This window comes from Bufo bufo, chromosome 3, assembly GCF_905171765.1.
Source record: "Bufo bufo chromosome 3, aBufBuf1.1, whole genome shotgun sequence".
In the NCBI taxonomy this organism is placed as follows: domain Eukaryota; kingdom Metazoa; phylum Chordata; class Amphibia; order Anura; family Bufonidae; genus Bufo; species Bufo bufo.
The window spans coordinates 686,121,967-686,266,145 of NC_053391.1; the positions used below are offsets into that span (position 1 = coordinate 686,121,967).

General features: G+C 47.8%; 1 protein-coding gene, 2 long non-coding RNA genes and 1 pseudogene across 4 annotated transcripts; 2 read left to right on the forward strand and 2 right to left on the reverse strand.

Moving 5' to 3' along the window:
* Window positions 1-10,126: 10,126 nt before the first annotated feature.
* Window positions 10,127-10,682, forward strand: LOC120994043 (annotated as a pseudogene).
* Window positions 10,683-12,897: 2,215 nt separating this feature from the next.
* LOC120996534 lies at window positions 12,898-15,433 on the reverse strand. Its single transcript, XR_005777799.1, has 2 exons — window positions 14,029-15,433; window positions 12,898-13,963 (listed from the first exon to the last, which is right to left on the reverse strand). It is a non-coding gene; the product is annotated as an uncharacterized LOC120996534 (long non-coding RNA).
* A 1,759-nt stretch (window positions 15,434-17,192) lies between these two features.
* Window positions 17,193-19,493, forward strand: LOC120996535. The gene is made up of 2 exons (XR_005777800.1): window positions 17,193-17,753; window positions 17,791-19,493. It is a non-coding gene; the product is annotated as an uncharacterized LOC120996535 (long non-coding RNA).
* A 1,335-nt stretch (window positions 19,494-20,828) lies between these two features.
* FAM168A (family with sequence similarity 168 member A) lies at window positions 20,829-96,201 on the reverse strand. Of its 2 annotated transcripts, XM_040426498.1 has the most exons (9): window positions 96,116-96,201; window positions 81,609-81,765; window positions 66,676-66,763; window positions 48,796-48,876; window positions 28,913-29,041; window positions 24,150-24,292; window positions 22,450-22,624; window positions 22,142-22,272; window positions 20,829-21,171 (listed from the first exon to the last, which is right to left on the reverse strand). In XM_040426498.1, exons 3-8 carry the CDS (start codon window positions 66,743-66,745, stop codon window positions 22,160-22,162), a joined length of 711 nt encoding a protein of 236 aa, XP_040282432.1. In that variant the 5' UTR covers window positions 66,746-66,763; window positions 81,609-81,765; window positions 96,116-96,201; the 3' UTR covers window positions 20,829-21,171; window positions 22,142-22,159. The 2 variants fall into 2 exon arrangements, with proteins under 2 accessions (XP_040282432.1, XP_040282433.1); XM_040426499.1 differs by lacking the exon at window positions 28,913-29,041.
* Between the last annotated feature and the right edge of the window lie 47,978 nt (window positions 96,202-144,179).

The window sequence follows — 144,179 nt, forward strand, 5'->3', positions numbered from 1 at the left end:
GCTGGGTGAGAGAAATATCTCTCTAAAAAAGTCAACTTTTCCCATTTTTATATACAAAGTTGTCATTTTAGAGAGATAATTCTCTCACCTAGCATGGGTATATGTAAAAAGACACCCCAAAACACATTGCCCAACTTCTCCTGAGTACGGTGATACCACATGTGGGACACTTTTTTGCAGCGTAGGTGCTCAAAGGGGCCCAAATTCTAAAGAGCACCTTTAGGATTTCACAGGGCATTTTTTACGCATTTGGATTCCAAATGACTTCTCACGCTTCAGGTCCTCTAAAATGCCAGGGCAGTATAAATACCCCACAAGTGACCCCATTTTGGAAAGAAGACACCCTAAGGTATTCCGTGAGGGGCATGGCGAGTTCCTAGAATTTTATTTTTTTTGGCACAAGTTAGCGGAAAATGATGATTTTTTTCTTTATTTTTTTTTCTTACAAAGTCTCATATTCCACTAACTTGTGACAAAAAATAAAATTTTACATGAACTCACCATACCCCTCACGGAATACCTTGGGGTGTCTTCTTTCCAAAATGGGGTCACTTGTGGGGTATTTATACTGCCCTGGCATTTTAGGGGCCCTAAAGCGTGAGAAGAAGTCTGGAATATAAATGTCAAAAAATTTTTACGCATTTGGATTCCATGAGGGGTATGGTGAGTTCATGAGAGATTTTATTTTTTGTCACAAGTTAGTGGAATATGAGACTTTGTAAGAAAAAACAAAAAAACTAAACAAAAAAAAACAATTTCCGCTAACTTGTGGCAAAAAAAAAAAAAATCTTCTATGAACTCGCCATGCCCCTCAAAAGTGATCTTTTTATAGCGCCGCAGCGATTTTACGGTGTTTTTGCAGTAATCAGAAAAAAAAAAATTCTGTCACTGCGGTGGGGCGGACTGAACGCAAGTGTGCGCACAAGATCAGTCAGGCCTGATCGGGTGAACACTGCGTTTTTTGTAGAGCCTATAGAACATGTCCTATTCTTGTCCGCAATTGCGGACAAGAAAAGGCATTTTCTATATAGTTCTGGCAATGTGCGGATCCGCAAAATGCGGAAAGCACATTGCCGGTGTCCGTGTTTTGTGGATCCGCAGTGTCCCTGTTTTGCGGATCAGTGGATCCACAAAACACATAGGGATGTCTGAATGGAGCCTTACAGGGGGGGTGATCAATGACAGGGGGGTGATCAGGGAGTCTATATGGAGTGATCACCCCCTGTCATTGATCACCCCCCTATAAGGCTCCATTCACACAGACGTGTGAATGGACCCTGTTAAGGGGGGCCTATTAATTACCAATATTTATGTCAATACCGGTAATTAATATTCCTAAATAGGCGTGAGTCATCTACTGTGACCCCGCCTATTTATTCCCTTAATATAATATAACATATGCACCCTCGCCTTGCCTGCACGCTGCGCTGAAAGCCAACTGCCTGCGCCTTACTGTACTATAATAATGGACCAGACACCGTGCCCTTAAATAATAAAATATTTATTACACAATAGTCTACTAATACGCTATATCTACAGATCAATGGTTACAGATAGATATATACATATATATACATATAGACGCACACATCACAGTACAGTAAGAGTATTACAATAAACACCTACAACACAGATAATACTACACTAGACAATTCCCAATTCCACCCCACACATTATCTATACAATACACTTACATACATTCATTAGCAGCCCACCCAACCTGGCTCTAAACTATCCCTATGAACGAAGGGTTAACGGTGGCGCTGCAAGGGTAAATGCAGGGCACAGACACAGGGTTACAGGGGTACAGCAGGGGTAAAAGGGGTAATGTAGGACAGGGCCTGCAGGGATAGGGATTGATGTGTTGGTGACAGGGAAGGGGTTACTATTGTTGGGGATATAGGGGGTATGTGAGGGGTAGTTAGGGGCTAGACAGGTAGGGGTTAATCAGTGCAGCAGTGAAGGGTTACTCCTGCAGGGGTATACTTAGCCCTTCCAGGGTTACTAGGCCTTCTCCAGGGGCACGTCATGGAGCTGCTCTCTCCCATGTGTCTCTGTTTGTAGTCCAGTTCCAAGAGACCTTCCCTTTGTCTTGGACTGATATATAAGTCACTCTCACTCCCCCCTTCCCCCATCCAAGGTGCAGGGATATGACATCATCATGTGTGTGTGACGGAATGCATGCACTCAGACTGCAGCAGATACCGGCCCCTTGAGGCTCAGGATCTGTACAGACAAAGACACCATGGCACCACACACACACCCATGTCATAAACAGTCCCTAAACAGAAGGTGGGGGAGCCCTGCTGGGCATGTTTCAAAAGGATCTATCGATCTTCTAAAGTGACCAGAAGCTGGACAATCTAGCCATCTGGTGCTATCACACGCAGGTATGCAGGACTGCGCCGTGACTGGGGGACATAACTGGCCACATGTACATATAAGACAATTGGGACATATCTATATATATTATATATACCCAACTCTAATATAAGTATATATGGACATGTGTGTAAATACAGGGGCATACAGACATATCCACATATACACACATAACACTATGGCCTTCCCCCCTCTGGCCATACAGGGCCAATATATATATATATATACACATACTAGACATATATACACTGCTCAAAAAAATAAAGGGAACACTTAAACAACACAATGTAACTCCAAGTCAATCACACTTCTGTGAAATCAAACTGTCCACTTAGGAAGCAACACTGAGTGACAATCAATTTCACATGCTGTTGTGCAAATGGGATAGACAACAGGTGGAAATTATAGGCAATTAGCAAGACACCCCCAATAAAGGAGTGGTTCTGCAGGTGGTGACCACAGACCACTTCTCAGTTCCTATGCTTCCTGGCTGATGTTTTGGTCACTTTTGAATGCTGGCGGTGCTTTCACTCTAGTGGTAGCATGAGACGGAGTCTACAACCCACACAAGTGGCTCAGGTAGTGCAGCTTATCCAGGATGGCACATCAATGCGAGCTGTGGCAAGAAGGTTTGCTGTGTCTGTCAGCGTAGTGTCCAGAGCATGGAGGCGCTACCAGGAGACAGGCCAGTACATCAGGAGACGTGGAGGAGGCCAACAACCCAGCAGCAGGACCGCTACCTCCGCCTTTGTGCAAGGAGGAACAAGAGGAGCACTGCCAGAGCCCTGCAAAATGACCTCCAGCAGGCCACAAATGTGCATGTGTCTGCTCAAACGGTCAGAAACAGACTCCATGAGGGTGATATGAGGGCCTGACGTCCACAGGTGGGGGTTGTGCTTACAGCCCAACCCCGTGCAGGACGTTTGGCATTTGCCAGAGAACACCAAGATTGGCAAATTCGCCACTGGCGCCCTGTGCTCTTCACAGATGAAAGCAGGTTCACACTGAGCACATGTGACAGAGTCTGGAGACGCCGTGGAGAACGTTCTGCTGCCTGCAACATCCTCCAGCATGACCGGTTTGGCATTGGGTCAGTAATGGTGTGGGGTGGCATTTCTTTGGAGGGCTGCACAGCCCTCCATGTGCTCGCCAGAGGTAGCCTGACTGCCATTAGGTACCGAGATGAGATCCTCAGACCCCTTGTGAGACCATATGCTGGTGCGGTTGGCCCGGGGTTCCTCCTAATGCAAGACAATGCTAGACCTCATGTGGCTGGAGTGTGTCAGCAGTTCCTGCAAGACGAAGGCATTGATGCTATGGACTGGCCCGCCCGTTCCCCAGACCTGAATCCAATTGAGCACATCTGGGACATCATGTCTCGCTCTATCCACCAACGTCACACCACAGACTGTCCAGGAGTTGGCAGATGCTTTAGTCCAGGTCTGGGAGGAGATCCCTCAGGAGACCGTCCGCCACCTCATCAGGAGCATGCACAGGCGTTGTAGGGAGGTCATACAGGCACGTGGAGGCCACATGACTTGTTTTAAGGACATTACATCAAAGTTGGATCAGCCTGTAGTGTGTTTTTCCACTTTAATTTTGAGTGTGACTCCAAATCCAGACCTCCATGGGTTGAAAAATTAGATTTCCATTTTTTAAATTTTGTCTGATTTTGTTGTCAGCACATTCAACTATGTAAAGAACAAAGTATTTCAGAAGAATATTTAATTAACTCAGATCTAGGATGTGTTATTTTTGTGTTCCCTTTATTTTCTTGAGCAGTGCATATACAGGTCCTTCTCAAAAAAATTTGCATATTGTGATAAAGTTCATTATTTTCTGTAATGTACTGATAAACATTAGACTTTCATATATTTTAGATTCATTACACACAACTGAAGCCTTTTCTTGTTTTAATATTGATGATTTTGGCATACAGCTCATGAAAACCCAAAATTCCTATCTCAAAAAATTAGCATATTTCATCCGACCAATAAAAGAAAAGTGTTTTTAATACAAAAAAAGTCAACCTTTAAATAATTAAGTTCAGTTATGCACTCAATACTTGGTCGGGAATCCTTTTGCAGAAATGACTGCTTCAATGCGGCGTGGCATGGAGGCAATCAGCCTGTGGCACTGCTGAGGTGTTATGGAGGCCCAGGATGCTTTGATAGCGGCCTTAAGCTCATCCAGAGTGTTGGGTCTTGCGTCTCTCAACTTTCTCTTCCCAATATCCCACAGATTCTCTATGGGGTTCAGGTCAGGAGAGTTGGCAGGCCAATTGAGCACAGTAATACCATGGTAAGTAAACCATTTACCAGTGGTTTTGGCACTGTGAGCAGGTGCCAGGTCGTGCTGAAAAATGAAATCTTCATCTCCATAAAGCTTTTCAGCAGATGGAAGCATGAAGTGCTCCAAAATCTCCTGATAGCTAGCTACATTGACCCTGCCCTTGATAAAATACAGTGGACCAACACCAGACCAGACTGTGGGTACTTGACTGTGGACTTCAGGCATTTTGGCATTTCCCTCTCCCCAGTCTTCCTCCAGACTCTGGCACCTTGATTTCCGAATGACATGCAAAATTTGCTTTCATCCGAAAAAAGTACTTTGGACCACTGAGCAACAGTCCAGTGCTGCTTCTCTGTAGCCCAGGTCAGGCGCTTCTGCCGCTGTTTCTGGTTCAAAAGTGGCTTGACCTGGGGAATGCGGCACCTGTAGCCCATTTCCTGCACACGCCTGTACACGGTGGCTCTGGATGTTTCTACTCCAGACTCAGTCCACTGCTTCCGCAGGTCCCTCAAGGTCTGGAATCGGTCCTTCTCCACAATCTTCCTCAGGGTCCGGTCACCTCTTCTCGTTGTGCAGCGTTTTCTGCCACACTTTTTCCTTCCCACAGACTTCCCACTGAGGTGCCTTGATACAGCACTCTGGGAACAGCCTATTCGTTCAGAAATTTCTTTCTGTGTCTTACCCTCTTGCTTAAGGGTGTCAATGATGGCCTTCTGGACAGCAGTCAAGTCGGCTGTCTTACCCATGATTGCGGTTTTGAGTAATGAACCAGGCTGGGAGTTTTTAAAAGCCTCAGGAATCTTTTGCAGGTGTTTAGAGTTAATTAGTTGATTCAGATGATTAGGTTAATAGCTCGTTTAGAGAACCTTTTCATGATATGCTAATTTTTTTAGATAGGAATTTGGGGTTTTCATGAGCTGTATGCCAAAATCATCAATATTAAAACAAGAAAAGGCTTGAACTACTTCAGTTGTGTGTAATGAATCTAAAATATATGAAAGTCTAATGTTTATCAGTACATTACAGAAAATAATGAACTTTATCACAATATGCTAATTTTTTGAGAAGGACCTGTACACTCATATGCACAATTATACCACTTCCCTCTACACATATACATATATATACATATATATATCCACAGATGCTTTGGGCACATCTATAAACATATACACATACATACCAAACCGGGGGTATGAATGGGCAGCAATAAGCCCACATACATACTGTCATGCTGACATAAGTGTATATATATATAGACATGTGTGCAAATACATACACACATATCTATATATACACACACACTCGCATATACCTGGGGCATCACATACAGGGGACATACATATGTCCCCACTTGCCATACAGGGCCAATATATACACGGCCATACAGGAAATATATATCCCTAGTGGCCATATAAAGGGGCCCATATATATACATATCAAAGAAGGGGCAGATACATATATATATCCATATACATCCGCCCACCTGACTTCCCTCTACAGACCCTAAGAGGTAGGTGGTGCTGTATTATGGGTAAGTATTGTATCTCTGTATGTAATGTTTTCTGCATTTGTGCCTATACACAGCGCTTCAAACTGTGAATCCACTGCAGAGATAGGATGACAGTGGAGCATGCAGGCGACCTGTAGTTCTACATCAGCCACAAGACTCCGAGACCTAACACTGTCCTATCAGATTCTCAGTCCATATACTGAACACTCAGAGATTCTCCATTACACAGCAGCTTCTCTCCCACTTTCCCTCCAACCACTACAGTCCATTCCTCTCAGGTTCTCGCCTCTGCTCAGACTGTACCACTAGGAGGAGCGGGGGGAGCCGCCCTCCCTCATCAGCTGCTGACAAGTGAATTATTAACTGGAGACTTAGCGCAGAAAGGAACATCCCGACAAACGCCTGAGAAGCAGCCGGGATCACTGAGAAAACTCCAGCCAATAGCAACTTCTGGTGACGTCACATCACCGGCAAATCTGATTGGCTAGAAACTCTGTTTTCTCGAATCAGATGGAAGTCTTGATTGACACATCACCAGAGCTCTCCTGTGATTGGCTGACGGCAGAGGAAGCTTCGTGAATGTTCAGGACTGTTGCTATGGACACATAGCAGCATTTGGTACTGTGAGTGTTGATTGGCTGTGTAGCCCTATTTGGGGGGGGGGGTGAGTAATATCCCTCCCACCACAGACTCTGGCGCTGACCTGTGTGTATAATGGGACCTAGAGGCTTCGCAGAATGGAAGAGTGGGAACATAAAGTATATCAGTGCCTCCACTAGGTCTGAAGAATACATATAGATACTGTGACGAAAGCACCTTCGTCACTGGGAGTTGGAGAGGCCTGCTTGCCAGCCTCTTGCCCTGTGACTATGGCCCCTGTGACACTATTTGGGCATATTGGATTTCAAAGGCTCTGTTTCTGCCCCTTGGACTTTTTACTGTAACTATTTGTGGCATGGGACCATGTGCACGGTGGGGCAAAAATAAGACTTCCAGGAAATTCCTGAACCCCTGAACCAATCTAGGTGATTTTTGGATAGGTTGTTCACGCCGATCGAGGCTCTCAGGGGATGTAACTTTTATGGGGATATGTGGTGTTTTCGGTGTTGAAAAATGTGTATTTTATGCCTGTGAGTAATTAAGTCCATTGTGTTTGTTAAATATGTCACAGACAATGCCTATTCTGTTAATGATTGTGTCACAGGCAATGCCATTGTGTTTGTTGATTGCGCCACAGGCAATGCCATTGTGTTTGTTGAATGTATGGTTTTTGAGTTTAATCTGTAAAACTGTAAATGATTGGCTGCTATGTTATGTCCTCAGTTCCCAACCAGGTCCACGGGGGTGGTACCGTTGTTGGAAAATGTGTATAAAAGGCAATGCTTGTGTGGTCAATAAAGAGTTCCTGTTTTACATTCAACATAGAGCCTCGTCTCATGTGTGTGGGGATTGCTATACGCTGTATACTCCCCTGGCTTTAACCCCTAGCTCTTGTAAGAGCTGTTCCTGTGGTGGTTACGGTGTCGAGTGGAGTGCTTGGAGTCCACGAGAAGCACTAGGAGCATCCATCAACGGAGGTACCCAGTCTGGGTGCCAGGAGATCCGTTACAGATACCACATAAGGTTATAACAGTAACTTTATAACGGTAAGAATGATAATAGTACATACATGCAGTATACTGAGAACGCAGCAGTATTGCAATAACCAGAGATCCTGCACCAATCTAAAGTTATATACCCGGGTATATATATAATATATATATATCCATAGAAAAGGTCAGGCAGCACTCTTTCGCATGCAGTAGTAGTTATAAGGTGCCCGCGGTGGTCCCTCGATACAGGACGGATAAACAACAAAGAAAATCCGCAGCACTCCTTGAAGTAAAAAATGTGCAGTTTATTCACACATGTCAGAAAATTGACAACGTTTCGGTTCTCTCACAGAACCTTTCTCAAGTCAGGCCTGACTTGAGAAAGGTTCTGTGAGAGAACCGAAACGTTGTCAATTTTCTGACATGTGTGAATAAACTGCACAATTTTTACTTCAAGGAGTGCTGCGGATTTTCTTTGTTATAATATATATATATATATATATATATACACTGCTCAAAAAAATAAAGGGAACACTTAAACAACACAATGTAACTCCAAGTCAATCACACTTCTGTGAAATCAAACTGTCCACTTAGGAAGCAACACTGAGTGACAATCAATTTCACATGCTGTTGTGCAAATGGGATAGACAACAGGTGGAAATTATAGGCAATTAGCAAGACACCCCCAATAAAGGAGTGGTTCTGCAGGTGGTGACCACAGACCACTTCTCAGTTCCTATGCTTCCTGGCTGATGTTTTGGTCACTTTTGAATGCTGGCGGTGCTTTCACTCTAGTGGTAGCATGAGACGGAGTCTACAACCCACACAAGTGGCTCAGGTAGTGCAGCTTATCCAGGACGGCACATCAATGCGAGCTGTGGCAAGAAGGTTTGCTGTGTCTGTCAGCGTAGTGTCCAGAGCATGGAGGCGCTACCAGTAGACAGGCCAGTACATCAGGAGATGTGGAGGAGGCCGTAGGAGGGCAACAACCCAGCAGCAGGACCGCTACCTCCGCCTTTGTGCAAGGAGGAACAGGAGGAGCACTGCCAGAGCCCTGCAAAATGACCTCCAGCAGGCCACAAATGTGCATGTGTCTGCTCAAACGGTCAGAAACAGACTCCATGAGGGTGATATGAGGGCCCGACGTCCACAGGTGGGGGTTGTGCTTACAGCCCAACACCGTGCAGGATGTTTGGCATTTGCCAGAGAACACCAAGATTGGCGAATTCGCCACTGGCGCCCTGTGCTCTTCACAGATGAAAGCAGGTTCACACTGAGCACATGTGACAGACATGACAGAGTCTTGAGACGCCGTGGAGAACGTTCTGCTGCCTGCAACATCCTCCAGCATGACCGGTTTGGCATTGGGTCAGTAATGGTGTGGGGTGGCATTTCTTTGGAGGGCCGCACAGCCCTCCATGTGCTCGCCAGAGGTAGCCTGACTGCCATTAGGTACCGAGATGAGATCCTCAGACCCCTTGTGAGACCATATGCTGGTGCGGTTGGCCCTGGGTTCCTCCTAATGCAAGACAATGCTAGACCTCATGTGGCTGGAGTGTGTCAGCAGTTCCTGCAAGACGAAGGCATTGATGCTATGGACTGGCCCGCCCGTTCCCCAGACCTGAATCCAATTGAGCACATCTGGGACATCATGTCTCGCTCTATCCACCAACGTCACGTTGCGCCACAGACTGTCCAGGAGTTGGCAGATGCTTTAGTCCAGGTCTGGGAGGAGAGCCCTCAGGAGACCGTCCGCCACCTCATCAGGAGCATGCACAGGCGTTGTAGGGAGGTCACGCAGGCACGTGGAGGCCACACACACTACTGAGCCTCATTTTGACTTGTTTTAAGGACATTACATCAAAGTCGGATCAGCCTATAGTGTGTTTTTCCACTTTAATTTTGAGTGTGACTCCAAATACAGACCTCCATGGGTTGAAAAATATGTTTTCCATTTTTTTTTTTTTGTGTGATTTTGTTGTCAGCACATTCAACTATGTAAAGAACAAAGTATTTCAGAAGAATATTTAATTAATTCAGATCTAGGATGTGTTATTTTTGTGTTCCCTTTATTTTTTCACTTCTTCAATGGGAAGGAGCTGAACAAAAGCATCAACCCTGATGAAGCTGTAGCATATGGAGCTGCTGTGCAAGCTGCCATCTTAACTGGCAAGAAGTCTGAGAAGGTCCAGGATCTGCTACTAGATGTGGCGCCACTCTCAGCTGGAGGAGTGATGACCATTCTTATCAAACGCAATACGACCATCCCAACCAAGCAAACACAAACCTTCATTCTGACAACCAGACAGGAGTCCTCATCCAGGTGTTTGAGGGTGAGAGAGCAATGACCACAGATATCAACCTTCTTGGCAAGTTTGAATTGAGCGGGATACCTCCAACCCCACGTGGAGTGCAACAGATTGAAGTGACCTTTGATATAGATGCCAACGGTATCCTCAACGTTTCCACCATGGACAAAAGCTTGTGTAATCAGAACACAATCACCAATGACAAGGGCAGACTAAGCAAAGAGGAGATTGAGAAGATGATGCAGGAGAAGAATAAGGAGGAGGATGATGATGATGTCTATAGAGAAGATTGCTGCTAAGAACTGCCTGGAAGCTTACATCTTCCATAGGAAGAGCGTGGTGGAAGATGACAATGTGAAGGACAAGATAAGCCCTGCGGATAAGAAGAGCATTGTGGAAAAATGTAATGAGGCCCTATCATGGCTGGACAAGAACCAGTTGGCTGAGAAAGAGGAGTACGTCCATCAGCAGAAGGAGCTGGAGAAGGTGTGCAATCCCATCACCACCGCAAGTGGAATGCCTGGTGCCATCTGCAGTGCCCAAGCAAGACAGGGCAGCAGCACAGGCCCAGTTATTGAAGAGGTAGAATAACCATATTGATCTATGAATGGACTGTGTGTATGGACTGTCCGACTGAACTTTACATTGTATGTAATATATTTCAGGAGGAGGTTTCCTGAATATTTGTACACAGATGTCATTGTAACATATCAAAGTCTATTTTTTCAATGTGACTAAATACTTTATCTGTTTTACTGGTGATCACTCATCACATTATATTGTTATGCTTTATATATTATTTCAATAAAATATATTTTTTAAGAAATGTTTTTGTATTCACTTACAATTAAATTCACCATTTTTAATACACTAGAAGGACCCGGAGAGATGGTGATGTAGGTTACATGGTTTAGATGTCAACATTTTTATCACCCCGATGCCAGGATTGAAAGTGCCCAGGAGGTGGCCCCTCTCATCTAAGTGACAACTCCAGCCGCCTCCTCATTGGATGCTAGACCTGTCACCCAGAGTAGAAGCACTACATAGAGCCCTGGGCATTGAACACAAAGGGGCCACCCCTTGTCACTGAGCCACAGGGATGAAAACAAAGATATCTTGGTCATGCAATCTGCACAGCTTTCCCAATCGCCCTTACAGGAGTATTCCAGTTTTGCAATTTTCAGCATCAACTGACGGGAAACAACACATTGTTGCTTACTTATATTGATTGTTTATCGGAATACCCTGTTTTCATCCATCACAGTAACATGACATTTTTTGCGGTGTTTCGCCAATTCCATCACATCTGCGGCATGGCAAGGCTTCGAAGACTCTGACCTGTTGACACAACAGCATCAATGAGCTTGCCTCTGAGGACTGTCGATGTCACCAATTACGGCGTGTCTTAGGCAGGGGTTTTTCAGCTCGGATCCGAGAGGGGAAGGAGAGGCAGAGACCTGATGCTACGGACACTCCTGATGAGTCTTACACTCAGAACTTTATAATCTGCCTTATATAATGCAGCAAGGTCGAATTAGACGGCTAAGTGTCCTACCCAGTGTACAGCGTCTCTACTTGCCTGGTTGGGTAAACTACCTTCAAATCAGTGTCAGATGCCGTAAGCACAATTTTTTGTTGTTGCTCAATTCATACAGAATTGTAAAAAACCCTTGTGAGGACCACAGGATGTATGAAGCCCCAGTACGCCCATGTGCATTAGGCCTCATATTGGTCGAAGTTCCAAGACAATTGCCTAGTCCTGTGATGGCTAACTGCGGTAAAACTACGACTCTGCACATTTGCTTGGCTGTTCTCAGAACTCCATAGAAATTAATGGCGCATGCTGGGAGTCGTAATTTCACCACAGCCGGAGTGCCGGAGGTTAGCCATCACTGGCCTAGTCGGATCTCCTTAGAATTTGACCTCGCATGGACTGGACACGAGTTGACCGCTGGTGGTAGAGCTCTTAAATAACGGAGATTTGGTTTTATGGAAACATTTTAATAGTTATTGAATGTTCTACATCTTACAGTAAATATCGTACAGATACAAACTCTTGGCTTAAATGTTTCAGGGAGATCTAGAAATGATCTTTAAAATAACAGAAACAGATTTACACCTCATATTCACAAACAAGAACCGTCGGGCCTTCACAGTTCATCTCCGGGAGCAGCCGGATGTCAATACTTGGAAGACTCTTTGCTTAAATTTATTTCATCCCACCCAATAAACCCCCCCAAAAAAAAAAAAATGAATTCCAAGATCTCATTTATTATTTCTAAAAAAGAAAACTAATGGGATCGTCCAGGATTTAAAAAAAAACAAAAAAGAAAAAAAACTGTTGATTTCCTAAAACAGTGCCTCACCGGTCCGCAGGTTGTGTGCAGTATTACAGCACAACTCACTGGCAGATGAAGCGCCGTTTGTGGAAGAAAGTATATTTTTCTGATCCTGGACTTAAAGAGGTTGTATATCACTAAGTACGGTGCTGTCTTCCGAAAACAGTGCCACACCCCTCTATGGGCAGTATCAGGTACTGCAGCCGAGCTCCACCGAAGTGAACGCAGTTGAGCTTCAATTTGACGCACAAACCATGGAGAGTGGTGGTGTTTTTTGGAAGAGAGCAGCCATGTTTCCCAGTTCTGTACAAACAATCTTTTGCTACCAATGAGGACTCCAGATAATAAATCTGCTGCCCTCTGCTGGTCAAGGTGCAAAACAGAGAATAGGCAGGTGACCCGGTGTCATTTCCTTGGTTATACTAGAAAGAATAAGAGTAAACGTGCACACAGAAGAATTTATTTTTTTCTGGGACTGAAAATCGCTTTTTTTTTTTTTTTTAGAAGTGATTGCTGTCATTTCTGCATAGACAGTTTTCGGTAAGCCCCATTTGGATGAAGTCCAACAAATCTTCTGCGTGTGAATTCACCCTAATCCCCATCATCAGTATAATACCCGGACACCCCAGTATTGTACAGAGCTGAATTTGATCACCATTGGGTTTTATTTATTGATCGGTTCCACAGAACCTTCGGGTTTTATGGTTGGTTGCAAAAAGGGGCAATACGGTTGCAACAAAAAAAAAAAAATCTAATAATTCACTGCTCCTGCCCCAAAACTAGAAAGCCCCCCAGTCTTGTGTTCTGAAATGAATTGTAAGCACAAATTTCCTCTAGATAAGTATAATAAACATCAACTGCTCAAACAAAACTTAAATAACACTTACGGTTAAAAAAAAAAAAGAAGTGTCATAAATTACTTAACAGAAAAGAAAAAAAAAAACCGCAAAAACCAAAATTACTAACTGCTCATAAAATACAAGAGAAAATACTCGTCATAATACAAGCCGATCAGTCTCATGAAGTGGTCGCGTGTTCCCCGAGACGCTAACATTCGGGCCAAGAAGAAAACTATGAATATGCGTTTTTCATTCAAGTCCTGCCATTACAGTATGTTTAAAGCAAATATATAGTTTTATTATTATTATTATCATATATATATAGATAAGGGTCAGTGTAGTTATGGGATATAGGTCGTACTGCACCGATACAACTACTTCTGAACCCCCTTCATATAAGATGCGACGTGTTTAATGTTCTGTCGGAGCCGTTGTCACCATTGAACTAATTAGAGCGTCCGGTCGGAGTGCGAGACAGACGCACAATCACACCTCTAACGGACAGGGGGGCGAAGGAGGGAGAGAAGTTTTATCCAATATGCAAATGGGCCAAAAGTTGCCAGTGGGTGGCCCCGATAACTGCGCAGTCTCCCCTCTGCATTCCCTGCGCCTCGCTGTCTGATGTCACTCATCGCAGCAGAAATCTTGTGCATGCGCAGCACTCTCTAGCCAGTGTCCAATCTTGCACAGTAGTCTCCACTCTCCATTTTTGCACATTTACAGTACACTATAGCCTATGTCCAATTTTTGCACACACACTGTAGTCTCCACCCTGTATCCATTTATGCGCATGCACAGCTCTCTCTGGCCAGTGTCCACTCTTGCGCAGTAGTCTCCAATCTCTCAATTTTTGCGCATTTACAGTACTCTCTAGCTTATGTCTAATTTTTACACATGTACTGTAGTCTCCACCCGGTATCCATTTATGCGCATGCACAGCACTCTCTAGCTTGTGTCCAATCTTGCACAGTAGTCTCCATCCTGTATCAATTTTTGCGCATGCACAGCATTCTCTAGCCTGTGTCCAATCTTGTGTATGCACAGTAGTCTCCATCCTGTATCAATTTTTGCGCATGCACAGCATTCTCTAGCCCGTGTTCAATCTTGTGTATGCGCAGTAGTCTCCACCCTGTATCCATTTTTGTGCATACGCAGCATTCTAGTCCGTGTCCAATCTTGCGAAGTAGTCTCCACACACTCTCCATTTTTGCGCCATTTACAGTACTCTATAGCCTGTGTCCAATTTTTGCACATGCACTGTAGTCTCTACCCTGTATCCATTTATGCGCATGCACAGTACTCTCTATCCTGTGCCCAATCTCGCTCAAGCGCAGTAGTCTCCACACTGTATCCATTTTTGCACATGCACAGTACACTCCAGCCTGTGTCCAATCTTGCGCGTAGACAGCGACGTCCAGTCGGTGTTCAATTTTGCGTATGCGTAGCGTTATTCTGCCTGGGTTAGTGATGCACCGCATACACATGATAGACATAGGCTGGAGAGTACTGCGCATGTGCTGTCCCACGATTTCTCAGTGCATTGAAACGGTCAATGAAGGCAGGGCAGAGACACATTTTGACATCACCCAATAGGCACCTAAAACTCATCCATACTGGATTCTCTCCCTACTTAGGCCTCGGTCCACATCAATAGAGGGATGTTTGCATGGCTGTTCCAAGACCCTATCCAGCGCAGTAATCAGCCCAACGGCGATGACAGGTTCACTTTACGGAAAAGGAAACCATCCTCGCCTTTATTATTTACCTTTCCAAAAATTGAAAAACTTAAAAAAAAACAATTCTTCATATTGAAACGCAGCGACTAGCTCTAAGAGCGGTATGAACCCGATGCAGGATGGGTCCCGTAGCAGCTTTGTGGTCATGTTATCATCCATATTAGGCAATTCAATGGGACAAATATGACTAGCAACGGTGGCCGTCAGGGCACGATAGGAGTTGTAGTTTAGTAACCGATGAGAGACCCCCAGGCTGGAGAACACTTTCACGTTTTTCAGTCTTGTGCGAAAATATAAGGTTTTCTTTGTCTTATTTCGCTTGTGCATTTGGTCAGTACTCGACACGTCTCGGCCCTTAGGAGGATCCCTTTCCTGCTCCTGTGTGGCCCTCAAATACCAACATGGACATTGATCAAGAGAAGGGTGAACGGTAAAATTTGTTTTGGTCTTGACTTCAAAAATGGATGAATATGGGTCGAACACGGCCAATAATAAAGGAGGAGTCTCCAAATGCGGAGAACACGCGCAAAAGCAAAGAGGTCTGGGTGAGCGAGCACTCGGACCTGCAGGTAAATGGCCTCCTCTGAAGATCGGGCTTGTCTACTACAGGTCCTTCTCCAAAAATTAGCATATTGTGATAAAGTTCATTATTTTCTGTAATGTACTGATAAACATTAGACTTTTATATATTTTAGATTCATTACACACAACTGAAGTAGTTCAAGCCTTTTCTTGTTTTAATATTGATGATATTGGCATACAGCTCATGAAAATCCAAAATTCCTATCTCAAAAAATTAGTATATCATGAAAAGGTTCTCTAAACGAGCTATTAACCTAATCATCTGAATCAACTAATTAACTCTAAACACCTGCAAAAGATTCCTGAGGCTTTTAAAAACTCCCAGCCTGGTTCATTACTCAAAACCGCAATCATGGGTACGACTGACGACCTGACTGCTGTCCAGAAGGCCATCATTGACACCCTCAAGCAAGAGGGTAAGACACAGAAAGAAATTTCTGAACGAATAGGCTGTTCCCAGAGTGCTGTATCAAGGCACCTCAGTGGGAAGTCTGTGGGAAGGAAAAAGTGTGGCAGAAAACGCTGCACAACGAGAATAGGTGACCGGACCCTGAGGAAGATTGTGGAGAAGGACCGATTCCAGACCTTGGGGGACCTGCGGAAGCCACCGTGTACAGGCGTGTGCAGGAAATGGGCTACAGGTGCCGCATTCCCCAGGTCAAGCCACTTTTGAACCAGAAACAGCGGCAGAAGCACCTGACCTGGGCTACAGAGAAGCACCACTGGACTGTTGCTCAGTGGTCCAAAGTACTTTTTTCGGATGAAAGCAAATTTTGCATGTCATTCGGAAATCAAGGTGCCAGAGTCTGGAGGAAGACTGGGGAGAGGGAAATGCCAAAATGCCTGAAGTCCAGTGTCAAGTACCCACAGTCAGTGATGGTCTGGGGTGCCATGTCAGCTGCTGGTGTTGGTCCACTGTATTTTATCAAGGGCAGGGTCAATGTAGCTAGCTATCAGGAGATTTTGGAGCACTTCATGCTTCCATCTGCTGAAAAGCTTTATGGAGATGAAGATTTCATTTTTCAGCACGACCTGGCACCTGCTCACAGTGCCAAAACCACTGGTAAATGGTTTACTGACCATGGTATTACTGTGCTCAATTGGCCTGCCAACTCTCCTGACCTGAACCCCATAGAGAATCTGTGGGATATTGGGAAGAGAAAGTTGAGAGACGCAAGACCCAACACTCTGGATGAGCTTAAGGCCGCTATCGAAGCATCCTGGGCCTCCATAACACCTCAGCAGTGCCACAGGCTGATTGCCTCCATGCCACGCCGCATTGAAGCAGTCATTTCTGCAAAAGGATTCCCCACCAAGTATTGAGTGCATAACTGAACTTAATTATTTGAAGGTTGACTTTTTTTGTATTGAAAACACTTTTCTTTTATTGGTCGGATGAAATATGCTAATTTTTTGAGATAGGAATTTTGGGTTTTCATGAGCTGTATGCCAAAATCATCAATATTAAAACAAGAAAAGGCTTGAACTACTTCAGTTGTGTGTAATGAATCTAAAATATAAGAAAGTCTAATGTTTATCAGTACATTACAGAAAATAATGAACTTTATCACAATATGCTAATTTTCTGAGAAGGACCTGTATAAGCAGTGGTACAGATTTGCAGAAAATCTATATAAATTTAAAGTAAATGTCCACCCCTGCTCATTAACTCCATAATATATCTTCTTGGGGGGGCTCAAATCCTCTCGTTTTCATGCAGCCAAACTTCTGGCAGTCTGCGGCCACCACTAGGGGGAGCTCTTACCGACTGATTTTATATATCTACCATTAAAATGTCTCCCCTGACCCGGTCTCACAGCGGCTGTGAATGGAGAGGTGGCTAAACGAAAGGAGGAAGGGAATTCTGGACCCTACAAAGATATTTACAGAAGGACATAAGGTGGTCATATACGACCAGACAGGACAATCATTAACGACCTGAATTTACTACTATGGTAACTGATTCGACCACTGCCGTTTTATTCATAACACTCCAGTCTTTTGGAGGACATGTTGCCTCGGGTATGGCCGGCGCCATTAATTGCCCCCAAATACTGACATCCTAGAAGAGAACACTGTCCAGTGCCATAGAACATCTACCGCCCTGTATAATACACTCATGATTACAGTGATGGATTTGTACCAGTTTCTTAAAGGAAACCTACGGTGGGGGGGGGGGGGGGGGGGGGGGGGGGGGGGGGAGGGGGGGTAGGGATGGATTTAGCTCTTCACAAATGACCCTCCTCTTCTGTGAGCCATCTCAGCCAATAAGCAGGGCCAAAGGAAGTCACGTGACCCTTACAGGTCTGACTCCTAATAGACAGGAGGAGTTTGGCTCCTAATGGGCGGGGCTAATTTTTGATTGGCACTTAGAGGGGTCAGAGGGCAATTGATCTCCCCCCAATCATCGGTGTAGAATTAGCTAGTTAGGTGTAATATGGTATAATATATTTATAGTCGATTCTATTGTGTAAAACTCTTAAAGGAGCCTTCCACTACAACTGGCAACATTCCTTTAATCCGATATTTGATTAAACCATTTCCGCCAACGAATCCAGACGCGACCCTCTAATAAACATTCAGGATGGGGTCCCTTCTATGATGCACCCTGAACTGGGACAGACTGCACACCAAAAAGCTACAAACATGCCCCTCCCCCCCATGCTTTGTGTAGGACCCCTTTAAGTTACCAGCAGACACTGACATTTCTCCTTTTATTTCCAATAAATCTACCGCAATTTACGTTTTACTTTTTTCTACCCACCATTACAGAACACCTACACTGTCCCCCTACAACGACATTCACGGTTCATCATCATATGTACCGCCATCATTTCAACAGTTTTCAACACTCTTTTGCTTTGTCACTGATCCCCAGCAATGAATAGAATGCCAGAGACAGTGAAAACTGACACACAGGCAGTGGAGAGAAGTGATAACTCTTTATTCCTTTGGTTAGTGATTGTCCCCCATGTTAGAGGCCCATATATACTGCAGAAGTAATAACAGGACACCGGGAGCTTATAGAGAGAGGTTATATTTAGGATTTATTTTTTTACATTTTTGGGAAAATCAATTAATTTAATTCCTAAATTTAGGAATGAAAGGGGAAACAAAAAAAAAAACAAAAACACCTTCTTGCTGTGCCCACATAATGTATTGCTTTATCCCCGATCCCTTTAAACGCAACACCTTGATTTTTATTAACCCATGTACCTTTGCAAAAGTTTGTGCGTACGTCTACAGTACCTTTCCAGCTGGGAGAATCTGAACAGGTGAAATGCAAGAATTTATTGCTATTATGTCACTGCCTGTTCCCAGGACCAATGGCAAATTCTGCCAGGCCGTCCCATTATAGACACAGTCACCTCCGCGGACATACAACCCCCCCCAAAAAAAAAAATGTCCGCCAGTGTGAAGGGAATCATCAGCTTCCTGATATTACATACATGCAATTTACCAATGACCTATTATAAAAGGTAAGTGTCCCTCTCGAGGTCAATTTCACTGGAAGCTGATAAACTTACCAAGATGTATGTTTCTGATGGTTTTGGGGTGGGGGGGGGGGGGGGGGGGGGGGGAATATACTTGAAGGAAATTCCTAAGAACATGCAAAGAACATACAAACTACTTGTAGGTGCCCATGGGTGGACTTGAATCCACACCCATAGCACTGCAGTAAAGTTCTAGCTACCGGTTTTGACTAATTTCACCATCATACCTTATGCTCCAGTTACATCGAGAGCTGTGATAGGTTCTGTCTGCACCTCCCCACTGCAGAAGCCTGTTGGGAGTTGTCGTTTTGCAGCACAAATCACTGCTCTACACTAAGGGGTCACCCAGAGGGATTATATATATATATATATATATATATATATATATATATATATCAGAATGGGTTACAAACAAAAAAAAACAACATTACTCACCTTGCTGATCCCCCACGATGCTTACCGGGTCTCCACTTCCTGCTCTTCACTCAACATACAGGAAATGCCTGCTCAGCTAATCACTGGCTGAGGCGGGTTACCACGGCAGGCACTGATTGGCTGAGCTGGCATTTTCTGTATGATGAGCCAAAAGCAGGAAGTGGAGACTTGGGTAGTCAATGCAGGAGATCAGAGAGGTGAGTAATGCTTCTTTTTTTTTTTCTTCTACCTTTTATTAAAAAATAGTAATCCTGCTATTCCTTTAAATTATGAAATATATTGCTTTGTTTCCCAGTGCTAAAATATATAAACAAAATAAAAATAAAAATGAAACAAAAAAAATAAAATAAAATAAAAATCACTGCAGAATTGCTCAGTTGGGATGTGAGGTTCTACGATTCTGATGTCTAGGAAATCCAGTGCAAAGCTGAGGTAACAGAGTAACTGTGCGCTAGGGGCGGGACAGAGGGCGGAGTCACGTACAAGACATAGCTAAATAAATACTGGGCTACAGTCAGGAACTGGCTAATAATACGGCGTAGACTAAGGCTTTGTATACTTGCATATCTGTAGATTAGGCAAATATCAAAACGTGTGACCGTCCAGTCCGGTGATGTGAGGAGAAGGGTCGTTTTTCGAAAAAGAGAGTCTTTTCTCGCCCCCTGGTGCGCTGCCGAGGACTAGCGGTTTATGACTAAATAATCTTCAATGCCTAAAAACACATGCAAACTGTATTGTTCTATCTACAGAACACTCAGGCTTTCTACTGCAACACGTCTCACAAATACAACATGTCATAACTAGAATAAAACCTGACCGTGAGCGGCCCCTGGCGCCCGCCGTCATCGCCAGATGTCGGGTACTTAGTAGCGGTGCGGGTGTATTTGTGATTGTCTGGTTGCCCAGTACATTTGTGGTAGTGTAGAGGTCTCCCTATAGCGATTTTTACGCCCTCCAAAAAAACAAAAAAACAATGAAATAACAGACACGAAGGTGTTTTTGTGCTTTTACACAAACTGGTGGCTATTACACAACTTATTATAATACCGATAGTTTTTCCACATGAAAAAAACTAGTATAGCAGCCTTGAAATTCGTTGCAAGTTAAAAACCACAAAAAAAAAATAAAAAATTGCAGTTTTCCTATGACAACCATCACAAAAAACTAAACAAAAAAAATAAAAAAAAATAATAAACTGTTCTCAATGCTGTTATCGTTTAGACATAATTCTAGCTTTTGGAAGACAGTTTTTTTTTTTAATGAAAGGATTCTGGGAGAAATTAGAAAAAATAAAATAAAAAATTGCATTAAAAAAAATTTGAAACGTCTAGTGTAATAAAATGACTTAGATGAAAACAAAGTTACGACGATGGTTAAGGTGGAGGAACCTGTGACGGCACGAGCGTCTAGATAAATGGTGGAGGAGACGCGGTGCCTGCGGTGGTGTGTGGGAAAAACCAAAGAGGTTACAGAAAAAGCAGCTTTTTAAAAAAAACAAAAAAAAACAAACCCAAACACTAAAGATTAGTTAAAGTGACCGTTGCACTTTTGTGTTTAGTCGTTTTGTTCATGTAGACAAACTTGGTGCCGTCGGCCGGTTGTTCCAGCACCGATGTAAGACTTGAGCAGTTTGCATACAAGGTTTTACTCCGGACCTGCAAGACAGCCAAGAGTTAGAGTATTCACTGACAGCAAGCAGTGATCTTGAAAAACGGTGAGGAGCTGAAACAAAACCTATGCGAAAATTGCAGAACTTTATTTACTACGCAGTGATTAAGCTTTATTTCTGTAAGACTGGAAATCCCCTTTTAAGGGTCCATTCACACGTCCGTAATTTGGGTCCGCATTCGTTCCGCAATTTGCGGACCCATTCACTTTCAATGGGGCTGGAACGGATGCAAATCCACATTTCCTGGATCCGCATCTGCATTTTCGGGATCCGCAATTTCGTTCCTGGAAAAAATAGAACATGTCCTATTCTTGTCCGCAATTGCGGACCAGAAAAGGCATTTTCTATTATAGTGTCTGTGATGTGCGGATCCACAAATTGCGGATCGCACATTGCAGGTGTCCGTGTTTTGCGGATCCGCAAAACACTTACGGACGTGTGAATGGACCCTAAGTGACATCACCAATCTCTGATGTCACCATCTCTAGTGTGAGCTATACGAGGTCACGGCCTACGTCCACCTTTGCGGTCAAATGTGTTTTTATGGTGTCCGTTGCTTTGAAATGAAAAAAAAATAAAAAATTTAAATGGAGCAACTTTGCAATTGGTCTTAATAAAGAATTTCTAGTCGTTTTCTGTGTACAGCTCCTATACAGACTTATGCGTCTCCACGGTAACAGACACCAAACCTTGTGTAGTCTGACCCTGTCGCCATAGGTTTGGTAGGTCAGCAAGAAGTGTAAGACAGACAGAAGGGAGTAGGACTACAGGATCAGACTACACAGGGTTTGTTTGTAGTCTGTTACCATGGAGACACTATACAGCTGTAGCAACAAGACTGAGATTGTCACACAATACACAAAATGATATTGAGATTTGGGTTGTTCACTAACTGTCCAGCAGAGGTCATCCTTGCATCATTTCTGATCAGCACAACGGCTGCAGTTGGTACTTACACGGACAGGTCAGCAGGTTTACCAGTGGGGGGGTACGTAGCTGTAAGCTGGGGTCCCTTGGGCTCTGTAGGTTGGCACAGAGACGGGGTGTGCTCCTATGGCGGTGTGCTGAGGTGTGGTCAGCAATGTACCTGATGGAAGAAAATCCATACAGATAATAGCGGTTATCTGCACATGGTCTGCAGCACAATTCTACATTGTTGTGGCTCTAGGGAGTCGATAAAGTTATTTGAAACCATAAATGAAGCCTGCAGCATGCTGAGAGTTGTAGTTTTGGAACATCTGGATGGGTATTATATGTAGCTTACCTGCTGACATGGCCATGGTAGTCCCAGCGACCATTCCCATAGTGACTCCATTGCTTCGCGGTGCAGCTACCTGGGAGGGGTAGATTGCAGAAGGAATGCTGTTTGGTTGGACCACAGTGGTGTGGTGGATGACGTGGGGTTGTGCCGCATACACAGGCTGGGTGTAGTACGCACCCTGGGGAACACGGAAGTGACATACATCAGAGATACGTGAATGCATACAGAACCATGTAAACCAGACTGCCACTAGCAGGGTGTCAGCAGAGGGCACCAAGCTTTCCCAGACTTCTGAATGGTGTGGCAATTGACTGGGAGCTAGACAGTCTAGACTTCAGGCTGATACACTGTAGCAAAACTTCTGGACAGGAGACAAACATTAATCTGTACAGCTCATGGAGCAATGGATAAAACTGTAACAAACCCTCAGCTGTATGTGCAGTAGAAGGCTACAGGACAGAAGTCCCCCCCCCCCCCCCACCCCATAAAGCTTAATGGGAAGAGACAGCACAAGATCCCCTGCAGGCTGCACACAGACTCGCAGCATAGTCACTGTGTGCTGTGCTTCTGATAGACTGTAGGTGGTGCTCAATCCCTCACCATAGAGTACGCCTATAGAATGGAGCCACATATCTATAGCATTATCTCCCCCTCTCTCTCCAAACCCCCCCCCCCCCCCAGCCTTCTCCAATATCAGGGAGACAGACAGACAGAGCGACAGGGAGACAGACAGACAGAGCGACAGGGAGACAGACAGACAGACAGACAGAGCGACAGGGAGACAGACAGACAGACAGACAGAGCGATAGGGAGACAGACAGACCGATAGGGAGACAGACAGACAGACAGACAGATCGATAGGGAGACAGACAGACAGATCGATAGGGAGACAGACAGACAGACCGATAGGGAGACAGACAGACAGACCGATAGGGAGACAGACAGACAGACCGATAGGGAGACAGACAGACAGACCGATAGGGAGACAGACAGACAGACCGATAGGGAGACAGACAGACAGACCGATAGGGAGACAGACAGACAGACAGATCGATCGATAGGGAGACAGACAGACAGACAGATCGATCGATAGGGAGACAGACAGACAGATCGATAGGGAGACAGACAGATCGATAGGGAGACAGACAGATCGATAGGGAGACAGACAGATCGATAGGGAGACAGACAGATCGATAGGGAGACAGACAGATCGATAGGGAGACAGACAGATCGATAGGGAGACAGACAGATCGATAGGGAGACAGACAGATCGATAGGGAGACAGACAGATCGATAGGGAGACAGACAGATCGATAGGGAGACAGACAGATCGATAGGGAGACAGACAGACAGATCGATAGGGAGACAGACAGACAGATCGATAGGGAGACAGACAGACAGATCGGGAGACAGACAGATCGATAGGGAGACAGACAGATCGATAGGGAGACAGACAGATCGATAGGGAGACAGACAGATCGATAGGGAGACAGACAGATCGATAGGGAGACAGACAGACAGATCGATAGGGAGACAGACAGACAGATCGATAGGGAGACAGACAGACAGATCGATAGGGAGACAGACAGACAGATCGATAGGGAGACAGACAGACAGACAGAACGATAGGGAGACAGACAGACAGATCGATAGGGAGACATAATTTCCCAAGCCCCTTGCATGTAAAGCTGTGGTGGTTTTACCTGGGCATATAAATTCTGCTGAGGGTAGGCACTTCTGATGGGGTACATTGCTGTCTGGTAGGGGTTTGGAGATGGAGAGTATGGTGGTGGGGCACTATTACTCTGGGCAGGTGGCACTTTGTATGGGGTTCCGGCGGTGTACCCTAAGAAAGGAGAAAGGAGAAAGTTAACAAACAGGAGATTTTATTTTCCATTGTAAATAGACTCTACCCCTGTATAGCCATGATAAAAAAAACTGTTCACCTGCAGCCACCACTAGAGGGAGCTCACTGGAGACAGAATTATACAGCCCCCACTAGGGGGGAGCTCACTGGAGACAGAATTATACAGCCACCACTAGGGGGGAGCTCACTGGAGACAGAATTATACAGCCACCACTAGGGGGGAGCTCACTGGAGACAGAATTATACAGCCACCACTAGAGGGAGCCCACTGGAGACAGAATTATACAGCCACCACTAGGGGGAGCCCACTGGAGACAGAATTCTACAGCCACCACTAGGGGGAAGCTCACTTGAGACAGAATTATACAGCCACCACTAGGGGGGAGCTCACTTGAGACAGAATTATACAGCCACCACTAGGGGGGAGCTCACTGGAGACCGAATTATACAGCCACCACTAGGGGGAGCTCACTGGAGACAGAATTATACAGCCACCACTAGGGGGAGCGCACTGGAGACAGAATTATACAGCCACCACTAGGGAGGAGGGGCACTGGAGACAGAATTATACAGCCACCACTGGGGGGGGGGGGGGGGCGCAGCGCACTGGAGACAGAATTATACAGCCACCACTAGGGAGGAGGGGGGGGGGGGGGGCACCACTAGAAGGAGCTCACTTGAGACAGAATTCTTCAGCCACCACTAGGGGAAGCCCACTGGAGACAGAATTCTACAGCCACCACTAGGGGAAGCCCACTGGAGACAGAATTCTACAGCCACCACTAGGGGAAGCCCACTGGAGACAGAATTCTACAGCCACCACTAGGGGAAGCCCACTGGAGACAGAATTCTACAGCCACCACTAGGGGAAGCCCACTGGAGACAGAATTCTACAGCCACCACTAGGGGGAGCCCACTGGAGACAGAATTCTACAGCCACCACTAGGGGGAGCCCACTGGAGACAGAATTCTACAGCCACCACTAGGGGGAGCCCACTGGAGACAGAATTCTACAGCCACCACTAGGGGGAGCCCACTGGAGACAGAATTATACAGCCACCACTAGGGGGAGCCCACTGGAGACAGAATTATACAGCCACCACTAGGGGGAGCCCACTGGAGACAGAATTATACAGCCACCACTAGGGGGAGTTCACTGGAGACCGAATTATACAGCCACCACTAGGGAGGGGGAAGGGGGAGTTCACTGGAGACCGAATTATACAGCCACCACTAGGGAGGGGGGCACTGGAGACAAAATTATACAGCCACCACTAGGGGGCCCACGGGAGACAAAAATTATACAACTACCACTAGGGGGAGCCCACTGGAGACAGAATTATACAGCCACCACTGGAGGGGGGGCCCCACTGGAGACAAAATTATACAGCGACTACAAGGGAAGCTCACGGGAGACAGAATTATACAGCCACCACTAGGGGAAGCTCACTTGAGACAGAATTATACAGCCACCCCTAGGGGGAGCTCACTTGAGACAGAATTATACAGCCACCCCTAGGGGGAGCCCACAGGAGAAAGAATTATACAGCCACCCCTAGGGGGAGCCCACTGGAGACCAAATTATACAGCCACCACTAGGGGAAGCCCACTGGAGACAGAATTATACAGCCACCACTAGGGGAAGCCCACTGGAGACAGAATTATACAGCCACCACTAGGGGAAGCCCACTGGAGACAGAATTATACAGCCACCACTAGGGGAAGCCCACTGGAGACAGAATTATACAGCCACCACTAGGGGGAGCCCACTGGAGACAGAATTATACAGCCACCACTAGGGAGGGGGAAGGGGGGGGGGCACTGGAGACAGAATTATACAGCCACCACCAAGGGGGGCCCACTGGAGACAGAATTATACAGCCACCCCTAGGGGGAGCCCACTGGAGACCAAATTATACAGCCACCACTAGGGGGAGCCCACTGGAGACAGAATTATACAGCCACCACTAGGGGGAGCCCACTGGAGACAGAATTATACAGCCACCACTAGGGGGAGCCCACTGGAGACAGAATTATACAGCCACCACTAGGGGGAGCCCACTGGAGACAGAATTATACAGCCACCACTAGGAGGAGCCCACTGGAGACAGAATTATACAGCCACCACTAGGGGGAGCCCACTGGAGACAGAATTATACAGCCACCACTAGGAGGAGCCCACTGGAGACAGAATTATACAGCCACCACTAGGGGGAGTTCACTGGAGACCGAATTATACAGCCACCACTAGGGAGGGGGAAGGGGGAGTTCACTGGAGACCGAATTATACAGCCACCACTAGGGAGGGGGAAGGGGGGGGGGCACTGGAGACAAAATTATACAGCCACCACTAGGGGGCCCACGGGAGACAAAAATTATACAACTACCACTAGGGGGAGCCCACTGGAGACAGAATTATACAGCCACCACTAGGGGGAGTTCACTGGAGACCGAATTATACAGCCACCACTAGGGAGGGGGAAGGGGGAGTTCACTGGAGACCGAATTATACAGCCACCACTAGGGAGGGGGAAGGGGGGGGGGCACTGGAGACAAAATTATACAGCCACCACTAGGGGGCCCACGGGAGACAAAAATTATACAACTACCACTAGGGGGAGCCCACTGGAGACAGAATTATACAGCCACCACTGGAGGGGGGGCCCCACTGGAGACAAAATTATACAGCGACTACAAGGGAAGCTCACGGGAGACAGAATTATACAGCCACCACTAGGGGAAGCTCACTTGAGACAGAATTATACAGCCACCCCTAGGGGGAGCTCACTTGAGACAGAATTATACAGCCACCCCTAGGGGGAGCCCACAGGAGAAAGAATTATACAGCCACCCCTAGGGGGAGCCCACTGGAGACCAAATTATACAGCCACCACTAGGGGAAGCCCACTGGAGACAGAATTATACAGCCACCACTAGGGGAAGCCCACTGGAGACAGAATTATACAGCCACCACTAGGGGAAGCCCACTGGAGACAGAATTATACAGCCACCACTAGGGGAAGCCCACTGGAGACAGAATTATACAGCCACCACTAGGGGGAGCCCACTGGAGACAGAATTATACAGCCACCACTAGGGAGGGGGGGGGGGGGGGGGCACTGGAGACAGAATTATACAGCCACCACCAAGGGGGGCCCACTGGAGACAGAATTATACAGCCACCCCTAGGGGGAGCCCACTGGAGACCAAATTATACAGCCACCACTAGGGGGAGCCCACTGGAGACAGAATTATACAGCCACCACTAGGGGGAGCCCACTGGAGACAGAATTATACAGCCACCACTAGGGGGAGCCCACTGGAGACAGAATTATACAGCCACCACTAGGGGGAGCCCACTGGAGACAGAATTATACAGCCACCACTAGGAGGAGCCCACTGGAGACAGAATTATACAGCCACCACTAGGGGGAGCCCACTGGAGACAGAATTATACAGCCACCACTAGGAGGAGCCCACTGGAGACAGAATTATACAGCCACCACTAGGGGGAGCCCACTGGAGACAGAATTATACAGCCACCACTAGGGGGAGCCCACTGGAGACAGAATTATACAGCCACCACTAGGAGGAGCCCACTGGAGACAGAATTATACAGCCACCACTAGGGGGAGCCCACTGGAGACAGAATTATACAGCCACCACTAGGAGGAGCCCACTGGAGACAGAATTATACAGCCACCACTAGGGGGAGCCCACTGGAGACAGAATTATACAGCCACCACTAGGAAGGGGAGGCGGGGCACTGGAGACAGAATTATACAGCCACCACTAGGGAGGGGAGGCGGGGCACTGGAGACAGAATTATACAGCTACCACTAGGGGGAGCTCACTGGAGACAGAATTATACAGCCACCACTAGGGGGAGCTCACTGGAGACAGAATTATACAGCCACCACTAGGGGGGAGCTCACTGGAGACAGAATTATACAACCACCACTAGGGGGAGCCCACTGGAGACAGAATTATACAGCCACCACTAGGGGGAGCTCACTGGAGACAGAATTATACAGCCACCACTAGGGGGAGCCCACTGGAGACAGAATTATACAGCCACCACTAGGGGGAGCCCACTGGAGACAGAATTATACAGCCACCACTAGGGGGAGCTCACTGGAGACAGATTTGTCATTGAGCACAATAACAGCTATACAAATCCATATGCAGTGAGAAGAGGGGTGGGAGTCAGTATTACCGCCATATACAGTCTTATCTAGAAGACGGCGCTCATATGTAGCTGTTGGCTGAACACTACTACTTGCTGATGGCCGCTTTATCACCCCTTCCATACTGTGGGCTCACAGGACGCATAACATGTTCAGCTAGCGATACACCCGCTGTAACGACCAGGCACACCTAAGTCACTCCCTCTCTCCTACTGTTATGCATGATTGTGTCAGTCTATACTGCAATTCTGGCATTCTATTCACAGAGCAGGATGCCCAGACAAGGTGGTGCTGCGTATAATAGTTATGGTTGTTGGCAGAAACCCAGAGAGCTCCGTCGTCAGCACTTCTCTATGTAATGGTGTGGAAAACAAGATAAAAAAATAAAAATGAAAGAAAGTCTTGTATTTACTGAATGCGGCAGAAGAAGCTTGATAAGTCCTGTTCTCGGTCCCAGAATCGACAGGAAGATGGAACGTGCCCTCGTTGGCACAGGACGAAGAAGGAGTCTGCGGCCACGCTTGTTTCATCAGGAGGGTCGCTTAAAACCAAAATACAAAAAAAAAAAAAACTGTTTTGACATCGGGCACACACAATGGGCAGGGCATTACCGCCAATAAGCAAAGCATGAGCAGAGCGGGCGGCCAGAAAAACAGGACGAGGGGCTGTGATACGGGTGGCCAGGCACACGGGGCGAGGGGCTGCCATCTGGGCGGCCAGGCACACGGGGCGAGGGGCTGCCATCTGGGCGGCCAGGCACACGGGGCGAGGGGCTGCCATCTGGGCGGCCAGGCACACGGGGCGAAGGGCTGCAATCCGGGTGGCCAGGGGCAAGGGGCTGCGATCCATGCAGCCAGGCACACGGGGCGAGGGGCTGCGATCCGGGCTGCCAGGCACACGGGGCGAGGGGCTGCGATCCGGGCGGCCAGGCACACGGGGCAAGGGACTGCGATCCGGGCGGCCAGGCACACGGGGCAAGGGACTGCGATCCGGGCGGCCAGGCACACGGGGCAAGGGACTGCGATCCGGGCGGCCAGGCACACGGGGCAAGGGACTGCGATCCGGGCGGCCAGGCACACGGGGCAAGGGACTGCGATCCGGGCGGCCAGGCACACGGGGCAAGGGACTGCGATCCGGGCGGCCAGGCACACGGGGCAAGGGACTGCGATCCGGGCGGCCAGGCACACGGGGCAAGGGACTGCGATCCGGGCGGCCAGGCACACGGGGCAAGGGACTGCGATCCGGGCGGCCAGGCACACGGGGCAAGGGACTGCGATCCGGGCGGCCAGGCACACGGGGCAAGGGACTGCGATCCGGGCGGCCAGGCACACGGGGCAAGGGACTGCGATCCGGGCGGCCAGGCACACGGGGCAAGGGACTGCGATCCGGGCGGCCAGGCACACGGGGCAAGGGACTGCGATCCGGGCGGCCAGGCACACGGGGCAAGGGACTGCGATCCGGGCGGCCAGGCACACGGGGCAAGGGACTGCGATCCGGGCGGCCAGGCACACGGGGCAAGGGACTGCGATCCGGGCGGCCAGGCACACGGGGCAAGGGACTGCGATCCGGGCGGCCAGGCACACGGGGCAGGGGACTGCGATCCGCGCGGCCAGGCACACGGGGCAAGGGACTGCGATCCGGGCGGCCAGGCACACGGGGCAAGGGACTGCGATCCGGGCGGCCAGGCACACGGGGCAAGGGACTGCGATCCGGGCGGCCAGGCACACGGGGCAAGGTGCTGCGATCCGGGCGGCCAGGCACACAGGGCTGCGATCTGGGCGGCCAGGCACACGGGGCGAGGGGCTGCGATCCGGGCGGCCAGGAACACGGGGAAAGGAGCAGCAAACTGGGCACCTGCGCAAACACCCGCCATCCAACTTAGCGGGTTTTGGATGAGCGCAGATCATGACTGCCAGGGAGCTCGCTGCCATCCAGAATTGGCATCACTCGGGCAATGACAGCTTGGTGAGGGCTCACATTGCCGCTGCTGGCAGATACACACAGCCTGTCATTTTTGAATGACGGACAAATGGATTCCTAAAAAATGCAATTCAAGCGCGGCTTCATCAGTGTGGCCCCCGAGCCGTCAATCACACGCGGTCACCAGACGCCGCGTCGCTTTATCTTATAGACGCTCTGAACAGCATGATGTAAATAAAAAAAACACGGAAAGGCAGAAAGTAAACTATTCTTATATGTTCTACGATTGTGTTACAGTACGGTTTCTACACCGTAGCAGCCATAGGATGCTTTTTTCCATATCAGAAATACAGGTGTCAGATTCCTCTCGTCACATTCCTTCCCACTGGAGGGAAAACAGGTTGAAAATGGAATTGGCACTTCCCCTGCGCGCCCCGTGCCTGGCCCTGCGCGCCCCGTGCCTGGCCCTGCCCCTGCGTGCCCCGTGCCTGCCCCTGCGCGCCCCGTGCCTGGCCCTAAACTATGGTAAGAGGGTTGTTTCCATTAAATTATGTAATCGCAAGTGACGGTGCGGGCTAAGGAGCCATCACTCGTGAAGGGCAGCTGTAGTATGCCTCAATACAACCCTGGTCATTTAACCTCTTAGATGCTGTACACCATGCTGACCACTTAGTCAAAGCTCTGTCTCCCCCCCGTTAGACCCCTCTGTGATGCTACTGCATTGTGCCCCGTGGTTGCTATGGCAGTTGGGGGTTGGGGACAGGTCTGCCATCAGACTACACCCAGTAGAGTCTAGCAGGATGCCCGCCAGCATTCCGATGACAGGTATAATACGCGGTCACCCAGTAGTGCTGCAGCGTATTTGATGAATCCTACATTCTGCATATGTCCAGTGGTTTTGTTCTAGATCCGACAGGAACTAATAAAGGAAGTGGGAAACGAGCGACTTCCTATTGGCTCGGCCTTTATGACATGTGATGACCGATACCGTAGAGGGGGAGGGGATAAAGGACAATGGCTCCACATCTATAAAGTATTACATCAGCCCAAGGGTCATCATATCAACCCCCTTTGTGCTTTAAGTCTTTATCATTTTCAAGATCTCTGCTTGCAATCCGTGAAAGGAACAACTTTAATTTACACCCAGAGCCTGAACATCATTCCTGATCATACCAAATTACTGCTGATGTGTTCCCAAAACCGGATCCAAGTATAACAAACCCCCAGCTGTGAGAAGTATTACGACAAGACAAACATTCAGCCCCAAGATAAAAATAAACATATTCCCATGTCAGATAACCAGCAGAATAGTGAGTGCAGCTCTGGAGTATAATACAGGATGTAACTCAGGATCAGTACAGGATAAGTAATGTATGTACACAGTGACTGCACCAGCAGAATAGTGAGTGCAGCTCTGGAGTATAATACAGGATCAGTACAGGATAAGTAATGTATGTACACAGTGACTGCACCAGCAGAATAGTGAGTGCAGCTCTGGAGTATAATACAGGATGTAACTCAGGATCAGTACAGGATAAGTAATGTATGTACACAGTGACTGCACCAGCAGAATAGTGAGTGCAGCTCTGGAGTATAATACAGGATCAGTACAGGATAAGTAATGTATGTATACAGTGACTGCACCAGCAGAATAGTGAGTGCAGCTCTGGAGTATAATACAGGATGTAACTCAGGATCAGTACAGGATAAGTAATGTATGTACACAGTGACTCCACCAGCAGAATAGTGAGTGCAGCTCTGGAGTATAATACAGGATCAGTACAGGATAAGTAATGTATGTACAGAGTGACTGCACCAGCAGAATAGTGAGTGCAGCTCTGGAGTATAGTACAGGATAAGTAATGTATGAGGACATAGAATAGTGAGCCCACACAACGCATTACAAGAGGAATTATAACTCATGGATAAAAGAATGAAGCCGTCAGTACGGTATGGATTTCTGTGGAGGGTTTTTAGAAGAGGAGGCATAAAGACGTAACCACTGACACACAATCCTGCGGCAGGCAGGGAGCCGGTTCTATTTTCCGCTTCATGTGACTGTCCCACTTAAAATGCTGAGATGTGGAGCGGCTGCAGCCCGACAGCGTCACGCGGTTTATTGTGGTTTGCAGATTAGCTAACAATGCCTGGATTTCAGCATCTTGCTGTAGCTGAACGGCATGGGGGGAGGGGAGCCCTGACTGCACCTCCGCACAGATGCCGCATAACGGCAAGGCTGCCTTTTAATTCTAAAAAGTGCCCTCATGTGGAAATGGTTTTCATGAAATATTTAATTTCAGAATGTAAAGTTCTGGCACACATGACTTATCTGCAGCACGGTGACGCGGGCGAGCACACAGAAGTCTAATTATAGTCTCAGAGAGAGAACATGCGGCTGTGTCCTCGTGTGCGAGCGTCACTTAACCACTTCAGCCCCCAGAGCTTAAACACCCTGAAAGACCAGGCCACTTTTTACACTTCTGACCTACACTACTTTCACCGTTTATTGCTCGGTCATGCAACTTACCACCCAAATGAATTTTACCTCCTTTTCTTCTCACTAATAGAGCTTTCATTTGGTGGTATTTCATTGCTGCTGACATTTTTACTTTTTTTGTTATTAATCGAAATTTAACGATTTTTTTGCAAAAAAATGACATTTTTCACTTTCAGTTGTAAAATTTTGCAAAAAAAACGAGATCCATATAGAAATTTTGCTCTAAATTTATTGTTCTACATGTCTTTGATAAAAAAAAAAATGTTTGGGTAAAAAAAAAATGGTTTGGGTAAAAGTTATAGCGTTTACAAACTATGGTACAAAAATGTGAATTTCCGCTTTTTGAAGCAGCTCTGACTTTCTGAGCACCTGTCATGTTTCCTGAGGTTCTACAATGCCCAGACAGTACAAACACCCCACAAATGACCCCATTTCGGAAAGTACACACCCTAAGGTATTCGCTGATGGGCATAGTGAGTTCATAGAACTTTTTATTTTTTGTCACAAGTTAGCGGAAAATGATGATTTTTTTTTTTTTTCTTACAAAGTCTCATATTCCACTAACTTGTGACAAAAAATAAAAACTTCTATGAACTCACTTTGCCCATCACGAAATAACTTGGGGTCTCTTCTTTCCAAAATGGGGTCACTTGTGGGGTAGTTATACTGCCCTGGTATTCTAGGGGCCCAAATGTGTGGTAAGGAGTTTGAAATCAAATTCTGTAAAAAATGACCAGTGAAATCCGAAAGGTGCTCTTTGGAATATGGGCCCCTTTGCCCACCTAGGCTGCAAAAAAGTGTCACACATCTGGTATCTCTGTATTCAGGAGAAGTTGAGGAATGTGTTTTGGGGTGTCTTTACATATACCCATGCTGGGTGAGATAAAGATCTTGGTCAAATGCCAACTTTGTATAAAAAAATGGGAAAAGTTGTCTTTTGCCAAGATATTTCTCTCACCCAGCATGGGTATATGTAAAATGACACCCCAAAACACATTCCCCAACTTCTCCTGAATACAAAGATACCAGATGTGTGACACTTTTTTGCAGCCTAGGTGGGCAAAGGGGCCCATATTCCAAAGAGCACCTTTCGGATTTCACAGGTCATTTTTTACAGAATTTGATTTCAAACTCCTTACCACACATTTGAGCCCCTAGAATGCCAGGGCAGTATAACTACCCCACAAGTGACCCCATTTTGGAAAGAAGAGACCCCAAGGTATTCGCTGATGGGCATAGTGAGTTCATAGAAGTTTTTATTTTTTGTCACAAGTTAGTGGAATATGAGACTTTGTATGAAAAATAAAAAAATAAAAAAAATAAAAAAAAAATCATCATTTTCCACTAACTTGTGACAAAAAATAAAAAATTCTAGGAACTTGCCATGCCCCTCACGGAATACCTTGGGGTGTCTTCTTTCCAAAATGGGGTCACTTGTGGGGTAGTTATACTGCCCTGGCATTTTCCAGGGGCCCTAATGTGTGGTAAGTAGGTAAATGACCTGTAAAAATCCTAAAGGTGCTCTTTGGAATGTGGGCCCCTTTGCCCACCTAGGCTGCAAAAAAGTGTCACACATGTGGTATCGCCGTATTCAGGAGAAGTTGGGGAATGTGTTTTGGGGTGTCATTTTACATATACCCATGCTGGGTGAGAGAAATATCTTGGCAAAAGACAACTTTTCCCATTTTTTTATACAAAGTTGGCATATGACCAAGATATTTCTCTCACCCAGCATGGGTATATGTAAAATGACACCCCAAAACACATTCCCCAACTTCTCCTGAGTACAGCGATACAAGATGTGTGACACTTTTTTGCAGCCTAGATGCGCAAAGGGGCCCAAATTCCTTTTAGGAGGGCATTTTTAGACATTTGGATACCAGACTTCTTCTCACGCTTTGGGGCCCCTAGAATGCCAGGGCAGTATAAATACCCCACATGTGACCCCATTTTGGAAAGAAGACACCCCAAGGTATTCAATGAGGGGCATGGCGAGTTCATAGAAATTTTTTTTTTTTGGCACAAGTTAGCGGAAATTGATATTTTTTATTTTTTTCTCACGAAGTCTCCCGTTCCGCTAACTTGGGGCAAAAATTTCAATCTTTCATGGACTCAATATGCCCCTCACGGAATACCTGGGGGCGTCTTCTTTCCGAAATGGGGTCACATGTGGGGTATTTATACTGCCCTGGCATTCTAGGGGCCCTAAAGCGTGAGAAGAAGTCTGGAATATAAATGTCTAAAAAATTTTACGCATTTGGATTCCGTGAGGGGTATAGTGAGTTCATGTGAGATTTTATTTTTTGACACAAGTTAGTGGAATATGAGACTTTGTAAGAAAAAAAAAAAATAATTCCGCTAACTTGGGCCAAAAAAATGTCTGAATGGAGCCTTACAGAGGGTGATCAATGAAGGGGGGGTGATCAATGACAGGGGGGGTGATCAATGACAGGGGGGGTGATCAATGACAGGGGGGGTGATCAATGACAGGGGGGGTGATCAATGACAGGGGGGGTGATCAATGACAGGGGGGGGTGATCAATGACAGGGGGGGGTGATCAATGACAGGGGGGTGATCAATGACAGGGGGGTGATCAATGACAGGGGGGTGATCAATGACAGGGGGGTGATCAATGACAGGGGGGTGATCAATGACAGGGGGGTGATCAATGACAGGGGGGTGATCAGAGAGTCTATATGGGGTGATCACCACAGTCATTGATCACGCCCCTGTAAGGCTCCATTCAGATGTCCGTATGTGTTTTGCGGATCCGATCCATGTATCCGTGGATCCGTAAAAATCATACGGACATCTGAATGCAGCATGACAGGGGGAAGTGATCAATGACAGGGGGGTGATCAGGGAGTCTATATGGGGTGATAACCAGTCATTGATCACGCCCCTGTAAGGCTTCATTCAGACGTCCGTATGCGTTTTGCGGATCCGATCCATCTATCAGTGGATCCGTAAAAATCATGCGGACATCTGAATGGAGCTTTACAGGGGGTTGATCAATGACAGGGGGGTGATCAGGGAGTCTATATGGGGTGATAACCAGTCATTGATCATGCCCCTGTAAGGCTTCATTCAGACGTCCGTATGCGTTTTGCGGTTCCGATCCATCTATCAGTGGATCCGTAAAAATCATGCGGACATCTGAATGGAGCTTTACAGGGGGTTGATCAATGACAGGGGGGTAATCAATGACAGGGGGGTAATCAATGACAGGGGGGTAATCAATGACAGGGGGGTAATCAATGACAGGGGGGTAATCAATGACAGGGGGGTGATCAGGGAGTCTATATGGGGTGATCACCACAGTCATTGATCATGCCCCTGTAAGGCTTTATTCAGACGTCCGTATGCGTTTTGCGGATCCGATCCATCTATCAGTGGATCTGTAAAAATCATGCGGACATCTGAATGGAGCTTTACAGGGGTGTGATCAATGACAGGGGGGTAATCAATGACAGGGAGGTGATCAGGGAGTCTATATGGGGTGATCAGGTGTGATCAGGGGCTAATAAGGGGTTAATAAGTGACGGGGGGGGGTGTAGTGTAGTGTAGTGTAGTGGTGCTTGGTGGGACTTTACTGAGCTACCTGTGTCCTCTGGTGGTCGATCCAAACAAAGGGGACCACCAGAGGACCAGGTAGCAGGTATATTAGACGCTGTTATCATTAAAAAAAAACACATCTCCAGCCTGCAAGCGAACGATCGCCGCTGGCAGGCTGGAGATCAACTCTCTTACCTTCCGTTCCTGTGAGCGCGCGCGCGCCTGTGTGCGCGCGTTCACAGGAAATCCCGGCTCACGCGAGATGACGCGTATATGCGTCGCTGAGCGCAGGGCTGCCACCTCCGGAACGCGAATCTGCGTACAGCGGTCCGGAGGTGGTTAAAGGGCAACCCCCACCCAGCATCTAAATACAATATGGCTATATATATATCTGTGGCAAACCTAGCCACTTATCGAATGTCTTTCTTGTCTGTACCTCTTCACCTCCCCCCTTTTCCTGTCCCATTGTTTCCCCAGCAGGGTGTTGTCTCAGGGACACTGGGAGACCTGTGTAAAATAGCTGCAGTGTCCTCCCTCAACCTCCCATCAGCCCTTGCTATTGTCTGACCCCACCTTTCCTTGTACCATAGTAATCTATGTATTGTATGTAAATGAGGCTGTTGGAGGTTTGAAACCAGGTGTGCATGCCTAGTAAAGTCAGTTGACTCCCAAACTGTGTGTCGTCCAGTCACTGGGGAAATTGTCTCTTGGTTATTGACCTGCTTCTTCAGCTACAAGGGGATTTAAGTGAAGATATTGAGGGTATACCGTGAAGCTCCGCAACAATTGGTGGCAGCGGCGGGATACAAGCCTTGCAGCACAGCAAAGCAGCAGTTTGTTCGGATATACCGGAGTTCGAGAATATGTGCAGTCATTCGAACGAACAGTGAATGGAGACGAATTATGCAACATTGAAACGAACTACGTTAAAGGAATTATTGGAAGCAAGGGGAAGAATAGCCAGCAACAAAACCAAAGCTACTCTGGTGGCCGAACTCATGGAGGGGGACAGAGCGACCACTGCGGCAGCTCCACAGGAGACAGAGCCAACAGAATTTACAAGAGAGCTCAATAGCAGGTTAGCTTTTTACCCAAACACCCCCTCCATGGAGACACTGGAAAGACTGATAGCAGATGTACACGAGTACATTGTAGCGAAGCAAAACGCTATTCAGCGAGTCGGGGAAGGAGCCCCAGCGCCCACCAGCACTACCCAGGGAAAAGCTAAGATTCCCTACCAAGCTTTTATAAATTACACAGAAGGAGAAAGTGATATTGACGAATACCTACAGGATTTCGAAAGGTTGTGCCAGCTACACGACATCAGCCCAGCCGACCAAGTACCCCTGCTGGCAGGTAGATTGTCAGGCCGCGCCGCAGAGGCATACCGGACCGTCCCAGACGAAGACATCAGGAATTATCCCAAAGTCAAACAAGCCATCCTAGCATGGTATGCCATTACCGCTGAGGCATACCGACTCAAATTCCGGGACATCAAGAAACAAACAAAAGACTCACACACTGAATGGGCACACCGACTACAACGAGCCGCCAAGGGGTGGATGGAAGCGGCACGGGTCACCACTATGGAAGAGATGTTCCAGTTAATAGTAATGGAGCAGTTTTTTAATGGACTAACCACAGAACTTCAAAATTGGGTACGAGATCGCAAACCCCGTACCCTACCAGAGGCAGCCAAGCTAGCTGACGAGTTCCAAGACACCAGGCGAGACCAACGCACACCACACCGGACCACGTATGGATCTACCACCCCTCTGCCAGCAGTGACTACCTTGGCTCACCCACGACCAGCCGCGAGCCACAACCCGTACCCTGCTAGGTACAATACCCGACCACCGATCCGCTGCCACACCTGCAACCAACAGGGGCACATCCAGAGAGACTGCCCACGTAACCGACCTCGCCAGAACTGGAACCACCAGGGTCCTCCTCCCCCCAATCGGGCTGCAGTACACTGCTGCCAAAGAGAATCTGTGCTCCCAACATCCACAGTCACCTCAATAGAAGAGCCTCTGGGGATCCTACACGAGGTAAACCCCATACAAGCCGCCTCAGACAACCGCCAAGGGCACCGCCAGGTGGTACACATGTAGGGGAAGAGTATACAAGGATTACGTGACTCTGGGGCCACGTTAACCCTGGTCCAAAATCATTTGGTGCCTAAGCACACCCTCACCGGAGACTGTGTAGCTATACGGGTGGCAGGGGGAGCAATTTACAAAGTTCCCACTGCCAAGGTGCATTTGAATTGGGGGGCAGGGCATGGAAACGTGGAGGTGGGAATTATGCAGGATTTGCCCGCTGATGTTATTTTGGGCAACGACTTGGGGGAGCTCACCTCTGCTTTTGTCCCTCAACCAACTATCCAAGAGGCCTACCCGGTTGTTACCCGGCAGCAAGCACGCACCACGGCTCCTTCCGATCACTCTGAGGCTCAGGTAAACAATATGCCACACACCCCTCCTATTCTACCCTGGGATGCCCCCCTGGAATTTGGCAGTGAGGTGGCCCTAGATCCCTCCCTGCAGGTATATAAAGATAGGATAAACAAGGACCAAGGAGGGTTGGAGGGAGAGAGATATGCTTGGGACAAAGGTCTCATATACCGCTATGCAGAGAAGGTAGTAGCAGGGTCCATACCCGTGCCCACTAAGCAGTTAGTGGTACCCCGAAAGTATAGACAAGAGTTGCTGCACATCGCGCACGATATACCATTATCAGGACATTTAGGAATCAGCCGAACGAAACATCGGCTGACGCAGAACTTCTTCTGGCCAGGTATCTCGAAGGATATTAGACAATACTGTCAAACGTGCGATACCTGCCAGAGGGTAGGGAAGAGAGGGGATCGCTATAAAGCCAAACTCAGATCCCTGCCCATAATTGAAGAACCCTTCAGTCGAGTAGCTGTAGACATAATAGGACCCCTAGCGAAACCCAGTCCCTCCGGCAAGAAATACATCTTGACCGTAGTGGACTACGCCACTAGATACCCAGAGGCAGTGGCGTTGACCAACGTACATGCAGAGACTATAGCCGATGCCCTTATGCGAATATTCTCCCGTATGGGATTTCCCCAGGAGATTATTTCGGATAGGGGCACCCAGTTCACTGCAGAGGTCACCCACCAACTCTGGAAAGTGTGTGGGGTGAAACCCATCTTAAACTCCGCCTACCACCCCCAGTCCAACGGGCTCTGTGAACGGTTTAACGGAACACTTAAACAGATGATCCGCACGTTCATAGACACTCAAAAAGACTGGGAACGGTTTTTGCCCCACTTGCTCTTTGCCTATAGGGAAGTACCCCAAGAATCCATGGGATTCTCCCCTTTTGAATTATTGTTCGGGAGGAGAGTGAGGGGCCCCTTAGACCTTATCAGAGAACACTGGGAGGGAGGGGTAACTACGAATGGTACCCCTATTGTCCCATACGTGCTGGAGTTTAGGGAACGCTTGGAGGCTCTGACCCAGACGGCACGTGCTAACCTCCAAGCGGCCCAACAACGACAGCGCAGATGGTACGATAAGGGGGCCAGGGACCGCAGCTTTCAGGTCGGGCAGAAGGTGTTAATCCTACGGCCAGTCCCTAATGACAAGCTGCAGGCCTCCTGGCAGGGCCCATACAAGGTGGTGGAGCAAATCTGCGATACCACCTATGTGATTGGCCCGTGCGCTGGAGCAGGGGGCAGACGCATGCTCCATGTGAACATGCTGAAGCCCTACTACGAGCGCATAGAAGAGGTGACCGCTATTTGTGCCTCTGCCGCAGAGGACTTTGACAATTTACCTCTCCCAGATCTCCTAGAGAAAGAGGGCCAGAAAGAGGACCTGGAAGAGGTTCAGTTAGGTGAACGGCTGAGTCCCCAGGAAAGGGCGCAGGCTCATAGCCTAATAAGGGAAAAAGGAACCACCTTTTCTAATCTCCCCGGGTACACCCCGTTAGCCACCCACAGAGTAGAAACACCAGGGCAGACTCCTATCCGCCAAACTCCAGTACCCTGGCCAAACCCCTCACCGATTTGACCCGCAAGAATCTCCCTAAGATAGTAGTCTGGACCCCAGAGTGTGAGCAGGCATTCCAGCAACTAAAAACGGCTCTTGTGAATTCACCTGTACTTGCCGCCCCTGATCCAACTAAACGCTTTCTCGTCCACACAGACGCTTCTATGTTTGGATTGGGGGCAGTACTGAGCCAAGTCGGAGAAGATGGCGGCGAGCATCCAGTGGCTTACTTAAGCAGAAAACTTTTACCCCGGGAAGTAAGCTACGCCGCCATAGAAAAAGAATGCCTGGCCGTGGTGTGGGCCCTTAAAAAGCTGCAGCCCTATTTGTATGGACAACCGTTTTCCTTACTCACAGATCACAACCCGTTGGTGTGGCTGAACAGGGTGTCAGGAGACAATGCCAGGCTGCTGCGCTGGAGTTTGGCGCTGCAGCCTTTTGACTTTACCATCCACTACCGCCCTGGGAAGCAAAATGGCAACGCCGACGGGTTATCCAGACAAACTGAACTTGAAAAGTGATCTGTGAGTACTCCTCCGGACATCCCCAAGCCGATCCGTTGGGATCAGACTGTGTATGCCGGCTTGGTTCTGGGGGAGCATTGTGGCAAACCTAGCCACTTATCGAATGTCTTTCTTGTCTGTACCTCTTCCCCTCCCCCCTTTTCCTTGTACCATAGAAATCTATGTATTGTATGTAAATGAGGCTGTTGGCAGTTTGAAACCAGGTGCGCATGCCTAGTAAAGTCAGTTGACTCCCAAACTGTGTGTCGTCCAGTCACTGGGGAAATTGTCTCTTGGTTATTGACCTGCTTCTTCAGCTACAAGGGGATTTAAGTGAAGATATTGAGGGTATACCGCGAAGCTCCGCAACAATATCTAACTGGGAAAGCTGGGGGACAACCTGGACTTATCCTGTACTGATCCTAAGCTACATCCTGTATTATACTCCAGAGCTGCACTCACTATTCTGCTGGTGCAGTCACTGTGTACATACATTATATTACTTACTATATCAAGTACTGATCCTGAGGCCTCTTTCACACTACGTTTTTTTTTTCCCGTTTTGCTGGCCGTTTTTTGCGTTCCGTATACGGAACCATTCATTTCAAGGGTTCCGCAAAAAAAAACGGAATGTACTCTGTATGCATTCCATTGCCGTATTTCCGTTCCGTTGAAAGATAGAACATGTCCTATTATTGCCCGCAAATCACATTCCATGTCTCCATTCAAGTCAATGGGTCCGCCAAAAAAACGGAACACATACGGAAATGCATCCGTATGTCTTCCGTATCCATTCCGTTTTTGCGGAACCATATATTGAAAAGGTTATGCCCAGCCCAATTTTTTCTATGTAATTACTGTATATGCCATACGGAAAAATGGAACGGAAACAAAAAACGGAACAACGGATCCGTGAAAAACGGACCGCAAAACACTGAAATAGCCATACGGTAGTGTTAAAGAGGCCTGAGTTTTACATCAAGATACGGAGGCTCCTATTGCTATCCCTTTCTTTACTGTCCACCAATAGCAGCAAGGAATACATTTTACAAAATTAATCAAGAACAAGTAACCATAGTAACCAGGTCCCTCCCCTGACAGCCCCCTATAATAGGCAGCTCCTCCTCTGGACCTTCCTCTTTCTTTGCTGCTGCCACCAGATAAGTACACCTCTGTATGATACCTCTTGAGGTCTCTATTATTCTCAAGTGTGCATTGTTTGTTTTCTCCTTATTGCCGTTTGCTCCCACTCTGTAGCCTCCGCTACCCCTGCCGCTGGTCACACCCGCCCCTCTTATCTGCAGATTTTAGCCGTCCATCTCTCTGCGCTGTCCGCTTTCCCTTCCTCCATCTTTCCCAGTCGGCCGCAGGATCTCACGAGATCTCGGCGGCCATCTTGCTCCTCTCATTCGGCCTTTACTCTCGCCGCTCGCGAGATTTCGTCGGCCATTTTGTGCGCCTGTTCTTGCGCCGTTGCCCCGGGATCTCGCAGGATTTAGTCGGCCTCTTAGGGCCGCCCTCTCGAGAGATCTCGGCGGCCATTTTCCCTCGGCTTGCTTTTCGTCCGGTTAGCTCAGTCTCATCCTGCCGCTGCTGCCCCGTCTAGGGTGATTAACCCTGTAGAAGTATACCTCCGGCCCCTCTATTTTGTTCTCTTGGCCCTCTATTAGTCCTCCTGCCCCTCTATTTTTTTCTTTTGGTCCTGTATTGTGTTCCCCTTGGGCTATCAGTCATAGTTATGCCTCAATCTGACCCCCCCTCCCAACGCAAATAGCCCCCCCTCATCCCCTGAGGGAACCCTGCACACCGGGAGTGATGACCAGGCCCTGGCGCTCCAGCGCTCTGTCTCTAGTGCCATCATGGCAGCCATGGGCTCTATGTCTACCATCTTATCCCAGAGAATTTCTCAGGCCTTGTCTGCTCACCCTCCTAGAGGGAATTTACAAACCGCCCCCATTAATGCTCCGCAGCCTACCAATTTAGATCCTCCTGTATTACAGAAGACAATGACTGGTGTGCATACGGCTACCCCTGAAAAGGTGCTAAGTTCACGTAAGAGAGCCTTACCGCGCCAGGCAGAACGGGTGCGGCTATGTTAATGTGCTAGAGCGCAACATGACAGTGAGTCTGGCTCCGAAAGGGGTTCAGACAAGGAGGCTTTCGCGAATGCACATCATGATTCGGAGGAGGAAACCCCTTATCAATATTCAGCCCCTGTCTGCCCCACTCCTTCCACTTCGCTGGTCAAAGACGGTGCTTCCTCCAGCGTCAATGTAGCCAACCCCCTGGTAGATCCAGCGGGTGAGCCTATGTTTGATCCAGATGCCCTGCATCACCCAAGATCGGCGGAGTGGCTCCCGGCCGATCACGTGGGTAAATACCTAGAGCACTGGGTGCGTCGCCCCCTCACTAAGGAGGCACGTAGTAAGCTCAGGGCGGAATGCCCCAGACCTTTAGTCCCCCATAGAGTGTGCGAGACTCCGGTCGTTGACCCCAAAGTCACGCAGTTCCTCTCTAAGTCTGGCTGGAACCCCCATAAAAGGGTTGGATTCCGCTCTACACAGTTGCCAGGACAAACTGCTTGATATCTTTGGCCCCCTGGCCAAATTGTTTGAAATGGTATAAGTTGCCAGAGCAGAAGGCTCTCCGGTAGATCCGGAAGAACTTAGGGGCTGGGTCCAGAGAGCGATTTGCATCGCAGGAAGTACCAACACCTCCTTTGCGATTGAACGGCGTAAAGCCATTTTGTTTAAAATTGACCCTAAACTGGCCAACCTGCCCCTAACTGAGGCAGGCAAAGACGCCCAAGGCCTCTTATTCAGAGACTCGTTCATTAAGGACCTGAGTCGTTTTGTGGGGGCATTTACGGCCCTCGATAAGGCCCAGTCCTCTATGAGGAAAGTTTTTCAGGGACGGGTCTCCACTAGGGCCGGCAGTAGCAGGGGCCGCCTGTCCGGCCGATCCAGTTTCCACGCCCGTAGCGCGGGCAGAGGCTCCTTCAACCAAACCTCTCTTCCAGGAGCAGAGGTCGTTTCTCCAGATTGAGGAGGAATCCGAGGCGTGAGAGGAGATCCGAAGTCCAATGAAGGTGTTTTAGTAGGGTCGTTCGGGACTGATGCATGAGGAGGATGTCGTCCAGATATACAATCAGCCGCACTCCCCGACCCGGCCATCACCCTTCTTCCCGGCCAGAGGTGGCCAGTGGCGCTCCAGGTCGTTCAGAGTAACTCCCAACTCCAGGAGACCTTATGCTAAGTCCTCACCCAGACGGGGGTTTTTCGGAACATTACATCGGGGGCAGACTCAGTCATTTTTTCCATGCCTGGTCAGCCATCACATCAGACCCCTGGGTCTTGGCCACGGTCAAAGGGTTCCGCATCGAGCTAGTAGACTACCCAGACCTAGTTCCCCTCCACCGCCTCTTCTATTGTCGCGACCCCACGGTGCACTCGTAGACAGGGAAATTATGTCTCTCTTTTGCAAACGAGCGATCGAGAGGGCTCCCCTTTCCCCCGAGGGTGTCCTCAGCAATATTTTCCTAGTGCAGAAGAAAGGTGGTCAGATGCGCCCGGTCATAAATCTTCGGGCTCTGAATACAGTGGTTCGTTATCACCACTTCAAGATGGAGGGGATTCACCTACTCCGGGATCATCATCTTCCTGGGGACTGGATGGTGAAATTGGACCTCAAGGACGCTTACTTGACGGTTCCAGTTTCCGCACCATCCAGGGACCTCCTGCGCTTCCGTTGGAGGGGAGAGGTCTGGCGTTTCACCTGCCTCTACTTCGGCCGGTCATCAGCTCCTTGGTGCTTCACCAAGCTGATGCGTCCCCCGCCATGTCATGGCTACGCAGTCGGGGAGTGCGGCTGATTGTATATCTGGACGACATCCTCCTCATGCATCAGTCCCGAACGACCCTACTAGAACACCTTCATTGGACTTCGGATCTCCTCTCACGCCTCGGATTCCTCCTCAATCTGGAGAAATCATGCCTGACCCAGTTATAACGGATAGAGTTTTTGGGATTCACCGTGGACTCGATTGCAGAGTCACTCAGCCTCCCAACAACGAAGTTATACTTTATACGCAAAGAACTCTGACATGCTCTGTCAGCTCCCCATCTGTCGCTGCGCCAGCTAGCCCGAATCATCGGCCTGTTGGCTTCCTCTATTCAAGCCGTTTTCCCGGCACCATTACATTACCGTGCACTTCAGCGTCTGAAGATAGCACACCTTCGTTCCAGTGCTGCGTTTGCGGATACGGTGGTCCTGGATTCGGAAGCCCGAGAGGAACTCCACTGGTGGAACAACAGAGCGATTTACGGTTTCCAGCCCGAATTCACCGTGGAGTCGGATGCAAGCCTACAGGGCTGGGGGGGCTATCTGAGACGGGATCTCTAGCGGCGGCCGTTGGTCAGAAGACGAGACACTTCTCCACATCAATGCCTTGGAGCTTCTGGCCGACTCCTTTGCCATTCGGAGTTTCACCAATGGGATTGCCCACGCATGCATCAGACTTCGTATGGACAATGTCTCAGCCGTACGTTACGCCAACCGCCTGGGCGGACCCCACTCTGCGACTCTAGCACGTTTGGCGAAAGAATTTTGGTTTTACTGCCTATCCAAGGATATCATGGTCCAGGCGGAGTACATTCCGGGCCTGCACAACAGTCGGGCAGATTGGAGTTCCCGATACTTCTTGGATGGCAGCGATTGGAAGCTGGCTCAGTCGGTCTTCTCCGCAATATCACTTGTTTGGGGTTCTCTCGTCATAGACCTGTTCGCCTCGCGACTCAACACTCAGCTCCCTCGCTTCTTCAGCTGGCGCCCGAAAGTGGAGGCAGTGGATGCTTTTCTGCAGGACTGGTCCGATTCGCTTCTCTATGCGTTCCCACTTTTCGCTATGATCCAGAGGATGCTACTTCAGACACGTCGCCAGTTGGCCGATCTGGTAGTGGTGGTTCCATTCTGGGGGGCTCAGGCCTGGTTCCCGACTCTTCTAGAACTCATCGTAGACGTGCCTCTTCTTCTGCCAAGTCAAGTGGAGCTTCTCCGCGACCCTCAGGGGCAACACTACCAGCTCCTACTGGATGGATCCGTTCAGTTGCTAGCTTGCCGATCTCAGGACGCCCAGAGAGGTCGAGGGCATTTCGGACGCAACTAGACGCCTCCTGGACAATGCATGGGCTCCCGGCACCAGAAAATCTTATAGGGCAGCCTGGAGAACTTGGACTAGCTGGAGCCTGGAACAGGACCTGGATCCTGTTTCGGCACCTTTTACAGTTCCTCACTTCCTTATTTGAGGCAGGTAAGGCTTATCGGACGATTAACCTCTTTAGATCTGCCATTTCTTCCACGCATCAGGGTTTTGAGGGCACCCCTGCTGGGCAGCATCCTTCGGTTTGTTTTTTATTGTGTGGGTCTCGCCTGGCTCGTCCTCCCCGACCTCGTTTTACTACGACTTGGGATGTTTCTTCCATATTGTCCTGCTTTTCTTCATGGCCCAATAATCCGGACCTATCTTTGCGGCAGTTATCGGCCAAGTTAGTGACTCTTTTGACTTATTTCGTGCAAACGGGTCTCTGACGTCCGGGCTCTTGATCATGATGCCAGATCCTTTACTCCTGAAGGCGTCACCTTCAACATTTCCAGACGCACTAAGACCAACATCAGATCGGTATCGTATACCAGTTTCCTGTCTGCGCCAGCTCTTTGTCCGGTTGCCTGTTTACAGTAGTACGAATCGCGGACGAGGGTTCATCAGTCTCCTACGGTTCCTCAACTTTTTCTTTCCATTCGCCATCCTTTCGGCCCAGTCTCCAGCCCTACTTTAGCTCGTTGGATGAAGTGGGTTATGTCCCTGGCGGGAGTGGATACTTCCATCTTCACCGCGCATTCGGCGAGAGGTGCGGCTGCTACCTCTTTGGCGATTTCTGGGGCTTGTTTGGAGGCTCTAGACCAATCGCCTAGCTGATTGGTCTAGAGTTACGACATTCAGGGAATTTTATTTTCGTCCTCCCCCTCATGTGTTTTTTCAGCCATAATTGAACAGCTTTAAACTTGCAATAGGAGCCTCCGTGTCTTGATGTAAAACTGCATGATTTTCCTAGTCTATGACGTAAAGTCATGGTTTTATTAAAGACACGAAGGTGAGTATTGCCCACCCTTTTTTCCCTCCCTTGTTTATTATTATGTACGTTTATATTTGTATTATTTATTGATATTATTTATTCTTCATGCATCTAGATGATTTTGATTGGCCAGCGAGTTTGGGGTCTACGCTCTATTTATTTCCCTATATTCTCTGTTTTTCTCCTTTCAGGTTGAAGTTCCTCCAGTGTACGGTTCCAGTTCAGGGTTCGGTTCCTGGTTCCTGTTTGTAATTCCGGCCTTGGTGTCAGAGTCTCAAAGAAAGAGGAAGGTCCAGAGGAGGAGCTGCCTATTATAGGGGGCTGTCAGGGGAGGGACCTGGTTACTATGGTTACTTGTTCTTGATTAATTTTGTAAAATGTATTCTTTGATGCTATTGGAGGACAGTAAAGAAAGGGATAGCAATAGGAGCCTCCGTGTCTTTAATAAAACCATGACTTTACGTCAGACTAGGAAAATCATGCAGTTACATCCTGCATTATACTCCAGAGCTGCATTCATTATTCTGCTGGTGCAGTCACTGTGTACATACATTACTTATCCTGTACTGATCCTGAGTTACATCCTGTATTATACTCCAGAGCTGTACTCACTATTCTGCTGGTGCAGTCACTGTGTACATACATACATTATTTATCCTGTACTGATCCTGAGTTACATCCTGTATTATACTCCAGAGCTGCACTCACTATTCTGCTTGTGCAGTCACTGTGTACATACATTACTTATCCTGTACGGATCCTGAGTTACATCCTGTATTATACTCCAGAGCTGTACTCACTATTCTGCTGGTGCAGTCACTGCGTACATACATTACTTATCCTGTACTCATCCTGAGTTACATCCTGTATTATACTCCAGAGCTTCATTCATTATTCTGCTGGTGCAGTCACTGTGTACATACATTACTTATCCTGTACTGATCCTGAGTTACATTCTGTATTATACTCCAGAGCTGCACTCACTATTCTGCTGGTGCAGTCACTGTGTACATACATTACTTATCCTGTACTGATCCTGAGTTACATTCTGTATTATACTCCAGAGCTGCACTCACTATTCTGCAGGTGGAGTCACTATGTACATTAGGGGTGCACAACCTGCGGCCCCCAGAGCCAGCTTTGTGGCCCTACTCCTGCTGAGCAGAAACATAGCCGATTCTGCGAACAACTGTGTTTCTGCCCAGAGCGCCACACAGCGATGGACAACAGCTCCTGCTCCCGAACTGTAGCAGGAGCGGAAAGGGTCCCCGGCTGTACACCGTGACTCCACCAGCAGAATAGTGAGTGCAGCTCTGGAGTATAATACAGGATGTAACTCAGGATCAGTACAGGATAAGTAATGTAATGTATGTACACAGTGACTGCACCAGCAGAATAGTGAGTGCAGCTCTGGGGTATAATACAGGATGTAACTCAGGATCAGTACAGGATAAGTCTTTCCCAACAGATTCTATTACATATCACAGCTTGATCTCCTTTGCTCCAGCTGCTCCTCACCCCCCCACCGCTCCCTCCTCAGATGCTGCAGGTGAATGGTACAGTTCTAACAGCCTTCCCCTCTCCTCTCAGACAAGGATTATAGATGGGAGGATGCCCGTGTCTCCCCCGGCAGCACACTGTGTACAGCGGAGGACTGTCTTACCTGGGGCATAGCCTTGGGTGCTGGTGGCATACATGTTGGGATTATAGGTAGGGGCAGCTGTGGGGTATCCAGCGGGGTAACCTAGAGGCAAAGACAAAAGTAGGTGAGAAGTGGGATCATAAAAAGAGGTACGAAGAATTAGTAAAGGGTTATATCTACCAACGCTAAAAATACAGCTTTATTAAAATATGTAACAGGCTGGCAGCAGCTACGGCGGATAAGGTATCTGTCACGGCGACCCCGATCTGTATCTGCAGCGTTATATCCACTTAATGTCTGGACTGATAGCGGCTTCGAATACAAAGCAATGAGCAGTGGTGACAATGAGCCACGTAGTGCTGGGGGGGCTCGGCTCTTACCCGAAGCTTAGTCTGCGGACACTTAAAGGTCCTGAAGTTCTCGTCCTCCCCAAAGGTCGTCCATATACCCCCAACGGTGCCCCCATCACCAGCACAGAGGTCCCCAATTCCCAGCATTATTAGCAGCCTCTCCTCGCGTCCAGCTCCTGGGAGAGCGAGCGGCTGCACTTCTCCGATTGTCCTCGTGCACCGGGGAGGAATGATGGCCGCCTGGGGCCCTGCGAGGCTTCGAGAAGATTTTCATTACACTCGGGCTGCATTTCTGAGGTCTCGCAGGTCAGTGGTGAAATCAATAAAACTATAAAGAGGATCCAGAGCCGAGAGTCAGTCCACTTAATGCAGAGCTACGTGCGCGGAAACAACTCTGCTTTACGAGATAAAACACGGAGAGGAGGCCGTGGTCATCGTTTTACTGTCCCTGACATACTCTGTGCTGCTGGGCTGCTAAGATCCACCTGCAGTGTCCCACATAACACTACCTGGCGACACGCAGTACTCTCCTCACGAGTGGTCAAGTCACTGCCCTGCACTCTCCAGTGGCCCAATGTGACCACAGACCAGAACGGATGGCGTGTAATGCTGCCACCCATGCACATGATGACTGAGGCGACTCTTGGGGGCCTTCGTGAGACATGGTTACGGTCGGCAGAATCATACGGCTCGACACCAGCCGTACACATACAGAACCCGAATATTTATTTTGCTCACTCATATAGCGGCGTTCTATTCCGCAGGACTTTACAGGCATCATCACTCCAGGGGGGCTCATTAGTCCCCTATCAGGAGGTCTTTGGAGCGCGGGAGGAAACCGGAGAACCCGGAGGAAACCCGCGCAAACCCGGGGAGAACATACAAAGTCCATGCAGAAGTTGTCCTTGGTCGGATTCGAACCCAGGACCCCAGCGCTAACCACTGGCACTTAAGGCTCATGCACACGACCGTATGCCCTCCGAGACGTAAGGTCCGTGAGCGGGCCATATGTCCAGGAGCGGCATACATCGTGCGCACGGGAGCGCACAGCATCACAGGTTACTAGGATACTGTGCGCATCGGGCCGCCTGCTGGACTACTGCGCTGCACTCATATGATCATATTAGTGCCACGGGCGGCACGATGCGCACAGTATCATAGTAACCTAGGATGCTGCGCGCTCCCGTGCGCACAATGTATGCCGCTCCGGGACATATGGCCCGCTCACGGACCTTACGTCTCGGAGGGCATACGGTCGTGTGCATGAGCCCTTATGTAGACAAAGCTACCACAAGGCACTTACTAATGTATTGTGATTCTCCATATTGCCCCCTTTGCTTAGCTTCATTTTCCCATCTTATTATACACTGCTTGTATACAGGGGTTACAGCCACTGCTGCAGCGCAGGTACGGTCAAGCCCTCCAGAGAGGCCGACGCTTTTTCCTATAGTGTCCAAGCACGACCACCTCTGCTGGATTACAAGGTGGTCGTAACCCCTGGATACAATAATAAATGCCATTAGCTGAAGTGAGAGAAACCAACAGACGACAACAAAGCCGGTAAAGCAGCGGCATGCAGTGCCGGGTCCGGCCCTCAACAAGCGTTCCCCATTCAGCTATTTTCGGCGGGCACCACGCTTGCGCGGTCACCGCTTCCATTTACTTCTATGGGGCTGATGGAAATAGCTGAGCCAGCACTCGGCTATTTTCGGCCGCCTCATAGAAATTAATAGAGGGCGGCTGCGCATGCGCGGTGCGCCCTCATTCCATTTGCCGGCTGGGTTTACGAGATAGGTGCGAGACGGGAAAACCCCTTTAAGTCCAAAATTAAATCCCTGAGGGCCATTTTAACACATTGGAGGGCTCAATGCCGCAAATGATTCTTACATGGGCCTAATAATAGTGTCTGAATGGGGCTCCACACAGCAGTAATACTGTAGTATCACTTGTGCCCATAGTAATAATACCCCTCCCAGAGTCAGGCTATGTCGGGACACATGTCCATAGGGTTATATTAGCCCACTGAGGCCAAATGAGTGAGTAACCACAGAGCAAACCAGCAAAGTGGCCCTGCCAGTACGAGCCCATATACAGTGACCGCTCCTGTTACAGTGCCCTCTAGTGGCAGAGCATAGGCACATGTAAAGTCTAACACCCAAATGTCCTGGCAGTGAAAGGGTTTATTACTCATGTCTACGGCACATCAGAGACCAGCACTGCCCGGGTCGGCCGGCAGACCTAACCATCATACATTACACGCCCCGGCTACGGTTCCATGGAAATGCAGATAATTATCCATATTGTAATCAATTCTGGGTCTTGCTATGTGCAGAATACAAAAAAGGAAAAAAATTAAAATTAATATTTTTTTTTTTTAAAAGGATAAAAATATATTTGGACTCAATCTACCCGCGAGTCCATTGTTCTTCTGTATTTCAAGTATCTCGTGTATACAGCTCCTATGCGGACCAAGGTGTCTCCATGGTTACAGACTACAAACATAATGTAGTCTGATCCTACAATTTTGTGGCACTCGGCTCCCTCTTCCGCAGGCTGGAGGTTACTACACAAGAGGGGGTCAGAGGGAGTGGATCAGACCGTACAGGGTCTGTCCGGAGCTGTATACACAAAACGGGAAAAGCTATATTATAAAAAATTGTTTGTGGGAAGAAAGAATAATAAAAAAATTAAATAAAAAATACCCAAAATGTGTTTCTCATTTTTAACTGTGCTCAATCAGTGCTAAAAATTACATGATAACCTCATTGTGTGGGTCAGTGCGATACCAAAATTTATATACTTTAAAAATAAAAAACTTTTTTTGGGGGGAAAGGGAGTAGAATTTTTTGATTTTATAAAAAACTTTATTTTTTTTTTCCAGTCCCCCTTGCACTCATTTGATCACTTATACCATAGACTTCAATAGTATGCTATTGCGGTCCATAGGATTTCTGCTGCCTTCCTATTAAAGGGGTTTTCCTTGACAGCAATGTATGCCCTATCCACAGGATGGAGCATAGCCATCCGACCAGCGGGGGTCTGACTGCTGGGGCACCCTCTGATCACAACAATCGGGAGCCCGTGTTCCTCCGCCTGAACGGTGCGGTGGATTATGCACGCCCACTGCCGATCTATTCAACTCTATGAGGCTGCTGCAGATAAAGTACAAGCGCTCCCCTAACCCCTGCAGCCCCAAAGAGGTGGAGGGGAAGCGAGCAAGCATGCCCACCACTCCATTACGGGGGGGGGGGGGTAACAAGGGCCTTAGTTCTCTAAGCTCCCCCTAGTGGAGGCTGCAGGCAGAAATAATATCATACACTGACTGAAGCAGCAGCCAAAGAGCTGTATGGGGAGATTTATCAATGTATTTGTGCCAGTTGTCTGCAGGATGAGAGCCATATTTATTAAGAACCTGACACAAAGTGGATGAGGTGGAGGGCAGCTTTATTACAACGTACATGTACGGCGCTGGCTGCTATGGCTTAAATACCAGCGCTGTAGTACTACGGCGCGCTGATCGGGGGGGTGCAGGAGCTGCGCGCGCCCGCCCGATCAGTGGCAGGGGTCTAGCAGACACTGATAGCTGGACCCCTGCTGTATGCGCCGGCATTGGTGATAACACTGATGCCGGCGCATTAACCCTAAATGCGCAGGGGTCAGCGCTGACCGTGGCACGTGCAAGTGATCAAAAGTCTCATGCACCCCAAAATGGTACCAACGAAAACGTCACCTCATCCAGCAAAAAATGAGCCCCCACATGAAAATCAATGGCCCCCTAAACCAATCCATCAAAATCTGCGCTGCAAAAGCCATATGGCGTTCCTTCCATTCGAAGTCCTGCCATGAGCCGCCCCCCCCCCCCCCCCCCCAGCAGTTTACCACCACATATGGGGTGTGTTGCCGTATTCAGGAGAAAATGGGTAACAAATTATGGGATGCTTTTTCTCCCGTTACCCCTTCGGGTAATTCGAAGCCTTCTAACGTCCTAAAAAAAAATGAAACGACACTTACAAAATTAGGCCAACATAAAGCAGACACATGGGGAATGTTGACCGATAACCATTTTATGAGGTGTTACTATCGGTCTTAAAAGTAGAGAAATTCAAATGTAGAAAATTGTGAATTTTTCAATTTTTTTTGTACATTTTGGATTATTTTATAAATAAAAGGTGAAATAGAGCGACTCAAATTTACCACTGTCATGAAGTACAATGTGTCAAGAGAAAATCTCAGAATGGCTTGGATAAGTAAAAGCGTTCCAAAGTTAATACCACAATAAAGTGAAACGTCAGATTTGCAAAAATCAGCCTGGGATTTAAGGTGAAATGCAGTAGTGAAAGGGTTAAAGGGGGTTATCCAATACTAAACACAGTGGCCCAGACCTGCCCGATACAGGGTTTGGGTGATGCTTACATGATCCCCACTGCTGGATCCGGTCTCTTGGGCTCCCAGGGCGGTAATTCCGCTCCCACGCGCGCCGAAGACAACATCCATCGACAGGGGCACACGTGACCGCTGTGGCCTGTGATTGCATTCAGCGGTCATCTGTGCCCCCGTCAACGAATGTTCATGTGGGAGGGGAACTGTGGGCCCGGGAGCGCAAAAGACCGGATCTAGCAGCAGGGATCAAGTAAGCATCACCCTCACCCTGGGTTGAGCAGGTCTGGGCCACTGTTTTAGTACTGGATAACCCCTTTAAGTAGAGGACATTTTAATTTTTTAAAAAAAAGTAACAATTTTTTAATAAAGTTGCCCTCCACCTCACCCTGGGATCTGGTCTACAGCCTTTAGTTATTCGGGATAGTGGGGTCTGGTGCGGAAGGCGGCAGGTTACTCTGGGGTCTGGTGCGGCAGGTTACTCTGGGGTCTGGTGCGGCAGGTTACTCTGGGGTCTGGTGCGGCAGGTTACTCTGGGGTCTGGTGCGGCAGGTTACTCTGGGGTCTGGTGCGGAAGACGGCCGGTTACTCTGGGGTCTGGTGCGGAAGACGGCAGGTTACTCTGGGGACTGGTGCGGAAGACGGCAGGTTACTCTGGGGTCTGGTGCGGAAGACGGCAGGTTACTCTGGGGTCTGGGGCGGAAGACGGCAGTAATCTCCCTGATGTTTTGGCTCAAAAGTGGGCAATTTTGACTAAACCTCTCACCTATTAATGAGGATTATATTTCTATTCTGTACCTCTCCCTGTTGAATTAGTCAGCTAAGCACATCGAGGCCCGAAGGGTAAGACTGCGTGTACACAAGACTATACATCATCATCAAAAGACTTAATCACAGGATTGACACTTTTTCTACATCCACACATAGAAATGCTACTCTCTGGATTTGTGGACAGAAACTCAGCAGCGTTTTTCAGTAGCCACAAAACACGAAGGCTACTTTCACACTTGCGGCAGAGTGATCCGGCAAGCAGTTCCGTCGCCGGCACTGCCTGCTGGATCTGGCAATCTGCATGCAAACGGACAGCATTTGTAGACGGATCCGTCACACAAACGCATTGCAAGAACAGATCAGTCTCTCAGTTTGTCATACAGACAAACTGATCCGTTTAAATATTTTTTTTTCACATTTTTACCGGTCTGCGCATGCGCAGCCCGGAAGGACGGATCCGGCATTCCAGTATTTTTAATACACTAATACATTTCAATGTAAATTAATGCCGGATCCGGCATCTAATCTGGAATTGTGGACGGAGATAATACTGCAGCATGCTGCGGTATTTCCTCCGTCCAAAACGCCGTTCAGTGACTGAGCTGAAGACATCCTGAACGTATTTCTCTCTATTCAGAATGCATGGGGATAAAACTGATCAGTTATTTTCCGGTATTGAGCCCCTAGGACGGAACGAAGTGCCGGAAAAGAAAAACGCTAGTGTGAAAGTACCCTAAGCAATTTAATTCACACACCGTGGAAGATATCCAGGCGTAAACGGACCTCAATCTGCAGCAGGTCAGCCTTTCTGGGATCGTCATCGCAGATTTCACTCTTCGCAGAGCATATAAAAACGCAAAATGCATTTTGCCATAGATTTGCTGTAAAATTTGCATCAACCTACACAAGAGATTTTGTTCCGTCCCCTGCGGATATACCCGTTCCCTCCGTCAATATTACGGCTCACATGCGGCAGCACTTTTCATATTCACATCATACTATAGACATCTGGGCAATCAATGCCAGGGAGGAGCGCAACAGGAAACGATCGTCAAGCCGAGGAGGTGAAATATCGATAGAGTAAAGCAAGAAATACAAGATTACACTCACCGGTAATCACTTTCAATGAGCCCATGACAGCACCCCTGAGAGCCCGCCTCTATCCAGGACAGGAAACAGGAACTTCCGTGGAGGGCTTCTTAAAGAGGACCTTTCACCAGAAGAAAGTATGTAAACTGACTATACAGACGTGTAGAGCGGCGCCCAGGGATCCCCCTGCACTTACTGTTATCCCCGGGCGCCGCTCGGTTCTCCGCTATGACCTGAGCGCTGCGATTGGCCAGCGCTACAGCATAGGAGAAGGAGACCGCGGCAGGCTCAAGTGGGTGGAGCCTAACTACGAACATACCGGAGGCTATAACCGGAGAACGGAGCGGCGCCCGGGGATAACAGTAAGTGCAGGGGGATCCCTGGGCGCCGCTCTACACGTCTGTATAGTCAGTTTACATACTTTCTTCTGGTGAAAGGTCCTCTTTAAGGAGGGACCCGGCCTCTATCCACCAGTTATAAATTTATACAAAAATCCAACAACTTTCTCTTTTTTTTTTATTATATATTTTGTTCCATTTTTTTTTTTTGGGAGGGAATAATAGCGGGTGCTGTCATGGGCTCATGGAAAAGTGATTACCGGTGAGTGTAATCTTGTATTTCCCTTATGCCTATGACAGTACCCTTGAGAGATGACTAGAATAGAAACTAGACTTGGGGAGGGCTAACAGCCTGCAAGACTTTCCTTCCAAAGGATAACTGATCCTTGCCACCTAGATCCAGTCTGTAATGATGGAAAAAGGTAGTAGGTGATTTCCAAGTAGCGGCCCTACAGATTGGTTCTAGGGAAGCTTCGGCTCTTTCTGCCCAGGACCTAGTTGAGTGTGCCCCAAACCCTAAAGGGCAGGGCTGCCCTACTGAGGAGTAGGCCAAGGAAATAGCTGCCACAATCCACCTAGAAAGAGTTCTGGAAGTAACCTTATCGCTTTTATTCTTCCCAGCAAACTGCACAAAGACTCTAGAAGACTTTCTCCAGGGTCCAGTCAGCTCCAAATATCTTAGAAGGCATCTCCTGACATCTAAACAGTGCAATTTAATTTCTTTCTCATTATTCGGCTTTTGGCATAAGGAGGGTAGGACTATGTCTTGTGATCTATGAAAAAAAAGAAGACGACTTTGGGAAGAAAAGAGTGGTCTGGTTTGAGAATTACTCTGTCATCCAAGATTTTAGTGTAAGGAGGTTAAGTAGAAAGGGCAGATATTTCGCTTACTCGTCTGGCCGAGGTGATAGCCACCAGAAAAGCAGTTTTGAAGGAGAATATCTTTGCTGGTAGGTCTAGCAGAGGTTCAAACGGTGGCTCCATCATACTGGACAAAACTAGGTTGAGGTCCCATGGAGGAGCGGATGTTCTGGGTATTTGACTAGTATGATTGACTGCTTTAAAAAAAATCTTATCCAAGTATAAGGGGGGAGTCAAAATACGCACTAAGGGCCGAAACGTGAACTTTTAGAGTACTGATTCTAAGTTTTTTTTTGTCTAGGCCGCTTTGCAGAAAATCGAGAACCACAGGTATTGGAGGGGGGGTCCAAAGGGTCTATTGGGACACCGGAGAATATTAAGAAGTTCTTCCATACTCTTAAGTAAATGGACGAAGTAGCCTTCTTTTCTAGTATGGCCCTCTCAGATACCAGGCAGCAAGGTGTAGGTTGCTTATTTCTGGATGGTAAACTGGCCCCTGATGCAGCAAGTCCTGCGTGTCTGGCAGAATCCATGGTTCCATTATTGAAAGTTTGCGTAGCCAGGTGAACCATGACCTTCTGGGCCAGAAGGGGGCGATCAGGATTAGTCTCGTCCTGTGCCGCCTCAGTTTCTGTAGGACCCTTGGAATAAGCTTTATTGGTGGGAAGGCATATAGAAGGTTGTCTGGCCAGGCTTGGGAGAAGGCATCTATGCCTGTTGGCGAATCCTCCGGATTTAGATAAAAGAATAGACGACATTTGCGATTTTCTTTGTTTGCAAACATGTCCATCAAGGGTTTGCCCCAGAGACGTATTATCTGATTGAAAACTGTCTGATTCAGACACCATTCTCCTTGATGTAGGCGATTTCGGCTTAGAAAATGTGCTTTTCCGTTTTCTGCACCTCTTAAGTGCACCGCTTTTACGAAGCTGACTGAAGGGATGATTATAGAGAAGATCTCTTCTGTAAGTGACATGAGGACTTCGGACACTACTGTGGTGTTGTCTGAATTTTTTTTCACCACTCTTCCTTTTAACTTGGGGAGAAATTCTACCAGAGCCCGCAGTACCGCTCTTAACTCTCTTGAGTTTTGAGAGTCTCTTTTCTCTTGAGGAGACCATTCTCCCTGAGCGACTTCTACCTGGCAGTAAGAACCCCAACCCATGGGACTGGCGTCTGTTGTAATTGAGATCTGCTCCTGCATATCCCAGAGGAGACCTTGAGAAAGGTTTGATGGATCTAACCACCACTGCAGGGACTGGATGACGTGGGATGGAAGATGCAGTCGGGAATCCAAGGGTGATAGGGACCCCTGCCATTGGAGCTTCCGAGAATGTAGTAATGCCCATTTGACTGCCGGGATTGTGGACGTCATCCTGCCCAACACTGCCATCCCTTGTCTGATTGTTCTGTGTCTTGATGTAATTAAAGATTGTACACCTTCCAGAATTTTGGAGACTTTGCTCTGGGGAAGCAGGCAGCGTTGGTTTATAGAGTCTAGAATTAGGCCTAGGAACACACAGCTTTTTGGAGTTAAGTGATTTCTCCCAATAAATCCGCCATCCTAGCTTCCCTAATATTTTGATTACTTCTGAGAGGTGGGAGGACAGGATGCTTTCCGATTCTGCCACGACCAATATGTCGTCTAGATAGGGTATCGCTAGGATATCCTTCTATCTTATATGAGCCATCACCTCCGCCATTAGCTTGGTGAACAGCCTGGGATACCCCAAAAGGAAGCGCTCTGTATTGAAAATGGTGGATGTCTCCGTCCATGAGAATCGCTACCCTCAGGAACCTTTGGGAGTCCCAGTGGATCGGGATGTGATAATACGCATCCTTTATGTCGAGAGTTGACATCACACATTTCGGAAAAAGCAGTTTTATTGTGGATTGTATCGATTCCATTCGGAACTTCTTGTACGTGAGGAACTGGTTTAGCCGTCTTAGGTTTATTATCACCCCGAGGGTTGCGTCTGGTTTTGGAAGCAGAAAAAGGGAGAAATAGAACCCCTTCCCCCTCTCTGATTCTGGAACTTCTATTAGGACTTTTTTCGCCAATAGGGAAAACACTTCTTGTTTTAAGGCCTGGTATCTTATAGAGTTCCCATCGAGTTTCGTAATTTTTATCCTTTCCGGTGGGGAAGAGGCAAATTCTAGACGGAATCTGTCTGTCTCTTATTACCCCTAGAATCCAAGGGCTTGCAGAAAAAGATTCCCAAGCCTGAAGGAAGGGAGACAACCTACCTTCCTTCCCCCCCCCCCCACACCAAACTGGCACCGTCATTGTAGTGTAGACTTGGAACGGTTACTGGACTGGGAGCTGAAAAGGAGACCTTTTTCTTTCCCATTTCTGTTATCCCTCCAGCATCTCTGTCTTTTATCTCGGAAATTATTCTTTTTGTTTTTACGAAAAAAACCAAAATGAAAGGCGCCCAAGTCGTGGAAAATGAAATTTAGGGTCCATCAAAGCACGGAGACTGGATAATGAAGTTGTGTTATTCACCATGAGCTGCAGTACTGAAAAACAGCCACTACACGGTGCCCGGCACTGTGGTGTCATGGCTCCGGTTTACTTCCTGAAACCGTGGCTGCAGATAACAGTGGATCGGTGGGGGTGCCGGGTGTCAGGTGCAAACCGATGACCTATCCTAAGCACCGAGTGAAGCCGATGACCTAGGCACCGGCCATCCTCAGGAGCCTGGAGACGTGTCTCAAGTCCCTACATTTATAATACAGAGAAGTCAACAAGGTTGTGGCTTCCAACCACCAAAAATGTGAACACGTGGTCCTGTCGTGGTCTCGTTCACGGATACCACTTATGGTCGCAAAACATAAGACTGGTAAAATGCAAACTGGTCAGATCCTTGCAGCTGGGAGGTCCATCAGCAGCCTCCAGAGTCGGATCCATGAAGAAGATCTCCGAGCCTTTGTACTCTGTTAGAGGAGTCTATATAGTGAGCGGATGGAGCTATACACTGTTACCATGACAACAGAATAAAACATGTAACAGAGTTGTAACACATCACTGACAAATACATTACATTCTTGCAAGAGAGTGAGAACGCTACGCTCCCCCGCAGGCGGTGTAACCCTTGCGGTAATGCCACTGAGACGCCAGCTTCCGTATCCATCCCCGCCAGCGAAATCTGCAGAGACTATTAATAGACCCTGGCGGGTGGGAGCGGGAAGGACGACGGAGCTCAGTCCCTCTGTCAGGAATTCCCGAGAAGGATTAGGGCACTTTCACACTAATGTTTTTTCTTTCCGGTATCGAGTTCCGTCCTAGGGGCTCAATACCGGAAAAGAACTGATCAGTTTTATCCTAATGCATGCTGAATGGAGAGCGATCCGTTCCGGATGCATCAGTTTAGTCCCTCTTACGGTTTTTTTGGATGGAGAAAATACCGCAGCGTGCTGCAGTTCTCTCCGGCCAAAAATACTGAACGCTTGCCGGAATGCCGGATCCGGCATTCATTTACATTGAAGTGTATTAGATGCATTAAATGTTCCGGCAAAACGAATCCGGTTTTCCGGTCTGTGCATGCGCAGACCTTTAAAAATGCAACAAAAAAAAAATTATACCGGATCTGTTTCCGGATGACACTGAAGAGACGGATCCGGTATTTCAAAGCATTTGTCAGACGGATCCGTCTGACAAATGCCATCAGTTTGCGTCTGGATTGCCAAATCCGGCAGGCAGTTCCGGCGATTTATATTGAGAAGTCATGGCAGAGAGACCGAAATGAGGGTGATGGGGATGAAGACGCGAAACCGACGTGAGGGTGATGGGGATGAAGACGCGAAACCGACGTGAGAGGGCTGGGGATGAAGAAAAGAGACCGACGTGAGAGGGCTGGGGATGAAGAAAAGAGACCGACGTGAGAGGGCTGGGGATGAAGAAAAGAGACCGACGTGAGAGGGCTGGGGATGAAGAAAAGAGACCGACATGAGAGGGCTGGGGATGAAGAAAAGAGACCGACGTGAGGGCTGGGGATGAAGAATAGAGACTGACGTGAGAGGGCTGGGGATGAAGAAAAGAGACCGACCGGAGAGGGCTGGGGATGAAGAAAAGAGACCGACCGGAGAGGGCTGGGGATGAAGAAAAGAGACCGACCGGAGAGGGCTGGGGATGAAGAAAAGAGACCGACCGGAGAGGGCTGGGGATGAAGAAAAGAGACCGACCGGAGAGGGCTGGGGATGAAGAAAAGAGACCGACAGGAGAGGGCTGGGGATGAAGAAAAGAGACCGACAGGAGAGGGCTGGGGATGAAGAAAAGAGACCGACATGAGAGGGCTGGGGATGAAGAAAAGAGACCGACGTGAGGGCTGGGGATGAAGAAAAGAGACCGACATGAGAGGGCTGGGGATGAAGAAAAGAGACCGACAGGAGAGGGCTGGGGATGAAGAAAAGAGACCGACCGGAGAGAGCTGGGGATGAAGATGAGAGACCGCAGTGAGAGAGGAATGGGGATGAATAAGACAGAGCGACATGAGAGGTCTGGGGATGAAGGCGGCTAGTTTCACGTGTGCACCAGCGATCAGTCTGCCGGAGTTCTCCGGATCCGGCATTGCCGGACACCACCACCTTCCCACCAGATCCCACCGACTATAACGGGGTCTGGCAGAGATCAGGCCACTAATACAGACAAAAAGCGCTGAAGGACAGAGACGCCGGTTACTTGAGGAAGGGCATAGACAGGAAGGAAAGTGCAGTGTGACACTGAAGAAACAAAGGGATGATAGGAGGTGAAAGAGCAGAACCTAAAGAGAGAAGACTGAAGGGGCCCTAAGAAAACAAACAGCTCCTTTAAGAAGTCTTTCAAGGCTCATTGATATGAAGAGAGAGCCGCCGGTGTAATACTTGCTTCCTGTGGGCCGCACACCAGGACGGGACGGTATAAATCATTCCACTGCAGAGGCATTAACATTCCAGACCAGCTCTGCGTCTAGATGAGATCAGGAGGACGGCAGCCAGGATGAGGAGCCTATAGGGGGCTTAACCCTTCACAGCACAGATCATCTACCTAATCACCAGCAAGTAGCTCCCCCTCTTACTGCCAAGACCGTTCTGACCCGTCAAGGACCTCTAAAGGTGTCCTGCGGGATCTGGCACACAGGTAGGTGGTACTTGTCACACATGATTCCAGGGCCTAAGGTTTCCAGCAGAACTTTGCCCATTACCTCTGCAGGCTTGTCTTCTACCCATAGTACATCCTGGTGCCGCCCAGATCTCGGCTCAGACCCCAAAATGTTATTTAGACCTGGGATCAGACCCCCAATGTTATTTAGACCTGGGATCAGACCCCCAATGTTATTTAGACCTCATATCATTCCCCCCAATGCTAATCAGACCACAGATCAGACAAAAAAAATATATAAAATCAACTCGCCTCTCCTGTTCGGGACGCCGCACAGAGTGAGGTCACAGAGCACACCTACACCCTCACGCTGCATGCAGGTCACAGCACAGGGTCCGCAGAAAACTAGGGAGCGGCGAGTAAAGAGCCAGCACAGGGAGCGATTTATTCACTGCTCCCTGGTCCTCCAGTACTAATTAGCAGTTTCATAATGAAAGCGATCATTAGTATTTGCCCATAAGACGCACTGACGTTCCCCCCCCCACCCACACACTTTTTTGGGGGGAAAGAAATGCATCTTATAGGGTAAAAAATACAATATATAATAAAAGGTATCACTATCCGCCATGATGCTGCCAACAGACAAAAGACCGGGGAGATAAGAGACTACCAGTCAACTTTTTGCTGCTCACCTGAAAAAACAAAAACTGATCTTTTATCTGGATGAACGCTTTGACCCACTGGACTGCCATGACCTCAACATTATACTGGAGATGAATCCTGATAAAAATCCATGAAAAATCTACGATAAGCAAATATCAATCAAATGCAAACAAACCCGTGACACCTTCACAGGCGAGATCATGATTGTGCACAGGTACGGCTCCACTCCACGCTGGGTGCCCGAATGAGGCACTGGCATTCAGCTCGCTGGCCCTGTCAATCAACATGCCGAGGGGGCGTTTTTTGAAAGAAGGATGCGGCGGCTACCAGCAAGTAACCGCCCTACTTGCTGATAGCGAGGTAATTAACATATTATAAAAGTGCGGTTTTTAAAGAAACAAACAGAAAAAGGTAAGAGCCCTATATATTGAATAATCACACTATAAGGATTTTAATTAGCCCAAAAAATGAAAAATGACTTTTGGGGGGTGACAGAAGCCCTTTAAGAAAGTGACGGCATTTAGTGAGAGATCAGCACATTGTGCGGCCGACCTTACAAAGAACACGACATTCTCCGCATTCCAGCTCAGCAAAACCTCTCAGCCGGGCAGGAACAGAACAAAAGGGAGAATACCAACAGCAAGAAGACCTGCCCGCCCTCCATAACTGTAGGGCATAAAGGACAAATGCTTTACTACATACCAGGACCGGCTCCCTGCGAGGACCAGGTGTGCAGAGCTAGCAGTCATAGTCCGAGGGGTTAAAGAGGACCCTCTCCTGACATGTCTGGCTTAGTAACTACTTGCTCCATAATTCTAATTTCTATGACTATGTTGAGCCATTTCTCTATTACTCCTACTAGAAGTTTACAAATGATTTGCCAGCAGTCTGCAATAATGGTCCGCCTGGGTGTTACCAGTGTGGGTGGGAGGGGTTTGCAGTCTGACACTGCCAGCACCAATTGGATAGCGTCAGACTGCGCAGAGACACGCCCCTGAGGAATGTTACTGCACTGGGTTATATGAAAAGATGTTCCAACACTTACTACTTGGGAAATGTAAGGACATACTAAAAAAAGACATGTCAGGAGAGGTGACAGGTCCTCATTAAACAGTCGATGACCACTGTGTGAGTACAGTCTGCTACCTGTGGCTTTCCAGCTGCTCTGGAAGTTAAACTGTCTCTCTAGTGCCACCTATTGGGGGTACCTTCTCTATAAGTCAATGTCCGAACCTCTAACAGGTCTTGCAATATGAGTAGTCATGCTTAAATGTTGTAGACCTATAGCAATCGCCACCCCCCCCCCCCCCCCACCCACCCCCTTGTAGACTGAAAGTGCCAAGCTGGCACAGGGAGCCTTATGGGCCAGGGAATGCCACAAGAAAGGTAAAAGTGCTTCCCCTGCCGCCTTCTAAAAAGGCTCTCAGGGACTACTTTTGGGTATTGTACCTCTTGGCGAGAAAAGTACAATCCTGCCTTTGTGACATACTGCCCCAATTGCTGGTGGGATGATCTAGGGAGCCATCGCTTAAGACAGTCAGTCGCCCCTAGTAGTGATAAGAGGGACAATAATTGCTAGGCAATATGTGCCGCCACATGTGTTCCTCTCATGGCAGGGCTGCCAAGTGGAATATTTCAGCAGGATAATGTTCGCGCGCACACAGCGAGGGTTTCCCAGGAATGTCTCATCCAGATAACAACACTTCATTGGCTGCCCGGTCACCGGATTTATAAACTATAAAGCATTTATGAGACCAACTGGGACGCCAGCTTCACCAACCTACGGGTGTTCAGGATCTACAGGCCCAGCGGCATCATCTGTGGGAAAATGTGCCACAGGATGCCAGGAACCTGTATGCCGCCAGGCCAGAGGCCGCGTGCCGTCCCCTAGCCAGGCCAGAGGCCGCGTGCCGTCCCCTAGCCAGGCCAGAGGCCGCGTGCCGTCCCCTAGCCAGGCCAGAGGCCGCGTGCCGCCCCCTAGCCAGGCCAGAGGCCGCGTGCCGCCCCCTAGCCAGGCCAGAGGCCGCGTGCCGCCCCCTAGCCAGGCCAGAGGCCGCGTGCCGCCCCCTAGCCAGGCCAGAGGCCGCGTGCCGTCCCCTAGCCAGGCCAGAGGCCGCGTGCCGTCCCCTAGCCAGGCCAGAGGCCGCGTGCCGTCCCCTAGCCAGGCCAGAGGCCTCGTGCCGTCCCCTAGCCAGGCCAGAGGCCGCGTGCCGTCCCCTAGCCAGGCCAGAGGCTGACTGCAAAGGATCTTCAGGATTTAAAGGGAACCTGTCATCAACCTTATGCTGCCTATTCTAACGGCAGAATAAAGTAGAGACAGGTGAGTTGATTTTAGCGATCTGTCATTTATAAATTAAAAGTAAATGGTTGCTGAGAACCAACATCACAATCATTGCAGACTGGGCCTGGTAAAGAGTCACGGCCACCTGAGAAGAGTCCTGGTTATTCCTGCTCCCCCCCCACCTGCTGCTGATTGACCTTCTACCTAGTTTTCTCCCTTTCTCTCTAGGAGAGAACTGCCAACCATCAGCAGATGGTGAGAGAGCAGGAGATTATGGATAACCAGGACTCTTCTCCGGTAGATTTGACTCTTTTCAAGGCCTGGGCTGCAATGATTATGATGCTGGTTCTCGGCAACCACTTACTTTTAGCTGATGAGTGACACACCGCTGAGATCAGCATTTCTAGCACTATTTTATTCTACCCTCAGTGAGATCAGCATAAAGTTGATGACAGGTTCCCTTTAAGAAAAAACAGTAAATGGCCAATTCTAAATGGGAATTTTAACCCCTAAATAACCCAATGATTCAGTTTTTTACTCTCTGCCTCCCAGGAGCCATAACGTTTATTTTTCCGTTCACGTAACGTTACAAGGGCTTGTCATTTGTGGGACAAGTTGCACTTTATAATAGCACCATTTAATATTATAGTGAGAAACTAAACAAAAAAAATAAATAATAATAATTCCAAGTGGGGTGGAGTTAGAAAACGAAAAAATAAAAATGCAATTCCACCATAGTATAATGTGTTTCGTTTTCACAGCGTTCCCTATGCCATAAAGCCGACCTGTTTCTTTTTCATTCTCCGGGTCAATACGATTACAGCGATACCACATTTTTATAGTTTTTCTTATTTTAATACTTAAACATTAAAAACGAATTGTTTGTTTGCATCGCCATATTCTGCCCATCATAACTTTATTATATTTATGTCTATACAGCTGTGTGAGAGCTCATTTTTTGCAGGGCGAGCTGTAGTCTATTAATGACTTATTTTTTTTGGGGGGGGGGGGGGGGGGCAGGTGAAGCAATGGAAAAACAGCAGATCAGCCATTTTGATTTTTTAATGTCGCACACCATACGGTATTTTAAAAGTATGGGCATCTTGTAATGCGGCAATGATATTGAGCTTTATTTTTAATATGGGGAAATGGGGCGACTTGAATTTTTAAATACTATTTATTCCCATTTGTTTTAGCACTTACTTTAAGCCCCCCTAGGGGACTTTAACATCGCCTGATCCCTTCTTCTATAGACTGCAATAATTTACCATGGCAGCCTATGGGATTTTCACTATGTTCCCATCAGGCCCTCGGGCTCCCTAGGTTTTTCACTATGGCATACCTCAGAGCCTTCAGAATTCCAAAGGCTGCCATAGCAAGCCAAAGGCTCCCTCGATCTCAGCACAGTATTTGCTGCTTGGTCCCTGGGAGCGCAGAGCTCCCAGAGAAAGGCTGCTCTGATGCAGAGGGGGGCAACTGACCACCGCATTTGAGGGGTTAAATGTCCATGACCGGCGTGTGTAAAACAGCAGGCTTATGACGCCCACTCAGCTCCCAAATGGACGCCATCTTTAAAATCCCGACTTGAGCTGTCCATGTACTATGCATGTCCAGAAGGGTGTACACAATAAGGCCACAATTCACGTCACAAAGAAGGTAGGATTAAACCTCACATTCCCTCTGAGCAGAAGAAGACGTTTTTGCAACCCAACCTCCACAACAAGACTTCAGTTACATGGTTCAGGCAGTTATGGCGCCCCCTACGCTAAGGAACTCTGCACAAAAGGGCAGACCCCGAATATAATTGCCAGTATCATTGGTAGTATAGTGGTGGGCATAGTGGTCTGCCAAGCAGTTGACCCGGGTTCGACTGTCGGCCAACTAACCGCTCTCTCAAGTAGGCGTTGGTGGTAGTGGTCTTTCAAACATTTGACCTTGGTTTACTCCTCGGCCAAAGAACTGCTCCCCTGAAAATAACGATGTCCATTCACATGTGCTGGATGTACAATATGGCAGTCATTTCTACTGAGGTCACCGGCCACCACCGCCAAACACATCTGCTGTATAGACCCATCACCCCTTCCTTCTTACCTGCATAGGTCATGTTTTTTGGATTTCCGTAGGGAGCCCCTGGCTGGACAGGGCTATAAACCGGATTCATGGTGGAAGACGGGAATCTCTGCAAGAAAACAAGAAACACAATGAAATAAATGAGGATAATGGAACAATGCGCACAAGAATTCTCGGCACACATCTAGCCACGAAGCCTGGCGGGTCAACAAGAACCTGGCGGGGGCCTGACGGGCACTGGTGATCACAATGTCTAGTTCTCTTTTGCTGAGTCTCAGAATTCCAGAACATCTCAAGGCACAGAGGTGGAGGACTCGGCCTTCTAAGAAAAGAAATAATGCACTCGCTCCTCTCCGAGATTTATGGGAAATCCTGAAGAGCCGCGGTTGATCCATGAAACACTGCGGCAGCTCTGCTGACTGTGGATAAGGGGATATCTTAAGTGACATCAGAAGACCTCTTCATACTGTGTGCAGAGCGTGGAAGAGGAGATAAGGTTCTCTTCACCGTACAGCTGGACGGGGGCACCTGCACTTATCTCCTGAGATCTCTGCTGTGAGGTCACCTGAGGACACCCTGTGACCCGAGGCGGCCATCTGCATGCCTTCCCAGATAAAAGCGGATGTCAAAACGGCAGCGAGGAGAACCAGCAAATAAAAACATAAAAAGGAAAATAAAAGCACGACCCAATGATTGTTTATGCTGGGAATGAAGAAGCCTGGTCTTCACAGATGGCGTCCTAACTCCTTCAACGTAGAAGTTACCACCAGGTCTGAACAACGGACAGGACAATCACACGACCTCCTCGTGAGGGAAACTGTATAGATGATGAATGGCGTGATTTACACTGCGCTATCAGACGCCAATGACGCAGCCAATCACAGGAACGATCAGATGTATCACAGGGAGATGAATGATCACAAGTAATACTACACAGAGGAACAAAGGCAGTATTATAGTAGTTATATTCTTGTACATAGGAGGCAGTATTATAGTAGTTCTATTCTTGTACATAGGAGCAGTATTATAGTAGTTATATTCTTGTACATAGGAGGCAGTATTATAGTAGTTATATTCTTGTACATAGGAGGCAGTATTATAGTAGTTATATTCTTGTACATAGGAGCAGTATTATAGTAGTTATATTCTTGTACATAGGAGCAGTATTATAGTAGTTATATTCTTGTACATAGGAGCAGTATTATAGTAGTTATATTCTTGTACATAGGAGCAGTATTATAGTAGTTATATTCTTGTACATAGGAGCAGTATTATAGTAGTTATATTCTTGTACATAGGAGCAGTATTATAGTAGTTATATTCTTGTACATAGGAGCAGTATTATAGTAGTTATATTCTTGTACATAGGAGCAGTATTATAGTAGTTATATTCTTGTACATAGGAGCAGTATTATAGTAGTTATATTCTTGTATATAGGAGGCAGTATTATAGTAGTTATATTCTTGTACATAGGAGGCAGTATTATAGTAGTTATATTCTTGTATATAGGAGCAGTATTATAGTAGTTATATTCTTGTAGATAGGAGGCAGTATTATAGTAGTTATATTCTTGTAGATAGGAGGCAGTATTATAGTAGTTATATTCTTGTACATAGGAGGCAGTATTATAGTAGTTATATTCTTGTACATAGGAGCAGTATTATAGTAGTTATATTCTTGTACATAGGAGGCAGTATTATAGTAGTTATATTCTTGTACATAGGAGGCAGTATTATAGTAGTTATATTCCTGTACATAGGAGGCAGTATTATAGTAGTTATATTCTTGTACATAGGAGCAGTATTATAGTAGTTATATTCTTGTATATAGGAGACAGTATTATAGTAGTTCTATTCTTGTACATAGGAGCAGTATTATAGTAGTTATATTCTTGTACATAGGGGGCAGTATTATAGTAGTTGTATTGCTGTGCACTGGGGGCAGCTTGGATTATCATTTAAGAATTTATGAAATGATGTACTTGCTGAATAGAGGATTTTTCTACTTTATTTAGACACTAACGAATTAAGCTACTGTCACATTAGCGTTTTCAAGTCCGCTATGGAGATCCGACATAATACAACCGGATCCGTTCATGACGGATGCATGCAGTTGTATTATGGTAACGGAAGCGTTTTTTGCAGATACATGACGGATCCGCAAAAAACGCTAATGTGAAAGTATCCTTACATAAAACGCGCTCCCAACAAGACCCCATGATTTACCTTTACATACAATAAAAAAAATTAAAAAAAATTTGATTCATCAGTATAAATGATTTTACAAGCATCAAAGGAGCATTCCCAGTGCAATCACTCGGTCACTACACACATTTACACTATTATCATCATCCAACATGAGTCGTTAGTGTTTGAACTGTAACGATTTTCTACTCGTCTAAATTAGTATTTATCACGCCTTAGTACACCGAGCCCTGTAGATGCAGTAACGGCGTTACCCTACGTGTGGGGATGACGGATAAGCAGTCCACTATAAAAGTAAATACACTTCTTTAGCGTCTGGCACAGAGAAAAAAAAAAACTAAGAACCCCCCCCTAAAAAACACTTGGCATACTTTTAGAAAACTTGAATGATGAAGTGCTGCGGCAGAGAGAACACCCATCATCCAGCAGGCGCAGCTGGTCCCTTTAGCAGTCTAGGAATAGTCAGACATGCTGAGCCTAGTAACATGACAAGATGGATGGGAGGAGGAAAACCAGCGCGCATCATTCAGGAAAAGATGTATGGCGGTGCGAATTTAAAGGGCCAGCAACCCTAAACTCTGCAGATTACAAAGGTGCAGCATTGGATATCATTCACACATGGCTGTAAACACGTGGACTTGGATGTCTAACAGTAGTTGTAATTGCCATTTAAAAGGGGGTATACAGGTTGTGCCAAAATCCTGTGATCAGCTTTAAAAGGGAACCTGTCACCAGGATTTTGTGTATAGAGCTGAGGCCATGGGTTGCTAGATGGCCGCAAGCACATCCGCAATACCCAGTCCGCATAGCTCTGTGTGCTTTTACTGTGTAAAAAAAAGGATTTGATACATATGCAAATTAACCTGAGAGGAGTCAGGGGCAGGGACTCCTCTCAGGGGCAGGGACTCCTCTCAGGGGCAGGGACTCCTCTCAGGGGCAGGGACTCCTCTCAGGGGCAGGGACTCCTCTCAGGGGCAGGGACTCCTCTCAGGGGCAGGGACTCCTCTCAGGGGCAGGGACTCCTCTCAGGGGCAGGGACTCCTCTCAGGGGCAGGGACTCCTCTCAGGGGCAGGGACTCCTCTCAGGGGCAGGGACTCCTCTCAGGGGCAGGGACTCCTCTCAGGGGCAGGGACTCCTCTCAGGGGCAGGGACTCCTCTCAGGGGCAGGGACTCCTCTCAGGGGCAGGGACTCCTCTCAGGGGCAGGGACTCCTCTCAGGGGCAGGGACTCCTCTCAGGGGCAGGGACTCCTCTCAGGGGCAGGGACTCCTCTCAGGGGCAGGGACTCCTCTCAGGGGCAGGGACTCCTCTCAGGGGCAGGGACTCCTCTCAGGGGCAGGGACTCCTCTCAGGGGCAGGGACTCCTCTCAGGGGCAGGGACTCCTCTCAGGGGCAGGGACTCCTCTCAGGGGCAGGGACTCCTCTCAGGGGCAGGGACTCCTCTCAGGGGCAGGGACTCCTCTCAGGGGCAGGGACTCCTCTCAGGGGCAGGGACTCCTCTCAGGGGCAGGGACTCCTCTCAGGGGCAGGGACTCCTCTCAGGGGCAGGGACTCCTCTCAGGGGCAGGGACTCCTCTCAGGGGCAGGGACTCCTCTCAGGGGCAGGGACTCCTCTCAGGGGCAGGGACTCCTCTCAGGGGCAGGGACTCCTCTCAGGGGCAGGGACTCCTCTCAGGGGCAGGGACTCCTCTCAGGGGCAGGGACTCCTCTCAGGGGCAGGGACTCCTCTCAGGGGCAGGGACTCCTCTCAGGGGCAGGGACTCCTCTCAGGGGCAGGGACTCCTCTCAGGGGCAGGGACTCCTCTCAGGGGCAGGGACTCCTCTCAGGGGCAGGGACTCCTCTCAGGGGCAGGGACTCCTCTCAGGGGCAGGGACTCCTCTCAGGGGCAGGGACTCCTCTCAGGGGCAGGGACTCCTCTCAGGGGCAGGGACTCCTCTCAGGGGCAGGGACTCCTCTCAGGGGCAGGGACTCCTCTCAGGGGCAGGGACTCCTCTCAGGGGCAGGGACTCCTCTCAGGGGCAGGGACTCCTCTCAGGGGCAGGGACTCCTCTCAGGGGCAGGGACTCCTCTCAGGGGCAGGGACTCCTCTCAGGGGCAGGGACTCCTCTCAGGGGCAGGGACTCCTCTCAGGGGCAGGGACTCCTCTCAGGGGCAGGGACTCCTCTCAGGGGCAGGGACTCCTCTCAGGGGCAGGGACTCCTCTCAGGGGCAGGGACTCCTCTCAGGGGCAGGGACTCCTCTCAGGGGCAGGGACTCCTCTCAGGGGCAGGGACTCCTCTCAGGGGCAGGGACTCCTCTCAGGGGCAGGGACTCCTCTCAGGGGCAGGGACTCCTCTCAGGGGCAGGGACTCCTCTCAGGGGCAGGGACTCCTCTCAGGGGCAGGGACTCCTCTCAGGGGCAGGGACTCCTCTCAGGGGCAGGGACTCCTCTCAGGGGCAGGGACTCCTCTCAGGGGCAGGGACTCCTCTCAGGGGCAGGGACTCCTCTCAGGGGCAGGGACTCCTCTCAGGGGCAGGGACTCCTCTCAGGGGCAGGGACTTCTCTCAGGGGCAGGGACTCCTCTCAGGGGCAGGGACTCCTCTCAGGGGCAGGGACTCCTCTCAGGGGCAGGGACTCCTCTCAGGGGCAGGGACTCCTCTCAGGGGCAGGGACTCCTCTCAGGTTAATTTGCACTTGTATCAAATCAGGGTTTTTTACACAATAAAAGCACACAGAGCTAAGGGGACTGGGTATTGCGGATGTGCTAGCGGCCATCTAGCAACCCATGTGCTCAGCTCTATACCAAAAATCCCGGTGACAGGTTCCCTTTAAGAAGTTCCATAGATCAGCCTGGATGAGCCTTCCTAATCCTGTACCAGCCTAACTCCGCCCACACCAGTGATGTCACCACCTAGGCGGAGTTTATTACACTACCACCTCCTCCATACCGTCAATACAGGGGGAGCGGTAATCTTATTTAGGTGTGAAATAAGAAAGCACTATTCTCTATTTTGCAATAATTTATTGTTCACTGGATACAGTCTGTGGTGTAAAGTATGGTGGTTGTTTTATGTTTTCATACCCTGGCTAGGCCCAGGGTACTATCTATATTTGGATGGAAACAGACTTTCCTATCTAAAATATTTATGACCCCCCCCCCCCCCCCCCGCCCTCTTCACATAAGATTACCATTGGCCAAACTCACCAAATCAATTTCGATTGTCTGAACAAACTCCAGATCATAAGAGTTCAGTAAGTCCCATCGTCGGTGTGCGACTGGCGGGGGTCCTGTCAGCAGGAAGGACCCTCATCAATCACACACTGATGGCCTAGCCAGAGGTGGGCAACCTGCAGCACGCCAGCCGAGGTGAAACTACAATTCCCAGCATTTATTTCTCTGAGAGTTCCGAGAAGAGCATAGCAAATATGCATGCTGGGAGTTGTAGTTTCACAACAGCTGGAGTGCCGCAGGTGGCCCACCCGTGGTCCTAGCCTAAAGGGAAGATGCTAACAGCCAGGAAAGCTGGCAGACTTCTGCAGCTCTGCCATTCAGGAATCTGGGCAAGTTAGGTGACGGACTCTATAGAAGTTATAATAGCCGGACCACTGACAACCATCCAATACTGTCCGGGAGATTTCAATGAATCCAACTATATCAGTCTGCACATGTAGAAAGGAGACTGCTCAAGCCAAGGGGGTATTTCAGGACTTCAATATTGATGGTCTATCCTCAGGATAGGACTTCAGTATCAGACCAGTGGGGGTCCAACGCTGCAGAACCTCCTAATGCACACCTCGGCTGCTGCAGAACCTCCTAATGCACACCTCGGCTGCTGCAGAACCTCCTAATGCACACCTCGGCTGCTGCAGAACCTCCTAATGCACACCTCGGCTGCTGCAGAACCTCCTAATGCACACCTCGGCTGCTGCAGAACCTCCTAATGCACACCTCGGCTGCTGCAGAACCTCCTAATGCACACCTCGGCTGCTGCAGAACCTCCTAATGCACACCTCGGCTGCTGCAGAACCTCCTAATGCACACCTCGGCTGCTGCAGAACCTCCTAATGCACACCTCGGCTGCTGCAGAACCTCCTAATGCACACCTCGGCTGCTGCAGAACCTCCTAATGCACACCTCGGCTGCTGCAGAACCTCCTAATGCACACCTCGGCTGCTGCAGAACCTGAAAATACGCACCTCGGCTGCTACAGAAACTCCTAAAATGGTGTCTGGATGTGAAAATACGAATGAGAAATTTCTTCCACTTTTATCAGGCTGCATCCTTCCAAGGGACAACATACAGAAGGCGGATGGAGGTGTCACACATTAAGCACAGGGGACGGCGAGTATTTACATGGGATTCTGTGCATTGTCCCCGAGACGCCTGCACCTGGTAGGACATGAAACCCCCTGACACATAAGATGGATGGTGAAGATGATCTGCAGGAGCATACTGATGGATAGCAGTGAGGGGGACACTGCAGCACAGCATGACGGCACATACGCTGCACCCCCCTGGGGAGAGAATCAGAATAAAAAGCAGGAAGCTGCAGAACACAAACTGGAGCAGCGACACTACGAGCGTGAGGTCCGCTCCTGACCTACTGCAGATACACAGATAAGAATGACAAATCTAAGACAATAGCAGCTATCCTAACGGTTCAAGACTTCAGTTATTAAAGATTTTGCCACTCCTTTCAATGAACAGTAAAAAAAATGTACAAGAATATAACTACTATAATACTACCTCCTATGTACAAGACTATAACTACTATAATACTGCTCCTATGTACAAGAATATAACTACTATAATACTGCTCCTATGTACAAGAATATAACTACTATAATACTGCTCCTATGTACAAGAATATAACTACTATAATACTGCTCCTATGTACAAGAATATAACTACTATAATACTGCTCCTATGTACAAGAATATAACTACTATAATACTGCTCCTATGTACAAGAATATAACTGCTATAATACTGCTCCTATGTACAATATAACTACTATAATACTGCCTCCTATGTACAAGAATATAACTACTATAATACTGCTCCTATGTACAAGAATATAACTGCTATAATACTGCCTCCTATGTACAAGAATATAACTACTATAATACTGCTCCTGTGTACAAGAATATAACTACTATAATACTGCTCCTATGTACAAGTATATAACTACTATAATACTGCTCCTATGTACAAGAATATAACTGCTATAATACTGCTCCTGTGTACAAGAATATATAACTACTATAATACTGCTCCTATGTACAATATAACTACTATAATACTGCCTCCTATGTACAAGAATATAACTACTATAATACTGCTCCTATGTACAAGAATATAACTACTATAATACTGCTCCTATGTACAAGGATATAACTACTATAATACTGCTCCTATGTAGTAGAATATAACTACTATAATACTGCTCCTATGTAGTAGAATATAACTACTATAATACTGCTCCTATGTACAAGAATATAACTACTATAATACTGCTCCTATGTACAAGAATATAACTACTATAATACTGCTCCTATGTACAAGAATATAACTACTATAATACTACCTCCTATGTACAAGAATATAACTACTATAATACTACCTCCTATGTACAAGAATATAACTACTATAATACTGCTCCTCTGTACAAGAATATAACTACTATAATACTGCTCCTATGTACAAGAATATAACTACTATAACACTGCTCCTATGTACAAGAATATAACTACTATAACACTGCTCCTATGTACAAGAATATAACTACTATAATACTGCCTCCTATGTACAAGACTATAACTACTATAATACTGCCTCCTATGTACAGTAATATAACTACTATAATACTGCTCCTATGTACAAGAATATAACTACTATAATACTGCCTCCTATGTACAAGAATATAACTACTATAATACTGCCTCCTATGTACAAGAATATAACTACTATAATACTGCTCCTATGTACAAGAATATAACTACTATAATACTGCTCCTATGTACAGGAATATAACTACTATAATACTGCCTCCTATGTACAAGAATATAACTACTATAATACTGCTCCTATGTACAAGAATATAACTACTATAATACTGCTCCTATGTACAGGAATATAACTACTATAATACTGCCCCCTATGTACAAGAATATAACTACTATAATACTGCCTCCTATGTACAAGAATATAACTACTATAATACTGCTCCTATGTAGTAGAATATAACTACTATAATACTGCTCCTATGTACAAGAATATAACTACTATAATACTGCTCCTATGTACAAGAATATAACTACTATAATACTGCTCCTATGTACAAGAATATAACTACTATAATACTGCCTCCTATGTACAAGAATATAACTACTATAATACTACCTCCTATGTACAAGAATATAACTACTATAATACTGCTCCTCTGTACAAGAATATAACTACTATAATACTGCCTCCTATGTACAAGAATATAACTACTATAACACTGCTCCTATGTACAAGAATATAACTACTATAATACTGCTCCTATGTACAAGAATATAACTACTATAACACTGCTCCTATGTACAAGAATATAACTACTATAATACTGCTCCTATGTACAAGAATATAACTACTATAATACTGCTTCTATGTACAAGAATATAACTACTATAATACTACCTCCTATGTACAAGAATATAACTACTATAATACTGCCCCCTATGTACAAGAATATAACTACTATAATACTGCCTCCTATGTACAAGAATATAACTACTATAATACTGCTCCTATGTACAAGAATATAACTACTATAATACTGCTCCTATGTACAAGAATATAACTACTATAATACTGCCTATGATAATACCTGCCTGTAACCCCGAGGTGATCATTGTTACTTCGATCACTTGCCCGCACGGTGCCGTCACTCTAGTGTATGATGGACGACGTCTGGCATATCAACTAAAAAATTCTGAACGAAAATAGTGTAACTTCTGGGAAAAGCACCAAATGTATTAGACAGCGGAGGACCCAGTGCAATTCCTCATGTCCCCTGCTGGGGCGCTACACTTGTTCACTGCACATTAGAGCAGATGCCTAAACACTGCATCACCGTCAGTACACCGATGGTCTAACTTTTAGTAATTTAAGGATTTTTTTCCCCACCAGCAATCTTTATAAAAGATATAAGTAGAAGGAAAGAGTTTTTCAAAAGGAGGTCGATTTCCCTTTAAAAGAAGAGCGGAGAAGGTTCTTGAAGAGGGAGCGGAGGAAGTCTACAAAGCACCGATGACAATTCCAAGAGACACAATCCTCTGCTGTAACCAAGCAACCGTACATACACCAGACAGCGACAATCACACCGGGTGCGGAGCGAAGGAAGCTCTCAGACAGCGCTGATTAAATAATGACACCTTACCGTCTCCTAACCAGAGCTATGAGGGCGGCGCGTGTGATGGTGGGCACTGCCCCCGGGGGCGACGGCTCGTTAGAGATAATAACTAGATTAATAGCAATAAGGAAATTATTATAGAAAGTAAAATATTTAACAGGGTTTTACAGGATTACAACAGCGATGTGCAATTATTAGGACAGATCTTTGGGTTCAACTTCCAGCTCCCCAATCAGCTGACTGAGAGGGGCCACAGTGAACGCTTCATCCCACTGGTAGTGGATGTGCCCCACTGTAAAAAGGGACTGGGCTGCAATACCGGCCACAGCCACTAGAAGTAGTATGGAGCTGTGCCCGGTAGTAAATGGGATAGAAGTGTGATACCGGCCACAGCCACTAGAAGTAGTATGGAGCTGTGCCCGGTAGTAAATGGGATAGAAGTGTGATACCGGCCACAGCCACTAGAAGTAGTATGGAGCTGTGCCCGGTAGTAAATGGGATAGAAGTGTAATACCGGCCACAGCCACAGGTAGAAGTATGGAGCTGTGCCCGGTAGTAAATGGGAGAGAACTGTAATATCGGCCACAGCCACTAGTAGTAAATAGTATAGATGTGCCCGGTAGTAAATGGGAGAGAACTGTAATACCGACCACAGCCACTAGTAGAAGTATGGAGCTGTGCCCGGTAGTAAATAGTATAGAACTGTAATACCGGCCACAGCCACTAGTAGAACTATGGAGCTGCGCTCCCATCTCTATTGGACTTAGCAGGGAAAATGTATGTACATAATAAATACCAAGTAAAAAAGAAAAAGAAAAATGCCGCTATAAAAAAAAAAAAAAAAAACATCTGACTTATTTTTTTCACAATAAATATGAAGGAGAACTTAAAGGGGCATTCCAAGGGAAAAATATTGATGACCTGTCCATAGGATGGGGGGTCCCAGGTGTTTGGCTTCAGGCCATCAATATCGGGAGCTTGGGTAACCACTTCAGAGGTCAGTAGCGTACAGCCGAGGGCGCTGTCCTCCTCCTTCTCCTCCTCTCCGGAGGCCCTGGCAGTGCCCTGTGAGGCACACACACGCTGCCCGCCCTCATACCAGCCGGTGGCTGCTCCTACATCGTGTCCCCAGTGCCTGCATGAGATCACTAAGTGGTGAACTATCCATCTGCTGACACGAGGGAGCTGCGGACATGGCGTGGAGACCAAGCTGGCAGCACGTGGAGATGGCGGTACGAACGGATATATAACCGAGAGAACGGAGGCGGAACGGACAAAAACTGCACCTGCCAACGCGACCGACTTAAAGGAGCACTACACCTAGTTGTCTGAAGGTAGCCAGCAGTGTAAAGAATGGTGGATATCATTGTGGATGTAACGGTAACATCCACAATCATGTAACCTAGTCATACACGTATTAAATGCATACATGATTGATGTAGCCATGGCAACCAGATTAGCGCCTCTCATTTCGGCTAGAGTCACACAGCACTTCCCGCCTGCACACCGTACCTCAGAGTCAGAGTAAAGATTTCATACGTACAATGTCCGGCACCATCTTCTCAGCTATACCGCCATCTACTGCAGAGGCCCTGCTCCTCCGGACAAGCAGGCTGCGGGGAGAGCGACTGAGCATGTGTGACCACCAGCACTCAGCTCAATAGGTGGACGTGCTATACACTGTGAACACCAGGTGGCACCATACTACATAAGCAAATGTGCCCCAAGCACCGCCATACTATGTGGGCAAATGTACACCAGGTGGCACCAATAAATGTAAATTAATCCCAAGCAGCCCCATACTACATAAGTAAACGCCAGGTGGTGTCATGCTACGTAAATAAATACACTAGTTGGAGCCATAGTACATAGGCAAATGTACGCCAGATGGCGCCATACTATATAAGCAAATGTACTCCAGGTGGCGCCATACTATATAGGCAAATGTACATCAGGGCGCCATACTATATAAGTAAATGTACTCCAGGTGGCGCCATACTATATAGGCAAATGTCCTCCAGGTGGCACTATACTGTGTAAGTAAATGTCCTCCAGGTGGCGCCATACTGAGTAAAAGTCATAACTCTAACACTGGTTGGATTTTTAACATGAAATAGCAAATAAGCTTCATTTTTAGGATCTATCCCAGGGATACCCAACCTGCGAACCTCCAGCTGTTGAAAAACTACAATTCCCAGCTTGCTTTAAAGAGGACCTTTCATCTATATAATTTTAATAAACTAATAACCCTACCTAATAGTGCGGCTTCCACTGATGTTCCCCCTTTTTTTTTTTTTTTTAAATCGGCCACCGAATGTTGAAATAATAGCCCCGTTTGTTCTGCTGCAGCGCCTGTCACTCAAGCGCTTTTTTGTATGGGGCGTTGCTAAACTTTTTTCTTTGCTATGGGCCTTGGCTGAGAGCGCAGCCAATCAGAGCGCTCCTCTCTCAGCCAGGCAGAAGGAGCTAAAGTGCAGCGATGTCTAGGGGATGATTATGATACTTACCCTGCCGCTCGTACCGCTGCTTCCACACCCGTCGCGTCCCTCGGCCGGTCTATCTGATCTTTCGCTGATCTTTCTATCTGATCTGCCTGGCTGAGAGAGGAGCGCTCTGATTGGCTGCGCTCTCAGCCAAGGCCCATAGCAAAGAAAAAAGTTTAGCAACGCCCCATACAAAAAAGCGCTTGAGTGACAGGCGCTGCAGCAGAACAAACGGGGCTATTATTTCAACATTCGGTGGTCGATTTAAAAAAAAAAAAAAAAGGGGGAACATAAGTGGAAGCCGCACTATTAGGTAGGGTTATTAGTTTATTAAAATTATACTGATGAAAGGTCCTCTTTAACAACTGTAGGCTGTCCAGGCACGCTGGGAGTTGTAGTTTTGCAGCAGCTGGAGGGCCGCAGGTTGGTCATCCCTGATTGATCTATCCCATGAATGGTGGAGCACCTCTCAAATTCTACAAGCCAGAATGGCTTCCCTTATTTGATGTTAAAAACCTAATGAGGAGTGGGCGCCATGGCGGACTAGGTGCTGAGGGGGGTCTTGGATTATTTGAGAAGCAATGAACTGATGGGAACGTGGAGCCATGGAGCAGAGAAATGGCCTCCCCGTGTAGACCCAGGTCTCAGGACCATAGGTCAGGAGCACAGCTCCATTTCCCCATATCACAATCACTTCTATGGGAGCTGCAGAAAACACGTAGAACGCCCCCCCCCCCCCCTCCTCGGCTGTCTATGCATCAGCGCCCAAACCCAGCCGAGATGGGTGACCTGTGTGATGGCGGCACAGATAACGGCGTGGTATGGCACTTCTCTATAATGTAAGGGTGAAGATGTGACTACCAGGGAAGCTTCCGTGACCGGGGCGCAGCTTCCCCTAGGAAGGTTGTGTACTGACCTGGTGGAGAACGGATTTCCCGGACGCACCGCGGTTTGTAGCATTGCTGTATCTCAGCGCTATATGTGATTGAGGTTTTATTGATGGCTCCTCAAAAGTAAGGCTCTTGCCTCCAAGACCTCACCGATAAATGCCCTTTACAACGCGGCGATACGTTTGCATCACGTGGACTGTCGCGGCTGGTTAATCATTCAGGATGCGCTTACATAGCACGAAAAACAAAAAAACTGCAACTACTCGGCCCCCACACGAGTGGATAAGTGTGAAACGCGAGGAGGCAAAGAAAACAACAAAGAAAAGAGATTATTTTTTTCTAATCTTTGCGCTTGTTGCGCCCTAATTTACATACAAACAAAAAAACATAAAATACAATCTCGCCCATAAAACTAATTCTCATACTAGCACAATAAAAAAAAAAAAAAAAAAAAAAAAATGGGTGCTGAAACGCAAAAGTGGTAAAATAAATAAATAAATGAATCGAGCTGGGAATTAAGGGGGCATCTGCATAGCGCCACCTGCTGTTTGTTCTTTTCCTCATTCTGTTTAGCTCAGTAACATCCTGAAGGAGGTCACACATGCTCCGTTCCATCCATCTACTGCCATCATCTACAGTTAAAAGCCGATAATTACTGATAGTTAGTGGTAGAGAGCTGCAGCAGAAAGGGCACGCCCCATGTGCTGTGCAAGGGAGAGAGCTGCGGCAGAAAGGATATACACCCCCCCCCCCCCTTCCAGGTGCAAAAGGGAGAGAGCTGCGGCAGAAAGGACATATCCGCTGAGCTAAATCTTCCTTTTTCTGTGCATTCCGTTTCCGTATTTCCGTTCCACAAAAGAACAGAACACGTCCTATTACTGTCCGCATTACGGACAAGGATAGGACTTCTATTAGGGGGCGGCTGTCCCGTTCCGCTACATACGGAATGCACACAGACGTCATCCGTATTTTGTTGCGGACCGCGGTCGTGTTCATGAGGCCCAAGTCTGCACCTTCCCAGCAGCTCTCATGGACTGGATTACACCATCCGACCAGTATATTACACCAGTAGTCGGCTCTAATGCATGGCAGCTAACGATGGTGAATGCAGTGGCGTTACGCCCGCAGGTTGTCGCTCGCAGCCTGACAGTCTGCAGATAATCGCTCCTTCCGTATTTCTGTTGAACCACATTCACTATCAGCAGCTGCGGATGGCGGCACGACACGTCACGTAACCCTCGCTAAATCCATGCGCAACTCCATCAATATGTATGGAGCAGATTTTACATCATAGAAAATGTCTGCGACAAATCCGGAAAATGTGAACAAATCCCAATTAAACTTCAGGTTCCAGCAGCTTAAAAACCCCAGGTCCAGTGCGTCCCACCACCTGGAACAGAAGACCCTTCCCCAGACTCAGCAGCTACAGATATAGCTTTCGTGGCCATTTCAAATAAGTCGAATACTAAGGATACTTTCTTCTAAAAACAGCGCCACGTCTGTCCTCAGGTAATGCACGGTACTGCAAGTTGAGGTCACAAAAGGGGGGGGATGGAGATCTTTAGGGGGCAGCTGAGGTATCGCATTGTTTTTATCAATCTGAGATGATCATCTACATCAGGGATCAGCAACCTCTAGTACTCCAGCCGTTGTGAAACTACAACTCCCAGCATGCTCCCTTCACTTCTATGGGAGATCTGAGAACAGACGAGCTATTGTGCATGCTGGGAGTTGTAGTTTCACTGGCGGTTGCCGATGCCTGATCTAGATTATATCAGGTAAATAAAAACAATGCGATCCCTCAGCTGCTCCTGGAAGATCTCCATCCCCTACACAATATGTAGCCCCCCCGCCCCTTCTCCGACCGCCGCTAGATTCGTATCATCCTAATGATGTCAAACGCGACATCTCAGCTATTTCTATAGCCAAGATGAGCGGTAATAAACAACACGTCAATCAAATAAACCTGCAATAAAGAAAAACTGGGACGACTTACCTGTTCTACAAAGATAAGTGGTCCTGGATCCTGCTCAGACCTGAAAGCAGCGGAAACAGAAGGAACCAGAGATCAAGTGAGGCGAAGACAGAAGAAGAAAGGATCAGATCGCGGTCATTTCAGATAGTTGTCCTAGAAAAGGTCCGATAAGCGATCCCTGCGAAAGAGCAAACATCTAATGAGACAGGAAAACGTACAAGCAACTAAACCGCACAGAGAACACAAGTATATATACTGTGTGTATTACTATTATTACTGCAACTCAGTGCTCCATGACTGGTTAGGTACTACTTTTGCTTACCGTCTTATACCCTGCGTGTATTTGTTTTCTTATATGATAATCTGATCACAGTACCTCGGATTCTGACTCTATGAGGGTTTATAACTACTATAATACTGCCTCCTATGTACAGGAATATAACTACTATAATACTGCTCCTATGTACAAGAATATAACTACTATAATACTGCTCCTATGTACAAGAATATAACTACTATAATACTGCTCCTATGTACAAGAATATAACTACTATAATACTGCCTCCTATGTACAAGAATATAACTACTATAATACTGCCTCCTATGTACAAGAATATAACTACTATAATACTGCCTCCTATGTACAAGAATATAACTACTATAATACTGCTCCTATGTACAAGAATATAACTACTATAATACTGCCTCCTATGTACAAGAATATAACTACTACGACACTTTTCTATCCTGCAGCGTCCAGTAAAAAAAAAAACAAAAAAAAAAAACACTTTACACTGGAGCTCTATTGTGAACGGATGCCGCTATACAGCGTCTGTCTGAAGCATCGGTTATCGCATCCGTTTTTTATATATGTTAAACAGATGGCACAAACCTGATGTGAACACAGCCTAACATATCCATAAACCTCATTCACCCGGCGGGAGGCAAGATGGCATTATTTTTGGCCTCCGCCAGTAGACCTTTGTTTTTGTTTTTTGTAAGAAAGTTAGAGTCGTTGACTATGCAGCGGTATACAGTAAAACGTATAGTGTGCCCATACAGCGGGATACGTCACAGCTGTCGGCGGTATAGGTTCTGGCGTATACATCACAGGCTGAAGACCATGGGAGCTGTCCCTAAAAGCAATCGATTTTCAACCTCTAAATGTGCCTCCTTTCATTTACAGCAACCAGAGGTCTTGAAAATAAAGCAGAAATGAACGTGAAGTTTATAGAAAGCCGCTGAGCTCTCCATTATACAAGGCTGGATGACCTCAGGGCGTCTCTGCGCACAGGAGGGGGCGCGCAGGGGTCCGGAGGACACCACACCTCTGCTTGCTGCCAGTTCACCCACAGGCAGGATGGCCGCTTCACCTCCGCAGAGATCGGCTTCCGTAATAAACCAGAAGCTCGGGGCGAGGAAGCAAAATCTACTTTATAAGAGATTCCCACAATGAAATCTGCAAAACACGCCCCGGGGACCCTCGGCGGCCCGCACCAGAGCGCCTACTGACACCGGTCTTACATTCCATGAAGGCCACACAATACTACGGCGGCACATGTGACGGCTCCGCGGTGTAAAATCACAGGTTACCGTCATGTGAACCCTGAGGTCACATGACATAGGCCGCAATCATCCGGCGATCCCTTCCGCGAGCCCCCAATAGTCTCTTTTCTGTGCCGTCCCAGAGGGGCCGAGAACATGACCCCGTAATGTCAGGATGGGTACAGAATAGAATGCAATTTTCTGGCATTTTAGTTTTTTATTACAGTTCTGCTCGGCAGTGGTCACAGCAGTTACTCGCTCGTGTAGGAGGCAGCGCAGAGTCCGCATCTCCAGGGAAAAAGGTCTCTATCGCAGCCTAATGGGTCCAGGGTCTTCGGACGCCGGCGGTGACGCTTTGTGAAGATGTGGTCGCTGGCGGCCGGAGAAGTCCATCGCTCGGCCGTCCAGGAGACATTCATTCTCTGCTCTGTGATACAAGTTAATACCCGGCGTATGACCTTTAAGTATCCTTCTAATACTTCCCTGACATTTAAAAACCTGAACGGCTAAAGAAATAGAGATTTCAGCAAGACAGGAAGCAAAAAAAAAAACACACAAAACACAATTAAGACAGAGCAGAACCAGGACAGAGACCTACGGAGAAGGGACAGGACGACGGCTGCCAGATCCACATGTGTACATCACACATACTTATACTCCAGTCACATCCAAAGCTGCAGTCAAACATTCTGCTGCCCACCACTTGGAATTGGTCAGCACTGCATTGGCTAAAACAGCCTTAAAGTTTAGAGGAACTCCCCTAGAGCTCCATCTACTGCACCAGACCTACAAGGGCGTTCTCAGACCCCCACCAATGTCATATTGAGCGCCTGTCCCGAGATCATCGATATTAAAATCTTTTAAGCTCATAGGTCTGCAAGTAAACTTTCATTTCACACTTTGGGTGTGAATGGAGAAGAAAACAATCATCAGCAAAGACAAGTCCTCACCAAGTGGCTTAAGTTTCTCTGCAGATTTTAACTGTGGAGTTTTCTTTAAGGCTATGTTCACACAGTGGAAATTTCACATGCAGCTGGTCACATAGTCCTCCCCGAAATCTTCAGCCCATTGGTTCCAAAGGGAACACACCAAGCCATTTTTCTTCACCTTTGGCAGTTGTTGAGATGGGAGCTCGGAGAACCCTCAGGAGGTCAGGAGATGGGAGCGCCAGAGAACCCTCAGAGGTCAGGAGATGGGAGCGCCAGAGAACCCTCAGAGGTCAGGAGATGGGAGCGCCAGAGAACCCTCAGAGGTCAGGAGATGGGAGCGCCAGAGAACCCTCAGAGGTCAGGAGATGGGAGCGCCAGAGAACCCTCAGAGGTCAGGAGATGGGAGCGCCAGAGAACCCTCAGAGGTCAGGAGATGGGAGCGCCAGAGAACCCTCAGAGGTCAGGAGATGGGAGCGCCAGAGAACCCTCAGAGGTCAGGAGATGGGAGCGCCAGAGAACCCTCAGAGGTCAGGAGATGGGAGCGCCAGAGAACCCTCAGAGGTCAGGAGATGGGAGCGCCAGAGAACCCTCAGAGGTCAGGAGATGGGAGCGCCAGAGAACCCTCAGAGGTCAGGAGATGGGAGCGCCAGAGAACCCTCAGAGGTCAGGAGATGGGAGCGCCAGAGAACCCTCAGAGGTCAGGAGATGGGAGCGCCAGAGAACCCTCAGAGGTCAGGAGATGGGAGCGCCAGAGAACCCTCAGAGGTCAGGAGATGGGAGCGCCAGAGAACCCTCAGAGGTCAGGAGATGGGAGCGCCAGAGAACCCTCAGAGGTCAGGAGATGGGAGCGCCAGAGAACCCTCAGAGGTCAGGAGATGGGAGCGCCAGAGAACCCTCAGAGGAGGATGACGTCTTGATCATCCCTCGACGTCTACCACTGTGGAGTTTGGATGGAGATACCCATACAGGGCTTTATTAGGACCCCCTCCCCTATTCACAGACCTCTTTCCTGAATCCTCCACACAAGTGCACGCTTGGCCGAGCATGCACGTGTCCTGTATAGGGAGAAAGTCGTCACCACAGCCATCTGCCCGGCAATAAAAAGGATCAGACATGTTGAAAATCTGCTGCCCAATCCTTCTCCTTATATTCAGTTGAGGACAGAGAAGACCCCATAAATATTAGATGGTCGGCCTTAACCAGTGGGTTCAGCTTAAAGGGTTTTTCCAGGAAATCAATATAGATGACCTACTGGTGGCACCCCACCGATCAGCTGTTTGAAGAGGATCACAGCAACTGGTAGGACTGCTGCAGCCTGTTCACAGCGCCGTACATTGCATAGTGGCTGTGCTAGGTATTGCAGCTCAGCCTCCACATGACTGAGGAAGAGCTGATCAATGTTGGTCCTGGGGGTCAGACCACCACCGATCAGATACCGATGACCTATCCCGAGGGTAAAACCCTGTTAAGGCTGCACATGCATCGTGTCTCAGCCAGCATGACGTCACCAGATAGCTCTAGCGTTGCACGTCCAGGCTACGGCGGTGTCTGCGTGTACACCTACAGTGGAAATCCAGGGCTATTAAGTATGAAGCCCTCAGTTACAACGGAGGTGACCATTGACGCAGCCGTGTCTGGGTTTCGTCTCCATAATACACCCCATGTGCCCTTCATAGCGGGCGATCAGGGTCACTGCGGGTGCTACGCCAGCACAAGAGATGCTGCAAACATCTTACTGATGACAAGCAAATATATGAAAGAAACAGCGGTGGCTCTACAGCTCGCACAAGGTACGCAGCGATCAATGCAGGGTTATATGAGCGCCCCCTGGATGCAGACCTGACACTGGCCAGGGCTTATGGATCTAGGGCGGGTTGTCAGGATCCACTTGCATTGTGCTGATGCAGGTCTCAATTTCAGGTCGCCGGGATCTAGGTTGCGCACATTTAGTGGCCACCATAGAAATATCCCCTCCCCCCCCCCCCCCCAAAAAAAAAGTCCTGGTAAATGCCGACAAGAAGCCGGGTTCCGTGACTGTTAGGTATGCCGGCCACGCAGGCCGATCCTGGCACTCGGCGCACGTTCCGGGAGAAGGGATTAATCTCCAATTTGTCCACACATGCAAGCAGCCAAAATGAAAGTCATCCAGGATGCTGGCAAATTAGACTGAGTGCAGGAATAATTCAGGGTGGTCCCAACACCACGGCGCGTACCGCACAACGCAGGGGTCTAAAAATCCCGCTGTCGTCCCACAATAACGCCTCCAAAGTAATTTCATATTTACAATCAGCTAATGGAGGAGAAGCCAACAAATCAGACGCAGGCACAGTATAATGTATACCTTGTACTGTCCTCCAGAGCTGCATTCATAATTCTGCAGGCTTCAGAGCTGGAATACCCCAGCATTCCCTGCTACAGATCGTTGGTGCGGACACCTACATTATTTGTGGGCAACAGCAGTATCGATCGCTCCTCCCCATACTGTGGAGGAGATCGCTGCGTGTAATGTGTTTGGCCTTACTCCCCCCCCCCCCCCAAGAGGGGTCCATTAGCAGCAACCTCATACAGTTTGTATTGGGGCACCTAGCGGTCTCTATCCCCGATCAAGCTTGTGCGCCAAATGCTTTCTTCTAGCGCCACGCTTGTCCATGGGTTGCGTCTAGTATTGCAGCTCAGGCCCACTGAAGTGAACGTAATGCCACAGGCAACCTGTGCACAGGCGCGCCGCTGTTTAAAGAAAGCAGCCATGTGTTTCCTAACCATGCACAACCCCTTTAAATTAACACCGCCGCCGCAACAGCAGCCAATTCCGAGTGACACGTACGCAGCGTCAGGACATCGCCGAGCTTTGTGCTATTCATTTCCATCTTACGCCGCGTGCGAGGCGTTACTCATTAATCTGAAAAGCTCCATAACAATAACCCATCAGGATGAATATAATTGCAATTACTGAAACGTTCAGACGAGAGCTGGATACAGAGAGCGCGGCGCCGAGAGCGGGCGAAGACGACAGTGAACGGACAATCAGATATCAGACGACGGGCGGAAGGTCAAACGGCAGCTGTGAAGCACAATGAGACAAAGGGAGGGCTTGTGGCGTCCTGCGGCATCCGAATCCAGCTGTACCTGCCTCCTCACCAGCGCCGCGCTCATCGCCTGCTCCGCCAGCTACACCGGACCCGGAGGACAGAACACGGAAGACGACGCAAGCGAAAGCTTTAAAAGATGAAACGGTCTCCAGATACCCAAGCGTCACTCGAGGGTGAGCGCTACCTCTGCCCTGCCCATGAGGGGGATGAAAACTTATTGTACGTGCCCCCCCCAACACGAAAATATTCTGCGGCCCTGACTAAAGACACAAAAGGGAAGGACTTACGCCTCGTGAACACAACCGAACCAAAACAGAGGCCTACCGCGTGCGTTCCGGATTTTTCTCACCTCCCATCAACAGAAACGGCTATTCCCATCGGCAAATACAGACAAGAAGAGGGCACGCTCCGAGAATCGCAGAACGGACACGTGGATGCATGAAAAATACGGATGTGTGCACGCCCCCACAGAAATCAATGGTTAAGGGCTCATTCACACCAACGTGTGCTGCCCGTTGCCGTATTGCTGAACGCATTTGCGGATATGCAATACACAGGCGCTGTTCCGTGTGCGTTCCGCATCACGAATGCGGACCCATTCACTTCAATGGGTCTGCAAAAAAAGAACATGCTCTATCTTTTTGCGGAACAGACGGATCGCGGACCCATTCAAGTGAAAGGGTCCGTGATCTCCATGCGGCTGGGCCACGGTCGGTGCCCGTGCATTGCGGACCGCAATTTGCAGTCCACAGCACGGGCTTCACACGGTTGTGTGAACAAGCCCTTAGTGTGCTATCTGCGCGCAAGGCCAATCGGGTACAAAAAAAAAGCGCGGTTGCGTTCATGAGCTTAGGGCTCCATACACACAACAGTATGCATTTTGCAGACCGCAAAAAAAATAAAAAATCATGACATCCGTGTTGCATCCGTTTTTTTGCGGATCCACTGTAACAATGCCTGTCCTTGGCCGCAAAACCAAGGATAGGACATGTTCTATTTCTTTTTGTAGCGAACATGCAGACACCATGGTGATGGATCATGTGATGACCGGAGTGACGTCACCACAGGTCCTGTTCAGCAAAGAAGGAGACAGACGAGCGCCAGCAAGTGGATTAAGGGGAGTTAAATTTAAAAAAAATATATATATTTTAACCCCTCCAGCCCTATTGTACTAAGCATTCTGGATTCAGAATGCTATTATTTTCCCTTATAACCATGTTATAAGGGAAAATAATAATGATCGGGTCTCCATCCCGATCGTCTCCTAGCGACCGTGCACTTGCTTGCGATTTTCACGCAACCTCATTCACTTCTATGGGGCATGCGTTGCGTGAAAAACGCAGAATATAGAGCATGCTGCGATTTTCACGCAACGTACAAGTGATGCGTGAAAATCACAGCTCATGTGCACAGCCCCATAGAAATGAATGGGTCGGTATTCAGTGCGGGTGCAATGCGTTCACCTCACGCATCGCATCCGCGCGGAATACTCGCCGGTGTGAAAGGGGCCTTAGGGTTAGGGGTTTTTTTTTTCTGTGTCCGTTTCTGTTTTTTTTTTTTTTTTTTTTTTTTGCGGCCTGTATGCGGAGCCCTCCACTTCAATGGGTTTGCAAAAAAAAAAGGACTCCATGTGCATTCCGTTTCTGTATGTCCACATGGTGGATCTTTGAATGCAAAATACATACGGGTGTGTGCATGAGCCCTTAAGGAGTCAGTCAAGTCGCAGCTTTGATCAATGTCAAGGAACAGCTGCAAAAGCTAAGATATTCGGACATACAAAGCTAGTTCTGCACGCCTATAAATCTCCAGAAGACCACGACCACTGATGAGGACAAGAGGTAAAGGTTCACCGCCACTAGTCAACCTTTGGGTCTAGTAAGTGGATGAAATGGTGCTCACTGGTTGGCCTACTGCACAGATATCCCAAATTAAAGGGGTCCTCCAGGACTTTGACAGCCTAACCTTAGAATCAGTAGAGGGTCCAAAAACCAGCAGAGTAATGGGGCCCTGTGGCATATTCGTACATGGGGCTACTCGGGACAAGTTGCGATACCAGACACAGGGGCTAGTACAAGCAGAGGACGAGAGCGCAGTGTATTCTGTGCCGTGGTCTCTGGATGGGACTGTGGTCCACCCACAGATACACAAGCGTGCCGGCTTACGAGAGAATTTGGGAATGGGAAGTTGATCCATTTCTATGAGGCTCTTGTGGATGGCGGTGATAACGGTACATCAGTAACAGGATCCCACGTGCTCTGCCAAGTACTACTATAGCAGGTGGGAAGAGCGCCGGCCGATTTTCATGCTGAATCGTTTCCCGTGAACTGAAATTTTTACAGGTCACAGGCGCACCACGCTCAGGAAGAAGTTTGATAGGGGGTAGTTTTTTTTTTTAAAGCAGACGACTAAATGCTAATTATATCATCGAGAAGGAATCTTTACTCAAAGGAGAACTACAGATACAGGACGATCTGTGCCCAAGGCAAGGCCCTCACTAGAGTTCAGACGCGCAACGTTTTCGTGGTGCTGGAGCTAGATTTACCAAGACTTGTTATCAGAGAGAGAAGGTCTCACAATATCTTCACAAGTCCTAACTGTAGGGGCCTTCTGGTCCTCAGCCTACAAGGGTCGCCCTCACTGCAAACCCAATGGAACACATGGCTCCAGCTATACCTCCAAGGTCACCACGGGTTTCAGGCTTCAATAGGTTTGGGATGGTCCCATAGTCACAGTGGGTTTCAGGCTTCAAGGTCACCATGGGTTTCAGGCTTCAATAGGTTTGGGATGATCCCATAGTCATCATCGGTTTCAGGCTTCAATAGGTTTGGGATGGTCCCATAGTCACCATGGGTTTCAGGCTTCAATAGGTTTGGGTTGGTCCCATAGTCACCATGGGTTTCAGGCTTCAATAGGTTTGGGTTGGTCCCATAGTCACCATGGGTTTCAGGCTTCAATAGGTTTGGGTTGGTCCCATAGTCACCATGGGTTTCAGGCTTCAATAGGTTTGGGTTGGTCCCATAGTCACCATGGGTTTCAGGCTTCAATAGGTTTGGGTTGGTCCCATAGTCACCATGGGTTTCAGGCTTCAATAGGTTTGGGATGGTCCCATGGTCACAATGGGTTTCAGGGTTCAAGGTCACCATGGGTTTCAGGCGTCAATAGGTTTGGGTTGGTCCCATAGTCACCATGAGTTTCAGGCTTCAAGGTCACCATAGGTTTCAGGCTTCAATAGGTTTGGGATGGTCCCATAGTCACAATGGGTTTCAGGCTTCAAGGTCACCATAGGTTTCAGGCTTCAAGGTTTGGGTTGGTCCCATAGTCCTGGAATAAACTCCCTCTAATGAAGCCGAGAGGAAGGCGCACGTGGTGCGACATTGAGATTGACCAAGGTCGTACATTGCAAACAAAACGTTGCAAGAACATCCATCAGGAAATCATGTAAGGTCTACTCAATCCTGCAGAAGTTGCCCTCAGGGAAGGCCATCTTTATCTGATCAGTGGGACCAGCACCCCTGCCGATCTTCTGTTCTGCAGGAGCTCCAGGACTTAGGACAGGCCATTTTGTGTGAAGAAAACCTTGAGGTGGCCATACCCATTGCATGAATTAAGGCCAAACCTTCTAATTTCAGCAGAACCAGCAACCCCCCCCCCGAGGAAGTTGGTGGACTGCTGACTACACGCGTTGCTCCCATGCTCTCCCCCCCCCCCCCCCCCCAAACGGCAGTTGTCAGGGTAGCAAAGGGTCAGGCATGTTCAATTTCGACATGACAGATCCTTTGTTCTCACTGGAAATACACCACCAGCAGGTGTCCGGCAGTGGCTTATTCCCCGCTCCGAGCCAAGCCTGCATGTGTACGAGGGGGTTAGAGGAATAACTCTTGGTGGACGGCTTAAAGAGGTGCTCTAGGATTTACATATTAGCGGCCTAGCCCCAGGACAGGTCATCAATATGAGAGGGGTGGGGGGGGGGGGGGGGGTCTGACTTCTGGTACCCCGGCGGAGCTCTGGTGAGCGCAGCAGCCTCCGCACAGCGCCATACACTGGATAGTGGCTGTGCTTGGTATTGCATTGGGACAGAGCTGTAACTCGGCCATGTGATCGATGAACGTGACATCACCGGCCTAGGAAGAGGCCCGAGCTCCAACGCAGCCTCATCATACAGCTGATCGTTGGGGGTCCGGGGAGTCAGACCCCCGCCAATCTCATATCGATTAACTATCAGTTTTGAAATGTTAGACAACCCCTTTAAAAGGTATAAAACATAGTTTGACCAGTGACTATATCCCTCAACGACATCTCTAGAAAGAAGAAATCCTTGTTTCTGTCAAAAGTGTTGGTTTGTCCATTACACTGTCGAGAGACCCCGTTGTAAACCAGCAGATCCAACGCCAACCTCTCGTCTATGGCAGAAAAACCCCACCGATCAGATGTTCTGCAGCAGCTCCGTCCACTGTGTCGTAGATGGAGCCGATTAATGCGGTGTGGCGCCCACTGAAGTGCATACTGCAGTAACCCGCTCCGTCCACTGTCGAGCCAGTGTCAGCGGCTGATCAGCATCAATAGTGACGCCTACCCTGAAGAGTAGGGTGCCAGCTGTATAATGCTGCCAGGAACCGCAAATGATGCCGCAAACAAGGCTTTTGAGCCCCTGTGCCATAACAGCATGCTTGCCGCAACGTACTAATGCGTTTCAGGGCGGGGGGGGGGGTTAAAGGGATTGTCCAGCAAAGCGAAACTACTACTATTAAAACAGCTCATGCCGAGTTACCAGTCATCGGCTGAGCGGGCATTTCCTGCACGTCAAGTGGCATTAGGCAGCAGAGGGCAGCAGGGCATACAGGTAATTCAGACTGTGCATCTCCTCCTCCATTCCTCTGCAGCATTCTGACAATATGGAAGCTGCTCTGCCCAAAATAGTTTTAGCTGGCAATCGCAGGTTCACTGCCACGTCTGCTGCCCTTGGAGGGGGGTAGAATGATGCAGAGAAGAACAGATGGCGCTGCTGGCATGTAAGTTGGTTGCACCTCTGCAGCCTGCGCCTCTATCATGGCCGTGAAGCGCGTTGCACCCCCCGTCTCTCCATCCCTGATACACCCCAGGCAGGAATGGTTGAAACGCACAATGCTAAATCATTTCGGACACGTGCGAGGATCCCGCGAGCGGACGCACCGCTTGTCAGCCTCATCAGCCGCACGCTGCGGATGCCGAATACCAAATGCGAATCTGTGTTTTCTCGGCGCACAGAGCAGGATGGATAATTATCCGACAACACTACAGGCATCCAGGAGCCGCATTACATTACACGCCGCCTCTCCCGGGAGGTCAGCGCCGCCGCCGCGCCGCCTTGGTTCCTTTGAAGGGGCTGCACATTTTGCAACATCCTTCACGACACAAAGGGCTCCGTGTAACTCGACGACTGCATTGAAATCCCATTAAGGCAGTCGGGAGGAATGAGGACACAATGGCGAGAGGTGCAAACACAGCTGTGGAGGGGCCGGAACAAAAGGCTCCTCCACAGACATGCACCTTGCAGGAGGGGGCTGCATACACTGCTCCAAGGGCAGCGCTCCCCCACCATGCAGCCTCGGGATCGCTCCGAGCTGCTCCAGGGAAGGGGCATCCTGGGGGCTCATCAATAATGCAGGCGCTTAACACCGATCTCCTCCACTTGGAAGACAAGTCACCCGGGGCCGGAAATTCACAAGCAAGAAGATGAAAGGAACGCTCTACCTGCAGTCTGTCGCCCCTCGACTCGCTGCGTGCAATCTACGGTTCCCCGGTGTCATCCAGCGGTGATCATGGGGACATGACATATTACCGCTGCTTATATCAGCGCCTCATATGGAGCCCTGACCACTGGGGCCCCTGACGATCACTCGTGCCCCCTCCCCCTTTGAATGCAGTGGCGGCCATGCATGCGAGCTGCCGCGCCAATCAATTCCATGGGAGATAGAGATTCACAGAGATGAATGGCGAGAGCGCGCGGATCCGCCACTCCATTCAAAACAGGAGGAACACGGGCCCCATTCTAGAGATCAGCAGGGGCCCCGCTGGTCAGACAGCCGCCAATTAGACGCCCATTCCTTATTCTGTTGCTGAAATGAATGGAGTGGCTCGACCAGGTGCTCCATTCATTGCAAATCTACCAGGGTACATGGACGTTATAAAGGAGGGGTCCTCGCTCAGAGCAGAGAGCTGGAGGAACCCTGCTCATACATCCTCAAACTGCGGCCCTCCAGCTGTTGCAAAACTACAACTCCCAGCATGCCCGAACAGCCTACAGGTATCAGCCTACAGCAGGGCATGGTGGGAGTTGTAGCTTTACAACAGCTGGAGGGCCGCAGGTTGAGGATGCCTGCTTTAGATGCTACAAGTCGCCCGGAAAGAGGTGCCTCCAAATACCAGTAAAGCATTGGGGGGCCGTCTGTCGTGTAGCAGACGGTGGTCACCCAGACATAAAATGGAGCGGTTGCTAGGAAACACATGTCTATAACCGCCCTACAGGTGCCCGCTAGTGGAAACCAGGGTCCCACTGGATGGATTGGCATCTGTCCTGGAGATAAGCGGCGACATCTAGTGAAACACACTGACGCTGAGCGCTCACACCGGCTTCTTAGAGGATTGTGTGGCCAGATGGTCAAATCCATACTGCCCTTCCCTGGTGTAGATACACCACACATAGTAGTATAATCAGCTACATCTCACAAAACACAACATACCGCTAACCCCCGTGACAGCTGAGCGCTATACCGCTAACCCCCGTGACAGCTGAGCGCTATACCGCTAACCCCGTGACAGCTGAGCGCTATACCGCAAACCCCGTGACAGCTGAGCGCTATACCGCAAACCCCGTGACAGCTGAGCGCTATACCGCAAACCCCGTGACAGCTGAGCGCTATACCGCAAACCCCGGGACAGCTGAGCGCTATACCGCAAACCCCGTGACAGCTGAGCGCTATACCGCAAACCCCGTGACAGCTGAGCGCTATACCGCAAACCCCGTGACAGCTGAGCGCTATACCGCAAACCCCGTGACAGCTGAGCGCTATACCGCAAACCCCGTGACAGCTGAGCGCTATACCGCAAACCCCGTGACAGCTGAGCGCTATACCGCAAACCCCGTGACAGCTGAGCGCTATACCGCAAACCCCGTGACAGCTGAGCGCTATACCGCAAATCCCGTGACAGCTGAGCGCTATACCGCAAACCCCGTGACAGCTGAGCGCTATACCGCAAACCCCGTGACAGCTGAGCGCTATACCGCTAACCCCCGTGACAGCTGAGCGCTATACCGCTAACCCCCGTGACAGCTGAGCGCTATACCGCTAACCCCCGTGACAGCTGAGCGCTATACCGCTAACCCCGTGACAGCTGAGCGCTATACCGCTAACCCCCGTGACAGCTGAGCGCTATACCGCTAACCCCCGAGACAGCTGAGCGCTATACCGCTAACCCCAGTGACAGCTGAGCGCTATACCGCTATACAGTCTTACTTCCCCATATCACCACTCAACTCACCTGGAATTGGAAGAGTCTTAGATTACTTTATGCAGCAAGTGTGGTAAGGAGGACATATTACATCACTGTCACGTATGATAGCAGCACACACATTCCAGTACACACCGCGCCGCCAACGTGTAGCATCCCAGCCTGCGCCATAGACGCATCACTTTATCCACTACGTGGCGCTCACATACGCTGCAGCGCAGTACAGAAGTTGTCATCACTCCCATCAGTTCCTGTCCCCACTGAAGCTCACTGGATGTACCATAAGCCTCCGACAGATGTGGTCCCCACCTATGTCAAGATCAGGGGGGCTCCCGCTCATGCGCCGCTCTTCCCACTGACCACTATGGGAGCAGGCTTCCAATTTATGGAACTGCCATAGAAGTGAATGGAGAGAGAGAGGGGCCCCGATGAGGAGACAGGAATAATGTTATCCATCAACATTGTTATCCGCCACCAATACCCCCGGCCCCTGCCGCCACCAATACCCCCGGCCCCTGCCGCCAGACGCCACCAATACCCCCGGCCCCTGCCGCCAGACGCCACCAATACCCCCGGCCCCTGCCGCCAGAAGCCACCAATACCCCCGGCCCCTGCCACCACGCGCCACCAATACCCCCGGCCCATGCCGCCACGCGCCACCAAAACCCCCGGCCCATGCCGCCAGACGCCACCAATACCCCCGGCCCCTGCCGCCAGACGCCACCAATACCCCCGGCCCCTGCCGCCAGACGCCACCAATACCCCCGGCCCCTGCCGCCAGACGCCACCAATACCCCCGGCCACTGCCGCCAGAAGCCACCAATACCCCCGGCCCATGCCGCCCCGCGCCACCAATACCCCCGGCCCATGCCGCCCCGCGCCACCAATACCCCCAGCCCATGCCGCCACGCGCCACCAATACCCCCGGCCCATGCCGCCACGCGCCACCAATACCCCCAGCCCATGCCGCCACGCGCCGCCAATACCCCCGGCCCCTGCCACCAGACGCCACCAATACCCCCGGCCCATACTGCCAGACGCCACCAATACCCCCGGCCCATGCCGCCAGACGCCACCATGGCCCTTGGCGGCAGTCGTTACCAAAAGCTCAACGTGGGCTGACGGACGCCACCAATAACTAAACTCATACCACCAACACCTCAACGCGCCAAACTGCACACCACCTTGTCAGCACCTCAGCGCGCCGTATAGCTGGGACCTACCTCACATCCCCCAGATCCGGTCCTATCCAATTACATACCAATATTAATAACAGGACCCCCCCCCCCACCATATTTACAGGTTTATTTTTCGTACGGATGGATCAGCCCCCAACCATATCGACACAGACCCCGGACTCCCAGCGCCCCTCCCCCATACTCCCCTCAGCAGCATCTCCCCCATTGCCGCCCCCTCCCCCGCTCTGATCCCCCCCACATACTGCGCCCCCAGAGCCGGGCCCCCCGCAGACACTTACCGCTGTGCCAGAATCCTCCGCAGCCGTGTCCCGGGTCTGATGGTGTCAGCTCCGTCCTCTCCTCTGTGTGCGAGCGAAGAAGGCGGAGAGAAGGAGGAGGGGAGCTTGTCACCGTGACGTCACCTCCGGGTGGGGGGAGGAGACCCCCGGATACCCGGGGTGACCCCGAGAGCGGCCCTGACACCCAGATACCCCACTATACATGTGCGGGGGAGACCCCAAAATATACACCACATGTGAGGGGGAGACCCCAATATATACACCACATGTGAGGGGAGACCCCAATATACACACCACATGTGAGGGGGGGAGACCCCAATATACACACCACATGTGAGGGGAGAGACCCCAATATACACACCACATGTGAGGGGGAGACCCCAATATACACACCACATGTGAGGGGGAGACCCCAATATATACACCACATGTGAGGGGGAGACCCCAATATATACACCACATGTGAGGGGAGACCCCAATATATACACCACATGTGAGGGGGAGACCCCAATATATACACCATATGTGAGGGGGGAGACCCCAATATATACACCACATGTGAGGGGGAGACCCCAATATATACACCATATGTGAGGGGGGAGACCCCAATATATACACCACATGTGAGGGGGGAGACCCCAATATACACACCACATGTGAGGGGGAGACCCCAATATATACACCACATGTGAGGGGAGACCCCAATATATACACCACATGTGAGGGGGAGACCCCAATATACACACCACATGTGAGGGGGAGACCCCAATATATACACCACATGTGAGGGGGAGACCCCAATATACACACCACATGTGAGGGGGAGACCCCAATATATACACCATATGTGAGGGGGAGACCCCAATATATACACCACATGTGAGGGGAGACCCCAATATACACACCACATGTGAGGGGGAGACCCCAATATATACACCACATGTGAGGGGGAGACCCCAATATACACACCACATGTGAGGGGGAGACCCCAATATACACACCACATGTGAGGGGAGACCCCAATATACACACCACATGTGAGGGGGGAGACCCCAATATATACACCACATGTGAGGGGGAGACCCCAATATACACACCACATGTGAGGGGGAGACCCCAATATATACACCACATGTGAGGGGGAGACCCCAATATACACACCACATGTGAGGGGGGGAGACCCCAATATATACACCACATGTGCGGGGGAGACCCCAATATACACACCACATGTGAGGGGGGGAGACCCCAATATACACACCACATGTGAGGGGGAGACCCCAATATATACACCACATGTGAGGGGGAGACCCCAATATACACACCACATGTGAGGGGGGAGACCCCAATAAACACACCACATGTGAGGGGGAGACCCCAATATATACACCACATGTGAGGGGAGACCCCAATATACACACCACATGTGAGGGGGGAGACCCCAATATATACACCACATGTGAGGGGGAGACCCCAATATACACACCACATGTGAGGGGGAGACCCCAATATACACACCACATGTGAGGGGGGGAGACCCCAATATATACACCACATGTGCGGGGGAGACCCCAATATACACACCACATGTGAGGGGGGAGACCCCAATAAACACACCACATGGGAGGGGGAGACCCCAATATACACACCACATGTGAGGGGGAGACCCCAATATACACACCACATGTGAGGGGGGAGACCCCAATATACACACCACATGTGAGGGGGGAGACCCCAATAAACACACCACATGTGAGGGGGAGACCCCAATATACACACCACATGTGAGGGGGGAGACCCCAATAAACACACCACATGGGAGGGGGAGACCCCAATATACACACCACATGTGAGGGGGAGACCCCAATATATACACCACATGGGAGGGGGAGACCCCAATATACACACCACATGTGAGGGGGGGGAGACCCCAATATACACACCACATGTGAGGGGGGGGGAGACCCCAATATACACACCACATGTGAGGGGGGGGAGACCCCAATATACGCACCACATGTGAGGGGGGAGACCCCAATATACGCACCACATGTGAGGGGGAGACCCCAGTATATACACCACATGGGAGGGGGGGGGGAGATGCAGGACACCAGGGGAAGCCTAAACATGTTACCTCTTAGGGGCAGACTCAGTGGAGGGACCCCCAATATACCCTCACCAGTCCTGACCCCCCTGCAGGCCCACGATACACAGGGAGACCCCAATATACCTGCTATAAGGGAAGACCTATCACTGCATAGCGTACAGGACCCCGACCCTGGGTAGAAGGGCCTCACTATAAGGCCTCATGCACACAAACGTATTCTCTTTCCGTGTCTGTTCCGTTTTTTTTTTGCGGACCGTATACAAAACCATTCATTTCAATTGGTCCGCAAAACAATACGGAAGTTACTCCGTGTGCATGCCGTTTCCGTATTTACATTCCACAAAAAGATAGAACACGTCCTATTCTTGTCGGCATTACGGACAGGACGCTTCTATTAGGGGCCGTTCTGTGTGAACGAGCCCTGAGGGATCAGTGTAAATTCCTGTCTTTTTTACTACTTTTGTGCAATAATCGCTGCTTTCCAGGAGGCAGAGCCCGTTCACTTTCGCTCTGTTGTAGCCGTACGTGGCTTGTTTTTTTCTGCGGAGCATCAAGTACTTTTCATTGGTGGCACTTTTGAGGGGTACATAGAACTTATTGATTAACAATTATTATTATTTTGGGGGGCAGGAGTGAATAGAAAAAAGACAATTCCATGGTTTTTTTAGATGCATTGAAGGGGTTCTGCACTTTGTTTAACCTGATGAGCCATCCTCTGGATAGCGGGCCGGCAAGCACCGCGTGATATCATATGTGCGTGTGTGGCTTTTTATACAAAATAGAACCACTTTTATGAAAAAAATATATACTTTATTAACCTTTGACTATTTTTCTTCTCACTAGGAGACATTCTGCTCCGAGAATCCCATTATACTGCAAAAGAAAGTGCAAATGATATGTTTCTGTGTATTCTGTCTGCACATGGTCATCACAGGCCGTACTCTTAGCCACCACTAGATGGGGCTGGTGTCACCCTCTATATGAGGACAGTGTCCATCCGTGTTGGGTCCGTGTGTCGGTTTTTTGCTCTCCGTGTGTCATCCATGTTGCGCGTTCACTGCACAGCTGAAAATTACATTTCAGAGCATCTCCTATAAATAGTCCGTGAAACATAGATGGCGTCTGTGTTGGGTACGTGTTTTTCACGGACCCATAGACTATAATGGATGTGAAGGATCCGTAAATATGGTATTGTTGTCACGACAACAGGGACCCCGCCTTGCACCATAAAACCATTAACACTGAGAACACCTCAACTGCCATCAGGTAGGAGGATCCCAAGAACCACAGTGTACCCCAAAGGGAAGAACCAGTGCGACCTCACCCATCACTGCTACAACTACTACTACACCCATCTAGCTCCGTCTGCACTCACACATGCCCTGCAGCATGCTTCATGTTATACCTTTGTTAGGTCATGGCCGATGGTGGCAAAAGAAGCTCTGCCCCTTTAATTGTCTAGATGCCGCAGTTACTATTGACCGTAGAGAGTTCAGTGGCCTTCACCGGAGTTATGTTCGATCCCAGCCGTGGCTTCAGTCAGTGCCGGACTCCCTCAGCTCAGTCTGTGAGGGCTCTGTTCAGTTCCTGCTGCCAGCACCAGGATCAGAGGGGTTAAGCAACCCCTATAGCGCTCCCCCCCCCTAACTCCCGGGCCCCTCATACTGGTCATACTTACCTCGTACACGCATCACTTCTGATGCCGGCACAGCAGCCGCTGAATATCTCCGTCCCATGGATCAAAACATCCGGCGAAGGGTGACGCTAGGGAGGCTCGCTCCTGTCGCGGCCTGCTATTGGCTGCCCCCACCCCCTGTCGTAACGCTTTGACTTATCCAGGCCGTCCTGAGATAGTTTTTTCGTCACATATTGTACTTCATGACACTGGTAAAATGAAGTTAAAAAAAATGCATTTTTATGTATAAAAAAATATTAAATTTACCAAAAATTTGTAAAGAATTGCAAATTTCCAAGTTTCAATTTCTCTACTTCTATAATACATAGTAATACCTCCAAAAATAGTTATTACTTTACATTCCCCATATGTCTACTTCATGTTTGGATCATTTTGGGAATGATATTTTATTTTTTGGGGATGTTACAAAGTTTAGAAGCAAATCTTGAAATTTTTCAGAAATTTTCAAAAACCCAATTTTTAGGGACCAGTTCAGGTCTGAAGTCACTTTTTGAGGCTTACATAATAGAAACCACCCAAAAAGGACCCCATTCTATAAACTACACCCCTCAAGGTATTCAAAACTGATTTTACAAACATCGTTAACCCTTTAGGTGTTCCACAAGAATTAATGGAAAATAGAGATACAATTTCAAAATTTCACTTTTTTGGCAGATTTTCCATTTTAATAATTTTTTTTCCAGTTACAAAGCAAGGGTTAACAGCCAAACCAAACTCAATATTTATGGCCCTGATTCTGTAGTTTACAGAAACACCCCATATGTGGTCGTAAACCGCTGTACGGGCACACGGCAGGGCGCAGAAGGAAAGGAATGCAATACGGATTTTGGAAGGCAGATTTTGCTGGACTGTTTTTTTTTTTGACACCTTGTCCCATTTGAAGCCCCCTGATGCACCCCTAGAGTAGAAACTCCATAAAAGAGGCCCCATTTTAGAAACTACGGGATAGGGTGGCAGTATTGTTGGTACTAGTTTAGGGTACGAATGATTTTTGGTTGCTCTATATTACACTTTTTGTGAGGCAAGGTAACAAGAAATAGCTGTTTTGGCACCGTTTTTATTTTTTGTTATTTACAACATTCATCTGACAGGTTAGATCATGTGATATTTTTATAGACCAGGTTGTCACGGATGCGGCGATACCTAATATGTAATTTTTTTTACGGTGTTCATCTGAGGGGTTAGGTCATGTGATAATTTTATAGAGACGGTCGATACGGACGCGGCGATACCTAATATGTATACTTTTTTTTATTTATGTAAGTTTTACACAATAATATCATTTTTGAAACAAAAAAAAATCATGTTTTAGTGTCTCCATATTCGGAGAGCCATAGTTTTTTCAGTTTTTGGGCGATTATCTTAGGTAGGGTCTCATTTTTTGCGGGATGAGATGACGGTTTGAATGGCACTATTTGGGGGTGCATATGACTTTTTGATCGCTTGCTATTACACTTTTTGTGATGTAAGGTGACAAAAAATTGTTTATTTAGCACAGTTTTAATTTTTTACGGTGTTCATCTGAGAGGTTAGGTCATGTGATATTTTTATAGAGCCGGTCGATACGAACGCGGCGATACCAAATATGTATACTTTTTTTTTATTTATGTAAGTTTTACACAATAACAGCTTTTTTAAAACAAAAAAAATTATGTTTTAGTGTCTCCATATTCTGAGCCATAGTTTTTTTATTTTTTGGGCGATTGTCTCAGGTAGGGGCTCATTGTTTGCGGGATGAGGTGACAGTTAGATTGGTACTATTTTGGTGGGCAAACGCCTTTTTGATCGCTTGCTGTTGTATTTTTTGTGATGTAAGGTGACAAAAAATGGTTTATTTAGCAGTTTTTATTTGGTATTTTTTACGGTGTTCATCTGAGGGGTTAGGTCATGTGATATGTTTATAGAGCCGGTCGATACGAACGCGGCGATACCAAATATGTATACTTTTTTTTTATTTATGTAAGTTTTACACAATAACAGCTTTTTTAAAACAAAAAAAATTATGTTTTAGTGTCTCCATATTCTGAGCCATAGTTTTTTTATTTTTTGGGCGATTGTCTCAGGTAGGGGCTCATTGTTTGCGGGATGAGGTGACAGTTAGATTGGTACTATTTTGGTGGGCAAACGCCTTTTTGATCGCTTGCTGTTGTACTTTTTGTGATGTAAGGTGACAAAAAATGGTTTATTTAGCAGTTTTTATTTGGTATTTTTTACGGTGTTCATCTGAGGGGTTAGGTCATGTGATATGTTTATAGAGCCGGTTGATACGGACGCGGCGATACCTAATATGTATACTTTTTTTCCCCCCTATTTTTTACCTTTTTTTTTTTTACTTTATTTGGGGAAAATGACGTTTTTGTTTATTTTTACTTTAAACTTTTAATTTTTTGGGGGGAAAACTTTATTTTTTCAACTTTTTTTTTTCACTTTATTTTTTGGCCCACTTTGGGACTTGAACTTTTGGGGTTCTAATCCTTTACAATGCATTCCAATACTTCTGTATTGGAATGCATTGGCTGTATGAGTAATACTGTGTGTATTACTCATACAGCTTCTGGCCTGTGAGATCCAGGGGGCATCGCGCTGCCTTCCATGCCATCGGGTCCCCCCCACAGCCCCATGGGGACCCGCACCAGGTAAAAGCCGCAAACCGCAGGTCTGAATTGATCTGCGGTTTCCGGCGATCGCCGACACGGGGGGGTCACGGGAGCCCCCCGCGCATTTAGCCAAGGTGCCTGCTCAACGATTTGAGCAGGCACCGGGTTCCGATCACCGCCCGCCGGGCGGCGGTGATCGGAACTATACATGACATACCGGTACGTCATGGGTCCCTAAGGGGTTAATGACACCTTTCACTTAACGATCTGTTGCTTCAATCCCTATGCAGATGAGCAGTTAAGTGCATCGAGGGTGGGCCCAGGATACTCAGTGCATCCTCGCTCCTCCTGCTTCCTCTGCCATCCCCTCCCTCTCCATGATTGACCAAATTCCTGTACAGTCATCTCACCTGGCTCTGTCAATCAGGAAAAAGTGGGAGGGGCTAGTACAGGAAGTAGGAGGAGCGAGGGTGGACAGAGCTGGTAACGCACTTCAACGCTGCAGTAACCAGCCCCGGCCACTACACAATGCGGGGAGCTGTGCGGCTCTGGAGCTTCTGCAGGACAGCCGATCTGCGGGGTTTCGGACTTGGTTCACAATTATTCTTTGGTTGCCCTCGAAGTCTTCAGACCCGGTCAGTGACTTTTTCCTAAGCTGACCAATCAGGGAGCCACACAGCGGGCCAAGTGACGAATCATCAGTCGAATGGGGGGTTAAAAAAAAAAGTTAAAATAATTTAACTCACCTTAATCCACTTGTTCGCGCAGCCCGGCTTCTCTTCTGTCTTCTTCTTTGAGGAATAGGACCTTTGATGACGTCACTGCGCTCATCACATGGTCCATCACATGATCCATCACCATGGTGACGTCACCACAGGTCCTTTTCCTGTGCACAGCAAAGATGAAGACAAGAGAAGAGAAGCCGGGCCGCGCGAACAAGTGGATTAAGGTGAGTTAAATTATTATATATTTTTTTTAACCCCTCCAGCGCTATTGTACTAAGCATTCTGTATTCAGAATGCTATTATTTTCCCTTATAACCATGTTATAAGGGAAAATAATAATGATCGGGTCTCCATCCCAATCGTCTCCTAGCAACCGTGCGTGAAAATCGCACCGCATCTGCACTTGCTTGCGGATGCTTGCGATTTTCACGCAGCCCTATTCACTTCTATGGGGCCTGCGTTACGTGGAAAACGCACAAAGAGGAGCATGCTGCGATTTTCAGGCAACGCACAAGTGATGCGGGAAAATCACCGCTCGTGTGCACAGCCCCATAGAAATGAATGGGTCGGGATTCAGTGCGGGTGCAATGCGTTCACCTCACGTATTGCACCCCCGCGGAATACTCGCCCGTGTGAAAGGGGCCTTGGTGTTTTTTATTGCACACGTCAGGGGTCATTTAACAATCCCTTATATTTGTTTTCTGGCGTGAAAATGTCACAAAGCCGTTTCTAGGCCCCTGGGACTGCCATGTAAAAGGGGGGGGGGTATTAAACCGGCCATGCACATAAGATTTACCACTATAGGCCTAGGGCCCAGCAGTAAAATTCATTCTGGGGGCCCATGGTACAGCTACATGCAAATATTGCCAGCTCGTGCAAGATGCAACAAAATGATTGCTTATGGGGGCCCCCGCAGCGGTCACTGATAGAAGATACTGCCTGGCCTGCCTCCGTGCCTACCGGTCATCTGAGAGCTTAATGCATCCGAAATATTAAACTTAGGAGTCAAATAATGTAACCTAATGTCATATGAACATGGGCTGGTTGAACTGACCTCTGTAGTGCAGAGGGTTGGGGACTTGGGGCCCACCTTGCCCAGGGCCCCCCCATAGAAATGCATGCTCATCTGTCGTGGATGAGAAAATAGGGAAAGGTGCTGTCAGACACCTCAGGCAGACGGCTCATCTCGCCAAGAATGGAATGATTGAGCATGCTGAAATCCAACCTGCCCAACACACCGTCATTCCTAAAACCTTCACAGGAGTATATTGAAAAATGTTTAAATTCATCGATATATTAGCAGCCAGATTTGGGCAGTGGGACGGACACGGCAGTGGTATGCGGTTCTGCAGCAGCTGAGGTGTGTATTATGATGTGGATGAGATGTCTACATAGCGCCGCATTTTGGGATCTTTCTATGAAAATTTTTTGCATCCTCATCAATCTCCGCCGCCGCCATTAATTGTATTCTGTGATCAGATGCCTCTGCACCGGGTTGTAATTATCTTTTTGATTTACAGGTGAATTATAGGCTCCGGCAGCGCACCTCAGCTCTCTCTCCGAGGAATGACTTGCGGTAATTATCAAGCATCTCAGTTTTTTAATGCTCGGGATCTGGATCTCTTCGCACCGTGACCGCGAAGTGTACGGCAAGCATGGGCAGATACCAGGACCGTGGCCATTTATATCCCAGCGTTCAGTTGTATCACAGAAATTAGCCGCTTGCACATAGCCCTGACCCAGACAATTCTGGTGCATAGATGTCACTTTGCAAATAGTATGCACTTACTGTCAGTGAATGGAAACATTTACCTCCAGAGGCTGGATTTGGACCGCTTTCTTCCAGGGGGCTGAGTTGCAATACCAGACGTGGCCACAGATAAGAATGGCGCTGTCCCTGGAAGAAAGCTGCCATGTTGCAGAAACCCGCACAATGGTGCACAGACTACACTACGGGTCTGTAACAAGGACCTATTAGGACAGGGGGCGTACTGCAGGACTCTTTGACACGGATCCCAATTATAGCCATGTGCACCTGCACAGTCTGAAAATGGCAGCACTGATTGGATAGAGTCAGTCTATGCAGGTACACCCCCCCCCCCAACTGGTTACCCCCCTCTGTACCCTAACTGAAGGCTAATAGCAATTCATTCATAACTTCTAGTAGAAATAATAGAGGAACGCCACAACATACAGACATAAGTTCTAGATGCTCCAGGATTGTTATTACATGGGGAATGCATGGAGCTATTAAAACAGGCATGTGAGGAGCAGTGAAAGGTCCCCTTTAAGGGCTCATGCACACGAACGTATATTCTTTCCGTGTCATTTCTGGGTTTTTTTGCGGACCGTATATGGAACCATTCATTTCAATGTAGCAAGAAGCAAAAGAGAAAAGCCCAAAGCTGCGCTCACCTGGTTCCACTTGAAATGGATGCACGGACTGCGCTGGGATTGAAGGCGCACTTGAGAATATAGAAGAAAAAAACATAGGGAGTCCAGCTTCCAAAAAGTGACGTACTTTATTCCAAAAACATATTAAAATCCAACATGGCAACCCGGTCTACGTGTTTCGGATCTCATGAGTAAGGATCGGTGTTAGCAGATCCGAAACGCGTAGGCCGGGTTGCCATGTTGGATTTTAATATATTTTTGGAATAAAGTAAGTCACTTTTTGGAAGCTGGACTCCTTATGTTTTTTTTCTTCTATATTCATTTCAATGGTTTACTCCGTGTGCATTCTGTTTACTTACGTGTATGTCCATATTTCCGTTCTGCAAAAAGTTAGATCATGTCCAATTATTGTCCACATTACGGACAAGGTACTGTTCTATCAGGGGCCAGCTGCTCCGTTTCTGGACCGCAAAATGCATACAGTCGCGTGCTTGAGGCCTAAGACCCGGGCTTGCTACCCGGAGGGGTATTTTTTGTAGGTCTTGGGTGTCTTTGCCAATTGCACGATTCAACGTTTTTAGCCCTCCTAAAAGAATTAGCAAAAAAATTATGTCCCCCCCAAAATTAAAAAAAAATCTCCCTAGTGACCCCACAAAAAAACAGCAGTCACAGAGCTCACACAGCGGGTCATCATACTATTAATACTGAGGGGACACTGAGACGGGTCTTATTATTTATTATTTTATGCACTTATATAGCACTACTATATTCCACAGGACATTATATACTATATATATTACATGATATCGCCACACAGGACATTATATACTGCATATATTACATGATATCGCCACACAGGACATTATATACTGCATATATTACATGATATTACCACACAGGACATTATATACTGCATATATTACATGATATCGCCACACAGGACATTATATACTGCATATATTACATTATATTACCACACAGGACATTATATACTATATATATTACATGATATCCCCACACAGGACATTATATACTGCATATATTACATGATATCGCCACACAGGACATTATATACTGCATATATTACATGATATCGCCACACAGGACATTATATACTGCATATATTACATGATATCGCCACACAGGACATTATATACTGCATATATTACATGATATCGCCACACAGGACATTATATACTGCATATATTACATGATATCCCCACACAGGACATTATATACTGCATATATTACATGATATCGCCACACAGGACATTATATACTGCATATATTACATGATATCGCCACACAGGACATTATATACTGCATATATTACATGATATCCCCACACAGGACATTATATACTGCATATATTACATGATATCGCCACACAGGACATTATATACTGCATATATTACATGATATTACCACACAGGACATTATATACTATATATATTACATGATATCGCCACACAGGACATTATATACTGCATATATTACATGATATCGCCACACAGGACATTATATACTATATATATTACATGATATCGCCACACAGGACATTATATACTGCATATATTACATGATATCGCCACACAGGACATTATATACTATATATATTACATGATATCCCCACACAGGACATTATATACTGCATATATTACATTATATTACCACACAGGACATTATATACTATATATATTACATGATATCCCCACACAGGACATTATATACTGCATATATTACATTATATTACCACACAGGACATTATATACTATATATATTACATGATATCCCCACACAGGACATTATACCACATTTATTACACTATATCACCACACAAGAGATTATATAACACAGGGTGTATTCAAAGAGCCGTGTCTATTTTGCAGTCCACAAAGCACAGACACTAACCGTGTGCACCCACACCGCAGCGTGGACCACTGACCCCAATGCCTCCTCGATCCACACATTGCAACCAAAAATAGGACATGTCCTATCTTTAGCAGCACGGCTGCACAGACCTGGAAGCATGTCCTATCTTTGGCCGCAACATGAGGAAACCGACCCCCTGAAATTAATGGGTCCACACTGCGATGCAGGGTGCACACGGCCGGCGTCCATGCTTTGCAAATCCGCAGTTTACGGTCCACAAAACAGACATAGCCATGCAATTGCACCCTTATTACATTATATCACCACTCAGGAGATTATATACCAAATGTATTGCCTTATATCACCCCACAGGACATTATATACATTATTCTATATACACCATATGGAGTTTCCCAGTTTTTAACATCTAGCCTCTAGCTATGCAGTCTTCCATTACAACAGGTGTATAACATCCAGCCTCTAGCCATGCAGTCTGCCATTACCACAGTGTATAACATCCAGCCTCTAGCCATGCAGTCGACCATTACAACAGGTGTATAACATCCAGCCTCTAGCCATGCAGTCTGCCATTACCACAGTGTATAACATCCAGCCTCTAGCCATGCAGTCTGCCATTACCACAGTGTATAACATCCAGTCTCTAGCCATGCAGTCTGCCATTACCACAGTGTATAACATCCAGTCTCTAGTTATGCAGTCTGCCATTACCACAGTCTATAGCTGTCACAGATGCGGTGTGGGTGGGAAACACCGAGCACAGGAGGAAAGGGGACAGGAACTAGGCCTGGAAACTAGGGTAGAGGAGAAGGTCACCTCCTAGAACAACCCCAATCCAAGTCCTGACTAACGATCAGCATGAACTGACCCTGGAGGTAGGAAAGTTCATACACAGGAACCCAGAGCCCTAACCCAGCCTGTAGGGCCCTGGTATAGTGACAGGACTTGAGACAACCTATTCCTCCACCAGAAGGATGAATAGGAGTCTCCCTCAGGCCTGGATCCAAAAGACAGGGAAATACAACAAACAAAATACAAATAGGGAAGACGACACTTAACTTCACGTGGAGCAAAAGCAGCGTCAGGAGCTCAACCGAGATCCAACAACCAGCTAGCCCAGAGTCCAGAAACTGAGGCTATAAACCGCACCCACAAAAAGGGTAAGCAGTAATAAATAGGGTAAGTTAAATGACCCAAACAACACAGACACAAATGATCCACAAGGAACCAGTCAGATTAACGTGTTGCCAGTCTCTCTGATCTCCTGGCACCTGTCTACGGGTGACCTCCGGGCACCCAGGACCGACCTTATCTGGGTGAGACTTGCGAAAGGCTTTCACCAAGCGACTGGCATTCACGTCGGATGCTGATACCCACAACCTCTCCCTTGAAAGGATCTATGGAGAACTCGAGAGTCGACTATCTTAGCGATCTGAAATTCCAAACTACCGTCCACCATGACAGGAGCAGGTGGCAAGGAAGACGGCTCCAAAGGTTCAACATATCTCTTCAAAAAGATCTGTAAAACACATTATGAATTTTCAGGGCCTGAGGAAGTTCAAGATGAAAAGCTACAGGAATAATGGTGGCAGTGATCTTATATGGACTAATAAATCTTGGTCCCAACTTCAAAGATGGTACCTTCAACTTAAAGTTTCTTGTGGACAGCCACACAGAATCACCCACACTTAGGTCCGGACCATTCATACGTTTCCTGTCAACCACACGTTTATACTGGTTGCCCATATTCTTCAAATTATTTTGAATATTTCCCCATATCAATGACAATGATGACGAAAAACGTTCTTCCTCAGGGATACCAGAAGTATCAGAACCAGAAAATGTGCCAAACTGCAGGTGAAACCCATATGCCCCAAAAAATGGCGACTCACCAGTGAATCCTGACTACGTTTGGTTATGGAAAACTGCCAAAGACAAAAAGGAAGACCACTCCTCCTGGTTCCCAGATACAAAACATCTCAAGTAAGTCTCCAGATTAGTGCACTCCGTCTGTCCGTTTGACTGAGGATGAAAAGCCGAAGAAAAGGACAGTTGTATGCCCAGTCGAGTACAGAACGCCTTCCAGAATCTGGAAACAAACTGCATCCCACGATCTGAGACCACGTCAAAGGAAATCCCATGGTGTTTCAAAATGTTCTCAGCAAATACTTGTGCAAGTGTTTTAGCATTAGGTAGGCCCGGTAAAGCAATAAACAGCACCATTTTACAAAAGCGATCATCTACCACCAGAATAACTGTCTTTCCTGAAGAGTTAGGTAGATCAGTGATAAAATCCATGGATACATGAGTCCATGGTCTGGACGGGATAAGTAACGGAAGTAAAGATCCAGAAGTCCGAGTATGTGTCACCTTAGCACGTGCACAGGTGGTACAGACTGACACATAGTCCTTAACACACTTATGCCACCCCGGCCACCAGAATCTATGATATATGAGGTCGGCAGTGTATCTGCTTCCAGGGTGTCCTGTAAGAAACGTTCATTGATGTTCCTCAAACACCTTGTGACGCAATTCCGCTGGCACAAATAGTTTCCCAGAGGGACAGGAATCCGGCACGTCTCCCTGAGCCTCTAACACCTTCACCTCAAGGTCAGGGTAAATAGTGGATATCACCACCCCTTTGGACACCCCTTTGGAGGTGGTGATTTCAAAATCACCACCTCCAGGAAAACTATGTGACAAGGCATCTGCCTTGACGTTCCTAACCCCAGGACGATAGGTGACAGTGAAATTGAATCTGGTGAAAAACAATGCCCATCTGGCTTGTCTCGGCTTCAGTTGTTTGGCCGACTCCAGTTAAGCCAGGTTTTTGTGATCAGTGAACACCGTGATCAGATGAATCACCCCTTCCAACCAATGACGCCATTCCTCAAAAGCCAATTTAATGGCCAGCAACTCTCTGTTACCCACATCATAATTTCTCTCAGCGGGAGAGAGTTTTTTTTAGAGAAAAATGCACATGGTCGCAATTTACCAGGTGACGGGCCTTGCGACAAAATTGCTCCTACCCCCACCTCGGATGCGTCCACTTCTACAATGAAAGGTTGTGATACATCTGGCTGCACCAATATAGGGGCAGAAGAGAAGCACTCCTTAATCGCAGAAAAGGCTTGCAACGCCGAATCAGACCACACTGAGACATCCGTCCCTTTATTAGTCATGTCAGTTAAGGGTTTTACTATTGTGATTGTCGAACAATTCTTAATAAATTTTCGGTAATAGTTGGTGAACCCTAAAAAACACATAAGAGCCTTCAGATTCTCGGGTCGATCCCATTCCAATACAGCACAAACATTCTCTGGATCCATTCGAAAACCTGAAGATAACAGCAGGTAACCCAAAAACTGCACCTGGTATACAGCAAAAACACATTTCTCTAATTTTGCGTACAATTTATTGTCCATTAGGATCTGTAACACCTGTCTAACATGATCCTGATGTGTTTTCACATCTGGAGAATAAATTAGAATGTCATCTAAATACAGGACTACAAACTTCCCCACCAGGTGACGAAAAATGTCATTCAAAAAGTGTTGGAACACCGCAGGAGCATTGGTCAACCCGAAAGGCATGACCAGGTTCTCAAAGTGCCCCTCAGGAGTATTAAAAGCCCTCTTCCATTCATCCCCTTCCTTTATCCTAACCAGATTATATGTCCAACTTGGAGAACACATTGGTGCCAATAAACTGGTGAAACAAATCGGGAATCAAAGAAAGAAGGTAAGTATCACGGACAGTAATCCGATTAAGTTCACGGAAATCTAGTGTCACAATCCCTCCCGTGACAGAGGTTAGAAGATTTGAGAGACTTGCATCACGTGAGGTCATCTGACAGCCTCTCGGTTTTCATTTTGCAGTGTTCTTGGTATGACCACACCTCTTGTTTCCGGTGTAGCTTGTGGTCATTACTGCTCCTCTATTTAGTCTGGACTCACACTTCTTACCATGTGGTTGATATTATCTGCCTGTTGTTGGAAGAGCTGGTGTGATGTCCTCTTCTGAGTTCCTGCTCATCCATTTTCTACTGAAGATAAGCGTACTCCCCTTTGTATTTTGTTGTCCCCTTTTGCTCATTGTTTCCTAGGCCTCAGGGAGACGTTGGTTCGTTCATCTGGGAAGGAACCAGTGGTCTCAGACCCTTTCACTATGCCTAGGGCCCTTCAGGGTTTCCAGGGCCTAGGTTTACGGTGTATGAATATTCCCACCTTCAGGGTCTATCCATACTGACAGGAGTCAGGGCTTCCCAGGTGGTGACATTTTTCCTTTCCCTAGCCGTGAGGTCTAGGTTTGGGTCATTTTCCTTCTGTGGTCATTCTGGTGATCCTCCCCTCCCCCTACATTGTGACATCCAGACATGGCCGAAGACCTCCATCTTTCTTTTTAACAAAAAAGAACCATGCTGCCACTGGAGACTTGGAAGGTCTTATAAATCCTTTGGCCAAACTCTCGGTAATATACTCTCTCATGGCCTGTCTTTCAGGTTCAGTAAGGTTATACAACCTAGATTTAGGCAACTTACCTCCGGGAATAAGATTGATAGCACAATCATATTCCCTATGTGGAGGTAACTCCTGGCATCCACTCTCAGAAAACATGTCGGCAAACTCAGATATAAAAGAGGGTAAATTTGTGGTGGTTACAACAGAAAAAGATTTATTAAGACAATTGTTAATGCAATAATCACCCCAATTCAGAATCTGCCTAGCCTGCCAATTGATAGTTGCATTGTGCTTGCTTAACCACGGTAAACCCAGAACCACCGGAGCAGGGAGACCTTCCAACACAAAACACGAGATAAATTCTTGATGAAAGTCACCCACTCTTAGGGCTCTTTCACACCTGCGTTGTTCTGTTCCGGCATAGAGTTCCGTCGTCGGGGCTCTATGCCGGAAGAATCCTGATCAGGATTATCCCAATGCATTCTGAATGGAGAGAAATCCGTTCAGGATGCATCAGGATGTCTTCAGTTCCGGAACGGAACATTTTTTGAAAGGAGAAAATACCGCAGCATGCTGCGCTTTTTGCTCCGGTCAAAAATCCTGAACACTTGCCGCAAGGCCGGATCCGGAATTAATGCCCATTGAAAAGCATTAATCCGGATCTGGCCTTAAGCTAAACGACGTTTCGGCGCATTACCGGATCCGACGTTTAGCTTTTTCTGAATGGTTACCATGGCTGCCAGGACACTAAAGTCCTGTTTGCCATGGTAAAGTGTAGTGGGGAGCGGGGGAGCAGTATACTTACCGTCCGTGCGGCTCCTGGGGCGCTTCAGAGTGACGTCAGGGCGCCCCACGCGCATGGATGACGTGATCGCATGGATCACGTCATCCATGCGCATGGGGCGCTCTGACGTCATTCTGGAGCGCCCCGGGAGCCGCACGGACGGTAAGTATACTACTCCCCCGCTCCCCACTACTACTATGGCAACCAGGACTTTAATAGCGTCCTGGGTGCCATAGTAACACTGAACGCATTTTAAAGACGGATCCGTCTTCAAATGCTTTCAGTACACTTGCGGTGTTACGGATCCGGCGGGCACTTCCGGTAAATGGAGTGCACGCCGGATCCGGACAACGCAAGTGTGAAAGAGGCCTTAATCTGATATCATGCACCACTTGAGACAAACACTTCTGAGCAAGAGATGCAGAATCAATAGCAAATACGGGAATGTTTTTTCCTAATACACTTGGTGAGAACCCGTGCATATGGACGCACTGAGCATCAATCAGATTCAGCACTGCCCCACTGTCGATAAACACCTCAATCCCCACAGTCTCTGACTCTAGCGACACCTCGGCAGTCAGGAGAAATTGCGTACTACCAGTAAAAGACAAATGCACATTTTATGACTCTCCTCTCACTTCTCCAAGAGTCAAATGAGAATTAAAAGTATTTTTTCTCTCCTTTTGCCGTTGCATGTCTGGACATACATTGATAAAATGTCCCCTTTTTCTGCAGAAAAAACACACTCCCTTCCTTTACCAGTAGATCCAGGCAGGGCCGGCGCCACCAGTAAGGCGACTTAGGCAGTCGCCTAGGGCGCCAATTAGCAGGGGGCGCCCGTTGCTGTGTGGTGTAAAAAAAAAATAAAAAAAAATTGGGTTATATAAGTTCGGCCGGCCGGCGGCGCCCCTCATGCTGCGCCTCCTGAGCGGCTGAACGCTTGCCGCTCCTCTAAAGAATCCCTGGCCGCCGGCTCAGTCCTGCGCCTGCTGTGTCTGCTCTGTGCTGTTGTTAGTGTAGCGTGGCCGAGCTCTGTCCGGTCCGTGGTACAGGAGCTTTTGTTTTCTGTACCCGGCCGGACTGACAGGAAGTGCTCACTTAGTGTGCTCCTGTACCGCGGACCGAACAGAGCTCGGCCACGCTACACTAGAGGTGACAATGGAATGGAAATGAGTGACAAGGGGGGGGGAATGGAAATGAGTGACAAGGGGGGGAATGGAAATGAGTGACAGGGGGGGGGAATGGAAATGAGTGACAGGGGGGGGAATGGAAATGAGTGACAGGGGGGGATGGAAATGAGTGACAAGGGGGGGGGGGATGGAAATGAGTGACAAGGGGGGGGGGATGGAAATGAGTGACAGGGGGGGGATGGAAATGAGTGACAAGGGAGGGGGAATGGAAATGAGTGACAAGGGAGGGGGGAATGGAAATGAGTGACAAGGGAGGGGGGAATGGAAATGAGTGACAAGGGGGGGGATGGAAATGAGTGACAAGGGGGGGGAATGGAAATGAGTGACAGGGGGGAATGGAAATGAGTGACAAGGGGGGGAATGGAAATGAGTGACAGGGGGGGAATGGAAATGAGTGACAAGGGGGGGATGGAAATGAGTGACAAGGGGGGGAATGGAAATGAGTGACAGGGGGGGAATGGAAATGAGTGACAAGGGAGGGGGAATGGAAATGAGTGACAAGGGGGGGGGAATGGAAATGAGTGACAAGGGGGGGAATGGAAATGAGTGACAAGGGGGGGAATGGAAATGAGTGACAAGGGGGGGGAATGGAAATGAGTGACAAGGGGGGGGAATGGAAATGAGTGACAAGGAGGGGGGAATGGAAATGAGTGACAAGGGGGGGGAATGGAAATGAGTGACAAGGGGGGGGAATGGAAATGAGTGACAAGGGGGGGGGAATGGAAATGAGTGACAAGGGGGGGAATGGAAATGAGTGACAAGGGGGGGATGTAAATGAGTGACAAGGGGGGGGAATGGAAATGAGTGACAAGGGGGGGAATGGAAATGAGTGACAAGGGGGGGAATGGAAATGAGTGACAAGGAGGGGGGAATGGAAATGAGTGACAAGGGGGGGGATGGAAATGAGTGACAGGGGGGGAATGGAAATGAGTGACAAGGGAGGGGGAATGGAAATGAGTGACAAGGGGGGGGGAATGGAAATGAGTGACAAGGGGGGGAATGGAAATGAGTGACAAGGGGGGGAATGGAAATGAGTGACAAGGGGGGGGAATGGAAATGAGTGACAAGGGGGGGGAATGGAAATGAGTGACAAGGAGGGGGGAATGGAAATGAGTGACAAGGGGGGGGAATGGAAATGAGTGACAAGGAGGGGGGAATGGAAATGAGTGACAAGGGGGGGGGAATGGAAATGAGTGACAAGGGGGGGAATGGAAATGAGTGACAAGGGGGGATGTAAATGAGTGACAAGGGGGGGGAATGGAAATGAGTGACAAGGGGGGGAATGGAAATGAGTGACAAGGGGGGGAATGGAAATGAGTGACAAGGAGGGGGGAATGGAAATGAGTGACAAGGGGGGGGAATGGAAATGAGTGACAAGGGGGGGGAATGGAAATGAGTGACAAGGGGGGGAATGGAAATGAGTGACAAGGGGGGGAATGGAAATGAGTGACAAGGGGGGGATGTAAATGAGTGACAAGGGGGGGAATGGAAATGAGTGACAAGGGGGGGAATGGAAATGAGTGACAAGGGGGGGGGAATGGAAATGAGTGACAAGGGGGGGGAATGGAAATGAGTGACAAGGGGGGGGAATGGAAATGAGTGACAAGGGGGGGGAATGGAAATGAGTGACAAGGGGGGGAATGGAAATGAGTGACAAGGGGGGGGAATGGAAATGAGTGACAAGGGGGGGGAATGGAAATGAGTGACAGGGGGGGGGAATGGAAATGAGTGACAAGGGGGGATGGAAATGAGTGACAAGGGGGGGATGGAAATGAGTGACAAGGGGGGGGGCAATGGAAATGAGTGACAAGTGGGGGAATGGAAATGAGTGACAAGGGGGGAATGGAAATGAGTGACAAGGGGGGGAATGGAAATGAGTGACAAGGGGGGGAATGGAAATGAGTGACAAGGGGGGGGATGGAAATGAGTGACAAGGGGGGGAATGGAAATGAGTGACAGGGGGGGAATGGAAATGAGTGACAAGGGGGGGATGTAAATGAGTGACAAGGGGGGGGAATGGAAATGAGTGACAAGGGGGGGAATGGAAATGAGTGACAAGGGGGGGAATGGAAATGAGTGACAAGGAGGGGGGAATGGAAATGAGTGACAAGGGGGGGGATGGAAATGAGTGACAGGGGGGGAATGGAAATGAGTGACAAGGGAGGGGGAATGGAAATGAGTGACAAGGGGGGGGGAATGGAAATGAGTGACAAGGGGGGGAATGGAAATGAGTGACAAGGGGGGGAATGGAAATGAGTGACAAGGGGGGGGAATGGAAATGAGTGACAAGGGGGGGGAATGGAAATGAGTGACAAGGAGGGGGGAATGGAAATGAGTGACAAGGGGGGGGAATGGAAATGAGTGACAAGGGGGGGGAATGGAAATGAGTGACAAGGGGGGGGGAATGGAAATGAGTGACAAGGGGGGGAATGGAAATGAGTGACAAGGGGGGATGTAAATGAGTGACAAGGGGGGGGAATGGAAATGAGTGACAAGGGGGGGAATGGAAATGAGTGACAAGGAGGGGGGAATGGAAATGAGTGACAAGGGGGGGGATGGAAATGAGTGACAGGGGGGGAATGGAAATGAGTGACAAGGGAGGGGGAATGGAAATGAGTGACAAGGGGGGGGGAATGGAAATGAGTGACAAGGGGGGGAATGGAAATGAGTGACAAGGGGGGGAATGGAAATGAGTGACAAGGGGGGGGAATGGAAATGAGTGACAAGGGGGGGGAATGGAAATGAGTGACAAGGAGGGGGGAATGGAAATGAGTGACAAGGGGGGGGAATGGAAATGAGTGACAAGGGGGGGGAATGGAAATGAGTGACAAGGGGGGGGGAATGGAAATGAGTGACAAGGGGGGGAATGGAAATGAGTGACAAGGGGGGATGTAAATGAGTGACAAGGGGGGGGAATGGAAATGAGTGACAAGGGGGGGAATGGAAATGAGTGACAAGGGGGGGAATGGAAATGAGTGACAAGGAGGGGGGAATGGAAATGAGTGACAAGGGGGGGGAATGGAAATGAGTGACAAGGGGGGGGAATGGAAATGAGTGACAAGGGGGGGAATGGAAATGAGTGACAAGGGGGGGAATGGAAATGAGTGACAAGGGGGGGATGTAAATGAGTGACAAGGGGGGGAATGGAAATGAGTGACAAGGGGGGGAATGGAAATGAGTGACAAGGGGGGGGGAATGGAAATGAGTGACAAGGGGGGGGAATGGAAATGAGTGACAAGGGGGGGGAATGGAAATGAGTGACAAGGGGGGGGAATGGAAATGAGTGACAAGGGGGGGAATGGAAATGAGTGACAAGGGGGGGGAATGGAAATGAGTGACAAGGGGGGGGAATGGAAATGAGTGACAGGGGGGGGGAATGGAAATGAGTGACAAGGGGGGGATGGAAATGAGTGACAAGGGGGGGGGCAATGGAAATGAGTGACAAGTGGGGGAATGGAAATGAGTGACAAGGGGGGAATGGAAATGAGTGACAAGGGGGGGAATGGAAATGAGTGACAAGGGGGGGAATGGAAATGAGTGACAAGGGGGGGGATGGAAATGAGTGACAAGGGGGGGAATGGAAATGAGTGACAGGGGGGGAATGGAAATGAGTGACAAGGGGGGGAATGGAAATGAGTGACAAGGGGGGGGATGGAAATGAGTGACAAGGGGGGGGAATGGAAATGAGTGACAAGGGGGGGGATGGAAATGAGTGACAAGGGGAGGAATGGAAATGAGTGACAAGGGGGGGAATGGAAATGAGTGACAAGGGGGGGAATGGAAATGAGTGACAAGGGAGGGGGGAATGGAAATGAGTGACAAGGGGGGGAATGGAAATGAGTGACAGGGGGGGGAATGGAAATGAGTGACAAGGGGGGGGAATGGAAATGAGTGACAAGGGGGGGGGATGGAAATGAGTGACAAGGGGGGGAATGGAAATGAGTGACAAGGGGAGGAATGGAAATGAGTGACAAGGGGGGGAATGGAAATGAGTGACAAGGGAGGGGGGAATGGAAATGAGTGACAAGGGGGGGAATGGAAATGAGTGACAAGGGGGGGAATGGAAATGAGTGACAGGGGGGGGAATGGAAATGAGTGACAAGGGGGGGGGGATGGAAATGAGTGACAAGGGGGGGAATGGAAATGAGTGACAAGGGGGGATGGAAATGAGTGACAAGGGGGGGGATGGAAATGAGTGACAAGGGGTGGGATGGAAATGAGTGACAAGGGGGGATGGAAATGAGTGACAAGGGGGGGGAATGGAAATGAGTGACAAGGGGGGGAATGGAAATGAGTGACAAGGGTGGGAATGGAAATGAGTGACAAGGTGGGGGGATGGAAATGAGTGACAAGGGGGGGAATGGAAATGAGTGACGGGGGGGAATGGAAATGAGTGACAAGGGGGGGGAATGGAGATGAGTGACAAGGGGGGGAATGGAAATGAGTAACAAGGGGGGGGAATGGAAATGAGTGACAATGGGGGGAATGGAAATGAGTGACAAGGGGGGGAATGGAAATGAGTGACAAGGGGGGGGAATGGAAATGAGTGACAAGGGGGGGGATGGAAATGAGTGACAAGGGGGGGAATGGAAATGAGTGACAGGGAGGGGAATGGAAATGAGTGACAAGGGGGGGGAATGGAAATGAGTGACAAGGGGGGGGAATGGAAATGAGTGACAAGGGGGGGGAATGGAAATGAGTGACAAGGGGGGGAATGGAAATGAGTGACAAGGGGGGGAATGGAAATGAGTGACAAGGGGGGGGAATGGAAATGAGTGACAAGGGGGGGGAATGGAAATGAGTGACAAGGGGGGGGAATGGAAATGAATGACAAGGGGGGGAATGGAAATGAGTGACAAGGGGGGGGAATGGAAATGAGTGACAAGGGGGGGAATGGAAATGAGTGACAAGGGGGGGGAATGGAAATGAGTGACAAGGGGGGGGAATGGAAATGAGTGACAAGGGGGGGAATGGAAATGAGTGACAAGGGAGGGGGGAATGGAAATGAGTGACAATGGGGGGAATGGAAATGAGTGACAAGGGGGGGAATGGAAATGAGTGACAAGGGGGGGAATGGAAATGAGTGACAAGGGGGGGAATGGAAATGAGTGACAAGGGGGGGATGGAAATTAGTGACAAGGGGGGGAATGGAAATGAGTGACAAGGGGGGGGATGGAAATGAGTGACAAGGGGGGGGAATGGAAATGAGTGACAAGGGGGGGGAATGGAAATGAGTGGCAAGGGGGGGAATGGAAATGAGTGACAAGGGGGGGGATGGAAATGAGTGACAAGGGGGGGATTGGAAATGAGAGTGACAAGGGGGGGAATGGAAATGAGAGTGACAAGGGGGGGGTATGAGAGTGACAAGGGAGGGGGGAAATGAGAGTGACAAGGGAGGGGGGGAGGAAATGAGAGTGACAAGGGAGGGTGGGAGGAAATGAGAGTGACAAGGGATGGGGGGAGGAAATGAGTGACAAGGGAGAGGGGGAGGAAATGAGAGTGACAAGGGAGGAAGGGGGGGGGAAGATAGTGACAAGGGAGGAGGGGGGAGAAGTGAGTGACATGGGAGTCCCCAGAGCCAGACTGCAGCCAGAGACCAGATCATCTTATTGTCCTGGTGGTAAGACAATGCAATATGTTTATTATGTAATTGTTTAGTTATTAATACTACATTGGAGACTAATTTACCTCACATTTAGGGTCCATTCACACGTCCGTATGTGTTTTGCGGATCCACAAAACACGGACAGCGGTAATGTGCGTTCCGCATTTTGCGGACCGCACATTGCCGGCACTAAGAGAATAGGACAAGAATAGGACATGTTTTATTTTTTTCAGGATCGGAATTGCGGCCCCATAGAAATGTATGAGTCCGCAATTCCATTCCGCAAAAAGAGACGGCTACAAGAAGCTGGATTAACCGTAAGGGAAGCATAGCAGTTCTTTTAATTTAAAAGCTGAGAAAGGGGTGGAACATATGTGATGTCTGATAAAGGGGGGGGGGCGGCAATTTTTATCTTGCCTAGGGCGGCAAAAATCCTTGCACCGGCCCTGGATCCAGGGGTAGCTCCCCCTAACTGCATGGGTTCGTCTCCTGACCCAAACCCAGGAGTAGTTTCACCCAAAGTGTCAGAGGAAGACGATACGTTATGTAATAGAACATCCTGAGAGAGTGGGCCCTTCATCTCTGTCTCAGGCATCTATCAATACGTTCAGCAAGAGACATAGCGGCTTCCAAAGACTCAGGATTCTCATAAAGGGCCAAAGCGTCCTTCAGCCTCTCAGATAATCCCTGACAGAATTCACTACTGAGAGCCACTCAGTATCAGTAGCCCACCTCAGACTCAGAGCAATTGATCTCCCAGAACGCATTCCCTGACGCAGGCCGCGTAACTTGATCTCGGCCAGACCTAAAGCTCTGAAAAATTCATCCACCGATCAGAGAAAAAGCCCAAAACTGGGCGTCCCGTTTAAGTAACAAAATAATCGCACTCACTCTCTGACTCACATCCCCAGAAGAGTGCGAACGTAGCTTAAAATACAATTTGCACGCTTCCCTGAACCAAATAAAGTTATCACTTCCCCCCGAGAATCTATCCAGGAGGGCAACTTTAGGTTCAGGACAGGCCTGGTAACCACCACTAGGATCAGCCGCCTGTGGTCTCTGAGTCTGTGAGACGGTCGTGCGGAAGTCAGCTGTCTCCAGAGACAGCCCCTGCAGCTGTCCGGCCGGTGCAGTGATAGCATACATGGCTGAACTGATACACAACAGAACCCCCGGGAAGGCCGATAGTGTCAGGAGTGGAATGTCTCACCAGCAATCTACCCAAGCATATAGACTGTTTCCTACAACCATGTGTAAACCTACTACCCACACATCTAAAAGACACTCAACACATTTTAAATATTTTAGATCAAGTAAAATGGGAACCGCACTACGTTCTATGGAACCTAGACGTAAAATCTCTATATACCATAATTGAAAATGAGAAAGGGTGCGACACAGTTAAAATATGCCTACAGAACCAGGGAATTCTGGCAAAAAAACAAATAGATTTTATTGGGGACTGCAAAATGTTTATTTTAAAAAATAATTACTTTTTATTTGAGGATAAATTTTATATACAGCAGTGGGGTACCGCGATGGGGACGAGATTCGCACCGGGGTTCGCTAACATATACGTAGGCCAGTGGGAACATCAGGTCATCCACCCTAATGGCGAGCTCCGGGCGAATCTCGTCCTGTGGAAACGATTAATAGATGATGTTATATTCATCGGGGGGGGGGAAGAGGAACTAAATACATTTTTTAATGAAATAAATAAAAATGAATTTTATTTAGAGTTCACGCCGACATTTAGTATCAGCAGTAACATAACATAAATCAGTAACATAAACTTTTTAGATCTTACCATCTATATAGAGGAAGGAAAAAAAACATACAACGAACCAACGGATGTATACAGCTTCATTTCTCGGGATAGCTGCCACCTCCCACAATGGCTGGAAAACATTCCAAAAAGTCAATTCATGAAGATAAAACGGAATTGTACAAAAGAGGATGAATATGAAACAGAAGCAGAGAAATTACAGGAGAAATTTGAGCAGAGGGGTTATAATAGAGAAAAATTAATAACTCAAAAAGAGCTGGTAGGGAAACTAGACAGACAAGACCTAATTTATAAAAAGAAACGGGAAAATAATGACAAAGAGGTGGAACCTTTTGAAATACCGCCCATTATCACACAATATAATGGCTAGGCAGGAATACTGAGGAAGATCATCAAAAAACACTGGGAGATCCTGAAAGAAGACAAAATAATAGGAGATCAGATAAATTGATAGTCAAACCGCAGGGAGGCTTTTTTCCGTGCGGTATATGTGGGGTTTGCAAAAAATTGAAAATAAGCAGGAAACAGCACATAAACATTGCAGATAAAAAATGAATGGACTTCTATACACAAGATACGTGACCATATTACCTGCAGTAGTCAGGGGGTAATATATGCTATAATATGTCCATGTAAAAAATTATACATAGGTCGTACAAAAAGAACCCTAAGCAAGAGGATAGGGGAGCACATCTATAACATTGGGAGAAAATATGAAGGTCACCCTCTTTCAAGGCACTACAAAGATAAACATGGGGGAAACAGTAATGGTACCACATTTAGCGGTATAGAAATGGTGAAAAAAGATAAAAGAGGAGGAGACTTTATTAAAATAATGTCTAGAGCAGAGACCCGCTGGATCTTTAACCTAAATACACTAGCACCTTCAGGGTTAAACTCAGAAATCGAACTGTTTGCCTTTGAATGATTAATAACCTAATGCACTAGGTATGAAGGGGTTAAATAAGGGAGGAGATACGGACCTTTAAAAGCAACACTAGAAGCCTGAACGAGTATCCCCGACGAAGAATAACGTATTATTCGAAACGCGTTGGTGTAACTTTGGTCCTCCTAGTCACCCGTAGCTCTTACTGTGACGTCACACAGCGCCAAGTTCTCCCTCTGAAGTGAGAGTGGGAAGAACAGAGCGAGTGAGGCCACGATAGCGCCAGATGCTGTCCTCAGCAGTGAGGGTGGTGTAGGTTGTTGCGCTGAAGGCGCAGACAGGAAGTCGGCCTCCGACATGTGCCATAGGTCAGTTTATGGGGTAACCCTGGGTTTGGTTGATGGTGTGGGCGGTAGGTCGACGGACAGGAAGTTAGGAAGGTCAGCGTGACGGAAGCGTTGGTACTAAAGTGGGAGGCTCCGGTGCTTCTGGCCATTCATTAGTTGGAGGGGGGAGTTGGAAGCTGCTCCAGTAGCCTCAGCTGCCCCATTGTTTACACTACCGCAAAGTAGTGTCACATTACAAGCAGGCAGAGAGGTCACTGGGGTTGGGGGGTTGCCGTACTCCTTCTCCCAAACAGCCCATTTCACAGCCTGGACACATGGCAAAGAGAAGCAGATTAAGTGCCAGTCTGGACTGCATTATAGCAGTGCCAGTAGTAAAAACACTGGGTCAGGACAGTAAACAAACCTGTGAAGCAGAGGATGCTGTCAGAGGCACTGAGGCACCACCCATGAGATGGGTGCACTATAGGAGGCCTAATTTCTACTAGGAGCCCTATGGGGGCATAATTAATACTGGGGTGCTGAGGGGGGTTTATAATTGAGCGCAATATGGAGGACATTACTACTAATGGGGTTGCTATTGAGGGTGATGCAGGGAACACTATTACCATTGAGGACAGTTTGGGAGTGTATTATTATGGGGGACTATCTGTCTGGCACTAGCACAGTATTGGGAGTAGCAGCCTGTGGCAGGCGCAGCACTATGAAGTGCCTTTTGCGCTGTGGCATTAGTCGAATTTTGATATCTCTGACTTTTAGTCTAACCAGACTATCTATTACTCTGTAATTCCTCTAGCGCCGTTCTATGGAAGCAGTAGGTTTAAAAAGCACACCAAATGCTTGAAATAACTTCTTTATTAACTTCAACTTTTCTTCATATCTTGAGTATTTGTACTCTCACTTTATGATCTCTCTGAGAGGTATATCTGAGGTCTAACTAATAGTTCTACTTGCTGAATTTGGTCGCAATTTGCAGTATGCAGTTAGGGTACGCTAGCGTTATTCTTTTCCGGCATTGAGTTCCGTCCTAGGGGCTCAATACCGGGAAAAAACTGATAAGTTTTATCCTAATGCATTCTGAATGGAGAGCAATCCGTTCAGGATGTCTTCAGTTCAGTCTTTTTGACTTTTCAGGACGGAGATAATACCTCAGCATGCTGCGGTTTTATATCCGTCCAAAATTCCGGAACACTTGCCGGATCTGGCATTTTTTCCCATTGACGTACATTAATGCAGAGTGTTCAGTGCGCATGCTCAGACCGCAAAAAATTTGAAAAAAATAAATGCCGGATCTGGCATTTCAATGCATTTGTCATACAGATCAGGATCCTGATCTGTCTGACAAATGCCATCAGTTTGCATACTTTTTAACGGATACGTCCGGAATCCTCTGCCGCAAGTGTGAAAGTACCCTTAGCAGTAACTATTTGCAGATTGGTTACGTATGATCTGGTATGGTTGTATGCAATTTGGATTTCGATTGTGAACTTTGTAGTTTGCAATTGAATTTGTAGTTTGCAATTTGTGGAACTGCAAGTAAACACACATATAACTAGTTCAGTATACAGTCACTATATAATCACTATATTAACAGTAGGAACATTATATAACTGTTTTAAATACCTATTTTGGCCTCTCTGCTTCCATAAAACACAGCTCTCAGTGAAGTGAATGTTCAGCATCTCTCCTCTAGTGTAATGATTCTAGCAGCTCCTGCTAATGGAATTTTCCACACAGGCTGTGTGTGAGGCTGGCTGTGATTGGTCAAAACTTGCTGTGTGTGAGGCTGGCTGTGATTGGTCAAGACTCCTGCCCAGCAACAACAGTTTAACTCTATGGGTTCTTTTGTTTCTGCTGTGTCATTGAGTTTACCTCACATCCATATAATGAATCTTAAAGGCATATTATCTTTTCTGCTTCTGTGAACACAAAATATAACAGTTTTATGACATCCAAACATGAAGTCACTGTAAATAACTCTGCTTTTGTCTTTAACACACAAACATAGGAACTGTATTAAGGTTATTGCCAGGTCTAGCTGTATAAACACACAAGCTATATTAGCAACCTAGGACAGGTCTTAGCTGGCCAACTACACTCCCACCCAAATTACCTATAATTCTAAGTTCTTAGTGGTAGGATTTGAACATGAATTTGAGGAATTTTCCATCATGTTCTCAACTTCCAAGTGTCTTTTATCACTATCATGTTTTGAAAGTCTCTTATCCAACTCTCCCACCTTGGCCTCAAATTTTCTGGTGTGGGCTCGTCCCATCCCAACTTCTGTCTGCATAATTCTTGCAGTATTTCTTTTGCTCTGAGGATTACCGAGGCCAACAATCCCAGTGGTTCAAATATAGAAGCCACTGCGGAAAGAATGGTTCATCCAGTGGCAACTTTCTCTTCAATAGATACTTTGAAGAACTTGTCGTTCTCTACATTCCATCCCAATCCAAGTACGTTCTGAACTGGAAGATGATCATAATTGAGATCTACATTCTTCATTGTTGCTGCACGTTCAGAGTCACTGATGGATTCCAGTACCTCTCTGTTGTTTGAGATGAATTTGTGAAGGCGCAAGTTTCCTCTTGTGCATAACTTGGCTTTCTTTCACTAGTTTGATTGCAGATTCTGTGGACTCTAGACTTATAAGACCATCATCTACATAAAAGTTTTTCTTCAGAAAAGTTGCTGCTGATGGGCAATCCTTTTCATTCTGTTTGGCCGGGTACTTCATACCATAATTGGCGCAACCTGGAGACGATGCTGCTCCAAACAAGTGTACTTTCATTCTATATTCTATATAGAATCTGTATCTTCACCCTCCCACCATAGAAACCACAGGAAGTCTCTATCTTCATTCTTCACATGAAACTGGTGGAACATCTTTTCAACGTCACACATGACCGCTATGGGATACTTTGTGAATCTACAGAGTACTCCAGGCAGAGTGTTTGTAAGATCTGGTCCTTTTAGTAGATGATCGTTCAATGTAACACCATCGTACTTTGCTGAGCAATCAAATACCACTCTAATCTTATCTGGTTTCTTTGAGTGGTAGACATCTTGATGTGGGATGTACCACACTTCTCCTTCTTTAGGTTGGTTATTAACTTTCTCTGCATGTCCTTCTTCGAGGATGCCTTCCATGAATTTCAAATAATCATTCTTGAGTTTGAGATCTCTTACCATCCTTTTCTTCAAACATTTCAATCTTGCTAGGACAAGATTTCTGTTATTTGGCAGACGAGGTCGTTCTCTAAAAGGTAAGGGCATTTCAAGATGACCTTGTTGATTCTGCTGAATACTTTCTTCTAGAGTGTGTACGAATTTTATGTCTTCTTGGGATACACTCTTTTCTTTAAAACTTATGTCTGCAAAGTCGGATTCAAGGATCTTGATTACTTTTGCTGGACTTACAGTTGGTAACTCTTGGACAGATATTCAATGACACAATCCTGTCACCTGTCTTAAGGTTTGCAATCAGCTGTTTTCCTCCAACAACACCCCATCCTAGATCAGTTTGAACAGCATAGGGTTCACCCTTTCCCCCTGTGATTACCTTTCATGGTACCAAGGCTTCGAGACAATCGTAGCCTATCAACAGTCCAACACCAAACTCCTTCAGCGGGGACATTTCATGAGATATGACAGATAGGTGCTCCCATTCATTTGCTGTTTTACAGGTAGGTATGTGATCTCGATCTAGAGGTATATCGTCTTTTGTATAAGCTGGAAGTAGATCTAATGTGAAGTTTGAATGAAGTCCTTTAACTCTCAGTCCTTTGACCCTTTGACTGTTCACTAATGTGTCTCTCCCCGTCATTGTGGTGAGTTTGAGCTTCACTGGTTCTGTAGCCACTTGTAATTTCTTGCAGATTTCTTGATCAATGAAGGTGACATCACTTTGGGCATCCAGTAGCGCATAGGCGTATACCTTCTTATTCCTCCTTTTAGGATTTGAAATGCACACTGGTACAAACATTAATGTACCGTTGCTTTCTCCTTCATTCACTCTGCAAGAGAATAGTGATACTTTCTTTTCTTCCTCAGTGTCTTTAGGTATTGAGGATTTATCTTTCTTTGGATGTTCTTCATGCAGTGGTGTAGGATGGCGTCCTTTACAAACGCTGTATGTGGCCTTTTTCTTACACTCCTTAGTAACATTGCCTTTTCTTAGACATCCAAAACACAGTTGGTTCTCAAGTACAAACCATTTCTTTTCATCTGGGGACTTCTTTAATTGTTGGCACTTGTGCATGGAGTGGTTCTCTCCACAGAACATACACTTGAAGGTAGTCTGAAGATTTGTCAGTTCTGTCTCTCTACTGATCCCAGTAGTAACTTTGAACTTGCTCTCATAGGTATCTGGACCTTTAGCTGCTGTGTTGGTTGCAAAGCTAGTTGCTCTTGCTCGTCTTATCTCTCTTGCAGGCCTTTCTTCTAAGGATTTTAAGACATAAGATGATGTTACTGGATTACATGCTATCCGTGCTTCCTTATTGACGAACTCATAGAACTCTTTAAAACTTGGAAAGTTCTTGCCTAGATCTAACTGTTCAGTCACATAGCAATTCCATCTAGAAGCCACTTCTTCAGGTAGCTTGGCTAGCATCCTGTGGTTTTCTAGATAGTCGTTCAGTACTTCTAGACCTTGAACCTGTGGGATGGCATTGCTGCATGCTTGCAGGAAGTCACCATACTCTTGGAGTCTGAAGTGTTCTTTAGGACCTATTTACGGCTAGTTATTCAGTTTCTCTCTAAAAGCTCTTTGTACTAAGAAAGGATGACCATATCTTGCATTCAATTTTTCCCAAGCTTGCTTGTAGGCATCTTCGTCTTTTCTATAGAAGTTACCTTCAAGAACTTTGCTTCCCCACCAAAATATCTCTGAAGGTAGAATACCTTGTCGACTGGACTGAAGCAATGATGCCCAATGATCATTTCAAAACTTGCCTTCCACTCTATGAACTTAAGGACATCTCCTGAAAATACAGTAGGTTCCGGAACGGGAAGGCTAGCTAGGACTGTTCTCTGTGGTCTTGCTGGGACAATGGTTGGTTGTAACATTCTCCTGAGCATTGCCATGGCATCTAGGAATAGAATCATCCGGTTCTATTTTCTCACTTAGTTCTGAATTAGGTGAGTCCCTTTCTTCTTCTTTTCCGGTAGAGATAGAGGGTAAATCCACACACCTTTTTCCTCACACTGGACTAGGCCTCTCTTTGTCTTTTTAGAGCAGGGATGGAAGAATATTGACTTATTTCCTCACTAAGTGCTGGAGATTTCCTTCCATTCTCCTGGGACTATGTAGGAAAGTAGGAGTCTGCCTCTTCACTTAATACAGATTTGAACCTATGACTACTCTGATTCATATCCTCTTCGTTTACTCTGAGTCTGGCTTCTATGATCTTAACTTCTTTCTGCCTTTCCAGAATTTTTATCTGTTGGCGCTGTGCTTCCATTTCAGCTTCCATTTGATGGCGCTGTGCCTCGATGGCAGCTTCCATCTCAATTTCTGCTCTCTTGACAGCAAGTTGTTCAGCTAATTCCTTTATTTTGGCTGAAATGCTTAAGGACTCTGATATGTGGATGGCACTTCTGCTAGCGAAGGAAGTCACACTTGAGATTGTGGTTCCCCCTTAGGACCTAGCATAGTCTCTCATAAAAAGCTCGTTCATTCTATTTCTTGCTTTAACTTCATCATAATTAGCTGCAGATGAAAGTTCTCTTATGAGCTTTACTAAATCTTTAGTGACTGCAGTACATGTGTCCATGTTCCTTACAATATCCTGGGAAGGTGTCGTAAACGACCGCAGGTTGACATATGCTGCCATAAGCTCTGATTCAGATTCTTCTACCGTCTCTACCATATCACTCAAGTTCCTTTGTATACTTTCTTGCTTTAGCTTTCTACGAATGTCTTTAATGTATGATTTCCACTTATCATACATCCGGGCGAACTTTTTCTCTTTTAATGCTGCTTCTTGCTCCAAATTTTCCAGCATCTTTGGGGTCCGTTTTCTGGCACGTGATGAACGTCTTAGTTCTTCTGTTTGGGCTATATTTGTTTGAGGCAAGACTAATGCTGCATCAGACTCTTCTACCACAGACAGATTCCCTTGTTCAACTCTATCTATCTTTGTATCCTCTAACAGTGGCATGGTAATACTAGGCTCAGACATTTTACTCTAAATGCTATAACAATCGATACAAATATTAAAGGACCTTTGACTTTAAATGCAGTATTGACAAATGCCGAAATGAATTACTTTCACTTTAAATACTTTAGTGTCTGTGTACTACAAACTGTCCTTTGTTTTACTTTAAAGTCTTTTATTCCTGAACACAAAAATGTCACTTTATACCAAAACCTAAGTGCAATAATAAGTAATAAGGAAAGCTCTGACCTTATTCTGAAGAGCAGGAACAAATGTCTGTCTTAAAATAGACGTGTCTTTTCTTGCTGTGATGTGATGCTCTGCGCTGATTTGCGATGCTCTGTGCAGACTTGCGATGTTCTGTGCTGACTTGCAATTCTTTGTGCTGACTTGCGATGCGCTGGCTTGGATACGTTGCTTGTGATGTTCTGTGCTGACTTGCGATTCTTTGCGCTAACATGCGATGCACTGGCTTGGATATGCTGCTGCAGACCTTGGGCCTAGTGGCGGGAAAACTAGCTGCAGTACGTGGTCTCTCCGTGGATAGTGGTGCAGGCACTCTAGCTATGGACTTTGGCCTCCCACCATGCGTCTCTTTCTCTCCCTAGGTATCGCAGGAGAGTTGGCGCTCTTTCTCTGACTATTTTGCCTTTGCCGTTCTGCCACTTTAAGAGTCGGCTGCAGTTTGAATAATGCACACATTCTATGACCTCTATGGTAGCTTCGCTGAGGTGTCTTTGTTTGCTCACTCAGGGAACAGTTGCTGCGCAGCGGTATATGCTGACACTCCGCTGCTCTAATGCGCTCTTTACTGTGCAAGTTGAGGAGCGCTATCACTTCGCCCTCTGAGGGTAATAGTTCCACTGTGGCAGGCGCAGCACTATGAAGTGCCTTTTGCGCTGTGGCATTAGAAGAATTCTGATATCTCTGACTTTTAGTCTCACCAGACTGTCTATTACTCTGTAATTCCTCTAGCGCCGTTCTATGGAAACAGTAGGTTTAAAGAGCACACCAAATGCTTGAAATAACTTCTTTATTAACTTCAACTTTTCTTCATATATAACACTGCCGCCTCCGCAGCAGATAGTCCATGTACAAAACACGTGTTGAAAATATATCACAAAATGGCGGTATGCATAAGATGGTGGTTCAACTGTTCAATCTTGTCATTCAACATAAAATGGTGGATATATTTCTCTCTTGAGTATCTGTACTTTCACTTTAAGTTATTTAAACACTTTATGATCTCTCTGAGAGATATATCTGAGGTCTAACTAATAGTTCTACTTGCTGGATTTGGTCGCAATTTGCAGTATGCAGTTAGCAGTAACTATTTGCAAATTGGTTGAGTATCATCTGGTATGATTGTATGCAATTTGGATTGCAATATGGAATTTGAATTTGGATTGTGAACTTTGCAGTTTGCAATTGAATTTGTAGTTTGCAATTGGTGGAACTGTAAGTAAACACACATATAACCAGTTCAGTATACAGTTCTATTCACTATATTAACAGTAGGAACATTATATAACTGTTCTAAATACCTATTTTGGCCTCTCTGCTTCCATAAAACCCAGCTTTTAGTGGAGTGAATGTGTGTTCAGCTTCTCTTCTCTGGTGTAATGATTCTAGCAGCTCCTGCTAGGGGAATTTCCCACACAGGCTGTGTGTGAGGCTGGCTGTGATTGGTCAAGACTCCTGCCCAGCAACAACAGTTTAACTCTATGCTTTCTGTTGTTTCTGCTGTGTCATTGAGCTTACCTTACATCCATATAATGAATCTTAAAGGCGTATTATCTTTTCTGCTTCTGTGAACACAATATATAACAGTTATATGACATCCAAACATGAAGTCACTGTAAATAACTCTGCTTTTGTCTTTAACACACAAACATAAGAACTATATTAAGGTTATTGGCAGGTCTAGCTGTATAAACACACAAGCTATATTAGCAACCTAGGACAGGTCTTAGCTGGCCAGCTACACAGCAGGATGACCGTGAGGAAGAGGACGATAGTAAAGTGAGGAATCTAAAAAAAGATTCTGTGATAAACTCTGCAGAGACGAGACGCGGCTGAAAGAAGGTATCATGGCGGTCTAATCTTCGAATGAAGACGTAGAGGAAAGAGTCTACATCAGAGAAGACGTGATTGGATGTAAGAGGTATGTGCTGCTGTATTCTACTGTATTTTATGTAACAATATATGTAATGTACATCCACATATTTCTTTCATGGTAGGGTTTGGGGGGGACTTCAGGCGACACTGTGCGTGTTCTGAATTGTAGGGCCTACCATCCATCTACTAGATTATTTATACTCAGAGAGTTATCACTGTGTTACGTGTGGCGTTACATAGGACTGCAGTTGACATCTACTACATTATCTGTAAAAAAGGTGCGTGTCGACATGTTGGGGGGGAAGGGGTGCAATAATTGGCTTTCCCCGGGTGCTGTCAACCCATGCTACGCCACTGATGAAGGGTGCACCCGTTCTTCCCCCGGGACACACCTTTGACTTTTGGGGTCTTCTGCCTGGTGGTGGCTGGTGTGCTCTTGATGGTGGATGGTTGGTAGGGTGCAAGGACGGAGAGTAGGCATGGATGGGGGGAAGGCAGATAATGATGGAGTCAATAACCAGGCTCGTTTGGTTGCAATCAATAAAGTCTCTCTTTACTGAATAGATAATGGGAGTAGAAGTTCATATAGCAAGAAAAGACACAGTTCTGAAGTTTGTTACAGAGTAGGCTTCCTCCAACAGTTGTGTATTGGCAGTAGCAATGATGGTAGTAGTAGTCTCACGCTAAGTTCACTTTGCAGTCCTGCCAAATAACCACAGGCGTACAATTCCATCCTCATTAGGTCTTTCTGCAATTCCCAGGCTGAGGGGTGCGGATCTTAGATTCGAACAGCCAGTCCTTCTCCAATTGTGGTGGGCGCTGAAGCAATATCCCCTATCCACAAGCATATCCCCTATCCACAAGCAGTAAAGCCTTATTGCCATAAACGTGCGGTACCTTACTGTCTGAACCCAGTGTGGACTTGAAAAGTGGCTCTAAACCTTCTAAAGGTGTCTGATCGCTCTCACTCAGGGGCAGTCTTCTGTCCGCTTGTCCTCTGGCAGCTTTTCGGTCACAGGAATGGTGTTTCCTGGACTAAGCTTTTTTTTGGGACTACTTGGTAGGAACTCAGACAACTCCACTAACCAGGGGCCGGGGCCAGCCCTATGCCCTGGAACCCCAGACTAAGACTGCCACCGTTTGTTGTCCATACGCAGCCATTTGGGATATATAGGCCATAACTTTTAGCAGGGATCCACTGGGTCACTGCAAATGGAGCTGCACTAATATGTCAGCTGCTCCTTCTCCATCATGGAAAGCTGCGTTCCAGTCTTATTGAAGGATTGCTTGAGATTAGAAACAACTGACTTGTAACGACCGACGACACGCACAGGGAGGAAAACAGGGAAAGCCCTGCCCAAGGGAGAGGGAAAGGTGGTGACCCCTAACTCACCTTGCGGCTGGCACCTGACTGCCCTGACGTCCCTAGACGGGTTCCTCACCCGTGCGGCGATCGCGTGCCTAAACCCTGGCTTTCCCTAATATGAGCCCTGGATAGTGAACAGGCCGGTGGGATCGCTAGTCCACACCACTATCACTAAGAGGGAAACACCAGGGAGAGGACAGACAAAACATACAAACACATACACCCAGGTGGGCGACCACAATAAACCAAAAAGGTCCAACAGGGATCTGGAGGGTAGCGTACTGGACCAACTACCAGCGAACGCAGCAACACAGCTCCAGAAGGTCAGAATAGATGTCCAGGCAGGAAGCTCTATCTCTGGCAACCAGAGAAGTGTGAGAGAGAAATATAAGGAGGTCTGGGAGTGCTGGACAAGGAACAGCTGAGGAGAAGGAGCTACGGATCCCTGAGTGAGCCAAAAGGGTTTGCCAAGCAAACCCAGAAAGCTACCATAAGGAAAACAGCCCTATCTTAAATAGAGCGTGCAGCCAACCGCTGCGACTTCCTGACCCCGGGTATAACGGAGTCAGGCGTGGTCCTCGACACCCTCGTGACAGTACCCCCCTCTCTACGAGGGGCCTCCGGACACTCAGGACCAGGTCTCCCAGGATGAGAGGCATGAAAAACCCGCACTAACCTGTCGGCGTTTACCTCAGACGCAGGAACCCACATTCTTTCCTCGGGACCGTAACCTCTCCAATGCACCAGATATTGAAGAGAGCGGCGGACCCGACGAGAATTAACAATTTTGGATATCTGAAATTCTAGGTTACCATCCACGACAACAGGAGGGGGTGGCAGCGGTGATGGTTCTAGAGGTGGAACATATTTTTTGAGTAACGACTTATGAAAAACATTATGAATTTTAAAAGTCTGAGGTAACTCCAGGCGAAAAGCCACGGGGTTGATGATGGCTACAATTTTGTAAGGGCCAATGAACCTAGGACCCAGTTTCCAAGAGGGAACCTTCAATTTAATATTCCTAGTAGACAACCACACATAGTCATTCACTCCTAGGTCCGGACCTGGCGACCGTCTCTTATCAGCCATGCATTTGTATTTACCTCCCATATTTTTCAAGTTAGCTTGCACCTTCTGCCATACCGATGAAAGAGATGACGAAAACCGTTCCTCTTCGGGAACCCCAGAAGACCCCCCCTCTTTGAAAGTACAGAATTGGGGATGAAAACCATATGCACCAAGAAATGGTGACTTGCCAGTGGATTCCTGACGACGATTATTTATGGCAAACTCAGCTAACGGTAAATATGATGACCACAACTCTTGGTTTTCAGACACAAAACATCTTAGATATGTCTCAAGGTTTTGGTTGGTACGCTCAGTCTGTCCATTCGACTGAGGATGGAAAGCAGAGGAAAAGGACAAGTGTACCCCCAAACGAGAACAAAAAGCTTTCCAAAATTTAGAAATAAACTGGGTACCCCGATCCGAAACCACATCGGAGGGGACCCCGTGAAGCTTCACGATTTCACTGACGAATACCTGAGCAAGAGTCTTAGCATTAGGTAGTGCGGGTAACGCAATGAAGTGTACCATTTTGCTAAACCTGTCCACTACTACCAAAATAACTGTTTTACCCGCAGACAAAGGTAAGTCAGTGATAAAATCCATTGACAGATGTGTCCACGGTCTATTGGGAATGACGAGTGGTAATAGAGACCCTGCAGGACGTGTATGTGAAACTTTTGCGCGCGCACAGGTAGAACAAGAAGACACAAAATCCAATACATCCTGACGCAACCTTGGCCACCAAAAACGACGAGACAATAGTTCCAAGGTTGCTTTACTACCCGGGTGCCCAGCAAGTGCCGAATTATGATGTTCCTTTAATAATTCGAAACGTAAGTTCAACGGTACAAACAATTTCTCTGAGGGGCAAGAGACCGGGGCGTCCCCCTGGGCCTCTAACACCTTCCCCTCCAAAACAGAGTGTACCGCAGAGACAACCACTCCTCTTTGAAGAATGGGTACCGGATCACTCACATTACCCCCTCCAGGGAAACAACGAGATAGTGCATCAGCCTTGGTGTTCTTTGCCCCAGGACGATAGGTAATCACAAAGTTAAACCTGGTAAAAAATAGCGACCACCTAGCCTGTCTAGGGGTGAGACGCTTAGCTGATTCGAGGTACAGAAGATTTTTGTGGTCCGTAATTACAGTGACGGGGTGGACTGCCCCCTCTAAGAAATGACGCCACTCCTCAAACGCAAGTTTAATAGCTAATAGTTCCCTATTGCCAATATCGTAGTTCTTTTCTGCTGCAGATAGTTTTTTAGAAAAGAAAGCACAAGGACGCCATTTGCCAGGAGACGGACCCTGAGACAGCACCGCCCCCACTCCCACCTCTGACGCATCGACTTCAACAATAAAAGGCTGAGAGACATCAGGTTAGACCAGTACAGGTGCTGAGGTAAACCTCTCTTTTAGAGAGGAAAAAGCAACTTTAGCGGCGTCAGACCATTTAGAAAAATCAGTCCCCTTCCTAGTCATGTCAGTAAGCGGTTTTACAATAAGTGAATAATTTTTAATGAATTTCCTATAGAAATTCGCGAAGCCCAAGAACCGTTGTAGTGCTTTGAGGTTCTCAGGAAGATCCCAATCTAAAATTGCCTGGACCTTCCTAGGATCCATACGGAAACCTGAAGCAGATAAAAAATAACCTAGGAATTGTATCTCCTGAACGGCGAAGACACATTTTTCAATTTTAGCATATAATTCATTCGTCCGTAGGACCTGCAGTACTTGTCTGACATGCACCTCATGTGTTTTCAGATCGGACGAATAAATTAAAATATCATCTAGGTATATTACCACAAACCTGCCGATTAGATGACTAAAAATGTCATTAACGAAATGTTGGAAGACAGCAGGGGCATTGGTCAGACCGAAAGGCATGACTAGATTTTCATAATGCCCCTCAGGGGTGTTAAACGCTGTCTTCCACTCATCCCCCTCCTTAATACGAATCAGATTGTAGGCCCCCCTAAGATCAAGTTTGGAGAACCACCTAGCACCCGCAATCTGATTAAACAGGTCAGGAATGAGAGGAAGAGGGTATGGGTCTCGGATGGTTATCTGATTTAATTCGCGAAAATCTAAGCAAGGACGCAGGCCCCCATCTTTCTTTTTAACGAAGAAAAACCCTGCAGCCACGGGTGAAGAAGAGGGTCTGATGTGTCCCTTAGCCAGACTCTCGGAGATATAATCTTTCATGGCTTGTCTCTCTGGACCCGAAAGATTATATAACCTGGTCTTGGGTAATTTTGCGCCGGGAATAAGGTTAACCGGGCAATCATAAGGACGATGAGGTGGTAACTTCTGACAACCCTTTTCAGAAAAAACATCCTCAAAGTCCGAAATAAATGTAGGTAGGGTAGTTATGGAGGCGACTAAGCAATTGCTATTTAAGCAATTTTCTCTGCACTGCTCACTCCACTCCAATATCTCCCTGGCCTGCCAATCCACCACTGGATTGTGCGCTACCAACCAGGGAAGACCCAGCACTACCGGAGTGGGAAGCCCCTCCAGAACATAACCTGAAAGCATCTCGTTATGGTGGTCCCCTACCCGAAGGTGTAAATTATGAACCATGTGCGTGAGGTTTCTCTGAGACAGGGGAGCAGAATCAATAGCGAATATGGGAATGGGTCTCTGTAAAGTACAGAGAGACAAACCCAAAGTGCGGGCAAAATGGGCATCTATCAAATTTACCCCTGCTCCACTGTCTAGAAAGAAAGAAATAGTCTCCGTCTTATCACCAAAAATAATAACCGCTGGCAACACAAATTGCGATGTACGTATGGAGGAAACGTATACCCCCCGGCTGACATCCTCCACACAGCCTGGGGTTAGTAGTTTTTCCGACGGTCTTTTGTTTCTGAGGAAAGAAGGACAGACATTAATGAAATGACCCCTCTCCCCACAAAAAAAACAAACCCCCCCCTACAGCGAGCATCAGGAGGACGGACCTGACAAGTAGTTCCTCCTAGCTGCGTAGGCTCGTCTAAGTCCGTACAGACTAACTGCTGCTTGGGAGGGGTTACCAATTGCTCCGGTTTTTTCAACCTGACCCTAAGGCGTCTATCTATTCGGATAGAAAGGGACATAACCGCATCAAGGGAAAGGGGGGTCTCATATAATGCAAGCGCATCCTTAACCCTTTCGGATAACCCAGAGCAGAACTGACTCCTGAGAGCCGGGTCGTTCCATTGGGTATCCGTAGCCCACCTACGGAAGTCAGAGCAATACTCCTCTACCGGCCGCTCTCCTTGTAAGAGTCTCCGTAATCTTGATTCAGCCAGTGCGACTCGGTCAGGGTCATCATATATGAGACCCAAGGCCCCAAAAAACTCATCCACTGTCCGAAGAGCCTGGGAATCAGTAGGTAAAGAGAACGCCCAGGACTGCGGATCCCCCTGCAGCAGGGAAATAACAACCCCCACCCGCTGATCTTCATTACCAGAGGAGTAAGGGCGCAGTTTAAAATATAACTTACAGGCCTCACGGAATGTCAAAAACTTGTCCCTTCCCCCAGAAAATCTGTCAGGGAGAGGGACCTTGGGTTCCGCAATAACCTGGTTACCAGTAGCAACCGCTGGGCTTGCAGTCAGTTGTAATTACTGCTGTTGCTGGAGGACCGACGCCTTCAATCCTGCCACCTCCAAAGACAGGCCATGAAATTGTTTGGATAGAGCAGCAATTTGATCCATACTGGATTCTAAATAGGTAAAAATTTTTTTTTTTTTTTTTTTTTTTTTTTACCTACACAAAAATAATTGGCCAGAGATAATGTAACGACCGACGACACGCACAGGGAGGAAAACAGGGAAAGCCCTGCCCAAGGGAGAGGGAAAGGTGGTGACCCCTAACTCACCTTGCGGCTGGCACCTGACTGCCCTGACGTCCCTAGACGGGTTCCTCACCCGTGCGGCGATCACGTGCCTAAACCCTGGCTTTCCCTAATATGAGCCCTGGATAGTGAACAGGCCGGTGGGATCGCTAGTCCACACCACTATCACTAAGAGGGAAACACCAGGGAGAGGACAGACAAAACAGACAAACACATACACCCAGGTGGGCGACCACAATAAACCAAAAAGGTCCAACAGGGATCTGGAGGGTAGCGTACTGGACCAACTACCAGCGAACGCAGCAACACAGCTCCAGAAGGTCAGAATAGATGTCCAGGCAGGAAGATCTATCTCTGGCAACCAGAGAAGTGTGAGAGGGGAATATAAGGAGGTCTGGGAGTGCTGGACAAGGAACAGCTGAGGAGAAGGAGCTACGGATCCCTGAGTGAGCCAAAAGGGTTTGCTAAGCAAACCCAGAAAGCTACCATAAGGAAAACAGCCCTATCTTAAATAGAGCGTGCAGCCAACCGCTGCGACTTCCTGACCCCGGGTATAACGGAGTCAGGCGTGGTCCTCGACACCCTCGTGACATGACTATGGGCTGTAGTTAGTAACCGCTTGAATGGGGATAAGCTGCAGTACCAGGCTCACCCATGGACAAGAGAGGCGCTGTTTCTGGGAAAATAGAATAAAGCAGATTTCTATATCTAATCTCATACAACCCCTTTAATAGTCTGTTTTAGTAAATACTTGTATTCCCTATGAAATATCAATTCCAAAGCACCTTTTCTTAGACCTTTGTGTTGTGTCGTTCCTCTGTTACTCCTCCTAGTAATTTAATGACTGTATTGACAGGTGGGTGTTACCATCCCTCTTGCTAGAAGGATGCGTCGCTACACAATTGGACAATGGCAGACTGTGAGAGGACACACCTCCAACTGATAACGCACAGTCGTCAATTTACTCATACATTTCCAGGAGGAATAACTGAGGGACAGCACAAGGCAGAGGTTGTAAGAAAAGATGGTGCAGAATTGCTATGTCAAGGGGAACACAAGTATTTATGAGAACAGACAAGTCAGGAGAGGTGACCAGTCCTCACATATTGCATGCAGTGATCTTTAATGGCTATGAAATTGATAAGTGGGGGTGGAAGGCACGCTGTCCCATTTTTCTTTTCACCTGTCAAGGTTTGCAGCCTGGCCGTGTTGCTGATGGATCCAGCTACACCAACTTTATAATAACCCCTGGCTGAGATTGAAGAATAGACATTCCCACAGCAGCACAGAGTGTTTCAAGAGATGCTACAATGTCACCAAAACATATTGCACTAATTCATGGTAATAACCGCTATACACAAGTCTGTAGCCCAGGACACCTTGAGCGAGTGCTCATTTCACAGCAGTCTGCAGAATTCCTGACGTGTGCCCGTCCCTGTGATCACGTGCTTAGAGGGGAGGCCGCGTACAAGGATGGTGCCTGCGTATAGCATGAGAGCGATGGGGGAAGAGAGCCTGCTGCTTCCTACCAGCCCAGCAGTCATGAGTCATTTTGGGAGTTTGCCTCCTTTATGGTAGAGGGCAGCATTTACCTGTCACCACCAGCAGGGGGTGATCTGGGTACATATCCTATACAGGCTATTGGGCACCATATACAGCTGTCCTCCTTTATGGGACTGGCTGTCTTTTTATGTCCAGATTATTTTTCTTATTGTATCTTTATAGTGATCCGTATGAAAATAAGACGGGATGTCCAGCTTTCCAAAAAAGACGTTGTTCTTCATTCCAAAATGACACAGGATAAAAAACAATCCAACACGGCAAGCAGGTCTACATGTTTCGGATGCTCTAATCCTGACACATTGGTTTCTGAATGGCTACATACTTAAATAGCTGAACTTCCCGGCACTCGCAGGTGGTTCGGATTGGCAGGAGTGGACACACAAGTCGGGTTCCGCCTACTGTCCAAATGTCATGTGAGTATAGGGGCAAAGATACATATAGAAATAAAAAGTTGGATATGTCAAAAAACACATAAACTGTTTTAATATTAAACTGTGGTGGTCCTAGATAGTTACATTTACAAAAAGCGAAACCTCGCTATGGTACGGTCGCTATATCGATGACCTGCTGTTCGTGTGGTCGGGCGATTCTGCGGCCGTGCCATCTTCTGGGACCTTTCTCAATAATAACCATTGCTGTCTAAAATTCACCATTTCACACGACATCACCACCATTGCCTTCCTTGATCTCTCTTTGGAGGGCGACTCTGCGACTCACCAAGTCCACTCCAGCACCTATCGCAAGGACACGTCAGGTAACACAACTCTCATGGCCACATCTTGCCATCCTCCACATGTGGTCCGTAATATCCCTAAAGGGGAATTCATTCGGGCCAAAAGAAATTGTTCTAAAGATGACAAATTAAAAATGGAGATGGAGACAGTGGCCATGAGACTTGCGGAGCGCAGGTGCCCTCCTTGGACCTTAGATCGAGCTAGGGCCAACACATTAAATAGACCCAGAGACAGGCTTGTTTTTCCGGACAAAGCGCAACCCGACGCGCTCTCGTGTATAAATAGACAAACCAATGCAGCCGCAAAAAAATGTTCCCTGTTTCGTCACCAACTATAGTTTGGAATTTTCACAAATTTGCGCCATAGTAACTAAACATCTATCTGTTCTAAACTGTGACGGGCAGCGGTCTGACATCAGCTCTGCAGGTGTCGGATGCATTGCACGTCGCGCACCGACTATTGCGCAAAAAATTTGCCTTTTCACTGATAGTGACACCAGTAAAAAAGAAAAAAGTGCTTGGCTGAGACACAAAGGCACATTTAAATGCGGCCACCGCATCTGTACGGCCACCGCATCTGTACGGCCTCCGCATCTGTACGGCCACCGCATCTGTACGGCCTCCGCATCTGTACGGCCACCGCATCTGTACGGCCACCGCATCTGTACGGCCACCGCATCTGTACGGCCACCGCATCTGTACGGCCTCCGCATCTGTACGGCCACCGCATCTGTACGGCCACCGCATCTGTACGGCCACCGCATCTGTACGGCCTCCGCATCTGTACGGCCACCGCATCTGTACGGCCACCGCATCTGTACGGCCACCGCATCTGTACGGCCTCCGCATCTGTACGGCCACCGCATCTGTACGGCCACCGCATCTGTACGGCCACCGCATCTGTACGGACTCCGCATCTGTACGGCCACCGCATCTGTACGGCCACCGCATCTGTACGGCCACCGCATCTGTACGGCCACCGCATCTGTACGGCCTCCGCATCTGTACGGCCACCGCATCTGTACGGCCTCCGCATCTGTACGGCCTCCGCATCTGTACGGCCACCGCATCTGTACGGCCACCGCATCTGTACGGCCTCCGCATCTGTACGGCCTCCGCATCTGTACGGCCACCGCATCTGTACGGCCACCGCATCTGTACGGCCACCGCATCTGTACGGCCTCCGCATCTGTACGGCCACCGCATCTGTACGGCCACCGCATCTGTACGGCCTCCGCATCTGTACGGCCACCGCATCTGTACGGCCACCGCATCTGTACGGCCACCGCATCTGTACGGCCTCCGCATCTGTACGGCCACCGCATCTGTACGGCCTCCGCATCTGTACGGCCACCGCATCTGTACGGCCACCGCATCTGTACGGCCACCGCATCTGTACGGCCTCCGCATCTGTACGGCCTCCGCATCTGTACGGCCACCGCATCTGTACGGCCACCGCATCTGTACGGCCTCCGCATCTGTACGGCCACCGCATCTGTACGGCCACCGCATCTGTACGGCCACCGCATCTGTACGGCCACCGCATCTGTACGCGCTGCAATTACATTGTAGTCTGCAATATATTGGATGCACAACCAATAGTTTAAAAGTCAGAATCTGTAAGCACCTTTCAGACATCCCACAGACCAGAGAGAGAAACGTTTCAGCGGCCAGTCTGCATTTTGCGGTCTCCCATCAGGGAGATACCGCAGGTTTTCAGGTTCAGGCCCTAGAAAGGGTTAATCCTCCTGCCAGAGGTGGTGACTACAAGCATAAGCTCCTTAACAGGGAGTCCTACTGGATTTTTTGTATGGGTTCCCGAGTCCCAGCAGGGTTAAATCGCAAACATGATCTAATCCTGCATTACTGATCTTTGCTCAGATAGACTTTTAAAACAGTTTATGTGTTTTTTGACATATCCAACTTTTTATTTCTATATGTATCTTTGCTCCTATACTCACATGACATTTGGACAGTAGGCGGAACCCGACTTGTGTGTCCACTCCTGCTAATCCAAACCACCTGCGAGTGCCGGGAAGTTCAGCTATTTAAGTATGTAGCCATTCAGCAACCAATGTGTCAGTATTAGAGCATCCGAAACATGTAGACCTGCTTGCCGTGTTGGATTGTTTTTTATCCTGTGTCATTTTGGAATAAAGAACAACGTCTTTTTTGGAAAGCTGGACATCCCGTCTTATTTTCATACAGTTTGCAACTTGTGCCCCTTCCAAGCACCGTCCGTGCTTTCACTGCAAGACTGACCAGGTGAGCGCCGCCTACGGAACTTTTATACTTTTATAGTGATCCGGCTTCAAATCTCCTGTGTTCTCATGAAACTGATAACATTCTGTCTGCCTGCAGCCATCCCTAGAGGGAGCTAAAGAGCTTACTGCATGCGATTTATACAGCCACCAGGAGAGGGAGCTCAGGAGCTTACTGCATGTGATTTATACAGCCACCAGGAGAGGGAGCTCAGGAGCTTACTGCATGCGATTTATACAGCCACCAGGAGAGGGAGCTCAGGAGCTTACTGCATGTGATTTATACAGCCACCAGGAGAGGGAGCTCAGGAGCTTACTGCATGTGATTTATACAGCCACCAGGAGAGGGAGCTCAGGAGCTTACTGCATGTGATTTAGGGTCCATTCACACGTCCGCAAAATGGGTCCGCATCCGTTCCGCAATTTTGTGGAACAGGTGCGGACCCGCTAATTTTCAATGGGGACAGAATGTGGTGTCCGCATCTGCATTTGCGGATCCGCACTTCCGGATCCGTACTTCCGTTCCGCCAAAAATTAGAACATGTCCTACTTTGTTATATACTCTATGTTCCAATTCCTAACCATTTTCAAGACCTCTGCTTGTTGTCAGTGAATGAAAATAGAGTTATATATGCTCTTCTTCCACCATAACTGTTATTTACGCCTCCGTGTTCACCAGCCCCATATATACTGGGCTAATAATGTGAAAACGGAAGAAGAACTGTTTCAGTGGTCAGTGCTGGTTATTACACCCTGCAGCAAAACCATCTCCCTGCATGTTTTAAATTGCTCCTAATTTTTAACACCGACACCTTAAATAATGTTCCCACGCTCTCTCTGCAATGCATGGAAATTCTGGTTTTCTATTTGAAGATGGCCGCTGACTGCTCCCTCTCCAGATCTGTGGGGGGGGGGGGGGGGGGGGCAGCAGCGTTAGGCCAGGACGGCTACAACAGCCAAATCTGGCATCCAAGGACCAACAGGGGCTGAAGCTAATTCCGGCAGATTCTGGACAAGCCATTATGCCTCCTTAGGGATGCATTTTATTAAGTGATTGCTCAGCGCGGCATCTGGTCCAGCTGTGATGACAGAGGACCTTAATGCTGGATTTCTGCTGAGCAATGGATAATGCTTTGAAGTGTCAGAATCCCCTTCTATAAGACATGTGACGTCGGAGTGCCCGATAGATGTCAGGAAGCAGGCATTACTGTTATACGGTAGACATCGGATGGTCCACATGACATCTGCACCTCTTAGGATAAGGGGCACGGATGCTATTCCGCCGCTCACAGGGGAGTCGTAAGGTGGAGAGGATAGGAGTGGTGGCAGCAGTGAGAATGGAGGTGGTAGTACTCACTGTGGCGATCCTGCTTCAGCTCTCCCCAGGCTTTTCACACAGTGAAGGGAGGGGAACACTCTTCACTCTGGTTTGGGGGTCTCCTGCCTGATGGTGTTTGGGGTGCCCTTGATATTAGTGGATTGGGTGGCATAAAAATTGACCTTTGTGACTTGCATAGCACATCATGTGGTGTACAGACACTGAACCAGCAGGGAGAGCTCCCTTAGGCAGTCGCAGATAGTGTACTCAGATTCCTTCCCTCTTATATCTGTAAATGTATATTTTCTCTCTTGTGGGATCGATCAGATGTCTCCCCCCTCACAGCATGCAGTCTCATAAACACAAAAAGAGAAGCTGCAGCTCCATCCCCCCACTACCTTCCCTCCTGTTTTCTTGTTGCTGTTTTACATTAGATGTATTTTTTTTTTCCTTCCGCTTACGTCATCCGGTCTTAGAGTCACAAAGAGGGTGAACTTGCTGGTGCACAAGTCCTCTCCTTTCCTTCCTGTCTTCTTTTTAGTTTTACCGTAGACGGATCTCAGGCTCACCCTCTCACAGCATGCAGTCTTAGGGCTCGTTCACACCAGCATTAATTATTTCCATTATTCTTTACTGTTATTGGAGCAGAACAATGAAAATAACATAAGAGCAGGATTTCGCACATAACTGACATGAACTGAGCAAACAGATCTGTTCAGTCTGGGGAACACATTTTTTTTAGCAAGGCATGTATTTTTTGACGGAGCCTCCAACACAGATGTGAACTTGCCTTAACAGAGTGAGAGAAAACCTGCAGCTGCATCTCCTTCTTCCACCTCTTCTCTGTCTTTTGCTTTTTGTTTTAACCTAGACAAATACTTACTGTTTTACACCAAATGGATTTTTGGGTGACTGGGATGGTTTGTAAATATTTGCAAAGATCCTGCAGGGATGACGATGTTTACTTTCTTCTAATAAGATATATTATAAAGTTTAATGTATTCACCAAAGCTAAGAAACTTGAGCAGAGTGTAACTTGAAGCTCCTGGACTCTAATTCAAATTCTTTAGCGGGCCCCTGACCTATCAGGTACCAGTTATAATACTGGATTATTGTATGCGATAGAGGGGTCTCCTTAGGCAGCTGGACCTACAGTAGTTGCAACAGGCAT

Bases quoted from the DNA above. Each gene is read 5' to 3' on its own strand.
- FAM168A (XM_040426498.1), bottom strand. From the start codon at position 66,745: ATGAATCCGGTTTATAGCCCTGTCCAGCCAGGGGCTCCCTACGGAAAT. The intron at 29,042-48,795 runs GTAAGACAGTCC...TTTGGTTTTAAG, and splicing joins CACCCAAGGCTATGCCCCAG to CGACCCTCCTGATGAAACAA. The intron at 22,273-22,449 runs GTAAGCTACATA...TTCTTCCATCAG, and splicing joins TACCATGGCCATGTCAGCAG to GTACATTGCTGACCACACCT.